This window comes from Salvia miltiorrhiza, chromosome 8 (genome assembly GCF_028751815.1).
Source record: "Salvia miltiorrhiza cultivar Shanhuang (shh) chromosome 8, IMPLAD_Smil_shh, whole genome shotgun sequence".
In the NCBI taxonomy this organism is placed as follows: domain Eukaryota; kingdom Viridiplantae; phylum Streptophyta; class Magnoliopsida; order Lamiales; family Lamiaceae; genus Salvia; species Salvia miltiorrhiza.
Genome location: NC_080394.1, coordinates 2776101 through 2903549, shown reverse-complemented (window position 1 = coordinate 2903549; position 127449 = coordinate 2776101). Strand labels below are relative to the sequence as shown.

The 127449-nt window shown below is 34.4% G+C and overlaps 13 protein-coding genes and 2 long non-coding RNA genes across 21 annotated transcripts; 13 read left to right on the top strand and 2 right to left on the bottom strand.

Annotated features, from left to right (window-relative positions):
- The first annotated feature begins 19250 nt into the window (after positions 1-19250).
- On the top strand, positions 19251-21963 carry LOC131000001 (probable serine/threonine-protein kinase PBL5). Of its 2 annotated transcripts, XM_057925718.1 has the most exons (5): positions 19251-19578; positions 20189-20415; positions 20516-20705; positions 20779-21170; positions 21395-21963. In XM_057925718.1, the coding sequence occupies exons 1-5, from the start codon at positions 19464-19466 to the stop codon at positions 21662-21664; spliced, it is 1194 nt and encodes a 397-aa protein (XP_057781701.1). In that variant the 5' UTR covers positions 19251-19463; the 3' UTR covers positions 21665-21963. The 2 variants fall into 2 exon arrangements, with proteins under 2 accessions (XP_057781701.1, XP_057781702.1); XM_057925719.1 differs by lacking the exon at positions 19251-19578 and having other exon boundaries at positions 20189-20410.
- Positions 21964-28303: 6340 nt separating this feature from the next.
- On the top strand, positions 28304-38835 carry LOC130999997 (phototropin-1). The gene is made up of 24 exons (XM_057925707.1): positions 28304-29196; positions 30053-30227; positions 30489-30671; positions 33493-33584; positions 33770-34043; positions 35060-35297; positions 35386-35456; positions 35527-35633; positions 35725-35774; positions 35881-35985; positions 36296-36355; positions 36436-36525; positions 36604-36680; positions 36752-36836; positions 36905-36985; positions 37091-37194; positions 37278-37327; positions 37417-37523; positions 37601-37723; positions 37796-37847; positions 37950-38062; positions 38161-38301; positions 38388-38477; positions 38594-38835. The coding sequence occupies exons 1-23, from the start codon at positions 28668-28670 to the stop codon at positions 38472-38474; spliced, it is 2994 nt and encodes a 997-aa protein (XP_057781690.1). The 5' UTR covers positions 28304-28667; the 3' UTR covers positions 38475-38477; positions 38594-38835.
- A 63-nt stretch (positions 38836-38898) lies between these two features.
- Positions 38899-42890, bottom strand: LOC130999998 (putative respiratory burst oxidase homolog protein H). 2 transcript variants are annotated; one of them, XM_057925709.1, is made up of 12 exons: positions 42282-42890; positions 42023-42188; positions 41890-41938; positions 41688-41801; positions 40810-41616; positions 40629-40721; positions 40441-40556; positions 39770-40115; positions 39572-39703; positions 39367-39495; positions 39203-39281; positions 38899-39110 (listed from the first exon to the last, which is right to left on the bottom strand). In XM_057925709.1, exons 1-12 carry the CDS (start codon positions 42616-42618, stop codon positions 39001-39003), a joined length of 2478 nt encoding a protein of 825 aa, XP_057781692.1. In that variant the 5' UTR covers positions 42619-42890; the 3' UTR covers positions 38899-39000. The 2 variants fall into 2 exon arrangements, 1 of the variants encoding a protein (XP_057781692.1); XR_009093628.1 differs by lacking the exon at positions 38899-39110 and having other exon boundaries at positions 39263-39281; positions 39572-39693.
- Positions 42891-43882: 992 nt separating this feature from the next.
- Positions 43883-50419, bottom strand: LOC130999994 (kinesin-like protein KIN-5D). 2 transcript variants are annotated; one of them, XM_057925704.1, is made up of 23 exons: positions 50186-50419; positions 49601-50076; positions 49361-49490; positions 48985-49140; positions 48408-48884; positions 48114-48211; positions 47874-48030; positions 47712-47781; positions 47502-47578; positions 47346-47399; positions 47197-47277; positions 46996-47107; positions 46588-46674; positions 46330-46505; positions 46086-46247; positions 45904-46011; positions 45639-45797; positions 45470-45553; positions 45080-45285; positions 44859-44960; positions 44677-44786; positions 44438-44589; positions 43883-44352 (listed from the first exon to the last, which is right to left on the bottom strand). In XM_057925704.1, exons 2-23 carry the CDS (start codon positions 49780-49782, stop codon positions 44137-44139), a joined length of 3156 nt encoding a protein of 1051 aa, XP_057781687.1. In that variant the 5' UTR covers positions 49783-50076; positions 50186-50419; the 3' UTR covers positions 43883-44136. The 2 variants fall into 2 exon arrangements, with proteins under 2 accessions (XP_057781687.1, XP_057781688.1); XM_057925705.1 differs by having other exon boundaries at positions 49601-49862.
- Positions 50420-56814: 6395 nt separating this feature from the next.
- LOC130999996 (chitinase 2-like) lies at positions 56815-57914 on the top strand. The gene has a single exon (XM_057925706.1). The coding sequence runs from the start codon at positions 56885-56887 to the stop codon at positions 57806-57808; it is 924 nt and encodes a 307-aa protein (XP_057781689.1). The 5' UTR covers positions 56815-56884; the 3' UTR covers positions 57809-57914.
- A 4888-nt stretch (positions 57915-62802) lies between these two features.
- LOC130999993 (putative zinc finger protein CONSTANS-LIKE 11) lies at positions 62803-64518 on the top strand. Its single transcript, XM_057925703.1, has 3 exons — positions 62803-63368; positions 63469-63624; positions 64165-64518. Exons 1-3 carry the CDS (start codon positions 63072-63074, stop codon positions 64354-64356), a joined length of 645 nt encoding a protein of 214 aa, XP_057781686.1. The 5' UTR covers positions 62803-63071; the 3' UTR covers positions 64357-64518.
- A 944-nt stretch (positions 64519-65462) lies between these two features.
- LOC130997130 (uncharacterized) lies at positions 65463-67566 on the top strand. Its single transcript, XM_057922391.1, has 6 exons — positions 65463-65555; positions 66499-66665; positions 66753-66933; positions 67025-67147; positions 67236-67379; positions 67471-67566. Exons 1-6 carry the CDS (start codon positions 65463-65465, stop codon positions 67564-67566), a joined length of 804 nt encoding a protein of 267 aa, XP_057778374.1.
- A 5641-nt stretch (positions 67567-73207) lies between these two features.
- Positions 73208-77730, top strand: LOC130999988 (disease resistance protein RGA2-like). 2 transcript variants are annotated; one of them, XR_009093623.1, is made up of 3 exons: positions 73208-76790; positions 77298-77398; positions 77491-77730. XR_009093623.1 is itself a non-coding variant. In XM_057925701.1 (2 exons), exons 1-2 carry the CDS (start codon positions 73415-73417, stop codon positions 77309-77311), a joined length of 3390 nt encoding a protein of 1129 aa, XP_057781684.1. In that variant the 5' UTR covers positions 73208-73414; the 3' UTR covers positions 77312-77730. The 2 variants fall into 2 exon arrangements, 1 of the variants encoding a protein (XP_057781684.1); XM_057925701.1 differs by having other exon boundaries at positions 77298-77730.
- A 2442-nt stretch (positions 77731-80172) lies between these two features.
- Positions 80173-82030, top strand: LOC130997128 (putative disease resistance protein RGA3). The gene is made up of 2 exons (XM_057922390.1): positions 80173-80335; positions 80454-82030. Exons 1-2 carry the CDS (start codon positions 80173-80175, stop codon positions 82028-82030), a joined length of 1740 nt encoding a protein of 579 aa, XP_057778373.1.
- A 2399-nt stretch (positions 82031-84429) lies between these two features.
- On the top strand, positions 84430-88772 carry LOC130999989 (disease resistance protein RGA2-like). Of its 3 annotated transcripts, XR_009093625.1 has the most exons (3): positions 84430-88114; positions 88399-88468; positions 88563-88772. XR_009093625.1 is itself a non-coding variant. In XM_057925702.1 (2 exons), the coding sequence occupies exon 1, from the start codon at positions 84714-84716 to the stop codon at positions 88092-88094; it is 3381 nt and encodes a 1126-aa protein (XP_057781685.1). In that variant the 5' UTR covers positions 84430-84713; the 3' UTR covers positions 88095-88114; positions 88399-88772. The 3 variants fall into 3 exon arrangements, 1 of the variants encoding a protein (XP_057781685.1); XR_009093624.1 differs by having other exon boundaries at positions 84430-88468; XM_057925702.1 differs by having other exon boundaries at positions 88399-88772.
- Positions 88773-92741: 3969 nt separating this feature from the next.
- LOC130997127 (uncharacterized) lies at positions 92742-99722 on the top strand. Its single transcript, XM_057922389.1, has 4 exons — positions 92742-93278; positions 95236-95300; positions 97497-99102; positions 99717-99722. The coding sequence occupies exons 3-4, from the start codon at positions 97498-97500 to the stop codon at positions 99720-99722; spliced, it is 1611 nt and encodes a 536-aa protein (XP_057778372.1). The 5' UTR covers positions 92742-93278; positions 95236-95300; position 97497.
- Positions 99723-102491: 2769 nt separating this feature from the next.
- LOC130999991 (uncharacterized) lies at positions 102492-104108 on the top strand. Its single transcript, XR_009093626.1, has 2 exons — positions 102492-102765; positions 102853-104108. It is a non-coding gene; the product is annotated as an uncharacterized LOC130999991 (long non-coding RNA).
- Positions 104109-104424: 316 nt separating this feature from the next.
- LOC130999992 (uncharacterized) lies at positions 104425-105796 on the top strand. The gene is made up of 2 exons (XR_009093627.1): positions 104425-104931; positions 105518-105796. It is a non-coding gene; the product is annotated as an uncharacterized LOC130999992 (long non-coding RNA).
- Positions 105797-110168: 4372 nt separating this feature from the next.
- Positions 110169-111788, top strand: LOC130997126 (disease resistance protein RGA2-like). The gene has a single exon (XM_057922388.1). The coding sequence runs from the start codon at positions 110169-110171 to the stop codon at positions 111786-111788; it is 1620 nt and encodes a 539-aa protein (XP_057778371.1).
- Positions 111789-114445: 2657 nt separating this feature from the next.
- LOC130999987 (disease resistance protein RGA2-like) lies at positions 114446-120189 on the top strand. Its single transcript, XM_057925700.1, has 3 exons — positions 114446-118072; positions 119818-119903; positions 119998-120189. Exons 1-2 carry the CDS (start codon positions 114670-114672, stop codon positions 119826-119828), a joined length of 3414 nt encoding a protein of 1137 aa, XP_057781683.1. The 5' UTR covers positions 114446-114669; the 3' UTR covers positions 119829-119903; positions 119998-120189.
- Positions 120190-127449: the final 7260 nt, after the last annotated feature.

The window sequence follows — 127449 nt, the reverse complement described above, 5'->3', positions numbered from 1 at the left end:
TGTAAACTACTCTGCTACAATTCATATGTTGGAATTTCATTTTCATTGTCGATGTAAATATGAATAAAATTTTTCAGTGTTTATAGAATCTCTGACTCTAGTCTCATTCTTGAATCGTTGTTATTTTTGGGTGTCTATTCATTTTAGTTTTTTTTTATATATATATAAATTATTTAAATAAATAAATTCAAAAATCGCGCGACGAAAACTCCTACGACTGCACCAACACACGCACACTTTATTAGTTCATTCTACCAGGGGTTCATTCATTAAAATAAAGGGTTATTTGTAGTAAAATAACATCAATTTTCAATATCTTTTTTCATAACTTTTTAATTTTTAAATAAAATACATTAATTTCATGATCTGCACGATTTTTCTATGAGTGTCAAATTCTTCCAAATAAATGCTACTATGGACGCCTGAAATGTTAGTCCTTCATAAAAAAAATCAGATAAATCATGAAATTAGTATATTTTATTTAAAATTTTAAAAATTGTAAAAAATCAGAATTAACTAAAAATTGGTGTATTTTCCAACAAATAATGTTTAAATAAAATGTGATAAGGATTAAAAGATATCGTCAATCACCGTTATTGCAACTTATAATAAGCTAATGTTGATACTTCTAATATTACAAAGGCCGTTTGTAAATAATTATGAAAACTAATAAAAAAACAGTGATATAACAATGGAACATATTCTCTATTACCAATTTACGTGACATATATTATCTATTGTATATATATAGATGAAAGAATATACAATATTTTATTCTTTGAAATTATTAATTTTGAATATTACCAAAATTTTAATTAGATGACATGTTGTGATAATTATTTGAGTTGTATGCGAAGTTGCACTAAAATATTTAATAGTACTACATTAATATGATATTATATTTTATACACTATGTTACACTACACATACATAATTACTAGTATATGGTTCACAACCAATTTTCACTGCCAAATTGCTTACAGTACAAGAAAACTGAAAATATATGTAAAGCTACTAAAACATTTCATTTAATTTAATTGCATGATTTATTTCTAAAAAAAATTAATTGCATGATTATGCGTATATAAAACGGACTTAATTTTTGTGATGTCGCAGTTCCTTTGATTCGATAGAATCAAATTGCAACATCGTACACGTGGATAAATGGCCCACTTTACTCGTTTTCCAGACCAGCAGTTAATTTTATTAAATTTATTTTATTAGGCCGGCCATAATATGTTGAATAAAATACTTGCTTAATTTGTTTCGGGCGTGTAATTGAACTAAGTAGTGTCGTGCTCAAATTTTATTTTTTTTAGTATCAAATTAAATTTTAAATTTTATTTATCGAATACTTTGAAGTTTACGAGTTTAATCGAGCTTGTAAGAATTTTTAAAATTTATATTTATATTCAAAATATTTTTTTTAAAAATAAATTATTTCATTTAAAATAATAAATATATTAATTATTTTCTTATAACAAACATAATTATTTAAAAATTTTAATACAATTATTACTAATTGTAGTAGATAAATATAAATTATACCTACTAATAATTTATACTATTCTTCAAGTTGAATCATTTAACGAATTTATTAACGAGCTAATAAACTGAATACTACCAAGTTCCTGTTTGATTTGTTTATTTATCAAACTTTACTAAACTAACTATAAAGAACCTTTTTTCGAATCAAACTTCAAATAATTTGCGAGGAACTTGGTTTGTTTACTATCCTAGTTTTTTAAAAAAGGATTTGTTACCAAAGGTAGTAAGATAATTATGCGAATAAATAAGGCATGTTGCTTGTGCTAAATTTGCTTGATTTATTAGAGAATAGTACTGTAACTTTTAAGAAATAAAATCATTAAAATTAAAAATCTTTTTACGATTAAAATTACACTATTTTAGTGTAGAAATTTGTCAAAAATAATACAAACAATTGGAGTTTGGCTGTATAAATTTAGAATGAATAGAATGAAATTGCCAAATTGACTAACAATACCTTGAGACTTTTTGGACTTGAATTCGCGTTCAAACAAGAACCACATAAAATTCTCTTATATAACATTAATCTTTCATGAATAAATGTTAGCAAAACATTAATTAAAGTTAATACTCCCTCCGTCCCTAAAATAACTTCCTCTTTTTCCATTTTGGGACGTCCCCCAAATAACTTCCTCTTTCTTTCTTTCCATTTTTGGAAACCTACCCCACCACTAATAATACTTTATTTATTCTTACTTTTCACTTTTCACCACTCCCAATACTAATTATAACACTTTTCACAACTTCCAATAATAATTATATCATTTTTTCTCCACTATCAATACACTTTATAACTTTTTATTAAAACTCGTGCCGTCCCCAAAGAGGAAGCCATTTCAGGGACGGAGGGAGTATGCTCTTTGTATAATTAATTAACAACCACTACCAAGCTTGCTTCATAGTATTTAACAAAACATTATCTATCGATGATTATTAATAAATGTTGAAATCCTTATAAGAGTATTAAAAGCCTTTTTCTAAGTCAATTCATGATATAGATATTTGAAATTATTTTTAAATTAGGGTAAATATCATGAAAACCCCTAAAGTATATCCGTTTTATCAAAAATACCCTGAAACTTTCAAAATGTTTTCTAAACCCTCAAACTATCAGGTTTTTATCAAATATATCCCGCATTAGCCACCAAAAACGTGATGTGGCTCGCTGGATGCCACAATGTAATTTATATTCTATTTTTTTAAAATGCAATGGCAAAAACAACATCGTTTCGTACCATATTATTTAAAAAAATCCACTATGAAATTTAAATTTCACTCCTATCGTGTTTGAAATTCACTCTAATAACCTAGAATTATGGATAAACATGATAGAATATGGTACGAAACGAAGTTGTTTTTTCCATGTCATTTAAAAAAAAATAGATTATAAATTACATTGTGACATTCGGCGAGCCACATCACGTTTCTGGTAACCGAAAAATAGATACGGGATATATTTGATAAAAACCTGATAGTTTGAGGGTTTAGAGAACATTTCAAAAGTTTCACGGTATTTTTGATAAAGTGGATATAGTTCAGAGGTTTTCATGATATTTACCCTTTAAATTATAAATGAACTCGTCATTTTTGACATTAAAAAAAAAAGTTATATTGGGAGATTCATTTTAGCAAATTTTCACAATCAAGCGCTACCGCAGGAAGTGACACAGCAAATGATTATCTTAATGAGTAAGATATTTATATATATTAAAATCAGCTAACCTTTTTCAACCCAATATTAATTTATATATATAAAAAAAACTATAGTGTGAACTGTAACCTCGATGACGTTATATCCTATGACGTTACGTGTGACGAGTTTCCCTTGCTTATTTTGTAATATTATTAATTAGTTTAATTCCCTATTTCGACATTCCAATAAATGAAACTTAATTTAATTAGCCAAACAATTGTGTCGGTATTCTTTTCTGTAATGGTTTGGTCAAAACATTCTTGAATAAATTGTTCTAATTTATCCACTTGAAAAATAAAAATCTTCACTTTTTTGGGCGTTTGCAAATTGCAATAGAAAGATTTGGAATCTTGGACCCACCTGCCCAAGCTCGACGTATAATAGTAACTCAAATTAACTCTATATATATTTATCAATAGAAATCTACTCCATAATCTATAATATATTAAAAAGATTATTTTTAATTTAAAATAATTTTAAAATTAAGTGACGATTTTATGATTATAAGAAAATTAAAAGTTTATTTGTAATTATATCATTTTTTTTTCTTAATCTTCTTTTTTTAAAAAAAATTGTGAAATTCGGCTAATTATAAAATATTTTATATGTATATCAAATTAAAAGTCAAGGCAATAGATTTAATTAATACTTATGTAAATATTAGATTTAAAATGCAAAGGCTATATTTATTTAAAGATTATAACATACATCTATTTGTCAATTCTTCTTATTTTTATTTGCTTTTTCATAATATCAATTTTGTATTATTGTGAATTCTTATTTATTTTTCCATCAGTTCAATATTAGGCTCAATATATTCAGTTAAAACCATATTTTTTATTATATTTATAAATATGATAATTATTTATACATAATTATATTCATTAGTTTTTTTTTACACAACTATTTAGGAGGGTAAGTTCATAATGTAAAGATGTAAGAGCTCATAGTTTGTGTAACATTGAAATCAATACATCGATTGTTCCGAGTACATTAAAAACGAAGAACGATTCTAACAAAAAAATAATAATTCTAAAAAAATATTTAGTTTAAGTAATTCGAACCAAATAACCCGACATAACTAGTTTGAAACGGAATGAATTCACAACATCGACGTTCCTCTCGTCCTATCGATAATTACTTTTTTTTTTAATAATTTTATATATGGCACAATTTTTTTTTTTAGTTGGTGCACGAGCTATTGCATAAGAGTTTATTTGGCCGATAATACATTCCAATCCCACATTCCTACTTATTAATATTAGTACTAGTATTTAATATTCTTGACACCGTGTATTATTTTGGGTTTGTATTAATTTAAGAATTAAATTGGGACCACCTCTCACCTCGTGTTTTGACTAATCTTTTGGCTTTATACTTTATAAGAGGGGTTATTTGTGTTCACATGTGATATGCATATATAACTCTCCTATTGGTTGCTCTTTTGTATAATTATTCAAGTCATTAATTATCTTATTAAGTTATAGATATATCTTACACATAAAATTAAAATATTCGTTAAAATTAAGGAATCCGACTACATATGGTAGTATGGTACTATATATATATATATATATAGGCACGATAGCAACTTTTGGAATTTGATATGTTATTTGTTATAAATATTTATATTTTAAAATAGTTAATAAAAGGAAAAGATCGGCGACACAATAACTCTGGCAATAGAATCGTTAAAAAGAAAAAGAAATTAGAGAAGACGATATATTATTTAAAATCGGAGTGTACAATATTTAAAAATTAATAAAAAAAATTAATTAGCTCATGCGCAACTTAATTTATTCGTATTTTTAGTACTTGACAAATTAAACTCAAACATAGTGTATTTTCTTGTATGATTAAATACCTTCATTATATGACCAAAAAGAGGTTATGATCCCTTATTAGCTAGGAGATAATCAGTGAAAATAACTATGTAATCGAAATTAATTTAACTGGTAAGTGATCAATTTGCAATGTAGAAATATTTGTTGATATTTCATAATTTTTTGAATAAATTATAGAAAAAAAAAAATATTCAGCCGCGTTTCAACAAGTCAAACTCAATTCATTCCAAAAGCTGAAATGTGTGGTTTCTCTCTCTCTCTCTCTCTCTCTCTCTCAAGTCTTAATCTCACAATTGTTCTAGATAAAACACATCTAACTTTGATCTTTATATATATCCAAAAAAGAGAAGATACATCTCGATACGAGTAACATTTAAAGAATCATATAAACTCCTCTCAAATTTTACAAAATCCGATTTTTGAGATACAAATACATATCATATTATGAATGCCAAACTAATATATATATATATATATATATATATATATATATATATATAGGGTAGGGCTACAATGAAAACACTATTAAGTGTATAAAATATGTATAAATCTTGATCGTCCATCTATGTAAAATTAACGGCCCAGATCTTATATTTGGTAGATAGATGATTCGTGTATTATGCACTTGTAATTCGTAATAGAAAACATAAAAAGGGTATAAATGTCATACAACAATATTGACTTTTTGCGTATCTATGTCTGCTCCGATTCTATCGCCCAAGGATATGGAACGATTCTCTTTCCATATCAGAATTTATTTCTGTTGGAATGAATTGAATGAACAAAATGAAGATATGCATTTTAGAGAAGAATAAAAAATTATAAAATATTTTCCCGTCTTGATACTGAATTTTGTAGTATCTATATACAAAAAAATTCTCAAAATTTTCTCTCTCTCTCTCTTAAATTATAAAACGAAAAAAAAATCTTCTACATTCTTCCATTCCAGGCGCGTCTTTTGGGTTACTAATCTAGGGCTTTGGAGAGACGATCCAATTCACGGCGCAGAGATTCGGCGGCAATAGTCGGAGACGAAATGGCAAAGACGAAGAATGGGAGACGAGGTTTGTGTGTGTGTGTGTGTGTGTGTGTGTTGTTTAGTTTTTCGAACAATTGCTCGAATATAGCGAATCGAATCGATCTACAACCTCTCTCGCAAGATTTCTTTAATTATTATCATTCTTGAGAAAAATTCGTGCCTTTGATTTTAGGATTCTTTGATTTTGAATGTTTGTGGTCCAAAATTGGGTATTTTACATATTTTGTGTATGAATTGCGTCTTTTTTTTTCCTTTTTCTTTTGGGGTGTATGTGCATGGGTTGTTGTAAACCCTTGGAACCTTGCGAATTCGGCGTTATTTTTTTTAGATGAATCGTGTTTTGTCGTTTATTTATGTTGTTTTTTTGTTTTTATAATGTGAAGCCGGCAAAAGAAATACTTTGTTTCTGTCCTTTTTTTTGTTTGGATTGGTTACGAATGGTATGTTTGTGTGAACTTTCATATATGAAGGATGTTACGAATCGCATAGGACGAGTGAAAGATTTTGTTGTCACACGAATTTCTTCATTTGATATGTAAATGTATTATTACCCTTATAATAATTATTAATATATATCTTTAAAATTTTATTGGCAGCCAATATCACATCAGAGGATAAATAAAAACAACGAGGTTTTCCGCTGGAACTCGATGAGCATAATGGTCGACCAAATGAATTGAATGTATAATACTTATTTGTATTACAAATTTAGAGTAGAACTGTTACGAATTTAGAGGTTTATCGCTGGAACTTTATATCGTATATTATTTTTAATTTGTTGTATATTATTTGATTTTGAAAACTTTATTCGCAGCCAACAACAAACCAAAGGGTAAAGAGAAACAAGTAGATGGGTTGCATGAACATGAGGAAAATACCTGCCAAGAAAGTGAAGGTATTTTGTGAGTTATTATTTTATATGTACTATTGTGAAAGTTTAATATGCCTGCAATGTTGATTTGGGGTACAATGACCATTGTGTTGATTCATGTGTTGGTTTATTTGTGTTTTTTTGGGATTTGTAACTTGTTTAATAAAATTTCACATTGAATAGTTAAATTTTGAATGTTGTATGTTCGCTATTTATTTTCACCACACCGCAAGTATACGGGTAGTTGCAATATATGGAAGCAAGGTCGTATCCCACAAGGATTAGTAGTTCAATCTAGTGATTATCTTAATTCATTATGCTAGAGCTATTTAGACTAAACAATGAGGTGAAAGGTTCAATTATCTAGCAATTTCAAAGACTAATAAGATCAAACAAACAAAGAGAATTAAACAAGTGATGAAGGTGATTTAGGGACTAGGCATCAATGGACAAGTAATGGATTTCAAATAGCTCAATATTAATCTTAACATTCCTAATTATCTAGAGTGATCTCCCAACTAGTTCTAGCCCCCTCCCGGACGACTAAAACGGTAGATTACGGGTCATAGTTGCCGTCCCCGGTCAACTTCTAACCTATAACTCCCAAAAGCACACAAAGATCGACAAACTCTCACCCAACTCTCAACCTCTCGGTTTATTGAGTTGATATGTTTCAAGCACCTAATCTATTATGATTATCCTCTCCCGATTCAAAACATAAATTGGAAATGCATAGAGAGTGGCCAACAATCCATACAAGATATAAATCTAGGGCTTGAAAAGATAATAGCAATAGAAATAACTAAGAAATATATTGAGCATAACATTCAATCCAATACAACATCCATCTAGCCTAATCCCCAAACCAATGGGAAATTAGCTTAACATGTTCAAACACAATAAATCAAAGTTAAAGGTGTACATAAATGAAAGAGAGAGTAAGAAATGACAAATCCTATTAATGAGCTTTCTTCAATCTTCTCTCCTCTTCAATGCCTTCAATCTTGGTGAAAAAATGTGGTAATGAAGGCTAGGGTTTGGTGTGGAGGAATTGGGGAAGATGGAAAAATGGGTGAGGTAGATGAAAGATATGAGAAAAGAGGGGAAAAATGGAGTTTTGGGGCAAAAATCGCATCTGGGCCCACCAAAAGACGGATCTCCGCCTCTTCCCCGCGGCCGCGGCATGAACCGCGGCTGAGAACGCGGCTGGAAGCAGGGGAGGCCGCGGTCATGGGCCGCAGCCACGGCTCGGACCGCGGGTGCCTGTCAAAAACGTTCTGGACTGCTCTGGAGCAGAGGCCCGCGGTCGGGCCCGCGGCCGCGGCCCGGACCGCAGGTTACTGGGCAATTTTGGACAGAGGCCCGCGGTCGGGCCCGTGGCCGCGGCCCGGACCGCGGGTGCCTGGGCTTTATGCGCAGTCAGCTTGTTCGGCTCCGTTCTCCCTCGTCCGGACTCGGATTTGGTCACCGTTTGCGCTCACGAATTCCTATCGAGACGTACTTCAATCTCATGTCTTCAAAATCATCCAATTAATCTTTGATTTTCCCTGAAATCACTCCAAAAGCTACACCAAGCATCAAAACTCAACAAAACTCAAAATTGGGATACAAACACATATTAGCAATCAATTCATGGGGGAAAATGACAACAATTCATGCGATATTGAGGTACGAAAATCATGTTTGTCAGGCCCCCAAACTTAAAGCGTTGTTTGTCCCCAAACAACAAAGAGAAGAGAAATAAAAGATAACAAACATGTGAGAATGAATTGGTGTCATTTCAAGGGCTTCAATTTTTTCAAAATATTTCACTAGTGTATCACAAGTAGATATGCATTTCAAGAAGTCACAAGTGATAGTAAGTTCAACATTATAGCCTCCAAGCTTGAATCCTCACAAGGTGAATGTTTCAATGATGCACTCGACTCTCAAGTGTTTAGAATGGACGTGTTTACACTCAATTCGAAACAATGCATGCAATCTACCATAGGCTTGCCATTTGTCCTAACTCTCTATGCTTCAATGTGTTATAAATAGAGATCAAAAAGGGCTTTCATTGGGTTGTAATGAGGGTTCTTTGGTAAGGTGAGTAGTTTTTTAGGCAAAGTGACTCATCCCACAATCCATCAATCACAATGAACAAATCAACTTCACCATTTCTCTTATCAATCAAAAACCAAAATCCCTACATTTCATCTTTTCATCCTTAGTGATATCTATCATGGCTATGATTCAAAAGGTAAATCACTCCCCTTTATGCTCTTTTATTCACATTCATTTTCATTTCTTTTTCTTTTTGAGCTCATAGGGGATTAGTGATTTTCACACAATCAAAGCTTGATAAGCAATTTCAATCATTTCCCAAACTTTTTCTTCATCAAAGCAACCACTAACACTCTAAGTTCTACCCCTTTATCATTGGTTCATTCAAAGAAAGGCTACAAGGCACAAAAGGGGTAAACTAGGATCATATGAGAATTTGGCACAATTGGGGTCAAGTGGCTAACAAAGATGGCCTTAAATCACTTCAATATTAACAACACATCTACTTTTATTTTCAAGAGAGGACTCATGGCAAGTTCTAGAGACCAACATACATGCTCAATCGATTTACACTCAAGAACAAAATGAGATTGTGATAATATGACAATCAATGGCTCAAATCTTACAAGCTCATTATCAAGTTCTTGGAGGCAAAACATTTAACTCACTTGTCACAAGTTCAAACTTTTCATGCATAATCCACAAGTGATACACACAATTTCTTTTCAAAAGCAACATTCATATCATAAGCCCAACACACATTTCATCCAACTCATGTTTTTCAACAATCAAGCTCAAAAACAAAAGACAAGGAAAAGCTCAAAAACAGAGACAAAATCTCATTATTCGAAAACTAAACTAACTAAATAAATAAACAACGGATAAACGAGATAAGTAACCCATCTTCACCCTCCCCCCAAACTTATTTCACACAAAGGAGAAATAAGTTTGGATGAAGGAGAAAATGGTTACTTGTCTCGTACTCACAAACGAGGTGGAGGCTTAGGCGGTGGCCATTTCTCATCAAATTTGCATGCTCCATCCACCGCGACCCAAAAATATGGTGGCTTTGCAATTCTTGAGACATCCCGGGCGTCATGGTAATCTCGTTCACCATCTAGAGTACCACCACACTCAAACAATTCCTTATTAGACAAATCAAAGTGAAAATCAAAAGATGAAGATAAATAAAAGTGAAAGAAGCAAGCCTTCATAGAATCGCCTGTGGCGAGGTAAGGATCGACAAAATTTTTGACTTTGCTTTCTTTAAAGCTTGTGAAATCTTCATCTTTTTGAAATTGTAGAGGTTGTGTCGGAAAAGGTGGGCTCTCGACTTCAAGGGGTTTGGAGAATTGATCCTCATCTTCTTCATACTCTTCTTGAGGCTCTTCACTTAGCATCGGCATTGGTTCCTCATACAAGGTTCCATTTTGTAGGCTAATGGCCATGCACACATCATCAATTCGCTTTTGATTTTCCATAGTGGTAGCCAAAGACTTTCTTTGCTCTTCTAGCATAACATCCGAGTTTGCTATACTTTTTTCTATCCAAGCTTGTGTAGCTATGAAGCATTGTAGAAGATCGTCTCTAACATTCGGTTTCTCCTCTTGATAGTACCGATTTCCCCCTTGAAAGCTTTCTTTAGTGAAATAAGAATTTTCATAATTCCAACTATTGAAATGGTCCTCATACTCCAATGGTGATTGCCACTCCATGGCATTGCACCCCATGTCATAATACTCGCCATAAGAAGGTGTGGGTTGGAAGGCTTCTTGAATAAATGGTTGCCTACAATTTCTTTTTGCTTCTAAAACTCGCAACTTAAGTTGCATCATCGCCAATTGTAGTTCGAGTTGCTCAACCAACTCATTCCTTCCATCATCCATTTAATATTTTTGGTGTTGTGTAACAATTTTCTTTTTCATCACCCTACCAACCAACAAAACAACGAGTCAAAACAAACATCTTAAGATAGAAAACAAAAATAAATCAAGTAAAATGTCTAAAGTAGTTAAGCACAATGATTCAAAATATCACAAACAATCAAACTAAACTAATCCCCGGCAACGGCGCCAAAAACTTGTTCGCTATTTATTTTCACCACACCGCAAGTATACGGGTAGTTGCAATATATGGAAGCAAGGTCGTATCCCACAAGGATTAGTAGTTCAATCTAGTGATTATCTTAATTCATTATGCTAGAGCTATTTAGACTAAACAATGAGGTGAAAGGTTCAATTATCTAGCAATTTCAAAGACTAATAAGATCAAACAAACAAAGAGAATTAAACAAGTGATGAAGGTGATTTAGGGACTAGGCATCAATGGACAAGTAATGGATTTCAAATAGCTCAATATTAATCTTAACATTCCTAATTATCTAGAGTGATCTCCCAACTAGTTCTAGCCCCCTCCCGGACGACTAAAACGGTAGATTACGGGTCATAGTTGCCGTCCCCGGTCAACTTCTAACCTATAACTCCCAAAAGCACACAAAGATCGACAAACTCTCACCCAACTCTCAACCTCTCGGTTTATTGAGTTGATATGTTTCAAGCACCTAATCTATTATGATTATCCTCTCCCGATTCAAAACATAAATTGGAAATGCATAGAGAGTGGCCAACAATCCATACAAGATATAAATCTAGGGCTTGAAAAGATAATAGCAATAGAAATAACTAAGAAATATATTGAGCATAACATTCAATCCAATACAACATCCATCTAGCCTAATCCCCAAACCAATGGGAAATTAGCTTAACATGTTCAAACACAATAAATCAAAGTTAAAGGTGTACATAAATGAAAGAGAGAGTAAGAAATGACAAATCCTATTAATGAGCTTTCTTCAATCTTCTCTCCTCTTCAATGCCTTCAATCTTGGTGAAAAAATGTGGTAATGAAGGCTAGGGTTTGGTGTGGAGGAATTGGGGAAGATGGAAAAATGGGTGAGGTAGATGAAAGATATGAGAAAAGAGGGGAAAAATGGAGTTTTGGGGCAAAAATCGCATCTGGGCCCACCAAAAGACGGATCTCCGCCTCTTCCCCGCGGCCGCGGCATGAACCGCGGCTGAGAACGCGGCTGGAAGCAGGGGAGGCCGCGGTCATGGGCCGCAGCCGCGGCTCGGACCGCGGGTGCCTGTCAAAAACGTTCTGGACTGCTCTGGAGCAGAGGCCCGCGGTCGGGCCCGCGGCCGCGGCCCGGACCGCGGGTTACTGGGCAATTTTGGACAGAGGCCCGCGGTCGGGCCCGTGGCCGCGGCCCGGACCGCGGGTGCCTGGGCTTTATGCGCAGTCAGCTTGTTCGGCTCCGTTCTCCCTCGTCCGGACTCGGATTTGGTCACCGTTTGCGCTCACGAATTCCTATCGAGACGTACTTCAATCTCATGTCTTCAAAATCATCCAATTAATCTTTGATTTTCCCTGAAATCACTCCAAAAGCTACACCAAGCATCAAAACTCAACAAAACTCAAAATTGGGATACAAACACATATTAGCAATCAATTCATGGGGGAAAATGACAACAATTCATGCGATATTGAGGTACGAAAATCATGTTTGTCATTGTACAGCGAACATTCGTAAAAGGAAAGCTCAGGAAATGGGTGGTTCATCGGCTAATTTGCCTACTGTTGGAGGAATTGAGAGTGAATTACTTGCCGTTACAGGATTCACTATTGTCGACGTGAAGAAGTTACCTCTCTGGCTTCACGAAAGTAGACGACAATCGCTATTCGATGAAGTTGTTTTTTGAGATTAGAAAGCAGAAGTACCTCGAAGCATTGGATAAGTGAGAATCTAACAATCATCATTTAGAATCTGAATTAGCTCTTCAGAGAGTAAAGTAGGTAGATTATGATTTGTAGTATTGTTATAATTTGTGTAATCTTTAATGTAAACACAAGTCAGAATATGAACTGTTACCAATTACATTGGAATATGAACTGTTACGAATCAATAGTATTTTTATGGTCGAATCAGTAGTACTGTTACGAATCAGTAATATTTTTATGGTCGAATCAGTAGTATTGTTACGAATTATCTTTCGTCTAACTTTGTATGCCCCGATTCTGGCGCCCGGGAATTTGGAAAGATTTATTTTTCATATCACATATCAATTCACTGAAATGAATTCAATGTAGAATTAATTAAACGAATAATTGCGTTTTCCTCAAGTAATTACGTTTTCCTTGAATTTAAAAGCATAAGTGTTTGTTTTCTCCCATTCTTTCTCTTGACCTGCTACAAACTTCCGGCGAAAAACACTGAAAACCCCAAACATATTTTGTAGTCACGAATTATAAGTAATGTTGTTTCGAATTTCAGAGGTAAGCAATTGCTAATTTTATAATAATTCATGAAAATTTTTATTGTATGCACGAATATGAAGTAATGTATAACCTTAGAAATTTTTAATGTAGTCACGAATTATTCATAATAATATTACGGATTTCTAAGTAAATCCATGGGAAATGTTGTACATTGAATAATAAAAAATAGTATATATACATATATATATTAGAAACAACAGACATACTGGGATAGATGTTAAAAATGATCAATTCAGAAAGCTTTCGTTAATATTTCAAGATTGATGATACAAAAACTGAATTAGTAATTGTTTTGGGTGAACATTAATTACAGTGCGTAACGTATCTAACAAAATTCGTAACATACAAATGTGTAATATAACTAAAAAAATTCGCAACACTTACATTTTTGGGATAAGAATTATACACATTTTTTTGGCTATGAACAACATGAATTTTGACCTACTAAGTGTTATGTTACGAATTCTAAATATCTAAAAAACAAATGCGTAATATTATTTGAAAAAATTCGTCTGGAATTTATGAAATATTAATTTGTAGCAAAAATAATAACATTCAATGAGGAGATTACCACAAACTTTCAAAATCATGTTACAATTATTAATGAACTAATACTAAATGAATTATTATAACATATTAACAAAAAAAAAAAAACCAAACCAAAAAATTGAAACAAATGTATTACAAAAAACAATAATTCGTAACAAATACATAAACATTCGTACTAAATACTACTCAACATAACCCAGAAACAATTCATAACAAATTCTGTTTCATACACACGACATAATCACAGAAAATTCGTAACAAAATGCTAAAAAGAATAAAGAACATACAAACATGGATTACCCACGATTTATACAATGATGAATCCCGAATTTTTTGCTTCTGTTGATGATAAAGTCTCTGTGTTTTACGTTTGAGAAAGCATTAGGATTTAGGTTAGAGTGATTTTAATAAATGTAAGACGTGTGTTAAATAAATAGTTGATATATGGAAATAAAGATTTGATGGGATAAACAAATCTACTCATTAGAAATTAAATTGAGCAATTACATACTTAACCTTTTAGTCATTAGGCGTGAATTTAAGAGATTAGATTAAGTTAATTGCAAGCCATTAGATCAATCAAGATTTAATGGATAAGATTCATCCATATTTTATACACTTAAAAGTGTTTTTATTATAGCCCTCCCCTATATATATATATATATATATATATATATATATATATAGGGGCGCACCCCAGTGAGACCCCTATTTTTCGTGTAACATGAGTACAATGAATAAGACATACTAATACTAATGAACAAAACATATATCTAATTAACAAGATGTATATACTGATGAAAAATAAAATTAAAAAAATTCCTAATGAATAAGACATATATACTGATGAACAGGGTCGTATATACTGATGAACAATGCAGTATATACTGATGAATAACAAAATTTAAAATATTCTGCTACCTCCAGGATTCGAACCCTGCGAAAAAAAATCACCCTTCAGATACAATATCAGCCATAGAATTGATAAAATAAATCCACCAGATCGTGCCCTAGATCTCACTAAAATTAGGGGGTCTCATTGGAACGGCCCCCTATATATATATTACAAAATGTTAATCAAACATTGAAATTAAGTACTTTTCCATTGAGAAGAATCTTTAGTATCTCAACTTTATTGCTTAGTAAGAACTCATACATCTCTTTTCAGTTAGAAATCTATTATATTATCATCTCCATATAAATATATACATGATCTTCTATATATAATTTATCGATAAGTTATTAAAATCGCATAATAACGACATGAAGCCACTTCTTTCAAATTTAATTTACCCAACTACATATATAGATTATAGAGTATTAGTCCAGCACGGCAACCGAAAATATATAGATTGCAAAATTGATTAATTTTTAATTAGCAATTAGTAATTTACAAATAAAATTTATTAATTCACAATTATGATATATGGATTCATTATTAATATTTATTCAATTCTAATTATTTAATACGCCCTCCATCCCCATGACACATGTTTTAATAAATTGGTTGAATGTTTATGATTGTAATAAAGGTATATATTGACAATATTGTAAATACCAGGTAATATTGGGAGTTATAATTAAGTGAGTTTGTGTAGGTGAAATAATAATTTCACTTTTATTTAAATTTTAAATTGTTTAATTGGGTTGAGTGGTGGGTCCACTAATAAATGTTAATGGATAAAGTCTAATATTTAAGCTTGTAATTAAAGAGATATAAGTATTTTTTATGAACAGATTAAAGTGGTAAAATGAATATTTCCCAAGGTTTGCCTAAAAAAATACTAAGAGGGCATGTTTGTTTTCCAGGAAAGTAATGTGAATTGGGATTGTTATTCTCAGGAAAATGATTCCGTGGAAAATGAATCCTAATAGATTCATTTTCCAGTGTTTGGAAATACCAAAAATATTTATTAGTATTCTGGATTTGTATCATTAAATAAATATAATTAATCAATATATATAAGAATTAAATTGTAATTTAATCTTTATAATAAATTTCTCTATAATAATAATAATAATAATAATAATAATAATAATAATAATAATAATAATAATAATGTACATAAAGTATGATTTTTGTAGTTTTAAAAAATTAAATTAAGATTTTCTTAATAAAGTATGATCATAGTTCTAAGAATTAAATTATAATTTGCTTAAAATATTATTATTATTATTATTATTATTATTATTATTATTATTATTATTATTATTATTATTATTAATTTGATTCATAGTTATGAGAATTAAATTATTATTTGCTTAAAATAAATTATGAACTAATTAATCAATTAAATGATGATGATGATAATAATAATAATAATAATAATAATAATAATAATAATAATAATAATATAAAGTTGATACATAGTTACGAGAATTACATTATAATTAGGGATGTCAAAAAAGCCCGAAACCGACGGGTCGACCCGAATAGACCGATAAAAAAGGAGGGTTAGGGCTGAAAATTTTTAGCCCGAATGGCCCGAACCGAAAATAGCCCGAGCCCGATAGGGTTGGCCCGAAAACCGAGTGGGTTGGCCCGATTAACCGAACACTTTCTTAATAATTGATTTTTAAACTTTAATACTTTACTTTTTAATTTGATAATAACATTTTGATACTTGTATAATATGTTTTCATTTTTTCTAACGATTAATAATAAATATTTATGATATAAAAGTCAAAGAAAGATAGTAATTTACGTTATATCTATATACAATTTTTATCGGAAACAAAGTTAAAATTAGATATTATGTAAATTTACATTAAAATAACACTACTTTTTGTATCTAAAATAAGGCGAAATATTTTGATTTAAAAAGCACGACAAATTTTTATTACAATAATATGATTATCCATATAAAAAAATTATACATATAAAAAATCATAAATTTGTGGGCCCGAACGGGCTAGCCCGAAACCGAGTGGGTTAGGGTTAGGGTCGAAAAATTTTAGCCCGAAAAATAAAAAACCGACTAGCCCGAACCGAAAATAACCCGAAACCGAATGGGTTGGCCCGAAACCGAGTGGGTTGGCCCGATTGACATCCCTAATTATAATTTGCTTAAAATAAATTATGAATTAATTAAATAATAATAATAATAATAATAATAATAATAATAATAATAATAATAATAATAATAATAATAATAATAATAATAATAATAATATAAAGTTGATACATAGTTACGATAATTACATTATATTTTGCTTAAAATAAATTATGAACTAATTAAATAATAATAATAATAATAATAATAATTATAATAATTATAATTATTATTATTATTATTATAATAATAGAAACATTAAATTCCAACTAAATAAAAATTATAATTTACATTTTATTATAAAATAATACAAATAAATAAGAATTCTGAGAATGAGGAAAAAGAATACCTAATAAAAGCTAGGGAATAAGAATCCTGGAAAGTTGCACTACTTTCCTTGTTTTCAGGATTCTTATTACTTTCCTTGACTCATAAAAATTTAACCAAACACAGGAATTTAATATTTTGGAATCAGATTACTTTTCCAGGCCAGAATCCGTGCCAAACAAACATGCCGGGTAATCTGCGTTTAGCATATACTCCAAATTTGTAGTTTGGGCCTTGTTGGGCTGCAGTATACTTACATTTGCAGTTTGGGCCTTGTTGGGTGTACGTTTAATTGAGGCCCGTATATCAAACACTCACTTCGAGTTCATAATGATAATCAAAAAGTGAGTTTTGACAGATAATTCAGAAAAAAAAAAAGATGAATGTGTCTGTTTTGTTACAATTAAAAGTTACTCCTTCGTCCAGCAAATCTTGAGACAATTCTTTTCTGCACAAAAATTAAAAAAAATACTCCCTCTGTCCCAGCTGAAATGTCCTGCTTTCCTTTTTGGGTTGTCCCACTTGAAATGTTATGTTTCCTTTTTTGGCAATACACTCTCTCTCTATACTTAATATTTAAATAATTTCCACCAACCCACTTTATCTACTTTATACACATTTCTTAATCTCCGTGCCGAAAAGAAACAGGACATTTCAGCTGGGACGGAGGGAGTAGTATTTAGTGTGATAGGTGAAAAAGTGAATAAAGAGAAATAATTTTGTCATATAAAGAAATGACTAAAGATTCGTGGGACGGCCGAAAAAGGAAAGTGACTCAAGATTCGTAGGGCGGAGAGAATATTACTATTATTATTATGGAATCAAAAGTCCTAATATTTTAGTAATTAACATTTTCTTTAACTATTTTAAGAGTGTCATTCTTTGCACCAATGAAGCTCAAGTTGTAAAGATGAAGTACTCAAAAACTCTCTTTTGTGAGAGGTTTTTGGTTCAATACTGTTTGAGTGCAGTGTAGTTTTCTCCATCTTTGTGTGGTAGTGGTTCCGTCTGCGCGCGGTTATTTTTATTACCTTGAGTAGTTGTCCCGCTTGCATGCGTGAGGTTTTTTTCCCATCTTTGTGTGATGTAAATGTTCGATTATTTTTTCATCTTTGTGTGATGTAAAGGCATATGCGTGCGTGTGATTATTTTCCCATCTTTATAAAATATAAATGTCGATTATTTTCTCATCTTTATGTGATGCAAAAATCCTGCATACGGGTGCTTATTTTCTTTGTTGCAGCTCTCCCATTGTAGAAGGATTGGCATGCCATAAAAAGAAAAAAATATATCACATGAGACTATGAGAGTGAAAGTATGTAACAACATAATAAAATAGTGAATTTAATTTAATACTACAAGTCTAAAACACGGCTAATGACGTTTTTGCAATTTTAGTAACGTAACGGTTACTACTATTTCAACGATCTTCGTGGCCTCGTTTTGTTCAGCCAAAATATTTATATCGCATAAATTTTGGGTTTCTAGTTACTACAAAAAAAATTAAATGGCTTACGTATTAAATTTATTGTTTTCCCGTAATTTTTTTAATAATATATACCATTATAAACATTAATCAGCAAAAAATCGAAATAAAATGAATACATTACTTATCAATTATCAGCTAAAATTTTAATATTAAAGCTAAAAAACAATTATATTATTAAATAAAATTATAGTTAAGAATAAAAATTAAATTTTTAATATTAATAAGAAGAAATTGTGGAAGAGAGAATGAAATAGCGTGAGCGTAGCAGAACCAGTTAAAGTAGAAATGTGATATAATATTATATTCTATGCCGCGCCGAGAAAAGAAGGAACCATTCAGATAATTACACGTGGCACAAGAATATAAAATATTTCCACGTGGCGATCCATCATTGGAGGGACTTATAGAAAGCCCTGTGCGAGAAGTAGAATGATCATCTTCAAGAGCAGAGGTTGGTTATATTTGAAGTAGAAATCTGCATAGAACAGAGCAAAATTTTCCTCTTTTCTCTCTCTCTTCTTTCTCTTTCTGCAAACCTTTCTTCTATTTTGTAATTATTTTTCTTTCCCTGTTCTCCGTTATTTGCAGCTGAGAAATAAAAGAAATATATATATTTAGAGAGAGGGGAGAAAGAGGGAGGAGAGAGAGAGAGGGAGGAGGAGGAAGCTAGGCATGGGGTGTTTCTCGTGCGCAGGTGATTCCTCTGCTCACAAGAAACAACATAAAAAGAAAAAGATGGCCCTCGACAATAAACGAAGAGATGATGGTCATGCACGAACCCCATCGGGTAAATGTGATTAAATTTTACACAATTTTAGATGAAACGCTTCTTTTATTTCTCGTGATCAAGGGTTTTTTAAATGGATTTGTTGAAATTTTCGACATGGGTTTTGGAAAAGATCTGATTTTTGTCTTGTTTGAAATAGTTTCCTTCATTGCATGTTCGGTTTTTCATATTGAGTTTCATGCGTCGTGTTTTCTCCTTAATTTTATGTAAATTTGACTAATTTGGAGAGGGCTGAATAAGAATTTCTGCATTTGTGATTGTTTGTTGTGTAAAATTCTCTTTGAACTGTGTAGAATGTTACTGTAGAAAATGTGATATTGATGGTGGGAAAAAAAAGGTGGTGATATATTGACATGATATTAAAGCAATATTTAATCTTGAAAAGGCCTAATGTATTAATTTAAAGCATGCTAATTGCTTGTTACAACTTACTGGCTTTGATGAAAATCATGCTTGGTTGCTGTTTGGCTTTGCAAAATCTGTCTTTGCATTATGAATTCTGAATGAAGATAGTTATTATTGATTAAATTGGGGCAATTGATCTTGTAACTTGGTGTTTGATCTTCTTTGATCTTCTGTGTTCATCTTTCTTCTATGTTATGTTGTTTAGACCACTCGCAGGCGAGCTCATATAGGTCTACGAAAGAGCCTAAACTAGTGTCTCAATCCACAAATTCTAGCTTGAGTTCTACCTGTGGTTCGGAAAGTGAAGCCTTCCAAGCGAGGAAATTCGCCCTAGCTGAGTTAGTTGCTGCAACGGAGAATTTCAAGGATGGAAATTTTATCGGTGAAGGAGGATTTGGACAAGTTTACAAAGGTCGTTTACCGGATGGTGAGGTACATCGAGTGATGCAACAATGCAGTATATGTGTTTACTTTGTTTGAATGGCTTCATATGTTTGCAAATTTGTTATGTTTGTTGTTATTGTGAATGCAGATTGTGGCCATCAAGCAACTAGATCGCAACGGCTCTCAAGGAATTAGGGAATTCGTGGCTGAAGTCTTAACATTAAGTAATGCAGAGCACCCTAATCTTGTCAAATTAATAGGCTATTGTGCTGAGGGAGATCAGAGGTTGTTAGTCTATGAATATATGCCACTAGGTTCTTTGGAGGACCTTTTACATGGTATGCAAGCTCACTTTCTTTCTCTTTTTTCGCCATCTTCAATTGTATTTGATGTGCGTTTCTTCGGCTCTAGACATTTACCCCGGCAGCAAGGTCCTCGACTGGAATGCTAGGATGAAGATGGCATCTGGGGCAGCAGAAGGGTTGGAGTATTTGCATACCAAGATGTCACCACCAATAATATACCGTGATTTGAAGTGTTCCAACATCTTGCTTGGGGAGGGATATCATCCCAAACTATCCGATTTTGGTTTAGCCAAAGAGGGGCCGTGTGGAGACGAAACTCATGTTTCCACCAGAGTGATGGGCACGTACGGATACTGTGCTCCTGATTATGCCATGACTGGCCAACTCAACTTCAAGTCGGATATCTATAGCTTCGGTGTAGTCCTTTTGGAGATCTTGACGGGTAGGAGAGCTATCGACTACACAAGATCCGGCCCCGAGCAAAATCTAGTTGATTGGGTTAGTATCTTCAACTTTCATCTCATTCCCACAATATTAGTCCACTTGAAATTTGGAATTGATTCTTTCTCATTAGGGCCATCTAAAATGGCTGCACTAGTGTTGCATAGTTGATATCTTTATGGCATATTCTTTCCATAGTGTTGAGCTCATCGATGAACAAAAGTCAAAAACACCCTCTTGTCCATTGCTTGTGATTCTTGAATAATGCATGTAACAAACAGGCACGGCCGCTGTTCAAAGACCGTAAGAAGTTCCACGAAATGGCTGATCCGGCTCTGGAGGGACGGTATCCGGTGAGGGGGCTGTACCAAGCCCTAGCCATTGCTGCAATGTGCATTCAAGAGCAGCCCAACATAAGGCCGCAGATTGGTGACATCGTCAAGGCTCTCAAGTACCTTGCTTCACAGCCTTACGATCAGTGCAACGCCAGCCCTTCTTCGAGAAGGAAGAAATCTGTCGCCGGATACGAGCATGAAGAGATCACCAAGTGAACTCTAGGTGTGAGTTAGAGCTTGCTCATCCTCCTATGCAGCATCCATTGTAGAGTCGGCTTGCAGCAATAGCAATGGTGAAGGACTCATTTGCTTTTCTATTTTGTTTTCTTCTTTTCTTTTTTTGGTTTTGGTTTTGGTTTTGGCTTTGTATGTGTAGGTCTCCTTGATCATCTCAGAAATGAGTGTGGAAGTAATGTTTTTCTTGAGATGAAGTAAGAAAGTAATGTTTCTCTTGAGATCTCAAGTAAGAGAGTAATGTGGTTGAATGTGCATCAAATCTCTAGTTTCTTTTCTTCTATTACTTAGCAATATAAATGTCATTTTTTTGTCATTCCGTCCACAAAAATTAGTCATTTTCTATTTATAGATACTACTACTCTGAATATATTAATTTATTTTCGTGTTCTATTGTATGATGAGCTCCTTTCTCCACCCATAATATAATTAGTTAATCATTTTTAACGTTGCCCTCAAGATGAAACTATTTATTCACTTAAAATACATTCAATAATTTGTAATAAATTTTGTATCGTCGCTTTCTAAGACTATTGTTTAGAAATAAAATAAGTAATTTAAATGTGCTATTTGTTAGTAGTATATAATTTTGGGTAAGTGGAAAAAACTGTTGGATTAATTTACCGTATTGCCCTTAAAAAATCTAAATAGAAAATATTTTTTTTTTTTAAAAATCTTATTTCAGTCGTAACAACAAAACATGAAATTAATGCACCCCTTGAGTCTAATGGGCCATATTCCTACCTAACATAAAATATTTTTCATATGGGCCGTGATTTTTTGCCTATGGTGGGCCGTTATATTCCTACTAATATGTATAGTATATAATTAAATATAGCTTATAATTTATTATAATATTATAGCATTTTAGCAACATTTGGTTATGGGAAAATAAAGCATCTCATAAAAAAATAATACAATTTAATTTGATTTGAGATGGAATAGATATTTTTCTCCTACTTTCTTGTGTAGGTGCATGGCATATCATATCAAACACTAACTAACTAAATATACATAGGAGTAATAAGTTTTTTAATATATAAATATGATGGATAGGGGGAGAAAACATTTAATTGAATTTAATTTTTAGTATTTTTTTAAGGAAGAACTTTAATTTTAGCATTACACAGCCTTGATTTCACTTTTTAAATTCGACTTTAGTATATGTAAAATATATTGTATTCACAAATAGTTGATAAAAAAATTCCAAAGCTTAGCTTGGACAAACTAGATAAATAATTAAGAGAAGAAGTTTTTAATTAGAATGGTCAATATTTTATACTAAAGCTCGATCAAGCTCAAATTTAATTACAATAGCAGTAATAATGAAATTTCTAAGCAATAAATTAATTAATGTTCGACTCATGAATAGAATTTTGGTTGCTCATATAGTCATATATATATAAATTAAATTAAATTAGGCAACATCTGGTGATGCGACATTCAGATAGATAAGATAGACAATTCAAAAGCTCGTTCACGTGGTTAGGACCTACCAATTGTTGGTCTTCGATCTTTTGATGTTGCTCTACATAATATTATCGTTATGTTATACTCCCTCCGTCCACGAAATGAGTACTCATTTGTGGACGACACGAGTTTTAAGAAATGTATGAAGTGTAGTGTGAATAGTTTAAGGATCCAATTTTTTGAGTGTATTAATTAAAGAGATGTGTGGGGTACACTTGCCAAAAAGGGAAATGGATACTCATTTCGTGGACGGACGAAAAAGGAAATATGAGTATTCATTTCGTGGACGGAGGGAGTACTTGTTTTATTAGTATATAATCCGAGATCGACGATGACTTACTTTCCTTTTTCGTCAGTTCAATTGATAATGATCTATTTCAAATAAGAAAATCGCATTTTCTCATAAAAAATTGTGGACCCCATCACTTTCTATCACTTTTATCATTTAATCATGCTTCTTCTTACTAATCGTGCCGAATAGTAATGACTCATTATTAATAAATGGATGAAGTATTATATTTCGAGCAAGTGATACAAAGCAAATAAAAAATGAAAGTTTTAGAGCAAGTGATACAAAGTAAACTAATTAAACCTTTATTGACAGAATCTTGACCAATATTCATTCATAAATGAGATGTTTAATTACAACAAATAATATGATAAGTATATTCATAAATAAATGTTTAAAAATAAATGAGTTTTTATTGTTGGTTGGGTTGGCGGATAGCAACTGACGATGATAAATGTAAAATTAATGATCTTAATAATAATTTATGATATATTATATTATAATCAAAATAAATGTAAAAAATAAAAAAAATATGATAACATGGGCTGAACGTGAACATTGCTCACATAAAATATGCAGAATAACATTTGTCTATCTAAAATTGAGCCAATCTTGTAATTTTACAAATGATAGTATTTTATTAAGTAAAGTCATATTATTTGTGTATATAATAGACAACCACAACCGGCACCCAAAAAAGGAGCTACATAACTTACACATAAATGGGAAAGATTTATTAGCTAGACGTTGCTACCTAATATTTGTATGACCTCAAAAGAGATTTTTTATTCTCAAAAGTATTTATATGACCTCAAGTGATTTTTTATAACACTCAAAAGTATTTTCATGATTATTTACTAGTAGGACACAATACAATTCAAATACCATAAAAGTCAATTAATTAACAATTAAATAGAAAAATTTAAAAATCGTTTCACAGATTTTTGGCTTGAGGCATTAATCACTCTACCGTTAGGCGGCTAACACACACGCCAGATATATAAAAACAATAACGAGAATAACCAAAAAAATGAAAACAAACCCAGATATAATTTCATCTATTTTTTGTGTCCACAAAAAATGAAGCACGTTTCTTTTTAGTACGTGGGCTATATATATCTTTTATCCTTATAAATATTCTCCATTTACAAAAAAACACACTTAATTCAATCACAGCCACTCATTTTATATACTGGTAGAACTCTTTTTATTATATAAAATCACTGACCATTTTATTAAATTTTGTGTCTAAAAATGTGCCCAATTTTATAGAGGAAGAGAGTAACTATCATGGCAGAAGAATCTTGAATCTATGAACATATTGGTGCTATACAGCTATAACACCATCATATCATTCTTGTATAATCCATATACAATGCTAAAAAAAGTTCACTTGAAAAAATATCCTTCATATATGCTTGCATATTTCTTTCCATTATTCCCAAAGATTTTTTTTTAATTAAAATCGAAATTAATTGGATACTAAAATCCCATCATGCCACATGACCTAATCCGAAAGTAGCAACAATTACAAATGCAGCGGCCTTTTCACCTTTGTCTGCTCGACTTTAGGTAACATGTACATTCCCAACGTTATCTCCCACCATTATTAAATGAGAATAATATTATAATATTATTATTCAAGTCCCTCATAAAACGACACAATCACAAATCATTCTAGGTATTAGTAGAGGATTTCATGCTCGATTCTATGATCCTTCAAATCTAATAATCTAATCCTTTCAAACTTTTAAAATAAAATGTACTGCGATGTTATATTTTTTTTTGATCAATAAAAATCAATAAATGGACGGTACCAGGGATACCAAAACGTTATACAAGAGGGGAGTGCTCGTTAGAGCACCAAACAGAAAAAGACACATTCGACTCTACAACATTAAAAATCTGATTCCAACTCCATAGCCTACCCTTGATATCTTTCTACAACAAGAGGGTACTGCGATGTTATATTGTTTGGGGTTAAGGTCCCACACGCAGGACTTTTCTCGCCTGCGTGCAGTGATGTTTTTCCACCGTTTAAATGGTGGTGAGGTTCCGCTTGCTTGCGGATTGCATAATTGATTATATTCAGATACCTCTTGTAATTAAAAAAAAGAAGAAGATTATATGCCACTACTTCGCGGCATATAAAAACTTATGGGTTCAATTTATTTGATATTTTATTTATATGTATTTAAGATTATTTAAATATGTGCTCGTTTTTTATAACATTATTTCAAAAGATCTTCACATAGATTGTTTGGTTTGATACATACTTTGATGTCTTATTTTATGCGCGAACTATTTATTTATCCAATTTATATAAATCTTACTTCGTCCATAAAATATTTTTCTAATTTTTTATTTACATCTGTCCGCAAAACATCTTTTTATTCATTTTTTAAGCATAATCTCATATCACACTTAAAATTCTCATATATTGTCATTAATGGACCCACTAACTATCACCATTTTTTTAATTTGTAGGAGGCTTTCTCCCCTCACCAAGTATACAACTAACTTTTTTAAAAGGGATTTTGACAAATAAAATCACGAACCATTTCAAAATTGCAATTTTAACGTGACTTTTGAGATGTGACGCATTAAATCACCATCTTCCCAACTTTTGCAATTTCCATCCCCCCAATTTTTTTCAAGTGAGGGTCGAACCATAACGAATAGACCTAAGAATGACGTGTTCACTTCACCGAGAAAGAAGTTTCGTGGGCGGAGGGAGCGTAAAATTTTAATGAAATTATTTCACTCCTATTAATCCAAAAATGAAGAAATGATAAGTAGGGCAAAATGAGTGTAGTCCATATCCCCTCCATTTTCTCTTGTACTTCTTCTCTCCCATATGCATGCATGCTGTGTTTTTTTGTCGCCACCCCATTTTTCCAGTCTGTAAAATTTTGTCTCAAATCTAAATTAATAAAACCAAAATATCATTCCATACTCCGATACCATATCTTTCATCTTTTAATAATCTCCTCATCAAATTTCATGGAAAACATAGATTTTTTTAATTTATAGAAATCAGTGATGGAGGCATGTGAATTATAGGTGTACAGGCATGGGATGCCAAACCTTTTCGACAATTATTCTCCCTTTTAAAAACTGCTAATTTTCAGTCTAAAAATCATATTCAATTCTCAGTTTCCTTGCATTATTAAAAAAAAAAAAGTTTGTTCAAGTTGAGTTCGATCCTCTAAGGTAATGCTTTATATCTCCATGTATATGTATATATCTCTATCTCTCTCGTGTGTGTGCATGGATTCACATGCTACGTAAATATATGTGATAATGAGTGTGTGTGTGTGTGTTTTTTTTAATTTTTTTTGGGGAGGAAATATGTGATTATAATGTGTTATGATCAACTACTAGTGAAAAATCAGTATGAAGTATATGGATTCCTGTGAGTACAGTTTCTGTATAGTCATTTTCATTGACAGCAAACTTATTTAATATCATGAGCTACCTACATTTTAGATTTTTTTTTAATATTATTATTATTATTAACAAACAATTTTTTGCTTCATCCCATTCTTACTCTCGACTTTGCTTATTTTGATGAATGATCAATTACCATTTAGTGACATTGTCGAAATTGCAAAATAAAAAATTGGTCAGACCAATTTGCCCTCCGAAATTGTGAGGTGCTCGTAGTTCCGTGTAGTAGTGGACACACATATTTGTCTGCCCCAAGAGGGCGAAATTCCACTTATACCCCCTAAATTTGTCCTATTCACTACCTCTATCATGATATGTTGTGGAATAAATTTATGCAGTCATATTGTGGCAACCCACAAACTAATTAAACAGGAAAAAAACTTGATTTATTTAATTTATTTTTTAAATAAAAATATGATTTAATAATTTTATTGTGTTGTTTATATTGTACTTTTTAAAAAAATAAATTAAATAAGTAAAAAAAAAATAATTTAACTAGTGTGTGGGTGGCCGCAGTATGACTGTTTAGCATCATTAGAAAAAGAGGTGAGTGATAGTTAATAAGTTTATGTGGGTCCATTAGTGACAATATGAAGTTAGAGGATTTTTAGGACAATAACTTAGACTAATTTAGAAATTAAGATAAAAATTTCGGGCTTGCAAAAATAAGACACTAATTAATAAGTAATGCATTTGCACATGGCAATCCCTTGCATATTTTAAGAGTTTTGGACTTACTCGTGCCTTATTTTTTAGAATGATATATAGTTAGTGAAATTATTTCCAAAAAAAAAGTATGAAGAGTTTCTATAGGCAGAAGAAAGAAGAAAATTATGAAGAATTTTCATGGACGAAAACACAAACCAATATTTCCTTCGTCCTTATAAATATTCAATTTACAATTGAAATTTGTCCTCAAATAAGTGTATCGTCTCAAAATTCTATAGTAAGAAGTTAGTCGAATTTTTCATTTTACCTTTGTCATCGGTGTAATTTATCTTTTAATTTTTTTTACCTTTTCAATTTTTAGTGATATAATTAAGGATAGATGTCACTTTAAACCTCAACTTATACCCGCATTATCAATTATATATCTTAAATTATCGAAAATATTTTTTTTAACTATTGGAGTGGGACGGAGGGAGTATTGAACTATCAATTTTGTATCAGTTGTACCACTCGTCTATTTTTTTAATTTGCTTCAAAAATTTGACGTGGCTCGATGGATGTCATGAATTATAATGTATTTAGAATCATTCCTTTTTTAACCTGTATTATATAAAACGACGTACTCCATGGTTTACTAATTGAAAATTTAAAGGGTGAAAAATGGATGAAGGGTACAATTGATAGTTTTAAAAATATAATTTTAATAATTTAGAATATAATTGATAGTGCGAGAATAGTTTAGAGTAATATGTAGGAGTATTCATTATTTATCCTATAATTAAGGATAATAAGAATAAAATTGTCTATTTTTTTGATACATGTATTTTAAGGGCATGAAACAAGAGAGCAGTATATAACTCTCTTGTATGTAACTGTCACATGCGAAGCAGTGACAAAACATCAATCTCTACTCTTCAGTCATGCCATTTTCATGAGAAGGAAAAATCCCAAATTAGAATCCCCAAATATCACTAAACAACATGCATGAAATTCAACTCTGATCAATCCAATTCATCTTCCCCACATCTCCCCAAATCCCATTCCCATTGATTTGGATAATTCGATGCTGAAAATCATCTCAAATCTGTGATTGAGCTCGCAGTTGCAATGGAAGGCAGCGCAGATCGCAATAAGCCCCTAATTCCGCCGCTCCCTAGGGATCCCCGCGGCTCCTTGGAAGTGTTCAATCCATCAGCCGCCGCCGCCGCCGCCGCCAGCAGCAGCCCCGTTTTCCGGCCGGCGTCGTCGTGGCAAAGCTGGTCCAGCAACCCGGAGGCGGAGGAGAAAAGCTTCGCATCGAAATCAGGAAGAGCGACGGCGGCAGCGGCAGCGCCAGCTAATCCCGAAGGCATCAGCTCATGGATGGCTCTCAAGGATACAGCTGCGCCGCCGCCGCAGCCGAAGGCGTTAGCTGAGATATTCAACGAGCATGAGGCGCAGGCGTCGCCGGCGAAGGGAGGAGTCGGCGCGGCGGCGCAAAGGGCTGCTGAGTGGGGATTGGTGCTGAAAACCGACGAGGAGACCGGGAAGCCGCAAGGAGTGAAAGTGAGGAATTCCGGCGACGAGAAAGGGAACACGCGGAGGGATTCCAACAACTCTGTCCGGAGCTCCGGCGACCAGTCCGACGACGGAGGAGGTCAGCCTTGAGCATATTTCATTTTCATACATACATATAATTATCCTAGACTTTCTTATATAGTAAAAAAAAATTACAAGCATGTAGAAAAAATATGAAAATAGTAATCATCTTTTACTTTTACTGTTATGTTCTTACACGTTTACACGATTTACATAAATTTTCTATATAATAGAAGTTCGTGTAAATCATGTAAATGCATAAAAACATAATAGTAAAAATAACCACTATTTTCTTATTTTATCATGCGACTATAATCTCATATTACTATATGCTTTTGGTTATCCTTGAGTGTTGCATATATATACATAACGATTATAGATGCAACGCTCTATTTTAGCTAAAATCATATAGTAATAAGAAATTGTAGCCATGTATAGATAAAACAAGAAAATGCTATCTCCGTTCCATCTTTTAGTATCCATATTTTCATTTTAGTTTGTCCAACATTTTGGTATTCATTTATATTTTTAGTAAAAGTAAATGAGATTCTGATCCCACTTTAATTATTTTAACACTCACATAGAAGGTGAGACCCTTATTCCTCTCATAACATGCCCAACCACTTTATTACAATCCATGTCAATCTCAAATGTATACTATTCTTCGACGATTACACGAAAAATTTCATATAAATTCGTGTAACAGTGTAATAATATAAATAACACTGTTACTCGAATTTTGATTACACAAAAAAAAATTGTATGAAACATGTAAGATCATAATAGTAAAAATGATTATTATTTTCATATTTTTATCTACATAAATAGATTATTTTTTTTGTTATAGGAGAAAAGCTAGTAGAATTTAATATTCTGGCATAATTAAATTTAATAGCGTTGGAATGAATTTGCAGGGAGAGAGAGGGGATTTCCAAGAGTATCGGAAGATTTGAAGGATGCATTATCGACATTTCAACAGACATTTGTGGTGTCGGATGCAACTAAACCCGATGCCCCTATCATGTATGCGAGTGCAGGATTTTTCAAGATGACCGGCTACACTTCCAAGGAAGTTATAGGCAGGAATTGGTAAATTCCATTCCATATATAGTAATCCCTCGTCCCTCCGTCTCATTCCAATAGGCTCATTTCTTTTGAGCACGGAGATTAAGAAAATTTACTTTTTAGTAGAAAAGTGGTAGTAAAGTGGTGTGGTCCACACTATTTAAGTACAACCTTTTTACCCAAAAAGGAAAATGAGTCTAATGAAGTGGGATGGAGAGAGTAATATTGGTATAATAATTGATTATTAATCTAAATAGAGTATGTTATGTTGTGGTGTTGTTGCAGTCGGTTTTTGCAGGGGAAGGACACGGACGCGGGGGACGTGGCGAAGATAAGGGAGGCGTTAGAAAAGGGCGGCAGCTACTGTGGGAGGCTGCTCAACTACAAGAAGGATGGCACTCCCTTCTGGAACCTTCTCACCATCACTCCCATCAAAGATGAAACCGGAAAAGTCCTTAAATATATCGGGTATTCTATTTTCATATCTTATCTTTACATATAGTGCTACTGTATTATTATTCCCTATGTCCGGACTAGCTTGATCACTTTCTTTTCGACACGAATTTTAAAGAATAATGTTTAGTGTGAAAAGGTGAATAAATAAATAAAAAATTGCCAAATAAAGAAAGTGATCAAGTTAATTGGGACAGCCCGAAAAAGAATACTGATTAAGTCAGTTGGGACAAACGGAGTATTATTATTATTATTATTATTATTATGGTGCATTTACTTTGAAATATAAGAAAATGATAAACTCAAAATAAAAGAATGTTGATATAAAATTTTGAGTAGCATATTTTCATTTGGATAAGATATACTTTTATATTTAAGGGAGGGTGTTATAATTTTGTAGCATTTTATAAAAGTGGGATTACATATATTGTCACTCAAAATAAATATAATAAAATATAAAAAATATGATCTCCACTTTAAGTGATAAATTCAAGAGGCAACACCCTATTCTAGCCAAAATCATATAGCAATAGGAAATTATAATTATATATATAAAAATATGAAAATCGTAGCCATTTTTACTATTTATGCTCTTACACACTTACACGATTTACATGAATTTTATGTGTAATCAAAATTCGTGTAAGTGTGTAAGGGCTATTATTTTTATATTTTTGTCAAGATGGCTACAATTTTCCTTTACTATATGAGATGCTAGAATTAGATATTTCTAAATCTAAACCACTATATATATTATCTCCCTATTAGAGAGATAAAAAAAAACACAGATTGCTCCGAGCTACAAGGAATAGATAAGCTCCATTTATTACTTTATACTTCATTTGCTTTAAGTGATACATTTATATCTGATAGTATTATATTTATTTATTTAGAAGAATGAGAAGCAAACACATCGTAACATATAAACCGATCATTTTTAGTTCAAAATTGATTGGATGCGAATATAGGGACCATTGATTCATCAATCGTGCATGTATTTTCTAAATGCTAGTATATATATATTTTTTTATTTTTTATTTTTTGGGTTTAAGTTGTCAAATTAATAATCGGACCATGGCTAGTCAAAATCATAGATTAAATGATAGTGGCATGGGCAGCCCTTTTTTTTGGCCCAATTTTGCCTGTCTTTTTCCTTTGGTTAGTTGCAAGATATTATCACAATTTACACATGATTAACAGGGTGGCAATTTGCAATATCGTGACTTATTTATTTTGTTTTATTTGATCATAAACATCTAAATAAAATGTAATTATAATTGAATTCTTTAAAATTTGTATTTTCGTGTTACATATGTATTTGATAACTATTTTTTTTTTAGCCCAACTGTAATGTTTTGTTATTTAACTTATCTTATATATTTTGTTGAATTTAAGGTCATAACGTGGTCCCCTAGAAAAAAATGTCATAATAATTAGGGTATAATTTGTGGACCACTTTTGTAGCCCAATATCTCAATATCACAATATGTACGTCTCTGATCTGTATATGATGTATGTATAATGTATCTATATATAATTATGGGAAAATTATGTTTCTCTTCTGGATTGTTCACTGGTGGGCTCATAGTGTTTTAATATCTTTTTCGTATTATTTTTCTTCTAAGAAAGTAGAAACATTAATGCTTGCCAAATTGGTAAGTAGGTTTCTTAAAAAAACTAAATGAATAAGCTATCTATATTACGTACATATGGCTCGTATAATTTACTATTTTGCTAATTTAGTATTTTTCACAATTTGTATGTTAGTATCTTAATTTGAAAAATGATCTATACATCTACTTAAAAAAGAAAAGAAAAGTCACTTAAAAAAAAAGAAAAAAAGAAAAGTGATATCTCCATTATTTGTCTTCCTTTTTTTTAAGGATGGTTAGGTGTTATACAAGTGTATATACGTTATTCTCGGCTCTTCGACCGTGAAGATCTACGGTAGATGATGAATGCAACACCTAGATTTGAATTTTAAAGAGAACGAAAATTTCATTTTTTTAATGTATTAAATTTAATACTGAATTGATTAGTTTTAGAGGAAAATTTATTGTTCTCACATTCTCATGAAAAATACAATCCTCATTATAATCACTTCCTATATGCGCGTGTGCGCGCGCACACACACACATATATATAGGGGCACGCTCTAGTGAGACCCCCTATTCTTCGTGAGACACTGAGTACAATGAATAAGACATATATACTAATGAACAAGGGCCACAAGGCAGTATATACTGATGAATAATGAAATTTAAAAAATTGTTAATGAATAAGACATATAAACTGATGAACAAGACTGATATACCAATGAACAATGCACTATATATTGATGAATAACGAAATTTAAAATATTTTGCTGAGAAAAAAAATTATCCCCCTAGATACAATATCAACCATAAGATTGATGAAATAAACGCACGAGATCGTGTCTTAGGTCTCACTAAAAATAGGGGGTCTCATTGGATCGCTCCCCTATATATATATATATATATATATATATATATATATAATGAACGTAAGAATCATTTTTTAAGCCTTTGGATCGCTATTGTTTACGGTGAATGTATCACCTTGATGAATGAATGAAACTACCCGAGTTCGAATTAATTTCACGACGAACGCATTAGCTTTATACATACAGTGCATTGTTCTCGATTCTCATAATAAAATATAATTCTTACATTAATCAACCCCAATATATAATATAGTAATATCACCTTATTAATTACAACACCATCAAAATTATTAAGATGTGGAATTTAGATGATTATATTGAATTCAAAAAGTGGATGGATTTAGATGTGGAATTTGGTTTTAAATGGTGCAGGATGCAAGTGGAGGTGAGCAAGCACACGGAAGGAATCAGGGAGAAAACGACCCGGCCCAATGGGCTTCCCGAATCATTGATCCGTTACGATGGTAATCCATCTTATACTTATTAACTCTGCATTTAATTAATTAATTTCTTATAATTTATAATTTAGTTAATGTTTATAAATTTATAAATTAATGATACAAATTTTTCGACTGAGAGAGTAATAAAGTTAGGATATGATTTTAAAAAAATTCTAAGACTTGAAATTGATTTTGATGTTTGTAAATAGCTCGGCAGAAAGAGATGGCGTCGAGTGCAGTTACAGAGCTAGTTGAAGCAGTGAAGAAGCCTCGAGCAAGAGCTCTCAGCGAGTCCACCAACCGCCCCTTCCTCCGCAAATCCGGCGACAACGAGATCTTCGACGCCCCAACCCGCCGCAGCTCCGACGACAAGCCCCCGCCTGCTCGCCGCCACTCGCATGCCGGCACGCGAACCACCATGCACAAGATCAGCGAGCTGCCGGAAAAGCCTCTCAAGAAAACCCCCCGCCGATCTTTCATGGGGTACGTACCTATTTCTTCTCTTCTCCATGCATGCATGCAGGGGCGGATCTGGGATTTGTCCATAGGGGGTTGAACTAGTTCAAGTATGGCCCCTCGAATAGTTTGTTTTTGTGTCTGAGTAGAACTTTAATGGACTTAGGATTAGATATTAGTCACTTTTTTTTTTGGATAAATTACGTAAGTACTAAGTAGATAAAGAAATTTTAAAGACCGCGCAACGGAGGACTCGAACTTAAAACCTTAGATTTTGAACATTAACCTCTTACCACTAGGCCAACACATGCACACATATTAGTCAAGAATAAATAGTTGTACTCTTTTTATTGATTCAATAATAGGTATTAAAAGCACATAAAGAGCTACCTCTATATGCTTTAAAAAAAATAAAAAAATATTCCATCTTGTACAAAAATAAACTAATTTCATTATTAAGAGTTCGTTATCTTATTTTAAATAGAGGATTGACTAAAACTCAACATTAAAAATCAACTAAGAAGGGTGTGTTCTCTTTGGTTAATAAATTTATCATGAAAAATAAAAGATAACAAAAATTTCTCACTTTAAATATCTCATTTCTTTTCCCTCATTTTTTGCAAAAGAAAATTTCATAGTTTCTTATTCTTTCTTTTCACTCCAAGATGGAACGATATTATCCATCTTGAAGTGAAAATGAAGAATGAAAAATGGTGATTTTTTTTTGTAGAAAATGAAAGTAAATAAAGATGAGAATTAAAGAGAGATTTTTTGTCATCTCTTATTTTTTCATGATAAAATTTTCAATCAAAGATAAACACATTTGAAAGTGAAAAAAAAGGATAAAATAACATAAATTTAACAAACTAATTAATATAACAAATCACCGTAAAATGTTGAGCAATTAGCGTGGTTATTAAAACAATGTATTATGTTCTCTCTCTTGTTTCTTTTATTTTATATATATTTTAAAAAAATCAAAATTTGGGAGGGAGCTTCAGCCCCGGCATGCATGCAAACACTCATTCAATTCTTTCATGCAGGATGCTAAAGAAGGGGCGGCGCTCGAGCACTCAAGAGCTCGAGCCGGTGTTCAATGAAGATGATGAGGAGAAGGAGAACGGGTACTCGTCGGAGAGCGACGACGACCGGAGGCCGGATAGCGTGGATGATAAAGTGAGGAAGAAGGAGATGAGAAAGGGTATTGATTTGGCCACCACTCTTGAACGTATAGAGAAGAATTTTGTTATCACTGATCCAAGGCTTCCTGATAATCCTATTGTAAGTAAATTCATTACCTTATTTTTTTTATTTTTTTTTGTTTTTATTTTTTGATGTAATGACAGTTTTTGTTGGTGTGTGTGTTCAGATTTTTGCTTCTGATAGTTTCTTGGAGTTGACAGAGTATAGTAGAGAAGAAATCTTGGGTAGAAATTGCAGGTAACTTTACCATTGAATCTTCCAAAATACATTTTCAAGCCCGAAAATATTGAATCTTGTTTGTTTGCAGATTTCTTCAAGGGCCCGAGACTGATCCGTCGACAGTTAGGAAGATAAGAGATGCCATTGATAACCAGAGGGAGGTCACTGTGCAGCTCATCAACTACACTAAAAGTGGTATGTAATTATATTTAAGAAAATTGAATTTACTCTTTGAAAATGGTTTATTGTAATATTCTGACTCCTTTTGTAATGAATTCAATCACAGGCAAAAAGTTCTGGAACTTGTTTCATCTGCAGCCCATGCGTGATCAAAAGGTAAGCTCGTTTTGGCTCTATGAGTATCTCATCCGTGTGAAGTATTAGTAGATTTGATGTAGAAGGCGACACATCCATTTTGAAATGTGTTGTTGTTCTTGAACAGGGAGAGGTGCAGTACTTTATCGGGGTTCAGCTAGACGGAAGCCAACACGTGGAACCGCTTCATAATTGTATCCCTGAGGCCACAGCAAAAGAGAGTGCAGTGCTGGTGATTAACTTTTGCTGCATCATCTTTTGTGGATTTTGCCACTTTTGATTCATTTGAGTTGACATTTGATGGTTGAAATGGAGCTCAAAATCCATTCTTGATTGATTTTGTTGCATTTTTTTTTGTGGATTTTGCCTCTTTCATTCATTTGAGTTGACATTTGATGGTTGAAATGGAGCTCAAAATCAATTCTTGATTGATTTTGCTGCATCATTTTTGTGGATTTTGCCTCTTTCATTCATTTGAGTTGACATTTGATGGTTGAAATGGAGCTCAAGATCCAATCTTGATTGGTTTTCACTTGTCTCAGGTGAAAGAAACTGCTGCAAATGTTGATGATGCCGTCAGAGAGCTTCCAGACGCCAACACGGTTACATTCCCAATAATTTCTTATTAGCTTTTAATTTTTTCCTCTGTTCTTTCTTGAGGTGTTCGACTCTCGGCCTGCAGAAACCCGAGGACTTATGGAAGAATCACTCGAAAGTTGTTCATCCGAAGCCTCATAGGAAGGATAGCCCCTCCTGGCTAGCTATTCAGCAGGTGCAGTGTTATGTCACATACAAATATATGTGTATACATTCATCAATATTCATGTTTCTGATATGTGGATGTCTGCAGATTCTAGACAGCGGGGAAGAGATAAGCTTGAAGCATTTTAAGCCGGTGAAACCACTAGGATCCGGTGACACTGGAAGGTAATGTGTGTTTGCCACGATCTCGTGTTAAAAACAATATCATCAGCTGATGTGGTTGCTTCGGCTTGCAGCGTGCATCTCGTGGAGCTATGTGGAACGGGGCAATACTTTGCAATGAAAGCAATGGACAAGGGCATGATGCTTAATAGAAACAAGGCATGAAGCTGAATTCTGTTTTTCGTTTGCACGTTTCTCGTCTCTTACGCATCCATTTTGCTCTGCAGGTGCACAGAGCTTGTGCAGAAAGAGAAATCCTAGACATGTTAGACCACCCTTTTCTTCCTGCTCTCTATGCTTCATTTCAGGTTACACAAATTTACTTTTTCTTCACATTTGAACACATGAGATTAGATATTTGTTTGTTACTACTTTAAAACTTTGGCTAATTGTTCCTTTAAACATTTTTACAGACTGCAACTCATATCTGTTTGATCACTGACTACTGCCCCGGTGGAGAGCTCTTTATTCTACTCGACAGGCAGCCCACGAAAGTTCTGAAAGAAGATGCCGTAAGGTAAAAACAAAATCTTGGCTATTATACGCGACATAGTTTACTTAGAATCTTGTAGAGCTGATGTAGATTGTGATTTCTTGTAGATTCTATGCTGCTGAAGTTGTAGTGGCACTTGAATATCTTCACTGTCAAGGTATATACAATACATTTTTTTTTTTTAATATTAGAAAATAAGATCAAGCAACACATAAGGATATCAGCATCTTTATTTTCTTGCCGCAGGCATAATCTACAGGGACTTAAAGCCGGAGAACGTCTTGCTTCAAAACAACGGGCATGTTGCTCTCACGGACTTTGATTTGTCGTGCTTGACATCTTGCAAGCCACAGGTGTGTTTTCATCTCTTACTAAAATCTACCTATCTTTGGTGACGACTGCTAGCTTTAAGAGATGTGCGTTTTCGCAGCTTCTGATCCCGGATATAAATGAGAAGAAAAGGAATCAGAAAGGCCAACAGAATCCCATCTTCATGGCTGAACCCATGAGAGCATCCAACTCTTTTGTTGGTACTGAAGAATACATTGCTCCGGTTAGTATCATCTCATCTGCGCTCTTACTAGAATCTTCGCCTACTGACTCGTTTGATGGTTCGTGCCAACAGGAAATCATCACTGGGGCAGGCCATACCAGCGCAGTCGACTGGTGGGCACTTGGTAATGACGCTACTTCCTTCTTTCTCTGAGATTAGACATCAAACTTGCTTCTTTACCTAGTTTTTCAGCTGAAAAATTAGTGACTGTCGCGTTGTTTCGTAGGAATTCTTCTATATGAAATGCTGTATGGATACACACCATTCAGGGGAAAGACGAGGCAGAAGACATTTGCCAACATTCTTCACAAGGACTTGAAGTTTCCAAGAAGCAAAGAGGTTGCCTTTTTGAAGCTATTTCATATTCTTTCATTTGCATAAAATCCTAAAATAAAAATAAAAATTAAAAATCAAACTCTACTCCAAAATATGTACAGGTGAGTCTCCAAGGAAAGCAGCTAATGTACCGACTGCTACACAGAGATCCGAAAAACAGACTAGGATCACGCGAAGGGGCTAATGAAGTTAAGCAGCATCCATTTTTCCGGGGCATAAATTGGGCTCTCGTTCGTTGCATGGTAATCGCAGAAATTCTGCCTAGCTAGTATTTCTGCAGACTTGTATCCATTATACAAATGGACTAATATGATTTTGATTCCTTCAGAGTCCTCCTACACTTGATGCCCCACTGTTTGAGGAGAAAGAAACGGTTGATCCCGGGCTCGATGATCTGCAGAAGAATGTGTTCTGAAAGGTAGTTATATAATACTATAATTCTTTCTAACTTATGTTTTGTTGCAGCACAACACTTTCTTGCTTGATTGGATAAAATTTGGTACTAACATATTCCCCATTCTTGTCATGTTGCAGAATTTTATGCAATTTGTGGTGGCTGAATATGATGATCCTGATAATGCTGAGGTCTTTCTTTTTTTCTTTTTTTTGGCATGTTTCTGTAAACTGGGATTCTGTTTGATCTTTGGAAGTTGTGTAATAGTTTTTTGTTGTTGTATCTCTCTATTCTTTGTCACATGTTGTAGTGTGAGTTTGTCTTAATTCTCTTTGTTTTGTACATTAGAAAGCTGTGCAATAATATGGTTGTTTTATTATAAGCATGGCTTCCTTATCCCAATTTAGAATTCTTGATCATCAAATTTAAGTTTTGAGCATGTTCAAGATTGGAAATGAGAATGCACATCTGATAATGCAAATAAAAAAGATTCAACGACGTATAAATGAAGAGTTACGCTGTCTAAATCTATAAATCGTGTAAAAATCTAGAAGTTCTCCTTGTGGAAATGGAAGCGAGTAGATGAATTCATGGTGAATTCTTGGCAGAGCTTCTTGAGTGGCTTCGTTAGAGTCGGGCTCCCACAGTAGAACACTCCTGCAAACACATGGCAATGGCAAGATTTGGATTTTCAGCTTTGGAGATTTTGCAATGTGTGTTTCAAATGTTGGAAAAATGCATTGCTTTACCTATCCTGCTAGAAGGATGCACAGTGGCTAAATGTGTGAAGACTTTTCTCCAGTTGGGCCGCGCGAAATGAGTCCTTATCTGTTCCAAAATGATTCAAGAAAACATGAATTTCCTTCTGATTGATGTGAGTAGTTTTTGGTTATGTAGTTGTGGATGTGCTTACCCTGCTCTCTGAGACGACGTCCACTCCATTCTTGGCGTGTTGCAGCGACTGCACCATCGCTATCAGTGCTGAACGAGCATCTCCTTCCTCGTACATGCTTGTCAGGTAGTTGTGCATCTCTATGATATGCTGCAAGAATTTGGTTAGAAAGGAAAGAGAAAGAGGAAAAGAGTTTGTTAGGTTGCTGTGTTGGGGTTAGGCCTACATGGTGGTCGTATTCTGCAATGTCGTCCATAACGCCTTTGAACCAGTCGAACGAGCCTTGCTCCCGTGTGACCCAATAGAAGTAAGCTCTCTCTGGACCATGCTTGTCCCCAGGCAGATCATCTGGCACCACCTGATTCAGAAAGTTATGAACATTTGCAGACTATTTTTTTCATGGTAGAAATTGTGTTGCATTTACCGAGCGTGACTCGTTGTTCACTATGTCCTTGATGATGCTGATGAATGGGGTGGCTCCGATGCCTAAACCAACGAGCAGAAGGATGTCGTATTTCTTGTAATCCTGTGCTGGCGCCCCATAAGGCCCTTTAACGACGATTCTTGGGAAAAAAGATCTGTCTTGTGTTGTTTCTTCTGTGTATGCCTTGGTCTCCATTCTCACTAGATCTCCCCTGCTTTGCTTCACAGATTGAGGCTCACATGCCTTCTCAAACCGATTCTTGAGCTCCGTTGTCCAGTCCCCCAACGTGCGTATGTGCACGCTTAGATAGTCGTCGTCTGGTGCAGAAGTGATGGAGAATGGATGCCTGTGCAGCAATGTTTCATATACCTCAAAATTTACAGTAAGATTTATTATTATAGAGTGTTACTTATCATTCAAAGTTTGATATACCTCAAAATATACAGTAGGATTTGATATTATAGAGTGTTACTCACCATTCAAAGTTTGATATACCTCAAAATATACAGTTAGATTTGATATTTTAAAGTGTTACATACCATTCAAAGTTTGATATACCTCAAAATATACAGTAAGATTTGATATTATACAGTGTTACTCACCATTCAAAGTTTGATATACCTCAAAATATACAGTAAGATTTGATGTTTATAGAGTGTTGTGTTGCTTACCATTCAAAGTTTGATATATCAGGACACTTGACAAATAGGTACATTCCACTCTTGTATTTGAAGCCTTGAGGCTTGCTCATGTAAAGGGCTAACACATTTCCAGTATATATCACAGCCTGTGCTTCCAAAACAAGAAACGACGACGTTGAGTTGCTGCTAGCTGCAGAGAAAGCAAGAGTTGATGTTACCTTATTGATCTCAACTTTGAAGTTTCTGTCATAGAGAGTGAGGATTCTCTCAGTGGTGTAGATGAGCATTGGCACAGAAACATACATCCATGTCTGTGGAAATGAGTGGAGATTTCAAATTTTTCAATGGAGATTGCAGAGAAACGAAGACGAAGAAGAAGGAAGGCGTTGTGTGGCATACCGTCTTCTTATACCACTCCGGGGTGAGGAAAAGGAACCATCCATGGACAAGCAAGAGCATGTAAACCAGAGCCAGCAGATGGTGAGCATACCAGAAGGAATTGAAGCCGGCCAAGACATGGAACGGGCCGGGCAGCTTAACCACGTTCCTCCTAAACGAGTGCGTGGCCAACACAAACGCGTAGAGCATCAAGACTATCATGATCATGCCGGTAACCCCTTCAATACTGAACAAGAGCTCCATGTAAGTGGGCTGCTTGTAATTGAACACGGGTCCGAAGATGGTGTCAAACTGGTCCTTAGGGCAGCTGGATATCTTGACGAAGTTGCAGCTCGTGTGCATTATGATGTGAACCACAGTGCCCAACATGACCTCCCCGGAGACCATCTTGTGGAAGTTGATGTTCTCATCAAAGGGGATGACCCGGCCTAGGAATGTCTCGCGCAGCCTTGTGAGAGTCCTCCTGCACACGGGCACGAGGATGAGGGCCATGTTGAACTTGACCGTCTCAGCTGCAGCCTTGGCGAAGCAGAGGCAGTATCCGAGGACTTGGAAGGCGGCTCTGTGCTGAAACTCATTGAGCTTCATAGTGAAGATGGAGATGTTTGTGCCCTGCCATAGCATGATCACCCAAATCTTTTTCCAGTTGTCCATGAATGTCTCCTTGCTCTTGCTCAGGAACCGGCTCACGGGTGTCCTGTATTCTTTCGGGATCATCGTCTTTGCCAGCGTGTCTGCTTTCCTGTCTGATCTTTGGGTTTCTTCTGAGCCAACCATGCCTCTCAGCAGAGCCTCAAGTTGCCACATCTGAGAAAAGAGGCCTTTTTTTTCATAGATATCATAACAGAATTGATGCATATAGTTAGTTGCATTCATACCTCTACATATCCTTGATTATCAGGATCTAGCTCCTCCATGATCAATGCAGCATACGTCGCGGCTTCTTGCTTGAATTTCGACAGCTTGTTTGCCGATGCACTCATCACTAGAACCTTAACTCAGACACCAAGAAAAGATGAAAACAAACACTAAATTTGGTGTTGTATAATGTATTAAACATGATGCTCATTGCTCTCTCACCTCTTTGACCTCATCCTCTGATAGCTTCCCATCACCATTCTTGTCACACCTGCAAACTCAAACATCATCACTTGAGCAGAGCAGAGCAATGCAGCATAAGTTGAGTTTCATTGAAACCACAAAATTCTCTTACATGTCAAAGAAAATGTGGAGTCTTGTGTCCAAGTCTTGATTAGTCATGTCTTCCCAAAACTTCCTCAGCTGCAGCAAGTCTATCCCTTTCTCAGTAGTGGCGACGTTTCTACGCCTTGCCAGCGCCTCAAACAGCTCCCCCGCGAACTCCTTGCTGTCTCCCATCCCTTCCTTCCACAAGAAACACTCTCAAATCCAAACACACACACACACACACACACAAGAATTGATGTAGCAAGAAAGAGTTGATGGAAAAATACCAATGCAGGCACCAAACTTGTCCTTAAACAGCATGCCATCGACAGAATTCTGGTGGAAACGCTTCTCAATAGCCCTCCACGCGTCCTCCTCCTTCCCGGTCTTGGCCCTGTCAAGAAACCGGAGGCTCATTAGGCCTCTCTTGGCACCGGATTCCATCCTCCCCATCTTAGGGCCGGAGCTCGCAGCCGCCTTCCTCTGCCTCAAACTGCTGGACCGAGACGTGGACGAGGAAATCGGCTTCTTGCCATCTTCCATCTGCACATCAGCCATGTCATCAATGTGTATCTTCTCAAGAACCCATTTTTCAGAATCATCTTCAGACTTTTCAGATGCCATGTTGTGTAGTGAGAGATCAAAGAATTGTAGGATGCATCATTTTGTGTAGTGAGAGATCAAGGAATTGTAGGATGCATCATTGTATGTATGAAATGTATGAGATTTGGTTGAATTTTGGGAGAAAGGGAGAAGAAAAGGGAAGAAGAGATATGTCTGAGGTGTAAGGGTAGATAAATTCAATCAAATGGAAAAGTTAGTTAAATTAGTTATTTCAATGGCTTTCCTGACTTCCAAAAGTGTCCCTTTCAAAGTGACTTTATTTTTTATCTGTGTAGAGATATAATTTGATTTTGTACACTAAATCAAATTGATGAAGTTATATTGTAAATTTGTAGTTAAAATATTTAAATTTTTTTAGGACATTGTAAATAATACTATCTTCATTTTAGTAGGGTGCACGTAGTTGCTGAACGTGCATAAGACAATTAAATAAATAATATAATAATTTCACACGTAAAAGAATGGGTTAGTACTTGATCTTGACTAATTAGTTTATTAAGTTTTGTTGCTCCAATAATTAATTCCAAGTCCTTGGACTTGATCCATTCACACTAAATATCTGTTGTTGACGAAAATTTAGTACAAATTTCACTTCAATGAAATTTATAAAATCTTTAACTTCAACTAAACAAAATCACAAACTCGAGGATCATGTTCTATTTTTAAAATGATCGAAACTAGCCTTATTTTACAAAATTTGATTTGCCTACTATATCCCTCACACATACTTAATTTAAGGTCAATTGTGTAAATTAATATATTATGGTTTATGTTTTATATTTTAATAATTATTTAAGTAGTCGTATCCATTATCATCCACATAAGTTACAATTTTTTATTCTATAAATATGATAATTTTAGAATTACAATACAAAGGATATATTTTTTCTGGTTTTATTGAATTTCAATTTTGCTAAAATCCTTGGAATTGAAATTAATTTTTAGATGTTTTTTTTTATATATAATATTAATTTGCTTGTTATAAAAATAAATTACAACATCCTGAATTTATAAAGTTTGCCTCATAATATTTTCTTTTGATAGTTTATACTTTATATAGGATGAGCATTTAGGATCAAGAATATTGTTGATTTGTGCTGCGTGAATTAAGAGTTATAAACCCACGTTCAAAATTAAAAAAAATGCATTAAAACATTTTTGGTACATTATTTAAAGATTGAGCATCAAAATGTGAAGATTTGAAAGTTATGAATATAACAAACCTTGACCAAAAACTCACATTTGTGTTTAACAAAGCAAAAACTGAGCTTCCAAATTTGAAATTACTCATTACAAGTAAACAAAGTGTTGTACAACAGTCACCAAAAACCAAATACTAGAGAATTTCAAGAAACTGAAATTCTATGCCTAATAATTTCTTCCTATAGAAGCGCTCACACCCAAAAAAAAAAAACAATCAAAAAATCATTAATCGACAAATATAAATCTATCCACGCCATACTTTTTATGTACAACTGTAGCTATAATCTTATTGTCACTATATATTCATATACTCACTTAGTTGAGGGCAGTGAGGGGAACTCGGGAGTCTCTCATGGCGACGGCAGCTTCTAAAATATGCTTTGCGTCGCCATTTGCTTGCTTCGATGATTTTGCATCCCAGAACGACCTGAGCAGTTCCTCGAACGATGGAGTTCTCAGTTCCTCGATGGAGGCGATGCTTGAAGGGTCGATCGGTCTTTTCTTCGGTGTGGAACATGATGGTTGATCAACCTGAGCAGAGATGAAGTAGAGTTGTTGAGCTCAAGAAAAATGAAGTATGATTGATGCATATCATAGAGTTCTGATAGAGGCATACCATGTACTCTTCTAGGAGGCATTTCCCTGCATTTTCGGTGATTTCGACAATCTTGTGATAATGTCCACTGTTCAAATCCCTCAGGTCTCCACAGCAAGGGACGATCATGGAATCAAGATTACCACACGCCTCGTGGTCAAGTTGTAACGAACCTGCAGGTTGTTTGTCGGTTCATTACACATGTTTCAACAATGTTTACTGAGACCAGTTCCAAATTGATCCAAAACTGGAAAGCTTACGGTCAATGGACGAGAGAAGGTTCTTGCTTCCTGTATCTGTGTCTTCCAATGCAGAACTCACAGCAGACGAGAAATGCCCGCGTAAGACATCAATGGTATCCATCCCTCCCCTACGGATAACAGTATATTCACGTAAAAGAGCAAAATGAGAGAACAAAAGAAGACTTGGATTTATTACTAACCTAACTATTTCATCTACTGAAGCAACATTGGTCTTCTCGAGATGAAGCAGGGACTCCTGAGCACTTTTCCATTGTTGTGCACCCAATTTTGCTTGTTCCATACTGCATAATTTGTGCGTTTAACGAGCTTAGCATCAGTCAAATCCAGCAATGCGGCAAAAAGCATGCGCAGTGGTGACTATTCAAAAGGCCACACACACATATATATAAAGCATGCTAACCATTTGTGAAGGACGTCTTCCATATCTTCTTTCCCAATTTGAACTGAAGCTGTATCCTCAAGATAATGAGATTCGGCACTTTGTGTGTAACTTGTCCATTCAGCTTTGATAGAACCAGTGGTTTCTTGCATAGTTGACATCTCTTGCTGTAATTTGCTGGTTCTGCTGGCAGCGCTCTCCCGAAGTTCAACAATCGCACATTTGACCTAATGCAGATCAAGAAAAATAAAATTTCTTTGTCATGCATTGTGTTTAATGAAAATAAAGGATGTTAGCCAAAACCATTTTTTATTCTTCTGGTTACTCTATAAGACTGACTAATCCATATATCCTAATTTTCTATCAAAGTCACTATATCAGGAGGGGAAGATTTATTTCGGAGGTGCAAACCAGTTTCTTTTTCCGAGCATTTGAACCAGCAAGCAGCTCGGCCACTTTTGCTAGTAGTTGTTTTTCTTCATGGGCAGCACACTCCTGCGATAGAATCAGGCATCTCTTCTCAGAAAAAGTTTACATGTAAATCCATCTGCCTGAGTTGTTTTATGAAGACTTTCGTTACCTCAAACTTCTTTTCAAGTTCAGATAATTTCTGGTCATTATTTGTCTGTGCCTCTTCGAATATTTGTCCCAACATTGAAGCATGCCCGTCTAATGTCCTAAAGAAGTTTACAGTAATTTGAGAAATTGATCTTGTAGTTTCGACAGCTCTGCTATGAGCCTGTATATCAAGTCAAACACAGTCAATTATTTTTCCTGTGTGAAAAGAGATCAGAGCTAATGACAGCGTTGAAACTATATACATTTATTAGTTACTAAAAACAAACCTCTCGCTGTTGTTCAGCATAAGCAGTTAGCTTTTTCTCCTGACTGTGCAGACTATCTTGAAGATCATGAAGTAAAGCGTCAGCCTCTGAAGTAATTCCCTTGAAAAGCTGCATCACATGATCAAACAATCAGATCATGCTAAAGAAACATTCACTATAGTAATTCTGAATGCAACACAAACCTCTTCAAAGGCAGATGAGTGTTTAGAAACTTCAGAGTTTAGTTGACCAAAAGTTGATTGAGAGTTCGAATTAAGTTCTCCAGCTAAATCATCTAAAGCCTTGATCCCAGATCCGTACATGGTTTTCAGTTTTTCTAGATGACATCGAAGCTCTTCAGTAGCCTACAAAGTGCATAACTGAGTTTTTTAAAAGGCACTTATAAGTGATAGGTACCACAGGCATCTAAATATACATAAATTATACCTCAGTCTTTGTAGATACAAATGAATGCATGTCTTCTTCCATCTCCTTTAGCTGTTGTTCCTGCTGTGTGGTCGATGATGCCACAGCTTTGTGCAAGACCCCTAGCTGCTGAGTCAATTGGGATTGGAACCTCTGTATAAGAGTTCTGTTGCCATCTTCTATTTTGTCCTTGCGTTCTGAAATATTAGTAATATTGAGATTACAATAGGATCTTTATCTTATAAGAACCAATACCATTATCAAAGTAAGGATGCAAACCAATCTTGGTGAACAGATTAGTGATATCTGATGCAGCATCCTCCAGTTCTGATCGAAGCTCAAGCGCCCGCTCTATGAGTGCTTTCTCTGTCGGAAAACATTCAGATTACAATGTGATAAACCAGTGGATAATTTACTTCTATCCTAATAACTCGAGTCTTTGTTCCCATTTTGTCTGACCAAACAAGACAATTGGTTAGAGACAAATGTGACAAAAGGGAGTGGGTTGATCACCTACATAAAATCAATCAGATAGAAGAGTAGTAACGGAATTGGCTTGTTGACAAATGGAAAGTTCTAAGACAGTCCAGACGAGGAAATCTAATTTTCATATTATAAAGAAAAGACCCAAAAAAACCCCAAAAAACAGAAACAAAATTAAGTAAAGAAGAAGATGATGCCACCTACCAGACTTCAGAAGATTGGAAATCAAAAACTCCTTTTCTTTTATTGTTGCGTTTGCCTGCCTATGCCTTTCTTCAAGATCAAGCAACACATGCTCAGTTTCCTGAAGCCTTTTCTGTATAATGATCCAAAGCCTAGTTATTAGTATGACAGTAACACGAGTAGGACATGTCTTTATTTGAACTGGCACTAAAAGAATATTACCTCAGTCTTTTCAAGCTTATCACTCAGTTCAGCAGTCGACTGTTGCTGAGAGTTGTACAAATCCTGGAGTTCCGCTACTTGCTGTTCATGATTTTCATGTTAATAATGGGAACAACCATAGCTCCAGTGAGATTTATTGTTAAATATACCTTGTCCCTGGAATCTAGATCAAGCTCCATACGCTCTATCCTTTCTGACATGGCCTGATAAGTGGGAAAATGTGACGTATTTAAATCAGTTGGAAATTTCTTGTACCTTTGTAAATACTTATTACATCAATAACACTTGATAGGGGAAAAAAGTACCTTTTTCTCTGCCTCCTCTTGGAGGTAACGATCTCTTGGTATGTATATTCCATTCTTCTCTCTTGCAGCATACACCTCTGAGAAACATATGGTTTTCATGAAAAATAGTAAGATAAGAGTATATACAAATGATTAAGAATCAAAGTTTGACATTTTATTACTCAATGCACAAAAGGAATTTCACTAAGAGAGAGAGAGAGGGTTAAAGACCTTGCTTGAGTCGATCAATTTCAAAATACAAATCCTTGATCACAGCAGATTTCATCATCTTCTGGTTGATCTGAATCATATTAACCAATAAATAAGTCATATCCTAGTTGGCATGAAGAGAAGCAAAGCTGCCAAGAGAGAAATTATTCCAGGAGTACTAACCTCGGGTTTGTTCTTTATGTTTTTGGCTCGGTGTGCATAGTCTAATGTGCTGAGTGTCTCTTCCAAACAAAGTATGGAAGGGGACACCGTGGCAATTATACATGTTTTTGTTTTTCCTCCCAGAGAATCTCTCAGCAACCTTGTTAACTTGCTATCCCTGAGATTGAAGGTTGCATTGTTTAATATTTCTGAAACATGCCTGACCAAGTCACAAAACCAGCATTGATGAGATCCTTATACCTGTACGGTACATGACCAGAATGCTCGACCAAAGCATTTATAACTCGACCAAGTGTCAACAAGCTCTTGTTAATCTCACCAGCTTCCCTTGCTCTGCCCTGTAAAAGCAAATAAAGCCTTAAAAAAATAACAGTGTATCTATGGACTATGATGGCAGCAGATTTTCATTTCAAGAGCCACTATTTTCTATTAGCTATATGGTGTCCACAAGTTTATGCATATTCTGTCTTCTTTCCTTAAGAATTACGTCAATGGAAGAGGTGGCCAGTCATAGAATACTGAATAATTTCTAACCTCTCTTGCGCCAGAGCGTGAAATATTCTCCGAACCAGCAAGGTCAACAAGATTCAGCTTCCCACATTTGATCATTTCCTCTCCTTCTGGTGTACACTCCTTGATGTGAATAGTGATGGAAAAAATAGAGTGAGAGCGACTGCTCTGTTTGTTGAGAAGGGTCTCTGCTGTCTTCCTTTTAGCAGAACCTTTCTCTAAGATCTTATATATTTCATTTGCAGTAGTCACAATCTCTTCTTCCAGTCCCCGAACAAAAACTCCACCTTTCCCATCCTCCATAAGTGCAATAGGTTTCTTTGACTTGTCCTCGGGAAATTTTGAAGTTTCTTCTGGTGCCAAAAGATCTGATATTTCCTCGTTATACAGTTCTAAGAATGTAACTTTCATGCTATACTCAGCATGCTGAGCCTCCAAAATGTCAAAAATTTGTCGAACAGCTCTTGGAATAACTCCCGCATCGCTTGGATATTCACCATTCTAAACGGAAAAAAGAGTAAAATCTCAAGAATGAAGTTACCAATATGAAACTGCAAAAACATGACAAACAACATCATCCATCCATAGCAGCGCACAATACCTTTTTTCTCGATCCACCCTCCATCGTATAAGTTTTCCCAGTTCCAGTTTGCCCATAGGCAAAGATGGTGCAGTTATACCCCTCTAGAACCTCAAACACAATAGGGCAGACTGCTTGTTCATATAAATCCTTTTGCTGGGAAGATGGACCAAAGACCTAAACACAAGTACAGAAATCTTATTTTCACAAAGCCATCTAAAGTAAGACAACACGAAAGCAGAACTTCGATGAGTGAAACATATTCTTTTTATTGTATTTCCAACAGAAGATTGCTCCTTTTAGATTAAAAAGTTATGAGTTCATGAAATGTGATTTAACAGGCTATTGAACAAAATACATTTTTTTTTTCTCTAGCAAACAAAAATAAATGGCAAACCTTGTCAAAAAGGAAAGTTCTATCTATCTGCTTATTAGCAATATTCTGAACAGCACAGACTTCTCTTTTGTTCTCATTGCAAGAAATCACCACAGGCGTATGTATTCTCGCCTCATCCTCACTCAACGGCCTAAACAACAATAAAAAAGAAAACAAATCAATCACTGCAATATACATTCATTTATTGAAAAAACAATTCAAAATGCTAAGAAAATCGAAGCGTTAAGCAAATTCACTAACCTGCATCGAACAATGACCTGCACATTAACACCTTTCTCCTTGTCTTGCCTCGCATTGAAACTCCCCTCACCGGATCGCAGATCTCTCCCCGCCTTATCACTCGAACGCGGCGTCTGCGACGGGGATATCGGCACCATTCCTCCTCCTCCCCCTCCGCCGCCGCCGCCGCCTCTTCTCTCCATTATCAGCAATCCAACACTCCAAATCTCACTGATTCAACTAATTAACGGATTAATAAAATGCTTCCTCTCTTCCTCCTGCACTGCGATGCGATGCAAGTGAGACGATCTCAGCTCAGTCAACTCAATCCCGCATTTTTTCAAATCTCCAAATCAAACAACAGATCACAGCAGAAACTCGCAAAATCCGCACACAATGCGGAAAATCTCCAACTTTTGATTAAGCAAAAATACTTTTATTAGAAAAAGCGGAAACAGCGGTGAGCTAATGAAGGACGGCTGATCGAATCTAGTACACTGACAGAGCACCATAAAAATCAATCAAAATTAATTACCAAAAAGAAAAAATACAGTGAAAAAGGACACCGACATATAGTCCACGAGATCAGTATACGTAGAGATATACCTCAATACCTGCAGATGAGGTGAAAGGCCGGCAATCTGGTAATGCAGAGCTAGAATGTGAGTACAAATGGCGATGCTATAGAGACAATAGTGAACAGAGGCCGTCTGAAACTTGTCGATTATTCTATCTTCGAATAAAAGCAGAGTAATTTAAAAAAAGAGAAAAGAAAAACAGAGTAGAGAGAGAATCTAGAGAGAGAGAGAGGAGAGGCTTGAAAAAAATGGCCGTTACGGTTATGACTGGAGGGGGTTTGAAATAAAAAAGAAAAGAAAAATCAAACTGATTTACTGCTAGTCAGTCCGAAATTTGTGAGTTGACCTAATTAGATCGATAATTCGAAAGGATTATGATTAAAAAAAATTAACTTGGTAAAATTACTGTGTGAATAGCCCGACAACTCAATAGAGTTTGCTCGAAAATAGAATGAATTCTATAAAGTTGATCCAAAAATAATGTGTTTGTCTATTTGATTTTTTTTTCTTTATTTAATTTGCTAATTTCATTACTTTGCTTTTGAAGATTAGTATAATAAGATTTTCTTTTTCCTTTTTTTTTCAAAAGTTTGTGACATATATTTTGGTGAGAATATTCACGCATATAGCCATATTGGATATTGAAACTCAATATTTGGTCATTCATCTTAAAAACATAAATTTTGACAATTTTTTTAATTTTGGACTGTATTGCCTTTAATTTGGACGGACGAGATCGGGTTAAGCACGAATTCGGATGGTACTTTTGACATTAATGTTATAATTTGTGTCAAAAATTTCATTGGTGTTATATAATAATATCATACTATATGAGATAACAGAAAAGTTAACGGATTAAAAGATTCGGAACGAATAAAATAAAAAATAAAAGTATAAAAACTTATTCAAATAGAAAAATATATACAAAAATACTTGAAACAAAATATAAAAGGTATAGAAATCCAAAAATGTGTTTCGCCTGCAGCCGATTGAACACACAGATATATAATAAGATTCCAAGAACTTTGATATATTTAATAGGGTTAATTATAGTTTATAACCTGAACTTTCAACAAATTTCAGTTTATAGCCTCAACTTTAATTTATTTTTTGTATAGCCTGAACTTTGAGAAATTATTTAATTATAGCCATAATCACATCAAAACTATGACATTAGCTCTTCTTTGTCGAAATTACATATGAAACAATGACCGATTTTCACGCAATTAGAGTTTAATATATTCTACACGAAAAGAGATTTTCAACAATAGGTAGCTCATCGTCATCGGACCACCGATAAAGTCAGAATCGCGTCTGAAAGTTGACATCATTTTACTAATTTTTTATTGTGCGATTTCGACTACACCGGCCATCCGATGACAATGTGCTACCTATTGTTGAAAACCTCTTTTAGTATAGAATACATTATATTCTAGTTTCGTGGCAACTGATCATCATTAGAGCTGTAATTATGATAAAGAATGGACTACTAACATAATTTTTGTGCAATTGTGGCTATAATTAAATAATTTCTCAAAGTTCAAGCTATATAAAAATTAAATTAAAATTGAGGCTATAAATTGAAATTTGTTGAAAGTTCAGGCTTATAAACTATAATTAACCTATTTAATATTGCCATAACTTATTACGAAATGATTAGTACATTACATGCACGCCCAAAAATAGTATAATCATTTATAGTTTTGTAGTAAAATCATAGTAATACAAAGAAAATGTTTGATAATTAAAAAAAATGAAATATAAATATGGATAATCCATATAATTAGAATTTGGGTAAATATCATATTAAATCTTAAATTATATCCGTTTTATCAAAACCATCCTAAATTATAAGAAATGTTTTTAAAATTTCAAACTAGTATTAAGTTTATATCAAAATTCAAAAATATCTCGTATCAATTTTTCAGTGTCCAAAATCATGATGTGGCTCGTAGGATACCACAATATAATTTATATTTTATTATTTTAAATGACATGATACAAACTAACTTCAATAAAATTACAATTCGAATAGCTATAATCGAATAGCATGATAATTTAATAGGATTGACTCGAAATGGCCTAATTCTGTACAAGTAACTCAAATCACGAATCATCATAAAATGCTAAATAACTGAGTTTTAAGCTCCTCATTTAATCCAACAACTGTCCTTAAAGTCATCATTCATCATTGCATATTGTGAAAATTGAATTAATCATATTGTGAAAATTGAATTAATTATGAAGATTCACAAAATATCAAAAATAATTTTTCATTTATCAAAATGCAAATTGTATAATACACAATGAGACCTCATTGTTCACACACAGAAAATCGCATCGCTTGGTGTTCACTCGGGGACATAACGCGCAAAAGGCATAAACATATAAAAAATCTAATAAATAAAACATTCCTATATTTATTATTATTCTCCATCGCTATTGCGCAACACGAAATAATAATTTGTGTTTTTGTCGACACATGAGCAGGGATACATTAATAACTTCTGTTTCAAATTTTGAATTAGAGATTTTTATTTATTATTATTATTTTTATTTATTTTTTGTTGAGAATTTTGAATTGGAGGAAATTAAGTAAACATCATCCTATGATTAAGGAAATCGTGACATCACCACGCTATGGTCCCGCAAGAATTTTGGTACATGCAAAAGTTACAATTTTCGTCTATATATAAATATTTTAATTAGTAGCATAAAAAATATTCATAACTCAAAAATCATAAGTTCAAGTTCAAATAATTTAAATATTTCGTATAAGTTCTAACTCGCGGAGTTGATCTTTCATGTGGGTTTATTATTTATTTTATATTTATATAAGATTGATATCTAAAAAAAATGCTTTTTTTTAGATTGAAGATAATGCTTTACCTTTTCTTTACGATTTGTTTATCAGACTGGCAAAACTCCAAGTAAATGGGGACAAAATAATCGAGTGCTCAGATACGTCCAACAATGTCTTCGAGTTCGAGCACGACATTTTGTGCGAATTTTGGAATTTTTTGTCTTTTAGAATATTTTTATCACATAAGATGATTTGATATTATTAATTTCTGTTTTGAATTTTAATCCCACCATAGGTTATACTTAATTGTCATGACTTGAAATTTAAAGCATGAATATTGTCTTGTATAGGTTAATTATTTTTAGTTTTTGTCTTGTTTATTCTATGAAAGAAAAGGAAAAAAGAAAAAGAAATTCAATTGTATGTTAAAGATGATCTATGCAACAATCGATTTTGAATCTTCACTTAATTTTATAACCGGTGTAGCCCATTGTCATCAATTAACCGGTGTGATCGGAATCACACTTAAAAGATAGTGTAACGATGTCAACTTTCCAGTATAATTTTGACCACATCGATGGTCCGATGATGAAGCTACCTACTGTTGAAAATCCTCTTTGATGTAGAATATATTAGGCTCTAATTTCGTGACAACTGATCATCGTTTCAAGTGTAATTTCAGTAAAGAACAATTACTACCATAAATTCAATGCAAGTGTGGCTATAATTAAACAAATTCTCAAAATTCAAGACACATAAAAAATAAATCAAGGACCTGGATTTCGAGTACTCAAATACCCGATCCGCCGAATCAGGTATTTTCGAATACCCGATCAGTACCGAATCTGGATAACCAATTATAAATTGAAATTATCGGGTACCTTAACATCCAAATCGAATATTCGGGTACCCGATTCTTAGTTCAGGTTCGGAGTTGGGTAGTTGTTTTCGTATAAATTCGAATTCAAATAGAGTAGGATATCTGAATCCGATCCGATTTCCACCTCCAATATTAGCCCATAACTATAATCAACCCTCTAAATTACGTCGGTTAGTCATATGAAGTAGCGTAATTAATAAGTAATTGAATCTTAACATAGTATGCAACACAAAAAGTAAGTATCGAAATGAAGGAAGTAACCGAAGAGTTGAGGCATCATAGTGGACTCCTTGGTTTGGTATAAATTGTGTGGTGAAATTGCACCAAATATTAATGTAGAACCTAACAAAGGCATGAATATTTGTTGTGGCAAAAAGTGGAAATGTGAGGTAAAACATCACAAGGAAAATCAGATAGGGATAGCAGACAAAACAAGGACTTGTGTATGTGGTGTGGAATGTGCCCCCATGTGTCACATGATCATACTGCCCCCTAAATATTTTATTTCATTTCTATTATAGTTTTATCAAGATCTTGCAACATGATATATAAATGCAAAATATAATGAGAGACATTTTTCTTAATTCTTAAAGGGGATAAAGTAGTGAAGCAGGTGTAGGGAGGAAGGTGGTTATCCTTCTCCAACCCTTGGTTAAAACAATAAACATTTTCATTAACATAACGACGCCCGTTGGGAATCCGTCGTTAAATTTTTATAACGACGAAAATATTGTATTCAACGATAGATATTTTCGTCGTTATTTGAACTAATTTTTAAAAAATCGTTCATTTTTTGCTTCTTATTTCTTTCTACAACCTATAGTCGTAGAAAAAAAATATCTACTACAAAACGAAACTATCTTTCTCCACATCTTCTCTTCAGCAACATTAACATATACGGTTCGAGAGAAATGATTTTCGACAATAATTAATTTTTTTAAAAAAAGAGGATAAACAAAATATGTGTTTAGATAATTGATCTTATAAGTTAGAGAAATAATTACGAGCAATAAAGATAAAAGTGAAGAGATAAGAACTTGGAAGGGTACATAAAAAATTATGATATTATCTATAAAATTAATAAAAGAGAAAAAATTGGGATTGAGAAACTTATTTTTATAACTTATAAACTATATAGGATCAAACACTTTTCAAAAGCTTATAAACTCGTAAACAGTTTATAAACAATTTTAAGGGACTTATAGTTAAGGTAAGCGACATACTGTCTTAGTCATATTTGATTATGATTTCTAAATCAAAGTCAAACCTAATCTCGACTGCAAACATTAATTGCTTTTTCATCATTTAATATAACAAATAGCAAATCCAATCATTATTACAATATGTGCATACAAATATATGCACATTATACAATTGTATATTTAGTGCATGTGAAGTCATGTGAAAGTGTTGCTTAGAAACTACTCTATGTATATATGCTCCTCAGGCTTTATCAGCCTTTACCTCTGCATTTGCAACTCATACAAATATTTCTATTATTCTCTGCAACATTACATATGCTTAATTCTCTGCATTCTACTCAGCTTTTCCTATCACCAATGGAATTAAAAAATAAATAAAGTTAAAGAAAAGTTATTTCTAATTAATTTTCAATTCATGATAATTCAAAGTATTTCTTACCTTCTCTTATTGCAAGCACGTGCCGCGTCTGCTGTAAAGACTCAGATAAAATTCTTTCTCCCATAATTTACTGTGTACCATCGTGTTTCACTCTTACGTACATCGCCCAAACTTATCTCTATTTTACAGCATAGTTTATACTCAACATAAATGGAATGTTCTCAAGCATTCTTATTTATTTGTTTAATTTTAATAAGATGTAAAACCTATTTTACAATAAGTTGCATATGGTCACTTTCTTTTTTCAATTATGGATGAGGGTTTGATTATTTATACTTGCACTAGAAAATGATCCTTAATTTTGCTTACCTAGACTCCACAAATCTCTCACATCATGACAATTTTGAGATCACAAACAAATAATTAAACCTTAAAATCTTGCTGATTACCTGCTACAAACCGGCATTTTGGATTTACAATCACGACATCATCCTCTATAATTAAGTATAAGTTTATTACACCTAATTTTATAAAATATGATATTGTGAACCCACGAATTGAAAAAAAATCCTCTACTACTCTCACTTTATCTACATCATCCAAATAATTTTAATGGTCATGGGCTGATTCTACAAGTAAGATAGAATTTTAATTTATAGTTCTTATATTATATATATTGGTCTAGTTCTTTTTGACACGATTATTAAGGAGAGTAAAATTATAGTGTAAAGCAAGTGAATCTGTATCTATTTTAGTGAAAATTTATTACTCAAAAAAGAAATAGGCCTAGTCGGGTAGGACGTTCTGAAAAAGAAATTAGATCAAGTCAACTGAATCTAGTTTATCAAAATGACTTTTTCTAAGTTGAATATGATTTACTGCTTTGAAGCTTAAAATTAGTAATGTTGTAATCACGTTTACTTTTAAAGATTAACATTGATAGATAAAAATAGTAAGACTAATGTTTAATTTACTTTGATAGATTGAACTTTGGCATATCCCAAGATCCTTGATTATTTATATCATTTAAGTAATTTTTGCTTGATTCTCATTCCGTTAAAATGGTGAGATTAGAGAAATTATACTCTTCAGATCAATAAAAATACTCAATTATGCATCCGATCAATTATACAAAGTAAACGTCCTCTAAAAATCTTAGCAATATTTTAAGCGTGGGACAAATCACAAATGGGTGAGCTGAAACAACTAAGCAGTCAAGTCTAGGCCAGTAGACTTCAAAATTAGCTTAATTACAATTAAAATCCAAATCTAAATTCATACATATTCATTCTATATAGTATTTTTAACGGCACGCAAAATAATTAATTAGTCACAATCACATTCTTCCTATACATTTGTTGGAGGATTAATCACTATATAAGAGAATCTTTCAAGTCCTAAATTCCCATAACTCAAATCATTTCAAAGAAATTAATACACTTCTCTCTACGATCTTTAACCAAATGGGCCCATCTCCACGTCATCCACTAGCTCTCTTGGTCTTCCAGGCCCTGATCATCGCCTCCTGCGCGAAATCAGGGCCCGCAAACTCGAACCTGTTCCGAGAATACCTCGGAGCAGAGTTCAAGAACGTGAAATTCTCCGACGTCCCGGTGAACTCGGGGGTCGAGTTCCACTACATCCTCTCGTTCGCCATCGACTACACGACGGACCCGTCGTCGCCGTCCCCGACCGACGGCGAGTTCAACGTGTTCTGGGACACGGGCAACCTCAGCCCGGGCGCGGTCGCCGCCATCAAGAGCAGGCACCCGAACGTCCGGGTCGCCCTCAGCCTCGGCGGCGACAGCGTGGGCGACGGCGAGAGCGCCTTCTTCGCCCCGTCGTCGCCAGACACCTGGGTCGCCAACGCGGTCTCGTCGCTGACGCGGATCATACGGGAGTACGACCTCGACGGCATCGACATCGACTACGAGCACTTCAAGGCGGACCCTGCCACCTTCGCGCGGTGCGTGGGGCGGCTGATCACGACGCTGAAGGCGAACGGCGTCGTGTCGTTCGCCTCGATCGCGCCGTTCGACGACGACGAGGTGCAGAGCCACTACATGGCGCTGTGGAAGGACTACGGGCACGTGATAGACTACGTGAACTTCCAGTTCTACGCGTACGACGCGGGGACGACGGTGGAGCAGTTCCTGCGCTACTTCGAGGAGCAGAGCGGGAACTACGGCGGCGGGAAGGTGCTGCCGAGCTTCATAAGCGACGGCAGCGGCGGGCTGGCGCCCGACGGCGGGTTTTTCACGGCGTGTAGCAGGTTGAAGAGTGAGGGGAAGCTGTATGGAATCTTTGTGTGGTGCGCGGATGATTCCAAGGGATTGGGATTCAAGTATGAGAAACAATCCCAATCGCTTATTGCAATTTCACATTAGTGATATATATGTGTATATATATGTATGTGTGTGTGTGTTTGATGCATGTATCCCACTTGAGTTGAGGATGGTTTGTTTTGTAAAAATAAAGAAATGTTGTCTTCTTTTGATTGTTATGTGTTAAATTTATGATCGGAATCGGTATTTATAACGATCAGATGTTATGGTGATTAGTTTTCGAAATGATCGTGTGCGAATAAACGATCGATCAAATCGGTTTTTAATTCGGTCGTTAATCGGTTTAATGACTATTTTATCATTTTTAACTACTGGATTTTCGATCGCCAAAATTGTATTTAGTAGTGATATCTCTAAAGTCTAAATAGTTATTTTTCTTATTAAAAGAGTAATGATGGTTATAAAATTGAAGATATATCAATTTCGATCACTTTTTGTGTACATAGATTATTTTATCTTAAGTCAAAATATAATAAAAGTAAATTACTAATAGATATCACAGTTAAAGTATCACAAATTATCCTATACCACGTAACAAATGAGCCTTAAATTAAAAAAGGAAGTGGATGAAAAAATAAAATAAAATTGGAAGTGATACATAATGTGACACTAAAAATGAGATATTGGATCTCATGTGCTTGTATTCATTATTGTTCAATATGATGATGATTGTAGTTTCTCTCAAAAAAAATATGTTGATTCATAAGTTTAATGGGCTGTCAAAGTTGGACTGATTTCAAGATCAAGCCCACGACTAGAATGTGTTGTGGGCTCACAAGTTTATTATCGGGCTTAATTCCAATCTGGGCCCACTAACAAAAACCTTCTCTCTCTCTCTAGACAAAGAATTTAGAGTGAAGCCCCAAAATTAACTAACCTTAAGACTGATAGCCAACAAAGAGTGTCACACTCTCATGTTCATGTAATTATAAATACAAGTCAACTCTGAAAATATACGAAACCTAAGATTTTACCCAAAATGAGATACAAAAAAAAAAAAAAAAAAAAATCCAATTATTTATAATTTTTCCAAAAGGAAAGTGATGTCGACTATAGTTTCTAACTTGCAAGAATGAAAATAATAATAATAAGGAACCTAACCAACTAGTTGACTAAATTAGCACCATATTTTTTGATAGATTGAGATATATAGATGCTATCTTTTAACCAAAAAGGCTATTGCTTGTAGCTGCTTATTTTCCTCTTTTGGAACAAAATGTCGAAGCGAAAGCGACTATAGTGCTCATTTAACCTTATCTTCGACTAATCGGATTCATTATTCATGCATATCACTTCTTTCTTCTTCCTTATAATTCAACTCTTGCCACACACCTCTCACCTGATGTAGAAGTCTCCACTCCTCCAGTCAATGCTTCAGTGTGTGTTGTGTGTGTGAAAACAAAGTATACCTTGATCATTGCATTCTCATTATTATAGTATATGAGCGTTATATATTAGTCGTATAATACAAGATGGCGTTCGGTTTAATGGATTAGATAAGAGAGGCGGTATTGGGTACAACCAAGTGTACCGTACAATCGGGTTGCACCCATACCTAGACCATGAACCGTCTCCTGACTCGGACCCTCATCTTGACCCGAACCGTATAAATAACACTATTCTGGGTGCGGGTCAACTCGGTTGTGGTACACCTGGTTGTACCCAAGTTTTTGTGTAGATTAAAATTTAGTGTCATGATATGTTGTTTTCTTAGATAGACTCAGCTGGTGGCCTAATCTCGGGATAATGTTAGTCATGGCTTGAGTCTTGACATCCCCTGTGATAAAATTTATCTTGGATAATCTTGGGCCCACTTAATCTTGAGTAATCTCGAACTAATATAGTCTCGAGTAACTGAATAAACCCTAAATGGATACGTATATTTGTGTACTATAAAAAGGGTTTCATGCATTTTCAAGACTAGAAATATATTATTTTACTTATTATGTCTTCTAATACAGTATTTTTAGTCATTAACCCTAAGTCCCTAACAAACAATTTCATTAATTTTATGTGTGTGTTGGTCTAATCATAGAGTAGTTAACACCTGAAACCAAAGATCTTAATTAAGTTCGAGTCCATAACCACACACAATTTTTAAATTTATTTGTTTATTGACAAAAAATAAAATAAAAATAAAAATGTGTCTCAGTGTCTAAATGTCACAAGCCTTACGGCCCACTAAAGGCGTGATTTGAACAACTTTTTATTTTCACTTTCGGCTTTGAAGCCAAGTAATTCAAACATGTCAATTTCAGACCCATTAAAGGCCTATCAATTTTCAACATTATTATTATTATTATTATTATTATTATTATTATTATTATTATTATTATTATTATTATTATTATTATTATTATTATTATTATTATTTCTCATGCCAATCTTAAGTAGACAAATTAGTCGAAAAAATATTTTACACGCTCTATTTGAAGTCGTAGAATGTTACATGCATAATATTATATAAATTAGAATAGTTTAAATATTAATAATATATGGATCAAAGTTATAAAAATATCGAGATTTACCATATAAATATTTTTATTTTTACATAAATAAATAATTGCAGCCAGCTATGTTGAAGAGTTAATGATTAAGGAGACGCTATGTCAAAATCATAAAAGCTTAGTGGGCTCTATGCGGAGAAAGGCAGCTGTTTTGCTTTGAGTTTACAACCATCTCATCATATATATATAGAACTTAAACTCTTTAATGAAAAATATAAATTATGTCAAGTTTGTCACTTAAGTAAATAAAATATATTTATACTATACTATTGTGAATGAGCATTAATCGGAAAATTAACAACGAGTTTCAACGTTTCGATAGAAAAATTAAATCAAATATACTCCCTCCGTCCCAGCTTTTAGTATTCAACTTTCATTTTTTGGTCGTCCCACATTTTAGTATCCATTTATATTTTTGGCAAAAGTAGGTGGGGCCCTTACTCCACTTTAATTATTTTAACTCTCACATAAAATGTGGGACCCTTATTCCACTCACAACACATCAATCATTTTATTAAAACCCGTGCCCTTTTGAACTGGATACAAAAAGCCGGGACGGAGGGAGTATTAATTTTTGCGATTTTTCAGAATTTTGTTACAATTTTCACCCAAGTTTGACTTTCGATGAAATTGGAGCTTAATTGACAGTCGAAATTAAGTCAGATATATTAATTTTTGCCTTCTTAGATCTCCGAGCTTCTAAATACTCCTTATCATCATATGTTAGACCAACATCGGGTGAACTTCCGACTGCCAACTAAGCTCTAATTTAACCGAATGTCAAACTCAGATGAAAAACACAACAAAAATATAAATTTCATGTATTTTTTTTGGCTTAATTGAAAGTTCAGATAAAAATTACAACTTTTTCAAAGTTCGTGTATTTTTTTTATCATAATCATCACTTTTTATAACTACAATTTAAAAGCTTCTAAAACATGAAGTCACCGTCCATTTCTTTTTGGAAGTGGTGCTGCTAAAGCACTAATCAACAAGCACATGCAGCTACAAGAGAAGAGAAAGATGTTTGTATATATATGATACATGCATGCTAGCTAGGGCTAATGATCAATCTTTGAATTATCTTGCATGCAAGTTGAAGTTGCAATTTTTTCCGTGAGGCCCAATAAATTTTTATTTTTATGTTTCTTTTTTATATATATAAAATTGGTCAACTGTTTTCTTAAAAATGGGGGAAGAAATTAAATGGTAGGAAGAAGAGTTGTAGATTCAAGATTAATCTAAATTGCAAATTTGTAGGGTTTGTTGTGGTCTCAATTTATCACTAAGTGATAGAGAATGATTTTTGATGGGTGTGTGCCACCCAACTAGTCTATATTTATTTAACTTTTTTTTTTGGGGGGGGGGGGGGGTCTAGGGTCTAGTCTATATAAAGAGCATATTTTGTAACTCAAAGTGGTGGGGGCGTTTTATATTTTTTCTAAAGTTGGGATTGGGAGTGGATGTCTCTCTCTCACTAGGCATATTAAAAATTTAAAATGTGACCGTATATCACTAGTCACTACTCAATCACAGTTCCATTGTAAAAATAAAATAAAAAATGTACTTCGCTATCTTAATTAATTTGATTAAAAAAAACAGCATGAACAAGTCTTCTACGTGAAGTGACACAATGTCAAACCATTGACCTTAAATTCAAGGAGTTGAGTATACGAATTCGATCCCTCTTGGGAGCGAATTGGAGATTGGAGATATAAGGTGGATTTGGTGAATGGAGAGATAAGGTGGTTCTTGGTGTGGATGGGGGAACTAATTACTAACATCTAACATGACTTTGCCCGATCAAAAAAAAAAAAAAAAAAAAAAAGAAAAAAAAAAGAAAGAGTTTAATTTGAGTCATAAAGTGTTTGCTTTATTTGGAGCATGATGGATAAATCGGCTCGCACTCTAATCAATCAATTAATTGATTTTTTAATTATTTATCACTTCGAAATTGAACAAATTATTTAATCACCTCCAATCCTATCAATTTTATCTATATTATTGACCAAATCAAATACCCTAGTAATTTAGTGTTGGATCTATAGAAAATACATATGTAAAATGAATATACACTCCAAACATATAATATAAAATATTATCTCTGCCTACAAAAAAGAGTCTCATATCATGCTGGACACGGATTTTACTGAAATTTTTAAAGTTATTGTAAGTTCAAAAATAAATGTACAATTTGTAGATATAGTATAAAAAAGTAGAATAAAAGTACAGTATTAATTAAAAAATGATATAAAATTACAATATATAGTTAAATATAAACAAGAAGGTAGGATATGATAGTTAAAAAAGTAAAATATAACTCTTTTTCGTGGGGAAAAAAAAGAATAAATAGAACTTCTTTCGTGAACAAGAAAATAGGTAAATAAAACTCTTTTCCGTGGACCGAGGGATTTCGTGCATATATATATATACACACACCCTTAATCAAGGAATTTAAAATTCTACAATAAGTTGTAAATATCTTCCCTACCTCCCCCCCCCACCACCCCCCACCCCTAAAGGTAGTGGTGGTCCAGGTAGGCCAACACAGCTCCCCCAACTGACAAGATTGCCAAGTCAACGCCCAATCGACCCATGACGTCATCCTCCACGTCATCTTTAACCCCCTTTTAATAAGCTGTCGTGTGCCCACAATGTGCCCATTCCACGCCTTTCATCAAATCCCCCTCCAAAAATAAATCCCTTTCATCAAAAAAATCAAACCTAATTTAATTTCCCTCGTTATATTATATAGTTTCATCCTCACTAAACACACCATAAAAAAAAAAAAAAAAACTATGTCCGGACCATACTGGTATCAACTTTACTCCGATCGTGTTTCGGAACACGACGATCAATTTTCATTGGTGCGCGCGCCCGTTGCTGAGCACGTGTACGAGTCCGTGTTGGGGGAGACGGGGCACAGCAGCAGCGGGTGCAGCAGCCACGTCGACTCCCCGAACTCGAATGGTACTACTTATGGAGCACAGAGTCCTACTCTAATGCAGAGGGAGGTTAGCTGCCACTCTCTCATCAATACAAAAGTGGAAGGTTATTACAATATTGAATCGGAAAGTAGCCATGGTAGCTCCCAGGTATATATATAGTTATATACCATTGAAAATATTAATTACTTTGTTAGTGAATTAATTGCGTTTTTATTAATTAAGTAATTAATGGGAAATGCAAGTGCAGTGGTATAATAAGTGGTCGAATTATCCATTTGCAAGTGAGAATAGCATATTTGAGAGCATGAACAGAGCCACACCCTACAGCCCAGAGGAGAAGAAGGAGAGAATTGAGAGATATAGAAGCAAGAGAAATCTCAGAAACTTCAACAAGAAAATCAAGGTTCGTATTTACGTATTACTCCCGTCGTCCATGAAACGTCTTCTTCAAAATAGTGGATACGAGCTTTAAGAAAATTTAGCTGTGTTTGATAAGTAGAGAAAAAGTGGTGATAGTTAGTGGGTTTACGTGGGTCCGTTAGCGAGCAAATATATATAAATATTTGAAAATTTAAAAGAGTAATAGTTAGTCGGATTATTTCCAAAAAGAAGAAGTATATAAATCATTTGAAAATTTTATAGAGTGAGAGTTAGTTAGTTAGTTAGTGGGTCTATTAGAGATAATAAATATCTGAATAGTTAAATGTTTAATGGATGGACGAAAAAAAAATTATTCATTAAATAGTAAATATTCAACAATATGTACTGGCTTATTCATTAATTTTATGATCTCACAAAAAATAACAATCTTATTGTCTCCTTCGGGATTCGAACCCAAATTTAAATGGTTATTCGTAGATTTTATTGACTTATTCATTATCAGTTCTCAATGTCACGAATAATAACATTCTCACTAGATCTTTTCTCTATGTCGTTGGATCAGTATGAATGTAGGAAGACTTTGGCAGACAGGCGGCCGCGAGTGAGGGGAAGATTTGCGAAAAACGACGAGATATATACAGAGGAAGCGACTCAACGTCCATTTCAAGAGGAAGAAGACGATGAATATTATAGCTGGATTACTATACTTGATGCACTCAACAAATCTGATGCCGCCTTAATATCTTCATTCTAATATATTTAGATGGTATTATTTTGTTTTAACTATCACTTTATTAGATTATTTTGATCAAGAATTGGTAAATTAAAGTCATAGATTGTACTAGTATTTATATTTTGTTGGAACTATACTAATATAAAACAGCTGGTTCATGATACACGAGAAACTTTTTATTAACTAGTCTCGTTTTTCACTTCATTATTGCATGCATTTTTGTGTGATAGATTATTATATAAAGCATCAACAAATTGAAATACCAGATATCACTATGTAGTTAATGATGTAATATTATTGATACTAGGCTAGGGAATTTTTATTTATTACCTATGTCTCTAGTATTCGGCATAACATTGGCACCATTTTTATCATTTAACTTCATTTCTAAATAGGTTGATAAAATTCAAAGTTCTTATATACTTCATTCGTCCTTGAAAAAGGACATTAGATTTTCCATTTCGTCTGTCCCTTGAAAATATATCACGTCTATTTTGGAACATGATTCCACATATATAACTCCTTATATTTTTATCCCTTAAAAACACAACACCTAAAAAAAAGTGGGTCTTTTTCTCCACTCAATATATTATCTACCAAATATTTCTTAAAATTCGTGTTGTCTACCAAGTACCAAGTGATACATTTTGATAGGGACGAAAGGAGTATAATATTTTTAAATATTTATTTTTTTAAAAATAAAAATTAAGTATAATTATATTATAATAATAATTTTATTTAAAAATTTTATTAAAATAATAAATATAATACTGGGACACGATAACACACACAAAATTATGAAACATTAAATTTAGATTCTTTTATACTAATGAAAAAGGTCTCAAAACAATTGGAAGAAAAAGACTTGGAAGTAGAAACAACTTCCCAAATGGAGGGGACTAAATATAGGAACAAGATATATATATATATATATATATATATATATATATATATATATATATATATAGGGTGAGACTACAATGAAAACAGCCCTTAGTGTATAAAATATGTATAAGATCCAGCCGTCCAAATTAAAAGCATCTACGGTCCAGATTTAAAATTCATCCTTTTATTGATTCGTCTAGTTTGTTGTCTGATTCGTAACTAAAATTGCGTGAAGGGCAAAAATGGCATTAAATCTCTGTTTGACTTTTCGTATGTCACAGAGTCTGTTCCGATCTTCACGCGGTGGATATGGAAAGATTTTCTATTCCATCTGGGTAATTATGATTCTTGAGAATTTCGAACGAATGTGTACGAATTTAATGGGAAAAAAAGCACCGATCATATTATTCCATAAAACAATACATTTAAGTTGTAAAATAAGTAAAATGTAATCAATTATATCTAGTGTGAATTACGAAGTTTTTGGTGAAGATTTGTATCTGATATTACTCTATCTTATTCATTATAACATATCATTTCAAATTTTAAGGAAACACTCTCTCATATTTTCCATCTGCAGACGCGATGAAATAGAGTTTGGAATCGGCAGCTGAATGGCGAGGACGAAGAATGCGACGGCGAAGACGAAGAATGCGACGGCAGAGCGAGGTTTGTAATTGTTTGGTTCTATTGTGGGATCGGTTATTTTTCCGTTCGAATGCGACGGCGGTGTGACGATCGACACTTTAAAAATTTATTTTTGAAATATAATCGTCAATTTTTTTGGGTTAATATTTGGGCGAGGTTATTACGAACTATAGCAACAGGTATTACGAATTATTTTAGACGCATGTGAAATTATTAAATTTTGAAATTATGTCTGAATATAATGTAGTATACTGTTACGAATTGTATGATTATATATCATGAATTATATGCCTGGAGATAAAATATAAAGATGTTACGAATTCTATACTTATATGGAAATAATTATATGGTTGGGTATAATATTTTGCGGAGGTACGAATTATATAATTAATGTAGCATACTGTTACGAATTATATGAATGTATGTCACGAATTATAGGCCTGAATATAATGTATTACACTTGTTATATGTCACGGATTATGTACCTGAATATAATGTTTTATTATGGTACGAATTCTATAATTATATGTCATGAATTATATACCTGAGCATAATATTTTACGATTTTACGAATTCCATTATTATATATCAAGAATTATATGTATGTATATTATATGCTTTATTTCTTAGGTTATTTCGGAGCCTGTGGGAACGCGATGCAGGGACAAGGGCCTTCTCAAGAAAACAAATTATAACTTGTCTCCGTTTATCGAGAGGAGTGTGAATACAACAAAACGGCTGAATAAGAAAGAGAAGGCTCTCGCCCTTTTCGGTTTCTATAACCCTGCAGTGGATAAGTAAAAAAATATATTCAGAAAATTTAGAATTCATTTATTTTGATGTAGTCTAAAGGTAATTGAATTGCATGTTGGTATTAATTTCAGCCTCGAGGTGATGTTCCGTTACGGTAACAAAATGCTTCAGAGAATGCATATTGCAACACTATGTAGAGACAATGTGGTAGGTCCTGAAGTCATTAATGCTTGGGGAATGTATTTGAATAGCAATGAGGAGTTCAAGGCAGATACATTGCCAACAAGATTCTTTGCTTCAGTCGAAATTTGCGTAAGATAGATTCATTGTTGAAATTTTTATCCAAATGCATGTGTCTCTTTTGTCTGTTGAAATTATTTCACATGTTATTTTTAATTTTAAGTCGGAATCGATTCTGCAACCGCCAAGTAGTTGGACCTTCAAAAGACGCCGAGATATATTTGTTAGACTTCTATCGGATGAACTAACCACGCCGCAGCTGTTATTTGTAACAACCATAGATTTGGTATGGTTTAAATGTTGTGCATTGTTATTATATTTTTTGATCATGCGAATCGTATTACTAAAGTGTTGTCATGCATTACTCCTTGCAGTTCTTTTTCCCTGTTTTTAGAGTGATGAATTTTTTCCTGGTGTGCGTCGACCTAAAAAAAGAGAAGGTGTACGTCTTAGACAACAGGAATGAGGCGCAAATGCATTGCCGAGCTGAAAAATATATGTCTGCAATTGATGACGTGGTAAATAACAATGACGTCCACATGTCTTCAAGCTTTTGCGTGTTTTATGATTTAATATTTTTTCATTTTTTTATGTTCATTTATCTAACAGAAGCAAATCCTTGGAGACTATTTTGGCTCTATGGGTCATGTGCACAAGAGCACCATTGTGAAACGCACAAGGATGATGATACCACCGTTGAAATAGGGGGACTCAAATAACATAAATGACTCGGGCGTATATATGATGCGACACATGGGGACATTTATGGGTGAGTCCCCAGCCTTATGGGGTTGCTCCCTGGCACCGAAACTGAAGAAACAACTTAACCTCTTGCGTGTGAGGTATTGTGCAACCATTCTTGGTTGGGAAAAAAATAGTGTTAAAGATGCGATTGCAGTGGGAGCGAATGCGTACTATGACGAGGTCTTTAAAAACCCCGCTATAAATATTGATGCTACTTTGTTAGGTTGAAGCTTATTTAATGGTTTAGGGTTGGTTGATATTTTCTGGAACATTTTCTTTGATCTATACGTTAGACATTATTTTTGTGGAAAATATTGTACCTTTATTATGACTTTCATTGGGTTAATTCCATGTTTTATCAGTTTTCGTACACTTTATATGAGTAAGAATTATACAAATGTTGGTTTTAAATAATAAAATATAATTCTTACGGCAAAATTGTTGTGTTACGAAATTTTTATAAGTTTATTCTGAAATTGGTATGATAATTTCCTACAAATTCAAATTATTGATTTGTTTATGGAGGATTTATTCGCAATTATTCTTTCAACCAAATACAATAATAAGTAAATTGTTTTGGTATTAGTTGGATTTTTTTTTTGGATTACGATATACTAAAGTCACTGATTAGAATCTCATTTTTTTATGAATCACCTCGAATTATGTTTTGTGGGGTTACGAATTATAGAGAATTGGTATGATAAATTTTGCGTTATTATTCTTTAACGAATTACACTTTATCTGATTAATAAGTATACATGTTGGTTTTTAATTAATAAAAATGATTCGTTCGAAAAAAATGGTGTGCTATGAATTTTTTATCATTTTATTCTGAAATTGGTATGATAGTTTCCTACAAATTCAAATTATTGCTTTGTTTATGGAGGATTTATTCGCAAATATTCTTTCAAGCAAATACAATAATAAGTAAATTGTTTTGGTATTAGTTGGATTTTTTTTTTGGATTACTATATACTAAATTCACTGATTTGAATCTCATTTTTTTTATGAATCACCGAATTTTCGAATTATGTTTCGTGGGGTTACGAATTATAGAGAATTGGTATGATAAATTTAGCGTTATTATTCTTTTAGGAATTACATTTTATCTGATTAATAATTATACACATGTTGGTTTTTAATTAATAAAAATGATTCGGTCGAAAAAAATGGTGTGCTACGATTTTTTTTATCATTTTATTCTGAAATTGGTATGATAGTTTCATGCCAATTCAAATTGTTGTTGTCGAGAACGGTGGATTTTCTCGCAATTATTCTTTCACCCAAATACAATATCATCTTTCACATGGAAAAAATGAGTTAATGAGATGAAATTGTTTTTAAAATAAATTGATTTGGTGTTTTTAAAAATTGAGTTAATGAGATGAAACTATGTTTTTTTGTGGATCACCGGGATTACGAATTATGTTTAATGAGGTTACGAATTAACGAGAATGGCTATGATATGAGTAATAGAATTAAGATTGTAGTTGTTAGTTGTGCGGGATTATGGCAAATGTTCATGCAAAAAAAAAAACATATACTATATTATAACAATACACTTACATTCACGCAATGCATATAAACAAACCAAACAAATTAATCATAGTAACATCTAATTATTAAGTAATATTATAAAATGAATAGTTCACAAAACCACAAAATTAATGGTGAAAGATTCAAAACGTGTTAGTCATATCCCATGACTTTGAAATACCAAATAAACAGTAACAAACTTCAAAGTCTATGACAAAGTTAGAAATTGAAATCGTTTGTTTGTCCTATAACAATCAGTCCTCTTCACTATCTTCTTCAACAACCTTGCTACAATTGCGCGAATCATGTCGAGCACGACGACCACACTTTTTGCACAACCTCTTGGGTTTCTTTGCTTTCTCGGCCTCTATCTCAAATCTAGACTTCAACCTCTTACCACTGCCCTTCTTGCTCTGAATCTGAAATAATAATTAATCAAACTGATATCAAAGTAATATAATGATGCAATCTGTTGTGTTACACTAATGTGTTACGTAACTAATAAGATTCGTAACAAATTCGTATGATTCATATGCAATCGAAACCAGTTTATTGAAATACATAAACAGTCTAAACAGACTATTAAATTCGCCGCAAAACAGACTATTGAAATACAATCGAAACATGGTCACACTTCATACGTAAAATACTTCCAGACGCAAATAATTCGTAACAAATTAAAATAAAAATCGTGCAAAATACTACTGAACATAACCCAGAAGCAATTCGTAACAAATTATGTTTCATACACGAAATAATAACAAAAAAATCGTAACAGAATGCTAAAAATAATAAAGAACACACATACCTGGATTATTCATGAATTAGTTTGAAGAAGTAGAGTGAAAAACCCAGAATTTTGGCGACTGTGTTCTTTCTTTTGAGAATGCGTTAAAATTTAGGTTAGAATCGTGTGTTGAATATATGGCATCAAATAAAGATTTGATAGCTGGAAATAAAGATTTGATGTGAAAAAAAAAAGATTTGATATGTGCTTAGCGTAAATAATTACTGACATGATGCTTATTAGCGTGAATAATTACAGAAGTTAAAAGTTGAATTACATCATTAACCTTTTAGAAAATATGCGTGTATATTAAAGATTAGATTAGGCTAATTTTAAGCCATTAGATCAATCAAGATCTAACGGACAAGATTCATCCATATTTTATACACTTAAAAATGTTTTTATTATAGCCCTCCCCTATATATATATATATATATATATATATATATATATATAGGGTAGGGTTAATATAAAAACACCTCTTAAGATGAAAACTAGGAACCAATTTAAAGCCATTGATTTTAATAAAATAGAGGGCTGAGATTAAACTACAGATGCACAATTTCGATTGCATAGATGCACAGTTTCAATTGCATAGATGCACAATTTCGATTTGCTTGAGTATTTTGCATTGTTGGTTTCAATTGCATAAATTGCATGTTTTTTAAGTGCACAGTAAAATATAATAGATGCACAGTTTCTTTTGTTGACTAAATCCTAACCATTAGATCTAATATTTAAAATGTAAAGATTAGGTTCATAGTTCTCATTTTAACATATGTTTTTATTAGAACATCTTCATATATATATATATATATATATATATATATATATATCCCAACAAAATCGATGAAATGGAAGAAATGCGAGTGAATAGAAAAGAAAATAGATTCCCATATATATGAATGATTATGTGAAGAAAATAAGAGGTGATGGCTACTAAAGATTTGTGGAGAAGCTGCATTAGATGGGTGCAAAAGAATTATTGGTATGATTGTATAGAAAGAAAAAACCTAAAAGCCTTTAAAACTGGGGGTCACAGCCTACCAAGCTAGTAGTAGGAATTGATGGATGAAATGAAAGAGAATAATATGAATATTGTGGGGTTAATCATATATGATTAGATTAGATTGTTCAAAATAATAGTAGTAATTTCTATAGGGAAAAAGGTAGAAATATAATTTATCTTAAATGTGAAAAATATTTTTAAGTGTAATAGGAGATGTCATCATACAATGATACAATTGAGAAGGGGTTTATCTTATCCGGGATGAGATTCAATGCCTCATAATTTGATGTGTCCTACTATATTCCATTCTTATAACTATTATTTTAATAATAATTTTTATAAAAAATAAAATTTATTATAATACTATGAATTATACTCAATTTTTATTTCAAAAATTAAACTTTTGAAAAATAAAAATACCATAACTTTTAATTAGTCAATCATTATTAGCTAATTGAAGTGCAGTTAAATGATAAAAAATAATTATATATCCTAATTAGATGGAATAAATCTTAGTTAATAATTATAAAATTAAACAAAATCATACAAAACTGAAATTGATGAAAAAATATATTAGAAAATAAATTAAATTGAAAATAGAATATAAAATCATACATCAAATATGATACACTAATCTCAATCCATCTTATCTAGCTAGATTTGTGGCAAGTAAAAAAAAAAAGGCCCACGTTTTGGATTTAGACATTTCTAGGCCCAAGCCCAACAAATTTTATGGGCTTTCTACAAAAGAATATTAGACAGTTTCCAGTCGAAATTTGATGTATTATTTTTGGTAGTTTTAATTAAACGGCCCAACTTGTAACTTCATTCTTTATTTTACTTTTTATAGCCTTTATTTAAAATAATAATTAAAATTTTATTTTTTACTCTATATTTCATACTATTTCCTAAATTAAATTAAATTTGTAATTAATTAATAGTTTTATTTAAGTAAATTTAAAAGAATAAACACGTATAACTCACAGTTGTAATCTGAAAATATTTATAGCCTCGCATCATAATATGATAAGGAAGCACGTTTATGCATACATAAAAATTAAAATCCTACAAAGAACTATATACCCTCTAATTTAAAATTCTGAAAATCACACAAAAAGAATTAATGATTAATTAATTTCAAAATTTCAATTATCATCTCTTGATTGGTCTGTTACCAGCAAGAAGTATAAGCAAAATTCGATTGAAGCATAAATGAAAATTAGCAAGAAAAGATGCAAATCAGAGGCTGTTCCAAAATAAGAAAAAAAATTATAAGAATTTAAATTCACTAATTTCTCATGTGAAATTAGCAATGAAGTGTAATCTAATCTACATAATATGTCACATTTTCTTATTTTGACGTTCAATTTAATAGGTCACTTTCTAAAATGAAAAATCAATACATAACAAATATTCTCACTCAATTAATTTTTCACACTAAATGTCATTAATGTGACTCATAAATAATTATGTCTTTTTTTTCATTAAAAATAATATCTTCATTCCTTCTCTTACTTTTTTGACAACTATATCCTAAAAAAATTATATTCTTTATTTTATTTTATTACTCCCTCCATCCCAACGAAATTGAGTCGTATTCCTTTTTGGATCGTCCTAACGAAGTTGAGTCGTTTCCTTTTTCGAATAAATTAAAGTTACTTTTTCATTCACTCTCTCTTTCATTTTACTTTTTCGTTCACTTTTTCACTAAACACTAATTATATATTCCACATAAGTATATACTCCCTCCGTCCCATTGATCTTGTCCCATATTCCTTTTTTGTTTGTCCCACCATCTTGTCACATTTCTATAAATAACACTCCTACTTTATCACTTTATCATTTTCTCTCTCCTACTTTATCACCTTATCTCTTTCTCTCTCCTACTTTATCTACACACTTAACACTACTAATACTCTCCTTAATAATCGTGCCGAAACCAAATGGGACAAGCCCAATGGGACGGAGGGAGTATAACATTCGTGTTCAAGGCCCTGTAGCCTATTGAATTGGGACAATACAATTAATAAATTTGTTTGTTTCATTTTATATGGCACGCAACCGGCTATATATATTCCACATGAGTGTCAATATATGTTAGCCAAGCATTAGAGTGATTAATATCTAAGATCAAATGAATTTTTAAATTTTTTTATTTAATATTATTATTCGATGATAATAAAAAAAGTATATATATGTTTGACCTCATTATTCTTTCCTTTGTGAATAAGAAAACATAAAAACAAGCCAAAAAAAGAGGGAAAGGGGTTAAGGAGAAGCGGTATTGAGAAAGAAAAGAATAAGAATGAAAACAAGGCAAAGAAAGAGAAAGAGGTATGAGGTGTTGAGAAAGGAAAGAATTAGAATGAAAGGCTGTATACTCTTCAGCTTGCACCACTCGTCCAATTCTATTCCTTTGCTCAATCTCTCTCTCACTCAATTTCTCTCTTTCTCTCTCTAAATTATCAGCACAAAGAATGGAAGGAGAAGCTGCTGCTGCCGCCCTTCAAGCTCTAATTCAAAACCTCATCGACCTCTCCAAGAAAGAGATCTCTCAAATCCGAGGTCTCGACAAAGAAGCAGCAAAGCTGGCTGCGAGTCTCGACACCATCCAGAAATTCTTGAACGATGCCGAGAAGCGTGACATCACCGGCGAAGCTGTCAAGAACTGGTTGAAGAAGCTTGAAAACGAGGCGTTCGATGCTGACAATGTTTTGAATGAGCTCAACTATCATATTCTCTCCAAACAAATCAAGCCCAAGAAGGCAAAGGTACCATCATGCTTCTCATGCTTCAAACATATTTCACGTTCTCGAAATATGGCTCTTAGAATCAAAGAAATCAATGAGAATTTGGAATCCATTAACAAAGAGGCTGCCGAGCTTGGCCTCGTAGAGAGGCTTGCCAATGAGCCCACTTTGGTTAATGCTGGATTCGAAACTGATTCATACACTCTTGATCCAATTTTTATTGGAAGAGATGATGTTATGTCGGAAATAGTTGATATGCTTACCAATAGCATCACAACTGATGAACGTAGAGTTTCCATCCTTGCCATTGTCGGGATGGGGGGAATGGGGAAGACCACGCTGACTAGGAAAGTCTTCAATCATATGAAGGATGAGACTCGATTTGGATCACATATTTGGGTGCATGTTTCACCAAATTTTGATCCAATCTTTCTTTTCAAAAAAATTCTCAAAGAGTTGACTTCTTATGAAGTTGAAGTTGAGAGTAAGCAAGATATTCTTTCAAAGCTTCAACAAGCATTGAAAGATAAAACTTATCTTCTTGTTCTTGATGATATATGGAATCTAGATGCTTTAAAATGGGAAGATTTTATCAATTCCTTGTTGGGAGTTAGTTGTATCAAGGGGAATGCCATTGTTGTTACGACAAGAGATATGAAGGTGGCTTCAATTGTGAAAACACTTCATGAACACGAGTTGAAAGGCTTATCGGAGGAAGAGTGTTGGTCGATAATTAGAGCAAAAACCTTTGGAGAAGGAAACGTTCCATCAGAATTTAAGACTATTGGGAAAAAGATTGCAACCAAATGTCAAGGTTTGCCACTAGCTGCCAATGTAGTTGGGGGAACACTGAGCAATCAATCCGAGGAAAAATGGCGTTCAATCAAGGAGAAATGGCTTTCGCCAGATGAAGGAGGAGATTATATCACAAAAATATTAAGATTGAGCTTTGATAATTTGTCTCTGCCATCACTTAAAAAGTGCTTTGCGTACTGTGCGATGTTTCCTAAAGGCTCCAAAATCATGAAACAGAAACTGATTGAGTTTTGGATGGCAGAAGGTTTTCTTCAAGCTGATGGAAGGGATGAGATGGAGTCCGTGGGTGAAAAATTTATCAACGTTCTTCTCCACAACTCTTTACTGCAAGTTTCAGAGAGAGATGATTACGGAAATGTAAAAAGTTGTGGTATGCACGATCTTGTGCACGATCTGGCTTGTTCTGTTTCAAGTTCCTCTAACAGTACATGTGGTAGCCGATTTCGATATATGACTCTCGGAAAGGAATCAAGTCCTATCCCAAAAGAAATGGCGAAATCTCTGCGTACATTATTAATATCATATGGATGTGATAGTTCTGGTATCAACTTCTCAGACTTCGAAAGTTTGCATGTTTTACGTCTTGAGTATGGAGTTAAAGAGTTGTCAAGTTCGATTCGAAAGTTGATACATTTGAGACATTTTGACATTTCAGAAACAATGATTGAATATTTGCCGGATTGGATTGGTGAATTCTTTCACTTGCAGACGTTGAGAGTAGACACAGGATATTTGAAGAAACTGCCAAGTACAATTAAGTACTTGATTAACTTGAGGCATCTTTATATTACTGGGAAGGTAGAGTTGCCTGCGGGAATCGGGCGATTAACTTGTCTCCAAACGCTGAAGTACTTTCCAGTGGGGGACGAGAATGGGTGCAAAATTGAAGAGCTGGGAAGTTTGAATAATCTTAAAGGAGAGCTAAGGATTAGGAATCTGGAAAGGGTTGATGACAAGGAAGAGGCTGAGAAGGCCAATTTATTCAAAAAGTCAAAAATATTGGATTTGCATTTGGAATGGAATGATCGCAGAGAAGGGGAAACAAATGATGAGAATGTATTGGAAGGCATGCGTCCACACTCAGATCTGAGGAGGTTGCATATTGGCGGATTCAAAGGCAAAAGATTTCCATTATGGACTCAGAAGATGTCAGATTTGAACAAGTTAATATCATTAACACTGCGGAACTGCAAAGAATGTGAAGAGATCCCAATGTTGTGGCACTTGCCCAATCTCAAGTCCCTTAAGTTGGAAGGATGGAGCAATTTGAAGTGTATAAATTCATCATTCTACGGAATGGTGAACAACGACACACGCATTGTTTTTCCAGCTCTCGAAAAGCTCGAATTGCATCGCATGCCTAAGCTGACAAAGTGGGCAGAAATAGAAGTTTTGGGTGCAAGTGAAGTGAAGCCATTTCCTCGCCTCCAACATTTGAAAATTAAGTGGTGCGAGCAATTGATGAGTGTTCCAAGTCATGTCTCGTCATGCCTTGAATATTTGTTCATTCGTGAGATCGGTGTGAAATGTCTCCCAGCTGATTGGTTATTCAGTAACAACCAGACTCTCTCTAAATTGTATATAAGGCGGTGCCCCAATTTGAGAGAATTAGGGGATAGAGATAGCGGCGGAGAACAATCCCAACGAAGCTTCACATCCCTTCGCCGTCTCAGGATTGAGGAATGCAGAGCATTGGAGTATTTGCCATGTGAAATGCTAGGATTCTCTCTTGAGGAGCTGTCGTTGAATTGGTTAAGTAGTCTAAAGAATCTAGGAAGGGTAATTGAGTACCTCCCAAGATTGCCTCGTCTAACAGAATTGGAAATTAGAGGCGTTCCTAAATTTATGGCCACTGGTTGTCTTATGATTTCGCGTTTTCCCAGCTTGAGACGAATAAGTATCGATGTTAGTATGGGGGTGGAGACTGTGGATGCCATATTGCAAGGATGTTGCCACTCACTTGATAAGTTACATTTGAAGGGGATGGAAAGTTGTGAATGCCTACCGGAATCAATTCAACTTCTCACTGCTCTTTCTCGGTTATGGTTATTTAATTTTGGAATGGAAGAGTTACCTGAATGGTTTGGGAACCTCTCATCCCTAAAGGATTTGAGGTTAGATAACTGCAAAAGGCTAAGGCGTCTACCCTCTATGGATGCAATGCGACGCCTCACCACATTAAAACAACTATCTATTTGGGATTGCCCGGAATTACCGATTAAAAGTGAGGCAGCTGATTCTGAATGGCCCAAGCTTTTTCATATCCCCCGCATCATCGTCGGTGCCGGTGAGTATCAATATCTGTATTTGTTTATTTTTATAAAAAGTTTTACATGTTTTATTTATTTGAAAGAATTCTAATCATCAAAAATTGAGGTACTCTAGTAAAATCTATCATCTTATCTGATGGAGTTTCTAATTCAGTTGTTATTAGTGTGGTGCTCCACTTCATCTTAATATGCTTAAACAATAGGAGATAAATTAATTTGAGTTTGTTTACTACTTCTTCCGTCCCACGAATCTTGACACGTTTGGTTTCGGCACAGAAATTAAGGAATTGTAGATTAGTGTTTTAAGTGTGTAGGTAATAAAATTTAAAAGTGATAAAGTAGAAGAGAGAATGTAATTAAGACCCCTTATTTTTGGACTAATTATTACCTTATTTGGAAATGTGTCAAGACTCGTGGGAAGGCCTGAAAAGAAATACGTGTCAAGATTCGTAGGACGGAGATAGTACATTTTTACATTGAGCCTTTTAGCTTTTTTCCATTAATTATTTTCTGTGTTGATACAGATGATTCTGAATAAAGTGAAACGAGGAAACAGTTGTATTTGGGGTGTTTCTAAAGATAAAGAATTAGAAGGTGAAGCAAGGGATCAGTGAAGAAGGAATGAGTGAGTATCTATTTTCTTCATTATGATGTGCTCAACCTCTTTTCATAATTTTTTAATTTCCTATATTTATTTATTTGAACTTTTGTTGATAGGATTATTAAGCATGTGGATACCAATTTGTTTCGGACAGACAGAGCAATCTCCACCTCTACTCATGTTTTTACATTTCTATTATATGTGGTTTTATCTTTTATGCTATATTTTTCTCTACCTTTGGATTGAGACTGTAAATTGTAATATAATTTCCCTATTATATGTTTTTACAAATGAATTATCATTTGTATGGACTATCATTCTGAACAAATAATACAACCCTAAAAATATTTTACGGGGATGTTTGATTTGTTGATGTAATAGATAAAATTGATAGAATTAAAGGATGATTAAATAATTCACTCAACTTTAAGTGATAAATAATTATTCAATTGGATGATTAGAATGCAGATGTAATAATTTATCACGAGTCAAATCATGCAAAATCAAACACTAAAAATTTGTGGATAAGCTGCATTAGATGGGTGCAAAAGAATTATTGACATGATTGTATAATACCTAAAAGACTTAAAAACTGGGGGTCACGGCCTAGCTTAGCTTCTAGTAGAAATCTATATATTATATAAAAGATCAGTACAACGATAATTTTTTTACCGTTGAATTTTCGCTCTCCCATTATTTTATCTATTTAGCCCATTATTCTCTCCCTATTTAACTACCTAGCCGCCATTCTCTCTCCCACTCTCTCTATTTTTTTTTCTTTGCGTGTTTTCAATTTTGGTTTCAATTTGTTTGATAGGAGTACTCAACTTATGAGTCTGGTTCGATGTGTTTAATTATCAACTGCTATGAATTTTTATTTCTATAACCAGAAATTGAATTTTACTATAGTATGATATTTGAAGTTTTTATTTATCATTACATCACTCCACTTTTGGAATTTAATTACTGATGACTTAGTCGTGCTTGATTAAGCTTATTTTAAAGAGCTTATAATATGAAATTTTTAAGAGCTTATGAGTTATAAAAGTATTTGGATAATTGAGCTTATAAATTAAAAAGAAAAATTTTAGTTAGTGAGAGAAAAAATTTTGTTAGATAGAGAAAATCGAAAAATATAAAATTAAAATGATATGTGATGAAAATAAAAAATCATAATTGAGTAATTTTTATAAAACAAGTGTTACTTATAAGATAATGAGAAAATAAGTTGGTTTTAGAGGAAAACTGATTCGTTATACAACGTAATTACGCGAACATATTATTTCCTTTCTATTTTCTCCAGTTCTAGAATCTGACAAGGTCAAGTCTCACTAAATTTGCAATATTCATTTTTTTCCACTGGAAAAAAGATTGAGGAAATAATATCTAGAGGCAGAGAGCCTGAACTAATTGACTCCAATAATAGCACGGCAATTGAAAACTATAATTAATCTTTAATAGACTAGCAAAAATAGCAAAAAGAGCGCGTACATTGTATTTTATTTGATAAAATAAAAAATATAAATATAATATTTATTATATTTAATTTTTCAATTAACAATTTGATTTATTTAATTCTATTAACCTTTTAGAAAATCTATTGGTTCATTATTCCGCCCGCGACCTCAGGCAAGGGGGACGTTGCCCCCCTCGACCCCCCGACTCGCTGACCGGACTGCTCTGCGAAGCGAGAGATTCAAGGCATAACAATAATAATACTAGTATTGATGAAAATAAAAATTGATCATGATAAGGATGATAACGGCGATGATAATAATAGTATTGATGAAAATAAAAATTGATCGTAATAAGGATGATAGGCTGATAGCGGCGATAATAATAATTAGAGTATTAATAAATGATAGATGAAAATAAAAATTGGAAAAGGTTATGCCGGTCGTAATACGCAAACTTATATCTAGAGCACGATCTGGTGCGTTTATTTTATCAATCCTATGGCTGATATTGTATTTAGAGGGTGATTTTTTTTCGCAGGGTTCGAATCCTGGAGGGAGCAGAATATTTTAAATTTTTTATTCATCAATATATACTGCATTGTTCATCAGTATATACGGCCCTGTTCATCAATATATATGTCTTATTCATTACGAATTTTTGAATTTTTATTTTTCATCACTATATACATCTTGTTCATTAGATATATGTTTTGTTCATTAGTATTATATGTTTTATTCATTGTACTCATGTTACACGAAAAATAGGGGGTCTCACTGGAGCGCGCCCCTATATATATATATATAATATATATATATAGGGAGAGGTTCAAATAAGAACCACTAATAAAATAAGAACGGAGAACCATTTTAAGCCATTCGATCATCAAGATCTACGGTGGATGGATGCAGGTGCTGGGTTCGAATCCTGAAGGGAGCAAAAAAATCATTTTTTTCGGATGCATTAAATTTAATAACGGATGCATTAATTTGTATAGCAGATGCAGTAATTTTATTGGTTCTTATGTTCTCACGATAATTGTGGTTCTTACTATAACTGCACCCTATATATATATATATATATATATATATAATGAAGAGTTAGGCTATAAACTCATGAATTTAATATAAAATATCTATAAAGATAGACTAGTCAAAAATCAAAGTATTAACAAAAGTGTCGGCAAAGATTGAAATACATAAAATGAAAAAGAAAACCATATGTAGAATGAAAGGCTGTAGACTCTTCAATCAGCTTGCATCACTCATTCAATTCTATTCCTTAGCTCTCTCTCTCTCTCACTCAATTTCTGTCTTTCTCCCTCTAAGTTATCAGCACAAAGAATGGAAGGAGCAGCTGCTGCCGCCGTCCTTGAAGCTCTAGTTCAAAACCTCATCGACCTCTCCAAGAAAGAGATCTCTCAAATTCGACGTTTCGACAAAGATGCAGCAAAGCTAGCTGAGAGTCTCAAAATCATCCAGAAATTCTTGAACGATGCCGAGAAGTGTGACATCACCAGATGAAGGAGGAGATAATATCACAAAAATATTAAGACTAAGCTTCGATAATTTGTCTCCGCCATTACTTAAGAAGTGCTTTGCATACTGTGCAATGTTTACTAAAGGCTTCGAAATCACGAAACAGGAACTGATTGAGCTGTGGATGGCAGAAGGTTTTCTTCAAGGTGATGGAAGGGATGACATGGAGTTCGTTGGCGAAAAATTTATCAACATTCTTCTGCACAACTCTTTACTGCAAGTTTCACAGAGAGATGTAGAAAGTTGTGGCATGCATGATCTTGTGCACGATCTCGCATGTTCTGTTTCAAGTTCCTCTAACAACACAGGTGGTAGCAGCCGAGAACGATACATGATTCTCGGAGCCCACAATCGTGGAGATGAATCAAGTCCTATCCCGAAAGAAATGGCAAAATATTTGCGTACATTAGTAATATCTTTCGAAGTTGATATTTCTGGTATCAACTTCTCAGACTTCGAAAGTCTGCATGTTTTACGTCTTGACGATGGAGTTGAGGAGTTGTCAAGTTCGATTAGAAAGTTCATACACTTGAGATATTTTGACATATCAAACACAGGAATTAAATATTTGCCGGATTGGATAGGTGAATTCTCTCACTTGCAGACTTTGAGAGTAGATGCACCATATTTGAGAAAACTGCCAAGTACGATTAAGTACTTGATTAACTTAAGGCATCTTTATATTAATGAGGATGTGGAGTTGCCTATGGGAATTGGGAGATTAACTTCTCTCCAAACACTAAAGTACTTTCCAGTGGGTGACGAGGATGGCTGCAAAATTGAAGAGCTGGGAAGTTTGAAAAATCTTGAAGGAGAGTTAGAGATTCGTAATCTGGAAAGGGTTCGTGACAAGGAAGAGGCTGGGAAAGCCAATTTATTCAAGAAGTCAAAAATATTGAAGTTGTGTTTGGAATGGGGTGAAGACAGAGAAGGTGAAAGAAACGATGAGAATGTATTGGAAGGCCTCCAGCCTCATTCAGATCTGAGGGTGTTAGAGATTTGGGGATTCAAAGGCAAAACATTTCCATTATGGACTCGGAAGATGGCAGTTGGAGATGTAGTGCTTAACAAGTTAATGTCCTTATCACTCATTGACTGCAGAGAATGTGATGAGATCCCAATGTTGGGGCACTTGCCCAATCTCAAGTCCCTTCTGTTGAAAGGATTGAGAGATTTGAAGTGTATAAATTCTTCATTCTACGGAATGGTGACCAACGAGACATGCATTGTTTTTCCAGCTCTCGAGAGCTTCCAATTGAATTCCATGCCTAAGCTGGCAGAGTGGACAGAAATAGAAATTTCGGGTGAAAGTGAAGTGAAGGTATTTCCCCAACTCAAACATTTGGAAATCTATGATTGCGAGCAATTGATGAGTGTTCCAAGTCATGTCTCGTCATGCCTTGAATATTTGAAAATTAATGGGACTGGTCTAGAATGTCTCCCAGCTGATTGGTTATTCTGCAACAACGAGACTCGCTCTACATTGGATGTAATCGACTGCTCCAATTTGAGAGAATTAGGAGATAGCGGCGGAGAACAATCACAAGGAAGCTTCACATCCCTTTGCCGTCTCCAGATTGATGAATGCGAAGCGTTGGAGTATTTGCCATGTGAAATGCTGGGATTCTCTCTCGAGAAGCTGTCGTTGAAGAGTTTGTTTTAATAGAAGCATTTGCATGTGTATTTTATTTGAAAAAAATTATAATCATCAGAAATTGAGGTACTGAAATTTGTGTTTTAATTTTATTAAATTTATTTTACAGATGAAAAAACTCATGAAGGCATATGAAGGTGTCCCTCGTAAGTGCTGCTTACATGGGTATGTGAGATCAAGTTAGCAAAAAAGATTTGGATTGGATTATAAACCAACCTCTCGATTAATGAATGACTTAGATGGAGATGAGGTATGTAGTTTATCTAACTCCTATATTTATGTGTTAATGGTGCGATGTATTAAATTAGTTGTTTTATAATTGAATTTTTTGTAGTTTAATATATTAATTTATGGCATGACGATGAAAGTATGATAGTTTAATCTATTATCAAATTAATATATAATATTACGTATCCCACCTAGAAGGTGGTATATAGAATCCCAAAGATCTAGATGATATATTTCGAGCTCTTGCTTTATAAATGAACTCTACTCTTTGATTGAAAATTTTGGCTAGATCAATCATTTTTTTTTTTTTTTTGTGATAAGTTAACAAGTAAATAATTAAATTTAAAGACCATGCCATGATAAATTTGGATCCAAGACCTTTAGTCTTAGGTATTAATCAATCTATCATTAGATCAACACACGCAAATGACTAGATCGATCATTTAGTTTTTCATTGACCTAACTCCACTTCCGACACACGTAGTATGAGAAGAAACCCTCGGCGGTGCATTGTTACATGAGACAATATGGTGTTTCGGAGTTGGAAGCTCGTGCCCAACTTGAACAACAAGTGAAGAATGCCTTGAGCTAACGCCGGCATTGATGCCGATCCTTAAGCGCCGTGACGATTTGAAGATATGAATCTTGGAGGAATTAAGTAATTTCATTTCAATAAAAGATTAATGGAGCTACTATGATAGATTAATACAGCATATGTTATTGTCTATGCCTCGAATTTATGCTATCTAATATGTAACAAAGGCATTCTCGAGGTCTTGTCCAACTCCATGTATGGCGATTGCCAAAAATGGGTGCAAAAGAATTATTGGTATAATTATCAAGAAAGAAAAAATCTAAAAGCTAGCCTTAAAAACTGGGTGTCACGGTCTAGTAGTAGAAATTATTGATGGGTGAAATGAAAGAGAATAATATGATTGTTGGGTTAATCATATATGTTTCGATTAGATTGTTCAAAATTATAATTTCTATAGGGAAAAATTGTAGAATTATAATTTTTCTTAAATGTGAAAAAAATAAAATTAAATGTAATATGAGATGTGATACAATGATATGATTGAGGAGGGGACCTATCGTATGCAGCTAACTTGGATTTTGTGGCAAGTGAAAAAAGGGCCTGTATTTCTAGGCCAAAGCCCGCCAAATTTTATGGGCTTTCTACAAAAGAATTTTAAACAGTTCCAGTCGAAACTTGCTGTATTGTTTTTGGCTGTTTTAATTTATCGGCCCAACTAGTTACTTATTTTATTCATAATAATTAGGTCAAGACACCAATTTTATGCTTCAACCGTTTCAAAAAAAAATATGCTTAACCAAAAAAAAAAAAAGTTGTATGCTTCAAGAACATATTTCATTTGGATTGTCCCATTATTGTTGTCTCATTTTCATATAAGTTAATTTTGATAAAAAAAAAAGTTAATAAAGCATAATATTTAAATATTGTAGAATGTCTAATTTATTTTAACAACCTAATAAAATAAATAATGACAGATATATTAAGAAACAAAACACAAAAAATTACGATAAATCATAAAATAGAGGGAAGAAATAAGAGGGAAAAAATGTCAAGTAATAGATGACCAGTACCCATTACATTTGCTGAATTTTGTTCACACTGCTCCAAATATTAGCTGTAGGAGAGGCACCGTTGGAGAAGGGTTTCACTGCATTCAAACATAAATTTATATTTTATTATTTTATTTAGAGGGATAAAAATTAAAGAGGTGGTCTTCTGTACACCCGGGTGTACCGTACACTCAGATGTAAATGATACTAACACTAAATGACACTAACATCAACACTATTTTAGAATGACACTAACACTATTTTGATTTACAAATGACACTAACATGTTACATAAATAACATTATTTTGAAATGACACTAACATCATATTAAAATAACACTAACATCATATTAAAATAACACTAACACTAAATGATATTATCATGTTATCGAAATGACAATGTACACCTGGGTGTATCGTACATCATATTATCATGTTATCGAAATGACAACGTACACCTGGGTGTATCGTACATCCGAATATAGAGGAAATTTTGTGAAAATTAAATACACCTCGAAGTATCATGTGAAACAGGAAAAAGAAGAATGTTCAATTTTCTTTTCTTTTAATTGGAAAAAATTGCATTATAAAGAGGTAATGCATAGAAGTTTCTATGTAACCGATTTATAAAGGTATCATATTTATATATTTTAATACATTTACCACATAGTCAAAGTCATAGTTTTAAAAAAGTGTCGGCAAAGATTAAATATATAAAATGAAAAAAGAAAACCTTATCTTCGAATGAAAGGCTGTAAACTCTTCTGCTTGAACACTCATCCAATTCTATTCCATAGCTTTCTCTCTCTCACTCAATTTCTCTCTCTCTCTCTCCTCAAAAAAATTCTCTCTTTCTCTCTCTAAGTTATCGGCACAAAGAATGGAAGAACCTCTTGCTGCCGCCGTCCTTCAAGCTCCAATTGAAAACCTCATCGACTTTCTGAAGAATGAGATCTCTCAAATCCAAGGTGTCGACGAAGAAGCAGCAAAGCTAGCTGGGACTCTCGAAATCATCCAGAAATTCTTGAACCACGCGGAGTCGGGCACCATCACCGGCGAAGATGTCAAGAGCTGGCTGAGGAAGCTTGAAGACGTGGCGTTCGATGCTGACAATGTTTTGGATAAGTTCAACTATCATCGCCTCTCCGAACAAATCAAGCCCAAGAAGGCAAAGGTACTATCATTCTTCAAGCATATTCCACGTTCTCGAAAGATGGCTCTTAAAATTAAAAAAATACGTGAGAATTTGGAGTGCATTAACAAAGATGCAGCTGTTCTTGGCCTCAAAGAGAGGCTTGCTGCCGCTGTGCCCACTTTACATGATGCTGATGCTTCGGAAACTGATTCATACGCTCTTGATCCTATTTTTATTGGAAGAGATGATGTTGTGTCGGAAATAGTTGAGATGCTTACCAATAGCATCACAACTGATGAACGCAGAGTTTCCATTTCCATTGTGGGGATGGGAGGATTGGGGAAGACGGCATTGACTAGGAAAGTCTTCAATCATGAAATGGTGAAGACTCGGTTTGCATCGCATATTTGGGTGCATGTTTCTCCAAATTTCGAACCGATCACTCTTTTAAAGAAAATTCTCAATAACTTGGCTTCTCATCATCAAGTTGAAAATGCGAGTAGACAAGTTGTTCTTACAAAGCTTCAAGAAGCTTTGAAAGATAAAACGTATCTTCTTGTTCTAGATGATGCATGGAATGAAGATCTTTTCAAATGGAACGATTTTATGAATTCCTTCTTGGGAGTTGGTTGTGTCAAGGGAAATGCCATTGTTGTTACCACCAGAAGTAAGAAGGTTGCTTCAATTGTGAATCCACTTCATACACATGAGTTGGAAGGCTTATCAGAGGAAGAATGTTGGTCGATAATCAAAGTTAAAACCTTTGGAGAAGGAAACGTTCCATCAGATTTTGAGACTATTGGGAAAAAGATTGCAACCAAATGTCAAGGTTTGCCACTAGCTGCCAATGTAGTTGGGGGAACACTGAGCAATCAATCCGAGGAAAAATGGCGTTCAATCGAGGAGAAATGGCTTTCTTCAGATGAAGGAGGAGATTATATCACAAACATATTAAGATTGAGCTTTGATAATTTGTCTCTGCCACCACTTAAGAAATGCTTTGCGTACTGTTCGATGTTTCCTAAGGGCTACGAAATCATGAAACAGGAACTGATTGAGTTTTGGATGGCAGAAGGTTTTCTTCAAGCTGATGGAAGGGATGACATGGAGTCTGTGGGCGAAAACTTTATCAACGTTCTTCTGCACAACTCTTTACTGCAAGTTTTATGGAGAGATGAGTACGGAGATGTAGAAAGTTGTAGCATGCACGATCTTGTGCACGATCTCGCTTCTTCTGTTTCAAGTTCCTCTAACAATACAGGTGGTAGCAGCCAAGTTCGATACATGATTCTCGAAGAAGAAGAATCAAGTCCAATCTCAAAAGAAATGGCAAAATATTTGCGTACATTATTAATATCATATGGATGTGATAGTTCTGGTATCAACTTCTCAGACTTGGAAAGTCTGCATGTTTTACGTCTTCAAGGTTATGGAGTTGACGAGTTGTCAAGTTCGATTCGAAAGTTGATACATTTGAGATATTTTGACATTTCATGTACAATGATTGAATATTTGCCGGATTGGATTGGTGAATTCTTTCACTTGCAGACGTTGAGAGTAGTCTCAGAATATTTGAAGAAACTGCCAAGTACGATTAAGTACTTGATTAACTTGAGGCATCTTTATATTACTGGGAAGGTAGAGTTGCCTGCGGGAATCGGGCGATTAACTTCTCTCCAAACGCTGAAGTACTTTCCAGTGGGCGATGAGAATGGGTGCAAAATTGAAGAGCTGGGAAGTTTGAATAATCTTAAAGGAGAGCTAAGGATTAGGAATCTGGAAAGGGTTGATGACAAGGAAGAGGCTGAGAAGGCCAATTTATTCAAAAAGTCAAAAATATTGGATTTGCATTTGGAATGGAATGATCGCAGAGAAGGTGAAACAAATGATGAGAATGTATTGGAAGGCATGCGTCCACACTCAGATCTGAGGGGGTTGCATATTGGCGGATTCAAAGGCAAAAGATTTCCATTATGGACTCAGAAGATGTCAGATTTGAACAAGTTAATATCATTAACACTCGTTAACTGCAAGGAATGTGAAGAGATCCCAATGTTGGGGCACTTGCCCAATCTCAAGTCCCTTGAGTTGGAAGGATGGGACAATTTGAAGTGTATAAATTCATCATTCTACGGAATGGTGAACAACGACACACACATTATTTTTCCAGCTCTCGAAAAGCTCAAATTGCATCGCATGCCTAAGCTGACAGAGTGGGCAGAAATAGAAGTTTTGGGTGCAAGTGGAGTGAAGCTATTTCCTTGCCTCCAACATTTGGAAATCTATGATTGCGAGCAATTGATGAGTGTTCCAAGTCATGTCTCGTCATGCCTTCAACATTTGAAAATTGAGGGAATTGGTGTGGAATGTCTCCCAGCTAATTGGTTATTCACTAACTACCAGACTCTCTCTGAATTGTATATAAGGCGGTGCCCCAATTTGAGAGAATTAGGGGATAGAGATAGCGGCGGAGAACAATCCCAACGAAACTTCACATCCCTTCGCCGTCTCAGGATTGAGGAATGCCAACAATTGGAGTATTTGCCATGTGAAATGCTAGGATTCTCTCTTGAGGGTCTCTACTTGGACAGTTTAAGTAGCCTAAAGAATCTAGGAAGGGTAATTGACTGCCTCTCAAGATTGCCTCGTCTAACAGATTTGGATATTAGAGGCGTTCCTAAATTTATGGCCACTGGTTGTCTTAAGATTTCGCCTATTCCCAGCTTGAGACAGGTGCGTATCGATGTTAGTATGGGGGTGGAGACTGTGGATGCCATATTGCAAGCATGTTGCCAGTCACTAAAAAGCTTAACTCTGGAGGGGATGGAAAGTTGGGAATGCCTACCGGAATCAATTCAACTTCTCACTGCTCTTTCTCAGTTATGGTTATTTAATTTTGGAATGGAAGAGTTACCTGAATGGTTTGGGAGCCTCTCTTCTCTAAGTTTGTTGGTTTTAGAAAACTGCAAAAGGCTAAGGCGTCTACCCTCTATGGATGCAATGCATCGCCTCACAACATTAAAACAACTAAAGATTTGGGATTGCCCGGAATTAGTGATTAAAAGGGAGGCAGCTGATTCTGAATGGCCCAAGCTTTCCCATATCCCCAAGGTTTCCTTGTATTGACGGTCACAGTGTCGGTGATGGTGAGTATCAATATATGTGTTTGTTTGTTCTAATAGAAACAATTAGATGTGTATTTTATTTCAAAAAAAATAAAAATCTAATCATAAGAAATTGAGGTAGTCTAGTAAAATCTATCATCTTATCTTATGGAGTTTCCAATTCAGTTGTTATTTGTTTGGCGCTCCACTTCATCTCAATATGCTTAAACCATAGGAGATTAATTAATTTGAGTTTGTATACTACACTTTTACATGGAGCCGTCATTTTATCTTTTTTCTATTAATTCTTTTTGGTGTTGATACAGATGATTCTGAATCTGAATGAAGTGAAACGAGGAAACAGTTGTGTTTGAGGTGTCTCTGCATAATTAAAAGGTGAGTATCTGTTAACTCCATCATGACTTGCTCAACCTCTTTTTATAATTTTTTAATTTCCTATATATTCTTTGTTTGAAACTTTTGTTGATAGGATTATTATATTGAAGTTGAAGAGGGATGCATGTGGATATCAATTTGTTTTGGACAAATAGATCAATCTCCACCTCTACTCATGTTTTTACATTTCTTTACATGTGGTTTTATGCTATGTCTTCCTCTACCTTTTGGCTGAGACTGTAAATTGCAAGATAATTTTCTCATTCTAGTTTAACTTGAAATAAATTTTCATTTGCATGGACTATCATTTTGAACAAATAATACAACTCTGAAAATATTTTAGGGGATATTTGATTTGATAGATGAGATATATAAGATTGATACGTAGTATTAGAGGATGATTAAATACTTCACTCAATTTTTGACGATAAAAAATCATTCAATTGAATTATTAGAGTGTGGGCTCAATTATCCATCACGGGCCGGATCATGCAAATTAAAAGTTGCATTAGATGGGTGCAGCTTGTAGTAGAAATTGATGGATGGATGAAATGAAAGAGAATTTTATGATTGTGGGGCTAGGAAGATGTTTTAAAACCTCTCTTAAAATGAGAACTAGGATCCTAATCTTGGCTTTTGAAATTTTAGATCCAGTGATTAGGAAGAAAGTTTCATTAGTTTTTTTAAAACGTGTGTTATAATTTTTATTGAGCGGAAGGTTTTTTTTTGTCTTTTACATTATTATTAATTAATTAATGACTATAAATTAGTAGTGTAATATGTGTTGTCGTGTGTTTTCATTTAAGTTTTCTAATTAACGAATCAAAGATTAAAAAGAAATATGAATTTTGATTTATTGTCGTTTTTTGTTGATGTATTATTTTTTTTTGTGAAATTTGTTTATCATATTTTTTTAAAACGATTATCAATTTTAATTGCATAGTTGGTATCTGAAGCTGCATAGTTGTTGTAGTGTACTGTGTTGCAAAAATGAAAAATTTTAATGCATAATGTGGTAATTTTAATTGCATAGTTGGTAACTGAAGTTGCATACTTGTTGTAGTGTATTGTGTCGCACAAATGAAAATTTTAAATGCATATTGTGTTAATTTTAATTGCATAGTTGGTATCTGAAGCTGCATAGTTGCTGTAGTGTACTTTGTTGCACAACTGAAAAATTTAAATGCATAATGTGTTAGTTTTAATTGCATAATTGGTATCTGAGGCTGCATAGTTGTTGTAATGTATTGTGTTGCACAAATGAAAAATTTAAATGCATAATGTGTTAATTTTAATTGCATAGTTGATATCTGAAGTTGCATAGTTGTTGTAGTGTACTATATTGCACAAATAAAAAATTTAAATGCATAATGTGTTACTTTTTAATTGCATATGCATAGTTGGTATCTGAAATTGCACAAACGAAAATAAATATAGATGAGAGAATGTGATAAAGAATCCCATAAAAATCGATTCTATAGTTAATTCAATAAAATACAAATGACTTAATTAACCTTTAAATTATATCTAACTAAAAAATGGCACTTATTAATTAGAATATCTAATTAGGCATGTTTTATTAAATGAAACAATCTTAACCACTAGATCTTCAATTTTAAAGGCGAAGATTAGGTTCTTAGTTTTCATCTTAAGGGGGGTTTCTATGTTAACCCCACCATGTGGGGCTAATCACATATGATTAGATTAGATTGTTCAAAAATATAACTTCTATAGGGAAACATTGTAGAACTATAATTTTTCTTAAATGTGAAAAATATTTTTAAATGTAATAGGAGATGTTATGCAATGCTATAGGATTGAGGAGTGCCCTATTTTATCAAGTTAAATTGGAATTTTGGGCAAGTACAAAAAGCCCGCGTTTTGACTTTAGATATTTCTAGGCCCAGCCCACCAAAATATATGGGCTTTCTACAAAAGAATTTTAAACTGTTACCAGTAGAAATGTAGAAATTTGCTGTATTGTTGATTTGTTGTTGGCAGTTTTAATTTATAGGCCCAACTTGTTACTTATTTTATTTATAATAATTAGATCAAGACACCAATTTCAAGCTTCAACTTTTTCTTAAAAAAAAAAAGTTGTATGCTTCAAGACCCTATTTTATCTGAAGTCCAATTTTCCCATTTCCTCAAAAGTTTGAAGTACTGTTTTATTTTGCAGAAATAAAGGTTTTGTGGTGGAGTGATGTTCAAAAGTGAAAATATATTTTTTGTGGAACATATCAAAATAATAAAAAGTGCATGTTTTCAAAAGGCGAAGGAAATAATAGATAAAATTACTTACAAATAGTGGGTGAAATATCCTAGTTATTTCAGGAAAATTTTCATATTTTATCACAAAGTTTAATAGTGTCATGCTTTTAAATTTTGACAAATTGATATAAATTCTTGAATATTTATATGAATATTTTTATGGCAAAGTTTGATTTTTGTGATATTATTGAAAAAATGTTGAAATATTATGTATAAATTTGTCAAAATTAAAAGGTGCAACAATATAAAAAAGTACGTAAAATATTGTGATAAAATTTATTTGTATTTTCCCTTGCAATCAACAATACATTATTAATGATAGATTTCCATAAAGAAAAAAGAAGAAAATTGCTTGAGTAATGATGAAAAATCTTTAATTAATTTACTTGTGGAAGTGGTTGGGTAGTTCATCATTGTCTTCACTGGACATGAATTCGCAGCCTTACACGAGCTAAATTTGTGGCAAGTGAAAAGAAAAGGCTCGCGTTGTGACTTTAGATATTTATAGGCCCAAGCCCACCAAATTTTATGGGCTTTCTACCAAAGAATTTTAAACAGTTTCCAATCGAAATTTGCTGTATTATTTTTGGTAGTTTTAATTTATCGGCCCAAGTTGTTACTTATTTTATTTATGATAATTAGGTCAAGACACCAATTTTATGCTTCAACGGTTTCAAAAAAAAAACAAAATATATGCTTCAACATTTCTACAAAAAAAAAAAAAAAAATTATATGCTTCAAGAACATATTTTATTGAGTTGGACTTGGGTGAGGGCACCCGCATGGGATGCGGCCGGGTCGACCCGCGCCCCAACCCTGACCCGGATCCGCGCCTCTGACCCGTGCCCATTTGATCCGTCACCCCAAATTATTACATTTGCTTATAGTAAATGCTACTTTTAATAAGTACAACATATACATTTATTCGCACAAATATATACTTTTGTAAATATAAGTATTTATCTTCATTTAATATAAAGTATTATATTTTTAAACCCTAAATCCTATAAACTAAACCCTAAACCCTGTAAACTAAACCCTAAAACCTGAATACTAAACCCTAATAGGAGTATTTACTTTTAATAAACATAAGATATACATTTTGTCGCACAAATGTATATTTATGGTAATATAAATATTTACCTTCATTCAATATAAAGCATTATACATATCAATAATTACTTTTTTCTTACGATACTAATTATTTGATCACATAATAATATTATTATTTATGTTTATTAAAAGTAATCATTGATATAATAAAAAGTAATAATTGATATGGAGAAATGTAATGTTTCAAAAATATTATATTTGTTGTAATTATTGTTGTCTAAAAAGTAATTATTGTTATAAAGATTACTTTTCTTCACATCAATAATTACTTTTATTTACAAAGATTATTACTTAAGTAACTAACTAAAAGTAAACATTCGTATGAATAAAAATAAACATTGTTGTGAAGAAATATTGTAATGTTTCAAACCTAAACACGGAATATATACTTTGATTTTATCTAAGTTACATGCTTAAATGTATACTTATGTGAACATAAGTATTAACCATCATTCAATATTTTTTAAACCTAAACACTGAATACTAAACCCTAAACCTTGAATACTAAACCCTAGTCATATTCAATAATTGTCATATCCCAATTTTTAATCACTGATTAAAGACTTAATAATTAGGGTTCGGCATCCATTAATAATAAAACTGATTTGATTTATCTGATATGATTTAATTGTTATATATGTGTTTTGATGTGCTAAATTCTTATTATTATTTGAATTCGTTTGAGATTTAAAGGATTATTGAGTAGTCAATAATTATTATTTCGGATTATAACTGACTTAGCAGAGTCATGTTATTTAATTTATATACGATAGAAATAGTATTTCTATTATTTACTTGAAGTCGTAATTAATTTTCGACTTATAAAACGAGTTATAAAATATGTAATTTATAGAGAGTTATAACGAAGCTTCGTTATATGGGAACCCGAAATTAGTATTACAAATACAGAATAAGGATTTTATTCATCACATTCATCTAGCACCTACACATTTCCACATCCATCTTACTCTTAAATAAATTGATGGTGTTGGAAACACTCATCATATGCCAACTATCCCACTAAACACTCATCATTCCACTAAACACTCATTATTCCACACACTCATCATTCCACTAAACACTCTTTACACCTTCTTTTGCCAGCCATCTTCTACACTTTAACATCTCAACATGCAATTAGCTTTTATTTAATCAAAATCAGCAACCAACATTCCTCCCATTCCTCCTAACATTCTGATCCAAGCTATTCTTATGCTTGAATTATAATTCACTGATTCCAGCTTTCCAAATCAGTTTCCAAGATTTCCCAAAACAAGAAAGAGGTAATAAACGTCCATTAATTCTTCCAATTCTTTCATAGTTTTCAGATCCAAAATTTCATTGTTAAGCTTGGCTGAATAAATTCGCAGATCCAATTTTGGTGAATTCAGAAAGAAGATTTTCCTCATTTCCTACTCATATCAAGGTTACCTCCTACTTTACTTTCTCCATACATTCATTTGTTAAATTACAAAACTATGATTCAAATGAAAACAGATAGAACACACGCATCCATTACCACTTCTTTTAGACTATTATTGTTTCAATTACATCAGCTTATTACCATCAGAGAACCACCAACAGAATAATACACACGCACACATTTTACTATATTTCTATCTATTACAAGTACAGATCAGTTTTTGTAAATAGAAATGAATGAAAATGAACAGAATTGAAACCCTAAGTGCTCTATGTGTGTTTTGTGCGTGTGACTGGAATTTGGGGGGGGTGAGAGCAGCCGGCGGCTGCTCGCGGCCGGAGGCGGCGCGGCGGCAGTCGCCGCCTTTTTCCTTTGTCTGTCTGAAACGAGAGAGAGATGGTTAGGGCTGCTGTAAAAAAAAAAAAAAAAAAAAAGAGAGAGAAGAGAAGGTAGAACAGGGGAGGGAGAGAGAGAGATAGGAGGGAGAACTTATCTTCTCCGGTGACGACGATGCGGCGGCATCGGCAGCGACGACACGGCAGCGGGAGCACCGAGCTGTTCCTGGTCGGCCGGAAAAGAGAAAAAGAGGGGGAGCTCAGATCTGGAGCCTACCTTCCCGGCGAGGCAAGGCTCGGCCTCCACCGCGATTCCAGCAAGACGAACGACGGGAGCGGCGACGCTCGGCTCTTCCCCGTGAGTCCGGCGGTGGTTGTGGACGGCGAAGATGGATGCGACGGTGGGGGTAGCCTCTGCTGCCCTATTCCGAGCAAGGAGCCGTGGCTCTGTTTTTCCGGCGAGATAGAGAGAGAAGAGGAGAGACCGAGAGTATGAGAGGGGGAGGGGAGATGCACGGCGAGGCGGCGCGCCGGAGGCGGCGCCGCACTCGACCGAGCAGAGAGAGAGAGGCGAGAGAGCCGAGAGAAAGAGAGAGCAAAGGGGCTGGTGTGTGTTGTGTGTGTTGTGCGTGTGTGTTATGTATGTATTAGGGTTAGGTTTAATTGGGGCTCAAGCCCATTCTCTTTCCATTGGGCCGAATTTGTTTTATAGTTGTTGGGCCGATTTTAATTACTTCTGCTGGGCCCAATTTGCTATAAATTCTGTTGGGCATTTATTTTAATTGTTTTGGGCTCAAATTTAACTAAGTTTTGACCTGTTAATTGAATAATAAAGCCTACGAAATTTTGGCCTTATTTCTTTTAAAAATGTTTGAATCTTCACTAAATTATTTAGTGAATTTAAATCTCTTGATTTAAATTTTAATATTGAAAGTTGGGACTATTTATTTTAAATGAAGTCCGTTCTTTTATTTAAATTTATTGATGGACTTTAAAAGAAATATTTTGGGATTAAGCCCCATTTATTATATGATAAAATTATTTTCAAAGCTTACGAGTATGGATTTTTTTTTTTAATGGTTAAAATGTTTTATTTCATCTCAATGGATTTTAAAATGTTTTATTATTTATAAATGAATAATGGAATTTCTTATTTATTTACATGATAAAAAAAAATGTGGAATTGTGTTATAGAATGATTAAGTATATGATTTACTTTATCAAATGAGCTTGAGATTTAATTGAGATATTAAATTACTAAGCATGTGTTTATAAATGATTTATTTATTTAAGTGATGAAAATGTGCGAAGTATGAGAAAGCATGATTTATAATGATTAAATTTTCAGGGTGATAAAATATGGCTTGTTCTTAATTGATGGAGTACTTGACTAAATGACGGGTGTAGAGGGAGGTTATGGATTATGTACATGTTGATGTTCGAATAAATGGGATCGAACCTATATGATAGTTACATGATAATTGGTTACATTTTATTGATTGAATGAAACGAGATTAATATGGATGCTAGAACCCTAAAACATTAAAAGATACCTTAGGCACGTAGAATTAGACTTTGTCTTATGACAATTTCTTCACGAACTTATCGACTCTTCATCAATGAAGGTCCGGGCGACAGAAAGTGAAGCAGAAGAAGAAACGACTCCACGCCAGCTTTAAGAACAATTGAGGTGGGCATTATTTTATTATTACGTATATAGAGATCCCCTGCGTGACGTAGGCCTCATATGCGAATATATATGCATGATATGTTTTGACTATTTATTCAGTTCTTATGAAATGCTTATATGTTTAATGCCCTTTATGAAAATGAAAATGTTATGAAAATGAAATGTTTATGAAATGATTGACTGCCAAAATGTTTATGTTTTTATATGTATCCTATCTGTGTTGGTTCGCCAACTTTAAAGGAAATCCAATTGGGATCCTATGCTAGACAAAGGTCGCTAGCTAGGGTTAACGTGTACACTCATGGAGACCGCGAGTCGCTTGCGACCGGTCTTGGCGTCCGTGGTAAGGAGGCCTCCTTCCCGGCGCGTGACAGAAAGGACAGATATGGATCATATAGACTGAAAATGGGATGCATCCACCTTTATGAAAATGAACGAAATGTTTTAGTAAGCGCAGGTCATTTATGAAAACCCCTGTGTGTTACTGTTATGGCAGTTCAATTTATATATGTATGCATGTTGTATTTTCGGCTTATGTCACTGAGTATTTTTATACTCAGCCCTGCATGTATTTCTAAATGTGCAGGTTGAGCAGGCGATGGAATGGATTGGTGTTGAGCGGATTTCCCTTTTGATGTTTATGTAATTAAACCTTGAGTATGCATCTCCATATGCATAACTCACACGTTTTTCCGCTGCAAACACTCTGAATTTGTTATCGTATTGTGGAACTTATTACTCCTTCATTTTGTTTAACTTTCATTTGGGGTTTAGTCGTTATGGCTGGCTCATTTGTTAATTACCTAAGTGGTTATATATATATATATACCACTAGTTTGTTGTTATTAATGTTGGTTATTTGGTAAATCCCTTTTTAATTTCCATTTCTTATTGTTCACCCAAGTCATAACCCCGGTTAACCCGTCATTGGGATAGTGGGCTGTGACAGAGTGGTATCAGAGCAGTTCGTTTGCTCTGGCCCTAGAAACCATTTTCTAAAAAGTCATGTCTAGATTGATTCACTTGACATATGTGGGATCATACGACACCGCTCAACACTCCATTGCATCGTGCTCAATCAAGGAAAAAGGTAACTGCAGTTACAATGTTTTAAAGATGTTATTATTCTAAACTGTTTCATGAAAATGTTTATGTAAAGAGCATGCTATGATGAAATGTTGAAAGTTTTGCCTTTCATTGAAATGTTGAATGTTTTGCCTTTCATGGCATATCATTGCAGTTATGATGTTATGATAAGAGAAGAATGATAGAGAATTGACACATGCTTTCCCCAGAAAACATAGATTGCTATAAGTTGCATGATCACTATTCTAAAAGAACATAGACTGCTGGATTAGTAGGATATCTCTACAATCTAGATTCTTAAAGTGATGATGTAGAAGAATGAAAGAGAACTTAGAGCATTTCAAACTCCCACAAGAAAACAATGGTTCTTTTGAACTACAAAGAGGAATGAAAAGACATGTACACGTTGAAGGAAAAACACGGGATGATGATACAAGACGAATTCAAGGCAAACGCTGCATCAAGGGTTTGAGCATAGTCTCTACGTTCAAATGTTCACACGCGATGGAACACCGAATTGACTTTTAGTACACGATAGATTTTAAGAACAGTATGCTTTGCCTATATATATATGTATATATTTGTGTACATGTTATAGCGGGGGTTTGGGTCCAATAGGACATAGAACTTTAAATTAAGCTTTTGGTTTGCCAGTACGAACTTGAGTTTTATTATTATGAATAGTTGTCCACGGCTTTCTAAGTTTGGGATGATGTTTTCCGTGTGATTGGGAGGTGATGATGATTGGACCTAGCCAGTCCACATGATCCAAATATCAGTCGACGTCTTTTGGGTTGAAGACCCATGTGTTTCAACTTTCGGTTGAAAAGCCAGATGAGTTTTTACTCTAGATCATTTTGTTCGACCTAGTAGTTACTCCTTTCTACCATCTGGTTATTCGTTTGAATTTCTCAACAAATTTTTCTGCACCACTTTGTTTTGATATCGTTCAAGAATTGAGCCTTACAATTGTTTAGTTGTCCTAGCACCCTCTTGTGATCAATAAGGATTTAGATGTTTTGTTATGATGCTTTCATGATTAAATCAAGAGGAATATGTTATGAATTGAGGTAAGGAATATACTGAGGATCTTTTATTTTTGAAGCACAGAATGCCTCCCAGAAGAGCCCCAAGAAACAATGTGGGAACCGCAAACGAACCCCCACGAAGGGTTGAGGAACTTTTTCTTAAACAGAGCCCGCCAACATTCAACGGGACCGGCAACCCGACTGATGCCGAAATCTGGATTAGAGCAATGGAAAGGATTTTCGACTTTCTTCACTGTACTGATCAAGAGAGACTCTCTTGTGTTGCATTCCAACTAACTGGGTCGGCAGATTTTTGGTGGGAAACCAAGAAGAGGGCAATGACCCTCGAACAATTGGAAAACCTGACTTGGGAAGACTTCAAGACGGAGATCTACGATAAATACATTCCCAAGAGCTACAGAAAGAAGAAAGAGACGGAGTTTTTCAATCTGAAACAAAACAAGATGTCCGTGACGGAATACGATCGCGCTTTCTGCGACATGTCTCGCTATGCCCCTCATCTGATCGACACTGATGAAAAGATGGCCGAGAAGTTTCGTTCAGGCCTTAGGCATGAGATCAAGATGGCGCTTGCTAGTCATGGTGATCTCACCCACTCTGAAGCACTTAGCAGAGCCCTGGATGTTGAAGCAGCAATGCCTGAAGACCGCCCAACCCAGACTCAAGCTCCGGGAAACAACGATCGTGGGAAGAGAAAATGGGAAGGCAACAACAACAATAATAGGGGTTACTACAACAACCAAGATAACAAGAGGCCATGGCAAGGAAACATGATGCCACAAAGGCAATGGCAAGGACGACCAGTCAATCCAGGATCAGCTGGAAACAATCAGGGCCAGCTCAGGGCACCTTTATGTCCCAAATGCTCCAAGTCACATCACGGCATATGCTTGGCTGGCAGCAATACCTGCTTTAAGTGTGGCCAGAAGGGCCATTTTGCCAGAGACTGCCAAGGAAAACCACAAGGAGGAATGAGAGGGCCGAATCAGCCGGGCCAAGTACAACCACTCAGGGCTATCCAAGGCCAACAGTTACTCTACCCACCACCACAGCAGCAGTATCGACCTGCGGCACGTCCACCGCAAATTCCACAGGCAAGAGCCTATGCCTTGCACAAGAATAAGCAAGGAAACAACCAAGGGAATTTGGCAGGTATGGGCACATTACTTGACACACCTGTTATACTTCTGTTCGACACGGGTGCCTCGCATTCTTTTATTGCAAGTGTATGTGTAAAAACTTTAAAGCTCCAACCTGAAAAGACTAATCAGGACTTGAGAATTTCTTCACCAATAGGAGGAATAGCAGTAGTAACACATGCTTGCTCGAACCTAGAACTGACCATAGGATCGTTTAAGGTTATAGCAAACAACTTGCATGTTATATCGATGGAGGACGTTGATATAATCCTGGGAATGGACTGGCTAGCGGAGAACTATGCCACGATATTGTGCCAAGAGCGGAAAATCGGTTTCAACTTTCCAGGAAGGGACGCTTTGAGTTTCCACGGAATATGCAGGAGGAACAGAGTGCCGACTATTTCAGCTTTACAGGCAAGGAAGATGATGAGCAAGAAAGACTGCCAAGCCTTCCTCGTATACCTGAACGGGGGAATTGAGACCGAAAAGACAATGGAAGATGTAGAGATCGTGCGGGATTTTCAAGATGTTTTCCCAGAAAATTTGCCAGGATTACCACCTGACAGACAAGTAGAATTCACCATCGATCTAGAGCCAGGAGCGGCGCCGGTATCAAAAGCACCGTACAGAATGGGCCCGAAGGAATTGGAAGAGTTGAAAATCCAGTTACAAGAGTTACTGGACCTAGGCTTCATCAGGCCTAGTGTGTCCCCATGGGGAGCGCCGGTGCTGTTTGTCAAGAAGAAAGATGGAACCTTGAGATTGTGCATCGATTATCGAGAGCTGAACAAGCTAACGCTTAAGAACAAGTATCCATTGCCCAGAATTGATGATTTATTCGACCAACTCAAGGGCGCGGGTGTTTTCTCCAAAATCGATTTGAAGTCTGGGTATCATCAGTTAAAGGTTAGACATGAAGATATACCCAAAACGGCTTTCCGAACAAGATATGGTCACTACGAGTTCGTAGTTGTACCGTTCGGACTAACAAATGCACCAGCTGTGTTCATGGACCTCATGAACAGAGTATTTCATCCTTATTTGGATAAATTCGTCTTGGTGTTTATTGATGATATCCTCATTTACTCCAAGAATGAAGAAGAACACAGGGAACATCTGAGAACTGTTTTGCAAACTCTTAGGGATGAACGCCTTTATGCCAAATTCAACAAATGTGAGTTTTGGCTCAAAGAAGTTACATTTCTGGGACATATTGTATCTTCAGAAGGTATTAAGGTGGACCCCGCCAAAGTGGAAGCAGTACAAGGATGGAAGTCGCCAACTACCCCAAACGAGATCAGAAGTTTCTTGGGATTGGCTGGCTACTATCGAAGATTCATTGAGGGATTTTCCAAGATAGCAAGGCCGATGACGCAATTGCTCCGAAAGGGAATTAAATACACATGGACTAACGAGTGTGAAGAAAGTTTTCAGCTGCTCAAGGAAAAGCTAACTACAGCGCCAGTGCTAACAATTCCGGAACCAGACAAGGAGTATGTGGTCTACACGGATGCATCAAAGAACGGACTAGGATGCGTTTTGATGCAGGAAGGCAAAGTGATTGCATATGCATCGCGGCAACTTAGGCCACACGAATTGAATTATCCGACCCATGATCTAGAGCTAGCGGCGGTAGTGCACGCACTAAAAATTTGGAGACATCATCTATATGGTGTCAGGTGTGAGATTTACACCGATCACAAAAGTCTGAAGTACTTCTTCGAGCAAAAAGATCTCAACATGAGACAGCGAAGGTGGCTCGAATTAGTAAAAGATTATGACTGTGGTATAAATTATCACCCGGGGAAGGCCAATGTAGTAGCCGACGCATTGAGCCGCAAGGTCCCATTGAAACTGGGATACATCCTTACAAAGGAAGAAGAGCTCATACGAGATTTTGATAGGATGAAATTAGAGGTGATAAACCCACCTGCTACAATAGCGGGGGTGGTCGCGATTATACCAAATTTGAGGAAATTGGTGGTAGAAGCTCAAAGGAAGGATGATAAATTGGAGAAATTACGAGCTAAGATAAGAGAAGGAAATCTCAAGAACTATCACGAAGAAGCCGACAATGCTATTTTCTTTGAGAAGAGAATATGCATCCCTCATGACGATGAACTCAAGAACAAGATCATGAGCGAAGCCCATGACACTCCTTATGTCGCCCACCCGGGAAGCACTAAGATGTATCAAGATCTAAAAGAGAATTTCTGGTGGGAAGGAATGAAACGAGACGTGGCTTTATTCGTCGAAAAGTGTCTAGTTTGCCAGCAAGTAAAGGCTTTACACCAACGACCTTATGGCGAGCTACAGCCTTTAGAGATTCCAGAATGGAAGTGGGACGATATTGCAATGGACTTTGTTACAGGATTGCCAAAAACAAGACGAGGTAACACGGTAATATGGGTCATTGTAGACAGACTCACAAAGAGTGCACACTTTCTGCCTATCCCTATCACGTATAGATCAGATAAGTTAGCCCAACTCTACATCAAGGAGATCGTGCGTTTACATGGGGTGCCGAAGACAATCACGTCTGACAGAGATTCTAAGTTTACCTCCAGATTCTGGATAAGCTTGCAGAAGGAATTGGGAACAAGGTTGAATTTCAGCACAGCTTTCCACCCGCAGACCGACGGTCAGTCCGAAAGGACAATTCAAACGCTAGAAGATATGTTAAGGACTGTTGTGCTAGATAGAGGAGAAGATTGGGAGCGTGTGTTGCCACTAATCGAATTTGCTTACAACAACAGCTATCAAGCAACTATCGCCATGGCACCTTATGAGGCGTTATACGGGAAGAAATGTAGATCGCCGCTTTACTGGGATGAAGTCGGCGAAAGAAGAATCTTGGGGCCAGATACAGTAGGCGAGATGATTGAGATCGTCCGTCAGATTCGACAGCGTATTAAAGAGGCCCAAGATAGACAGAAGTCTTATGCCGACAAACGTCGAACCGACTTGCAGTTTGAGTGTGGGGATAAAGTCTTTTTGAAGATTTCTCCTTCTAAAGGGATTACAAGATTTGGCGTAAAGGGTAAGCTTAGACCCCGTTTTATAGGACCCTATGAGATCCTAGAAAGGGTGGGCCCGGTAGCTTACAGGCTGGCGTTGCCGCCAAGCCTTGGGAATGTGCATAATGTGTTTCATGTGTCGCAGTTGAGAAAATATGTTTATGATCCAAAACACGTGATCCAAAGAGACGACGTTATCCTTAGCCCAGATATGAGCTATGAAGAGAGACCCGAATCTATTTTAGATCGGAAGATTCAAGTACTAAGGAATAAATCGATACCCTTAGTAAAAGTCCTTTGGAAGCACCATGATCAAGAAGAGGCGACATGGGAACTCGAGTCTAGCATGAAGGAGAAATACCCAGAATTATTTCCTGGGGTACAAATTTCGGGACGAAATTTATTTTAAGGGGGATAGTATGTCATATCCCAATTTTTAATCACTGATTAAAGACTTAATAATTAGGGTTCGGCATCCATTAATAATAAAACTGATTTGATTTATCTGATATGATTTAATTGTTATATATGTGTTTTGATGTGCTAAATTCTTATTATTATTTGAATTCGTTTGAGATTTAAAGGATTATTGAGTAGTCAATAATTATTATTTCGGATTATAACTGACTTAGCAGAGTCATGTTATTTAATTTATATACGATAGAAATAGTATTTCTATTATTTACTTGAAGTCGTAATTAATTTTCGACTTATAAAACGAGTTATAAAATATGTAATTTATAGAGAGTTATAACGAAGCTTCGTTATATGGGAACCCGAAATTAGTATTACAAATACAGAATAAGGATTTTATTCATCACATTCATCTAGCACCTACACATTTCCACATCCATCTTACTCTTAAATAAATTGATGGTGTTGGAAACACTCATCATATGCCAACTATCCCACTAAACACTCATCATTCCACTAAACACTCATTATTCCACACACTCATCATTCCACTAAACACTCTTTACACCTTCTTTTGCCAGCCATCTTCTACACTTTAACATCTCAACATGCAATTAGCTTTTATTTAATCAAAATCAGCAACCAACATTCCTCCCATTCCTCCTAACATTCTGATCCAAGCTATTCTTATGCTTGAATTATAATTCACTGATTCCAGCTTTCCAAATCAGTTTCCAAGATTTCCCAAAACAAGAAAGAGGTAATAAACGTCCATTAATTCTTCCAATTCTTTCATAGTTTTCAGATCCAAAATTTCATTGTTAAGCTTGGCTGAATAAATTCGCAGATCCAATTTTGGTGAATTCAGAAAGAAGATTTTCCTCATTTCCTACTCATATCAAGGTTACCTCCTACTTTACTTTCTCCATACATTCATTTGTTAAATTACAAAACTATGATTCAAATGAAAACAGATAGAACACACGCATCCATTACCACTTCTTTTAGACTATTATTGTTTCAATTACATCAGCTTATTACCATCAGAGAACCACCAACAGAATAATACACACGCACACATTTTACTATATTTCTATCTATTACAAGTACAGATCAGTTTTTGTAAATAGAAATGAATGAAAATGAACAGAATTGAAACCCTAAGTGCTCTATGTGTGTTTTGTGCGTGTGACTGGAATTTGGGGGGGGTGAGAGCAGCCGGCGGCTGCTCGCGGCCGGAGGCGGCGCGGCGGCAGTCGCCGCCTTTTTCCTTTGTCTGTCTGAAACGAGAGAGAGATGGTTAGGGCTGCTGTAAAAAAAAAAAAAAAAAAAAAGAGAGAGAAGAGAAGGTAGAACAGGGGAGGGAGAGAGAGAGATAGGAGGGAGAACTTATCTTCTCCGGTGACGACGATGCGGCGGCATCGGCAGCGACGACACGGCAGCGGGAGCACCGAGCTGTTCCTGGTCGGCCGGAAAAGAGAAAAAGAGGGGGAGCTCAGATCTGGAGCCTACCTTCCCGGCGAGGCAAGGCTCGGCCTCCACCGCGATTCCAGCAAGACGAACGACGGGAGCGGCGACGCTCGGCTCTTCCCCGTGAGTCCGGCGGTGGTTGTGGACGGCGAAGATGGATGCGACGGTGGGGGTAGCCTCTGCTGCCCTATTCCGAGCAAGGAGCCGTGGCTCTGTTTTTCCGGCGAGATAGAGAGAGAAGAGGAGAGACCGAGAGTATGAGAGGGGGAGGGGAGATGCACGGCGAGGCGGCGCGCCGGAGGCGGCGCCGCACTCGACCGAGCAGAGAGAGAGAGGCGAGAGAGCCGAGAGAAAGAGAGAGCAAAGGGGCTGGTGTGTGTTGTGTGTGTTGTGCGTGTGTGTTATGTATGTATTAGGGTTAGGTTTAATTGGGGCTCAAGCCCATTCTCTTTCCATTGGGCCGAATTTGTTTTATAGTTGTTGGGCCGATTTTAATTACTTCTGCTGGGCCCAATTTGCTATAAATTCTGTTGGGCATTTATTTTAATTGTTTTGGGCTCAAATTTAACTAAGTTTTGACCTGTTAATTGAATAATAAAGCCTACGAAATTTTGGCCTTATTTCTTTTAAAAATGTTTGAATCTTCACTAAATTATTTAGTGAATTTAAATCTCTTGATTTAAATTTTAATATTGAAAGTTGGGACTATTTATTTTAAATGAAGTCCGTTCTTTTATTTAAATTTATTGATGGACTTTAAAAGAAATATTTTGGGATTAAGCCCCATTTATTATATGATAAAATTATTTTCAAAGCTTACGAGTATGGATTTTTTTTTTTTAATGGTTAAAATGTTTTATTTCATCTCAATGGATTTTAAAATGTTTTATTATTTATAAATGAATAATGGAATTTCTTATTTATTTACATGATAAAAAAAAATGTGGAATTGTGTTATAGAATGATTAAGTATATGATTTACTTTATCAAATGAGCTTGAGATTTAATTGAGATATTAAATTACTAAGCATGTGTTTATAAATGATTTATTTATTTAAGTGATGAAAATGTGCGAAGTATGAGAAAGCATGATTTATAATGATTAAATTTTCAGGGTGATAAAATATGGCTTGTTCTTAATTGATGGAGTACTTGACTAAATGACGGGTGTAGAGGGAGGTTATGGATTATGTACATGTTGATGTTCGAATAAATGGGATCGAACCTATATGATAGTTACATGATAATTGGTTACATTTTATTGATTGAATGAAACGAGATTAATATGGATGCTAGAACCCTAAAACATTAAAAGATACCTTAGGCACGTAGAATTAGACTTTGTCTTATGACAATTTCTTCACGAACTTATCGACTCTTCATCAATGAAGGTCCGGGCGACAGAAAGTGAAGCAGAAGAAGAAACGACTCCACGCCAGCTTTAAGAACAATTGAGGTGGGCATTATTTTATTATTACGTATATAGAGATCCCCTGCGTGACGTAGGCCTCATATGCGAATATATATGCATGATATGTTTTGACTATTTATTCAGTTCTTATGAAATGCTTATATGTTTAATGCCCTTTATGAAAATGAAAATGTTATGAAAATGAAATGTTTATGAAATGATTGACTGCCAAAATGTTTATGTTTTTATATGTATCCTATCTGTGTTGGTTCGCCAACTTTAAAGGAAATCCAATTGGGATCCTATGCTAGACAAAGGTCGCTAGCTAGGGTTAACGTGTACACTCATGGAGACCGCGAGTCGCTTGCGACCGGTCTTGGCGTCCGTGGTAAGGAGGCCTCCTTCCCGGCGCGTGACAGAAAGGACAGATATGGATCATATAGACTGAAAATGGGATGCATCCACCTTTATGAAAATGAACGAAATGTTTTAGTAAGCGCAGGTCATTTATGAAAACCCCTGTGTGTTACTGTTATGGCAGTTCAATTTATATATGTATGCATGTTGTATTTTCGGCTTATGTCACTGAGTATTTTTATACTCAGCCCTGCATGTATTTCTAAATGTGCAGGTTGAGCAGGCGATGGAATGGATTGGTGTTGAGCGGATTTCCCTTTTGATGTTTATGTAATTAAACCTTGAGTATGCATCTCCATATGCATAACTCACACGTTTTTCCGCTGCAAACACTCTGAATTTGTTATCGTATTGTGGAACTTATTACTCCTTCATTTTGTTTAACTTTCATTTGGGGTTTAGTCGTTATGGCTGGCTCATTTGTTAATTACCTAAGTGGTTATATATATATATACCACTAGTTTGTTGTTATTAATGTTGGTTATTTGGTAAATCCCTTTTTAATTTCCATTTCTTATTGTTCACCCAAGTCATAACCCCGGTTAACCCGTCATTGGGATAGTGGGCTGTGACAATAATAAACCCTAGCCATTCAATAATAAATGCAAATGGCAATATCTACTTTAATTTTATCTAAGATATACATTTTCATGCTTAAATGTATACTTATGTGAATATAAGTATTAACCATCATTTAATATTTTATAAACACTGAATACTAAACTCTAAATAGGCAATACTAAACCCTAAACACTAAATACTAAACCCTAACCACACTAAATACTAAACCCTAACCATTTAATAATAAACTCAAATGACAATATTTACTTTTATTTTATCTAAGATATACATTTTCATGCATAAATGTATACTTATGTGAATATTAGTATTAACCATCATTCAATATTTTTTAAACCTAAACACTGAATACTAAACCCTAAATAGGGAATACTAAACCCTAAACCTTGAATACTAAACCCTAGTCATATTCAATAATAAACCATAGCCATTCAATAATAAATCCAAATGACAATATTTACTTTTATTTTATCTAAGATACACATTTTCATGCTTAAATGTATACTTATGCGAATATAAGTATTAATCATCATTCAATATTTTGTAAACTCTAAACATTGAATACTAAGCCCTAAATAGGGAATACTAAACCCTAAACACTGAATACTAAACCCTAACTATTCAATAATAAACTCAAATGGCAATATTTACTTTTATTTTATCTAAGATATACATTTCCATGCATAAATGTATACTTATGTGAATATTAGTAATAACCATCATTCAATATTTTTTAAACCTAAATACGAAATACTAATCCTAAATAGGGAATACAAAACCCTAAAAGTACTATTACTTTTGCTTACACAAATAATTATTTGATCAAATAACTAAAAGTACAAATTCTCATAAATAAAGTAACAATTATCGTGAACAAATGTAATTATTTAGAAATATTACATTTAGTTATTTTATCAAATAATTATTATTATAATAAAAAATAATTATTGACATGAAGAAATGTAATTTTTTAAAATATTTCATTTTTCACAAAAATATATAAAAAAATACAAAAGAAAAACAAAAAATAAAAAACAAACGAAAAATAAAGAAAATACCGAAAGGATAAAAAAACCAAAATATATTAAAAAATGCAAAAGAAAAACAGTATAATTAAAAAATAATGCAAAAGAAAAAAAATATTGTAAAGAAAAAGAATATATATAAAGATTAAAAAAAACAGAAAAAGGAAAAAAATTTAGTTATTTTATCAAATTATTATTATTATAATAAAAAATAATTATTGAAATGAAGAATTACAGAAAAAAAAAATGTAAAGAAAAAGAATATATATAAAGATTAAAAAAAAACAGAAAAAGGAAAAAATGTAACAAAAAAAAAAAGAAATAAAACTAGAAAAAAAAAACAAACAAAAAAGCAAAAAGAAGAAGAAAATGCAAAAAAAGAGAAAAAAAACGCAAAAAGGGCAGCAGGGATCGAAACCTTGACTTTGGGAATAAGGAACAAAGTATGGCCATTACCACTACACCACATCACAACTTTTAATTAATTTACTACAAGTTAAAATATATAGGCTTGTGTCCGGGTGGACCGCATCCCATGCGGCCACCCGCACACAAGTTTTGGCGTATTTTATTTGGGTTGTCCCATTATTGTTGTCCCATTTTCATATAAGTTAATAAAAAGTTGAATTTCCAGATCCCAACATCGTAAATGAAGGTCTTGGCCTTCGGCCGACCTTCATAAGATTGAGGGGGAGTTTCGAAGGTCAATGCTCGTTGTGTTTCACTGACTTTTGTTTTGCAGGTTTCAGTGTTTTTGAATTTAAGGGGAGTTCCATGCTCTCTCTTGTTTGTTCCAATAGAAATGTTAAGCCAACATTCTTTTTGGACTATCTTGAGGTTGAACCACTTGTTTGTTTCAGGGGGAGTGTTGTTCCAACATCTCTCCTGGACCGATTTTGACGTTTTACCTCTTGTTTGATTAAGGGGGTATTTCTAACTCTTTCATGATCTGAAACTTGTAACATAAAATTCTTTGTTTTTATTTTTGTTGCAGGAAGAAAAAGATTAAGGGGGAGATTGTTGACTCCGACAATGTTGGGTTGAATGTTGATAACATTCTTGTTGTCAATATTTTGGGAACCAGCCAACAATCCGGAGTTTGTTTTGAAGCTGTACTTTGACTCTATAGATAATTGTACATAATTAATCTTTACATTCCTTTCATGTTTTATTATTCATTGGTTGTGAAATAAATATTTTGTGGTAGTTGACCACGTTTTTAATAACTGGAACGGTGGTTTATCATAGCCCAAAGTAATGGACAGTTTGTTCCTACTTTTCAGGACCCATGATCTTTCAACCAACATTCCAGATTGATCGATTGACAGTTTTCGGAGGTGGATTGCAGCGGTTGTATAAAGCTTCTGGAAGTGGGAAATGGAGCTTACTGACCACGACATAAAGGTCTATAAAAGCAGCAAGAAGCCTCGTTCATTCTTACGTTTTGAAAGTGTGAAATCAGCGACCCAACATTCACTCACAACCAACTCGTCATTTTCCTATTGCAAACGTGACACCGTTTCTTCAAGGATTGCTTTGACGAAGGAGGCTTAGGCAGCCAATCTGTAAAGTCTCACTTTGTATTGACTGGATGTCAAGGGCTAGAATTAAGTTTAAGCATGTGGATACCAATTTGTTTCGGACAGACAGAGCAATCTCCACCTCTACTCATGTTTTTACATTTCTATTATACGTGGTTTTATCTTTAATGCTATATTTTCTTCTACCTTTGGATTGAGACTGTAAATTGTAAAATAATTTCCCTATTATATGTTTTTACAAATAAATTATCATTTGTATGGACTATCATTCTGAACAAATAATACAACCCTAAAAATATTTTACGGGGATGTTTGATTTGTTGATGTAATAGATAAGATTGATAGAATTAGAGGAGGATTAAATAATTCACTCAACTTTAAGTGATAAATAATCATTTAATTGGATGATTAGAATGCAGATCTAATTATTTATCACGAGTCAAATCATGCAAATCAAACACTAAAAAATTGTGGATAAGCTGCATTAGATGGGTGCAAAAGAATTATTGACATGATTGTATAATACCTAAAAGACTTAAAAACTGGGGGTCACGGCCTAGCTTAGCTTCTAGTAGAAATCTATATATTATATAAAAGATCAGTACAACGATAATTTTTTTACCGCTAAATTTTCTCTCTCCCATTATTTTATCTATTTAGCCCATTATTCTCTCCCTATTTAACTACCTAGCCGCCATTCTCTCTCCCTCTCCCTCTCTATTTTTTTTTTTCTTTGCGTGTTTTCAATTTTGGTTTCAATTTGTTTGGTAGTAGTACTCAACTTATGAGTCTGGTTCGATGTGTTTAATTATCAACTGCTATGAATTTTTATTTCTATAACCAGAAATTGAATTTTACTAGTATAATATTTGAAGTTTTTATTTATCATTACGTCACTCCACTTTTGGAATTTACTGATGACTTAGTCGTGCTTGATTAAGCTTATTTTAAAGAGCTTACAATATGAAATTTTTAAGAGCTTATGAGTTATAAAAGTATTTGGATAATTGAGCTTATAAATTAAAAAGAGAAATTTTAGTTAGTGAGAGAAAAAATTTTGTTAGATAGAGAAAATCGAAAAATATAAAATTAAAATGATATGTGATGAAAATAAAAACTCATAATTGAGTAATTTTTATAAAACAAGTGTTGCTTATAAGATAATGAGAAAATAAGTTGGTTTTAGAGGAATTATATTGATTCGTTATACAACGTAATTACGCGTACATAGTATTTCCTTTCTATTTTCTCCAGTTCTAGAATCTGACAAGGTCAAGTCTCACTAAATTTGCAATAATTAGTTCTAGAATCTGAACTAATTGACTCCAATAATAGCACGGCAATTGAAAACTATAATTAATCTTTAATAGACTAGCAAAAATAGCAAAAAGAGCGCGTACATTGTATTTTATTTGATAAAAAAAATATAAATATAATATTTATTATATTTAATTTTTCAATTAACAATTTGATTTGTTTAATTCAATTAACCTTTTAGAAAATCTATTGGTTCATTATTCTGCCCGCGACCCCAGGCAAGGGGGACGTTGCCCCCCTCGACCCCCGACTCGCTGACTGGACTGCTCTGCGAAGCGAGAGATTCAAGGCATAACAATAATAATACTAGTATTGATGAAAATAAAAATTGATCATGATAAGGATGATAACGGCGATGATAATAAGAGTATTAATAAATGAATCAAGTCCTATCCCAAAAGAAATGGCAAAATATTTGCGTACATTAGTAATATTGTTCGAAGTTGATATTTCTGGTATCAACTTCTCAGACTTCGAAAGTCTGCATGTTTTACGTCTTGACGATGGAGTTGAGGAGTTGTCAAGTTCGATTAGAAAGTTCATACACTTGAGATATTTTGACATATCAAACACAGGAATTAAATATTTGCCGGATTGGATAGGTGAATTCTCTCACTTGCAGACTTTGAGAGTAGATGCACCATATTTGAGAAAACTGCCAAGTACGATTAAGTACTTGATTAACTTTAGGCATCTTTATATTAATGAGGATGTGGAGTTGCCTATGGGAATTGGGAGATTAACTTCTCTCCAAACACTAAAGTACTTTCCAGTGGGTGACGAGGATGGCTGCAAAATTGAAGAGCTGGGAAGTTTGAAAAATCTTGAAGGAGAGTTAGAGATTCGTAATCTGGAAAGGGTTCGTGACAAGGAAGAGGCTGGGAAAGCCAATTTATTCAAGAAGTCGAAAATATTGAAGTTGTGTTTGGAATGGGGTGAAGACAGAGAAGGTGAAAGAAACGATGAGAATGTATTGGAAGGCCTCCAACCTCATTCAGATCTGAGGGTGTTAGAGATTTGGGGATTCAAAGGTAAAACATTTCCATTATGGACTCAGAAGATGGCAGTTGGAGATGTGGTGCTTAACAAGTTAATGTCGTTATCACTTATTGACTGCAGAGAATGTGATGAGATCCCAATGTTGGGGCACTTGCCCAATCTCAAGTCCCTTCTGTTGAAAGGATTGAGAGATTTGAAGTGTATAAACTCTTCATTCTACGGAATGGTGAACAACGACACACGCATTGTTTTTCCAGCTCTCGAGAGCTTCCAGTTGAATTCAATGCCTAAGCTGGCAGAGTGGGCAGAAATAGAAGTTTCGGGTGCAAGTGAAGTGAAGCTATTTCCTCGCCTCCAACATTTGGAAATCTATGATTGCGAGCAATTGATGAGTGTTCCAAGTCATGTCTCGTCATGCCTTGAATATTTGAAAATTAATGGGACTGGTCTAGAATGTCTCCCAGCTGATTGGTTATTCTGCAACAACGAGACTCTCTCTACATTGGATGTAATCGACTGCTCCAATTTGAGAGAATTAGGAGATAGCTGCGGAGAACAATCACAAGGAAGCTTCACATCCCTTTGCCGTCTCCAGATTGATGAATGCGAAGCGTTGGAGTATTTGCCATGTGAAATGCTGGGATTCTCTCTCGAGAATCTGTCGTTGAAGAGTTTAAGCAGCCTAAAGAATCTAGCAAGAGTTTATAGCTTGACTTTGAAAGGGATGGAAAGTTGGGAATGCCTGCCGGAATCAATTCAACTTCTCACTGCTCTTTTTAAACTAAGCTTACATGATTTTGGAATGGAAGAGTTGCCTGAATGGTTTGGGAACCTCTCATCTCTAAACTGGTTGGATTTATATAACTGCAAAAGGCTAAGGCGTCTACCCTCTGTGGATGCAATGCGGCGCCTCACAACATTAGAACAACTAGAAATTTGGGATTGCCCGGAATTAGTGATTCAAAGTGAGGCAGTTGATTCTGAATGGCCTAAGGTTTCCCCATATCCCCTACATCCTAATTGATGGCTTCAGCTACATTGCCCCTAACGGTGAGTCTCAATATCTGTGTTTGTTTGTTTTAATAGAAGCATTTGCATGTGTATTTTATTTAAAAAAAATTCTAATCATCAGAAATTGAGGTACTGAAATTTGTGTTTTAATTTTATTAAATTTATTTTACAGATGAAAAAACTCATGAAGGCATATGAAGGTGTCCCTCGTAAGTGCTGCTTACATGGGTATGTGAGATCAAGTTAGCAAAAAAGATTTGGATTGGATTATAAACCAACCTCTCGATTAATGAATGACTTAGATGGAGATGAGGTATGTGGTTTATCTAACTCCTATATTTATGTGTTAATGGTGCGAAATGTACGATTCAAATCTGAATAATGGAAATCAAGTGTTGGTCATCACCAATTTAATTTCAATACTTTTTAACCAATTTTGACATGAAGAGACTTAATATTTTGTAAAAATATTATTGTACTTAGCACTTGTTTGCTTGACAGTATGGTATATATAATGCTCGATTTATTTGATTGGATATAGTAATATCATCAATAGTATGTTTGGTTAGATATATTAAATTAGTTGTTTTATACTTGAAATTTCGGTAGTTTAATATATTAATTTATGGTATGGCGATGAAATTATGATAGTTTAATCTATTATCAAATTAATAAATAATATTACGTATCCCACCTAGAAGGTGGTATAGTATTATAGAATCCCAAATATCTGTATGATATATATCGGACTCTTGCTTAATTTATAAATGAACTCTACTCTTTGGTTGAAAAATTTAGCTAGATCGATCATTTTTTTATTTGTGATAAGTTAACATGTAAATAACTAAATATAAAGACCACACCACGATAATTGAACCCAAGACCTTTAGCTTTAGGTATTAACCACTCTACCGTTAAACCAACACACGCACATGACTAGATCGATCATTTAGTTTTTCATTGACCTAACTCCACTTCCGACACACGTAGTATGAGAAGAAACCCTCGCCGGTGCATTGTTACATGAGACAATATGGTGTTTCGGAGTTGGAAGCTCGTGCCCAACTTGAACAACAAGTGAAGAATGCCTTGAGCTAACGCCGGCATTGATGCCGATCCTTAAGCGCCGTGACGATTTGAAGATATGAATCTTGGAGGAATTAAGTAATTTCATTTCAATAAAAGATTAATGGAGCTACTATGATAGATTAATACAGCATATGTTATTGTCTATGCCTCGAATTTATGCTATCTAATATGTAACAAAGGCATTCTCGAGGTATTGTCCAGCTCCATGTATGGCGATTGCCAAAAATGGGTGCAAAAGAATTATTGGTATAATTATCAAGAAAGAAAAAATCTACAAGCTAGCCTTAAAAACTGGGTGTCACGGTCTAGTAGTAGAAATTATTGATGGGTGAAATGAAAGAGAATAATATGATTGTTGGGTTAATCATATATGTTTCGATTAGATTGTTCAAAATTATAATTTCTATAGGGAAAAATTGTAGAATTATAATTTTTCTTAAATGTGAAAAAAATAAAATTAAATGTAATATGAGATGTGATACAATGATATGATTGAGGAGGGGACCTATCGTATGCAGCTAACTTTGATTTTGTGGCAAGTAAAAAAAGGGCCTGTATTTCTAGGCCAAAGCCCGCCAAATTTTATGGGCTTTCTACAAAAGAATTTTAAACAGTTCCAGTCGAAACTTGTTGTATTGTTTTGGGCTGTTTTAATTTATTGGCCCAACTTGTTACTTATTTTATTCATAATAATTAGGTCAAGACACCAATTTTATGCTTCAACCGTTTCAAAAAAAAATATGCTTAACCAAAAAAAAAAGTTGTATGCTTCAAGAACATATTTCATTTGGATTGTCCCATTATTGTTGTCTCATTTTCATATAAGTTAATTTTGATAAAAAAAAGTTAATAAAGCATAATATTTAAATATTGTAGAATGTCTAATTTATTTTAACAACCTAATAAAATAAATAATGACAGATATATTAAGAAACAAAACATAAAAAATTACAATAAATCATAAAATAGAGGGAAGAAATAAGAGGGAAAAAATGTCAAGTAATAGATGAACAGTACCCATTACATTTGCTGAATTTTGTTCACACTGCTCCAAATATTAGCTGTAGGAGAGGCACCGTTGGAGAAGGGTTTCACTGCATTCAAACATAAATTTATATTTTATTATTTTATTTAGAGGAATAAAAATTAAAGAGGTGGTCTTCTGTACACCCGGGTGTACGTACCGTACACTCAGATGTAAATGATACTAACACTAAATGACACTAACATCAACACTATTTTAGAATGACACTAACACTATTTTGATTTACAAATGACACTAACATGTTACATAAATAACATTATTTTGAAATGACACTAACATCATATTAAAATAACACTAACACTAAATGATATTATCATGTTATCGAAATGACACTGTACACCTGGGTGTATCGTACATCCGAATATACAGGAAATTTTGTGAAAATTAAATACACCTCGAAGTATCATGTGAAACAGGAAAAAGAAGAATGTTCAATTTTCTTTTCTTTTAATTGGAAAAAATTGCATTATAAAGAGGTAATGCATAGAATTCTATGTAACCGATTTATAAAGGTATCATATTTATATATTTTAATACATTTACCACATAGTCAAAGTCATAGTTTTAAAAAAGTGTCGGCAAAGATTAAATATATAAAATGAAAAAAGAAAACCTTATCTTCGAATGAAAGGCTGTAAACTCTTCTGCTTGAACACTCATCCAATTCTATTCCATAGCTTTCTCTCTCTCACTCAATTTCTCTCTCTCTCTCTCCTCAAAAAAATTCTCTCTTTCTCTCTCTAAGTTATCGGCACAAAGAATGGAAGAAGCTGCTGCTGCCGCCGTCCTTCGAGTTTCAATTCAAAACCTCATCGACTTTCTCAAGAATGAGATCTCTCAAATCCAAGGTCTCGACAAAGAAGCAGAAAAGCTAGCTGGGACTCTCGAAATCATCCAGAAATTCTTGAACCACGCGGAGTCGGGCACCGTCACCGGCGAAGATGTCAAGAGCTGGCTGAGGAAGCTTGAAGACGTGGCGTTCGATGCTGACAATGTTTTGGATAAGCTCAACTATCATCGCCTCTCCGAACAAATCAAGCCCAAGAAGGCAAAGGTACTATCATTCTTCAAGCGTATTCCACGTTCTCGAAAGATGGCTCTTAAAATTAAAAAAATACGTGAGAATTTGGACTGCATTAACAAAGATGCAGCTGTTCTTGGCCTCAAAGAGAGGCTTGCTGCCGCTGTGCCCACTTTACTTCATGCTGTGGAAACTGATGCATACGCTCTTGATCCTATTTTTATTGGAAGAGATGATGTTGTGTCGGAAATAGTTGAGATGCTTACCAATAGCATCACAACTGATGAACGCAGAGTTTCCATCCTTCCCATTGTCGGGATGGGCGGATTGGGGAAGACGACATTGACAAGGAAAGTCTTCAATCATGAAATGGTGAAGACTCGGTTTGAATCGCATATTTGGGTGCATGTTTCTCCAAATTTCGAACCAATCACTCTTTTAAAGAAAATTCTCAATAACTTGACTTCTGATCAAGTTGAAAATGCGAGCAGACAAGTTGTTCTTACAAAGCTTCAAGAAGCTTTGAAAGATAAAACGTATCTTCTTGTTCTAGATGATGCATGGAATGAAGATCTTTTCAAATGGGAAGATTTTATGAATTCCTTCTTGGGAGTTGGTTGTGTTAAGGGAAATGCCATTGTTGTTACCACCAGAAGTATGAAGGTTGCTTCAATTGTGAATCCAATTCATACACATGAGTTGGAAGGCTTATCAGAGGAAGAGTGTTGGGCGATAATCAAAGTTAAAACCTTTGGAAAAGGAAACGTTCCATCAGAATTTGAGACTATTGGGAAAAAGATTGCAACCAAATGTCAAGGTTTGCCACTAGCTGCCAATGTAGTTGGGGGAACACTGAGCAATAATGTAGTTGGGGGAACACTGAGCAATCAATCCGAGGAAAAATGGCGTTCAATCGAGGAGAAGTGGCTTTCGCCAGATGAAGGAGGAGATTATATCACAAAAATATTAAGATTGAGCTTTGATAATTTGTCTCTGCCATCACTTAAAAAGTGCTTTGCGTACTGTGCGATGTTTCCTAAAGGCTCCAAAATCATGAAACAGGAACTGATTGAGTTTTGGATGGCAGAAGGTTTTCTTCAAGCTGATGGAAGGGATGACATGGAGTCCGTGGGCGAAATATTTATCAACGTTCTTCTGCACAACTCTTTACTGCAAGTTTCAGAGGGAGATGTACGAAGTTGTGGTATGCACGATCTTGTGCATGATCTGGCTTGTTCTGTTTCAAGTTCCTCTAACAGTACATGTGGTAGCCGATTTCGATATATGACTCTCGGAAAGGAATCAAGTCCTATCCCAAAAGAAATGGCAAAATCTCTGCGTACATTATTATTGAATGGTGATATTTCTGGTATCAACTTCTCAGACTTCGAAAGTCTGCATGTTTTACGTCTTCAAGGTTATGGAGTTTACGAGTTGTCAAGTTCGATTCGAAAGTTGATACATTTGAGAGATTTTGACATTTCAGAAACAATGATTCAATATTTGCCGGATTGGATTGGTGAATTCTTTCACTTGCAGACGTTGAGAGTAGACTCAGGATGGTTGAAGAAACTGCCAAGTACGATTAAGTACTTGATTAACTTGAGGCATCTTTATAATCACGAGGATGTAGAGTTGCCTGCGGGAATCGGGAGATTAACGTCTCTTCAAACGCTAACGCATTTTCCAGTGGGCAATGAGAATGGGTGCAAAATTGAAGAGCTGGGAAGTTTGAATAATCTTAAAGGAGGGCTACGGATTAGGAATCTGGAAAGGGTTCATGACAAGGAAGAGGCTGAGAAGACCAATTTATTCAAAAAGTCAAAAATATTGGATTTGCATTTGGAATGGAATGATGGTAGAGAAGGTGAAAGAAATGATGAGAATGTATTGGAAGGCATGCGGCCGCACTCAGATCTGAGGGGGTTGGATATTGGCGGATTCAAAGGCAAAAGATTTCCATTATGGACTCAGAAGATGTCAGATTTGAACAAGTTAATATCATTAACACTCCGGAACTGCAAAGAATGTGAAGAGATCCCAATGTTGGGGCACTTGCCCAATCTCAAGTCCCTTGTGTTGCATCGATGGGACAATTTGAAGTGTATAAATTCATCATTCTACGGAATGGTGAACAACGACACACGCATTGTTTTTCCAGCTCTCGAGAGGTTCACATTGTGGTTCATGCCTAAGCTGACAGAGTGGGCAGAAGTAGAAGTTTCGGGTGGAAGTGAAGTGAAGCTGTTTCCTCGCCTCCAATATTTGGATATTAAGGATTGCTTGCAATTGATGAGTGTTCCAAGTCATGTGTCGTCATGCCTTGAATATCTGTGGATTGATGGAATTGGTGTTGAATGTCTCCCAGCTGATTGGTTATTCAGTAACAATCAGACTCTCTCTCATTTGGATATAACGCGGTGCCGCAATTTGAGAGAATTTCGGGATAGAGATAGCGGCGGAGAACAATCCCAACGAAGCTTCACATCCCTTGGCAAAATCTGGATTAATGGATGCAAAGCATTGGAGTATTTGCCATGTGAAATGCTAGGATTCTATCTTGAGGAGCTGGGGTTGGTGAATTTAAGTAGCCTAAAGAATCTAGGAAGGGTAATTGAGTGCCTCCCAAGATTGCCTCGTCTAACACAATTGCAAATTAGAGGCGTTACTAAATTAATGGCCACTTGTGGTCTTGAGATTTCGCCTTTTCCCAGCTTGAGACGAATAAGTATCGATGTTAGTATGGGGGTGGAGACTGTGGATGCCATATTGCAAGGATGTTGCCACTCACTTGATAAGTTAGATTTGATTGGGATGGAAAGTTGTGAATGCCTGCCAGAATCAATTCAATATCTCACTGCTCTTTCTGTGCTAGTGCTAAAGAATTTTGGAATGGAAGAGTTACCTGAATGGTTTGGGAACCTCTCATCTCTGGAGACGTTGTCTTTATGGAACTGCAAAAGGCTAAGGCGTCTACCCTCTATGGATGCAATGCAGCGCCTCACAACATTAAAAAAACTAAATATTATGGATTGCCCGGAATTAGTGATTAAAAGGGAGGCAGCTGATTCTGAATGGCCCAAGCTTTCCCATATCCCCCGCATCCTAATTGACGGCAGATACAAATACATTGACGGTGTCGGTAAGTATCTAATATACGTGTTTGTTTGTTTTAATAGAAACAATTAGTATATGTGTTTTATTTGAAAAAAATTCTAATTATCATAAATTGAGATCACAGAGTTTCTAACTCGATTGCTGTTAATTTGGTGCTCCACTTCATCTCAATATGCTTAAACAAATAGGAGATTAATTATTTTGAGTTTGTTTACTAACATTTTTACAGTCAGTTTCCCATATCCCCCGCATCAGAATTGACGGTCACAGTGTCGGTGATGGTGAGTATCAATTAGGGATGGCAGTGGATCCTGGACCCGGTCCAGATCCATGGATCCAGATCCGATTTGACGGATCTGGATCTCAATTTTTTGGATCCGCGGATCTGGATCCGGATCTGGATCTCATTTTCTAAAACGGATCTGGATCTGGATCTTGACATTTGAGATCCGGATCCGACCCAGATCCGACCCGTGGATCCGATTTAATTAAAAATATATTATTTATTTTTTATATTTATTTTATTAATAATATTAGATATATTAAAAAATAAAAAAAAATAGAATTAAATTTGAAAACCTAATTTCTAATTCATCTTCTTCTCAGTTCTCACTCCTCGCGCCGCACGCTTCTATCGCTGCCACCCTCCCTGCCTCGGTCCGCCGCTGGAGTCACGCCGCGCTCGCCTGACAGCAGCAGCGGCAGTGCAGCACACTCCAATTCGCCGTCGTTCCAGTTCGGCTCGCCGCACTCCACCGCCGTCGCCGCCTCTGTCACTCCAGTCCAGCTCGCCGCACTCCACCGCCGCCGTCGTTCAACCATGAGCTTGTCTACCACAGGATGCTCTGAATCAAAGGTTAGATTTCGATTTTGAGCATGTTTATATTCGATAAAGAAATGAGTTGGAGTTGATTCTTGTGGCTACGTTCTGCCCCTGATTTTGATGCACTTGGAGTTGATTCTTGTGGGATAGGCTTAACTGGATATCTCTTGTATTGAAATGAGTTGTTGCAATTGTACTAAAGCTTTACTGATTTTGCTTTAGAGATGAAAATGAGATTTAAATCTCTTTTATTGGTTTATATCTGGTAAATATAGGTTTGGAAGATAACAAACCACATGTTTAATAGTTGAGGAAAAGTTGTAAGAAATTGAAGTGGTCATTCCAGATTCGTGTATCCCAAGATCCTTCATGTTTGTTTACAGAATCTTGATGGTGCCTTAAGGTCATGCGTAGTGGGAATAAAATTGTAAAAACCACTTAACATATCCATTCATCATTATACACTTCACTTGAATTCAATTTGAAAACACTAGATCCATGGATCTGGACCCGCGGATCCGTGGATCTGACGGATCTGGATCTGGATCCAAAATTTTCAGATCCGCGGATCTGGATCCGGATCTGGATCTGGTATATGAAAACGGATCTGGATCTGGTATTGGCCAGACCCGGTCCAGATCCGGCCCGTTGCCATCCCTAGTATCAATATATGTGTTTGTTTGTTCTAATAGAAACAATTAGATGTGTATTTTATTTCCAAAAAAAAAAAAAAAAAAAAACTAATCATCAGAAATTGAGGTAGTCTAGTAAAATCTATCATCTTATCTTATGGAGTTTCCAATTCAGTTGTTATTCGTTTGGCGCTCCACTTCATCTCAATATGCTTAAACAATAGGAGATTAATTAATTTGAGTTTGTTTACTACACTTTTACATGGAGCCGTCATTTTATTTTTTTTCTATTAATTCTTTTTTGTGTTGATACAGATTATTGGTGAGATATTTAACAGTTGTGTTTGAGGTGTCTTTAAAGAAATAGAAGGCGAAGCAAGGGATCAGTGAAGAAGGAATGAGTGAGTATCTATTTTCTCCATCATGATTTTGCTCAACCTCTTTTCATAATTTTTTAATTTCCTATATATTCTTTGTTTAAATTTTTGTTGATAGGATTATTATATTGAAGGTTGAAGAGGATGCATGTGGATACCAAATTGTTTCCAGCTCTACTCATGTTTTTTACATTTCTATTATATGTGGTTTTATGCTATGACTTCCTCTACCTTTTATTGAGATTGTAAATTGCAACATAGTTTTCTCATTCTGGTTTAACTTGAAATAAATTTTCATTTGCATGGACTATTATTTTGAACAGATAATACTACTCTGAAAATATTTTAGGGGGATATTTGATTTGGTAGATGGGATATATAAGATTGATATATAGTATTAGAATATGATTAAATACTTCACTCAATTTTTGACGATAAAAAATCATTCAATTGGATTATTAGAGTATGGGCTCAATTATCCATCACGGGCCAAATCATGCAAACTAAAAGTTGCATTGCAAAAGAATTATGGGTGCAACATGTAGTAGAAATTGATGGATGAATGAAATGAAAGAGAATATTATGATTGTGGGGCTAATCACATATGATTAGATTAGATTGTTCAAAAATATAACTTCTATAGGGAAACATTGTAGAACTATAATTTTTCTTAAATGTGAAAAATATTTTTAGATGTAATAGGAGATGTTATGCAGGAGTGGCTTATTTTATCCAGTTAAATTGGAATTTTGGGCAAGTAAAAAAATCCCGCGTTTTGACTTTAGATATTTGTAGGCCCAAGCCCACCAAAATTTATGGGCTTTCTACAAAAGAATTTTAAACAGTTACCAGTAGGAATTTGCTGTATTGTTGTTGGCAGTTTTAATTTATCGGCCCAACTTGTTACTTATTTTATTTATAATAATTAGATCAAGACACCAATTTTATGCTTCAATATTTTCTTCAAAAAAAAGAAGAAGAAGAAGTTGCATGCTTCAAGACCCTATTTTATCTGAAGTCCAATTTTCCCATTTCCTCAAAAGTTTGAAGTATTGTTTTATTTTGCAGAAATAAAGGTTTTGTGGTGGGGTAATGTTCAAAAGTGAAAAATATATTTTTTGTGGAATATATCAAAATAACAAAAAGTGCATGTTTTCAAAAGGTGAAGGGAGTAATAGATAAAATTACTTACAAATGGTGGGTGAAATATCCTAGTTATTTTAGGAAAATTTTCATATTTTATCACAAAGTTTAATAGTGTCACGCTTTTAAATTTTGACAAATTGATATAAATTCTTGAATATTTTTATGTCAAAGTTTGATTTTCGTGATATTATTGAAAAAATGTTGAAATATTATGTATAAATTTTTTAAAATTAAAAAGCGCAACAATATAAAAAATAGGTAAAATATTGAGATAAAATAAGAAGAAGAAAAAAAGAAGAAAATTGCTTGAGTAATGATGAAAAATCTTTAATTAATTTACTTGTGGAATTGGGTTGGGTAGTTCATCATTGTCTTCACTGGACAATTCGCAGCCTTACACATGAGCTCAAAGGTTTAAGGAAGAATGTACTAGGAGGAAGATTGGATATATTAATTAAATATATAATAAAACAAAAGTATGAAGAGAAGATAATTAAATTCACTACTATGTTGATCTTCTATTTAAATTATTGTTTAATACTATATTTATCGCGACATCAACGCTGCGCATTTACTATGTGATATGGAATAATACGCGTGACATTTTAAATTGAGATGTTTATTAATTTATTAAATATCAATATCGAGTTTGGTAAGATATCATCACATTCTCAGTTGAGATACATAATCAAAAAAATATGAATAGCATATAAATAACTTTAATTTTGAAGCAAACAACACATTATAGTGCTACCTGATTGAAATATATTAAGATTAGAACATTGATGTTGAGTGGTACATATGGTCTTTACAGATGCTAAATCTCTCTATTTTGTTGTATAACTTAATAATGTTGGAAAAGTAATTAGCTTCACAATTAAGTAACTAATCATGGATAAGCTAATTGAGTTGTGTGTGGAATATATGATCCAACATGATAACTAATACTATTTTGTAACCTTAGAGCTATTACTTCATTTACAACTACTTATGCTCTCATCTTATAAATTTGAGAAAAATGATTGCTCAACTCAAATTATTAGTAATATATCTAATGCACTTTCTTAAAAATCAAGTTACACGTAATATAGGGTGTCAAAATATTATTAAAGTAGGAGTTGATTACATTAATTTTGTGGAGCTTATAAATTTTTGGAAGGTTATGGTTCCGAACCATTTATGACATGTCGTAATTTTTAAAATAGATTAATCCATCGTTGATGAGGTAAATTAAAAATTTCAGCATTATTGCCTATGGTGGGTTTGATGATGACGTTTTTTTATCATTTAAGTTGTTGTTATTGATAATCAAATTGTGTCGCTCAATTTTTTTTTTTTTAGACGGAAGCCACACAATTTTATTATTCAATATCCTTCCGTACAACGTTTCCTTTCTTAGTAGATGACTTGATACTTTTGGAAATGAAGAATTATGATTTTTTGGATGAATCTTTATTAGATGAAAATTGGGATGACGAATAAAGGCAATAAGTGAGTAAAAACCACACATAAGTGAGATTTGAGCTTAATAGAGTAGAGCACTCTCTACTATATTCCCTTTTTAGTGCTTTGATGTTCATGAGGTCGTGATATTAAGTGTGTCATATGTGACAAATGATAGAAGGCACTAGGGAAGCCCTTTTGGCCTGCGTTTCATTGCCTACCCATACATTAACCCCTAGTGAGCCATTTTTGAAGCCTTAACCATTTTTGTTCTTATTAGTCACTAAATAATTAGCCAAGGCCTGTTTTGGACTCTCTCTTTGGCCCAGTGATGCATGTCTAATTTTGAACTTTATTCCATTAATTACTAGAGAAAGTTAAGCTGTGGTTGCATGTGCCGTTTGCCCAAACTGCTGTCTTGTGCTAAATGATAAGGGTCTGTGATCCGTTTGGCCAAACAGTGGCAGTGAATTCAGATTGGGTTTGGGAGACGATTTGTGGGGATATTTTGTAGATGATGATTGCATGTTGATTGGAGATATATATATAAAAAAGAAGGTTGCTGCTGAAAAGAAAAAAAGAAAAAAAAAAAAAGAAAAAAAAAGAAAAAAAAGAAAAAAAAAAGAAAAAAAAAAGAAAAAAAAGAAAAGAAAAGAGAAAAAAAGATGTTGCACCAGTTTGAGTTGAGCATGTAGTATCATTGTTATTGTTGGAGTTTTTCCCCTAAGTTTAATTGCTTTCTTTCTTTCTCTATGAACTTGAAATTGTGGATGATGGTTTGGATTAGATGTGCACACTTTGATCTTCATTGCTTGAGCCTAGGAACCCCTTTATATCCTTCCAATCTTATGAATGGTCCTTAGCCCCATTACGCCAAATGAACAAAGTCCTTTTTGAGTCACTATTTGACCGCGACATATCATGACCAAGTGGATCTTTTCTTGTGTGTGTGTGAATTACCTCATATCTTATGGAGAAAATTGAGCGAATGAGTGAAACCGTGAGTTGTACTTGCTATAGCCTGATTTTGACTAATTTGATGATAGAGATGCATTCTTGAGATTCTAAATTTTTTGTTATGAAGGTTGAGAGTTATTTATAAATTACTTGGTTCATCTTGGCAGTATAAGTTACAAGCTAGCAGTTGGCATTTACTTGGCTGTTGTGTTTTTGTGTTTCACTTCTTATCTTCCATCTTTCTTTTCCTTTTCGTGTGTTAGTGGGTTGAGTCGGGAGAAGGTTGTGTCTGGATAATTATTTTGTACTATTGAGTCTTTTCTTCACTTCATACTTGAGGGCAAGTATGATTCAAGTGTGAGGAGATTTGATGTGTGTGATTTAGTTGTCTAGATTATGTTTTTTATCGTGTGTTTTTTTCTTTGATATTACCCAAGTTCGTTGGCATTTTGCGCAGAAATTGCGTGGATGGAGAATGAAGATGGCAAATGTCGAGAGATGATGAAAGTCGAGAATTTTGGATCAAGTTGAATGCTTTTGGAAGAGAATTAGAGATTGGGCTTGAAATTAATTGTCTAGATTTAATTTAGCCCAAAACTCTTATTATTAATTATATTTTGGGCCTTATTTTGATTAAGGGTTGCAGCCCATTTGTGGGGGTAATTAGCGGCATATTAGGGATTTTTAATCCCATTAGTTTTTGTTCTTCTTTATAGCCGCAAAGGAGAATTATAGATAGAGGAGGAGTTTAGTTTGAGTGGGACACGTTTTTCTATTCCTTAGGTTTTAATTAAGTGACAGCCGCATACTCCCTTCTCTTGTTCTTTTTTTACTGTTTTCGATTTTTTAGGTGAACTAATAGTTTAGTTGGTTGACTTTTAATTGCTTTTGTTTTTAGTTTGGTTGGATTACAAGTTTCGATTTTTGTGCAAAGTATAAGGTGATATTGAAGCATATTTTTGGAGCATTATTTGAAGAAGTCGAATTCCATTAATTCCGACAATTGGTTTGCGTGTTTTATTTATTTCTTTCGATTATTTGTTATTTGGTTTATGTTTACTTTTGATTATTTATTTATTATTAGTTTTAATTATGAGTAGCTAAGTTTTTAATTCGGCGAGAATAATGAAACTCTAATTTAATAATCTGTGAGACCTAATTGGTTTAAAATTGATTCCTATTGATTCCGATTAATTCCTAGGTTCAATGATAATTCTGATTTTATTTAAGTCTGATCAACTTAGGTTTAATTGGATTATAGTCAATTAGCACCTCCAATCCGTAATTGTTGGAATAGGGCTGATTAGTGGCAAAACTACCATGTTCGTAGTAGGAATTAATTGGTATATTAATTATTACTAGCGTATCTAGGATAATTGGTATAAATTGGGTTCCTTCACCTTAATGCTATTAGAATATTAAATCTAAGACTGGCGTATCCAGCTAGGTTATATTTTAATAAGAGAAATAGACAAGACTAGCGTATCTAGCTGTCTATCGACATAGTAAGTAGGAATTGGGGTATGTCAGTGCGTATCACGGTATCCTATAACTGGTTGGTTGATAGGGATTAATTAATCTTTGCGTCGATGAACAGAGTATTAAATTGATATGGATTTATTTGAGCCGAGTTACCTTTTTATTGATTTATTTCTAGTGTGATTTTCGTTGATTTATTTATTTTCTTAGTTAATTAATTTTTTCTATCACTTTAAGGCGTGGTGGCTACACCAAAAATTAGATCTATAGGAATTTGATTGCAATTACCCGTTCTCTGTGGTTCGACTCTGCTTGTTGCTATACTAATTTAATTCTTGGTAAGATTGCAGGAATTATTTGGTGGAATACGACGTCCACCAAATTGGCGCCGTTGCCGGGGAACGGTGTTAATTAATTTCTTTTTCCTATTGATTCTATTTTATTTTATTTTTTTTCTGTTGTTTTTTTAAAAAAAAAAAAAAAAAACTCCAGGTTAAGGAAAGGAAGCTGCAAGGTCTGTTGGATTCGGAGATTGCTCTGTCTGCCCGGACGGAACCTTTTTTTCATGGCTAATCTCAGTGCCTCTACTGCGGAAGAGGATCTGTTTGCCCAAACGGATCCTGATTCAAAGGCAGAAACAGAAATCGAAGAGGATCCTGAATCTATTTTCATGACTGTGATTGATCCTTTGGTTGATGATGTTGTTGAGAATTTCAGGGAAGAGGAGCTCGATCAAGTTATTTTCAGTGTGCTGAATGATGAGGATGCCAAAACAGAGGAGAATGATGCTATTCGAGAGATTATCATGCAGCTATACTCCACGGACGAAATTCCAATTCGGCACCTATCGAGCAGGATGCCCAAATCGACCAGCACAGAACCGATTATGCCAGCTGTTGTGAAGCCATCGAAGGTAGACTTGAAAGAGGTAGGGTTTGAGTGTCATTTTGAAGATTCTGGAGAATTTGGGGTCAAATTGGACACTATGCTAAGTGTGGTGGAGTCAACTGCAATTCTGGGATTTGATGGAGGATTTGACCTAGTCAAAATTTCCCCCAACGTTTCCCTCTCAATTCCACCTCCTTCAGAACCCACTCCAGCCATCTCCACTCGCATATCTCCGCCTGAAACACCACCACTGCCGCGACCTACTCCAGAACCGCCACCGCAGCCACATACTTATTGCCTCCATCTCCAACCTGCACGCGCCGCTGCTATCCAATTCCACAATCCAACACCTACCTGTTCCAGCCATCATATCATTTCGTCTGCATCTGGAAATCACCACCGCCAGCCTCCACTACCGCCCTCGATCTCCACTCGCATCTCTCCGCCTGAAACACCGCCGTCGCCGCGACCCCCTCCAGAACCGCCGCCCTCCGTCCTCTACCGGCATCTCCACAAGGAAGCGTGCACGGTGATATCCTTCTCTTATGTTTGATTTTTTTCTTTTTGTTTCTCTTTGTCTTGTTTATTGTCTTGTGCTTTTGTTAGTTTTTTGTGTGCTTTCCTTTTTATGCTTTTTCTTGTTTGCTTGAGGGCAAGCAACGTCTAAGTGTGAGGAGGGGGATGTGTCTTTATTTTTGTGTGTCTATGTTGAGTCGTTGTTTTGTCTTGTTGTTAGTCAAGTGAGTGTTGGTTTGTTAGTTTTGTGTATGCATGCTGCCAAGTTGCACTTTGTGATAAAGTAGATGACTTGATACTTTTGGAAATGAAGAATTATGATTTTTTGGATGAATCTTTATTAGATGAAAATTGGGATGACGAATAAAGGCAATAAGTGAGTAAAAACCACACATAAGTGAGATTTGAGCTTAATAGAGTAGAGCACTCTCTACTATATTCCCTTTTTAGTGCTTTGATGTTCATGAGGTCGTGATATTAAGTGTGTCATATGTGACAAATGATAGAAGGCACTAGGGAAGCCCTTTTGGCCTGCGTTTCATTGCCTACCCATACATTAACCCCTAGTGAGCCATTTTTGAAGCCTTAACCATTTTTGTTCTTATTAGTCACTAAATAATTAGCCAAGGCCTGTTTTGGACTCTCTCTTTGGCCCAGTGATGCATGTCTAATTTTGAACTTTATTCCATTAATTACTAGAGAAAGTTAAGCTGTGGTTGCATGTGCCGTTTGCCCAAACTGCTGTCTTGTGCTAAATGATAAGGGTCTGTGATCCGTTTGGCCAAACAGTGGCAGTGAATTCAGATTGGGTTTGGGAGACGATTTGTGGGGATATTTTGTAGATGATGATTGCATGTTGATTGGAGATATATATATAAAAAAGAAGGTTGCTGCTGAAAAGAAAAAAAGAAAAAAAAAAAAGAAAAAAAAAGAAAAAAAAGAAAAAAAAAAGAAAAAAAAAAGAAAAAAAAGAAAAGAAAAGAGAAAAAAAGATGTTGCACCAGTTTGAGTTGAGCATGTAGTATCATTGTTATTGTTGGAGTTTTTCCCCTAAGTTTAATTGCTTTCTTTCTTTCTCTATGAACTTGAAATTGTGGATGATGGTTTGGATTAGATGTGCACACTTTGATCTTCATTGCTT

What these genes read in the sequence shown, in the direction of transcription:
- LOC130999998 (XM_057925709.1), bottom strand. Translation starts at nt 42,618, where the DNA reads ATGGCATCTGAAAAGTCTGAAGATGATTCTGAAAAATGGGTTCTTGAG. An exon ending in TCAAAGTTGAGATCAATAAG is followed by an intron (nt 40,557 to 40,628) that starts GTAACATCAACT and finishes TTGGAAGCACAG; the next exon opens with GCTGTGATATATACTGGAAA. An exon ending in ACGTCGTCTCAGAGAGCAGG is followed by an intron (nt 39,282 to 39,366) that starts GTAAGCACATCC and finishes ATTTTGGAACAG; the next exon opens with ATAAGGACTCATTTCGCGCG.
- LOC130999988 (XM_057925701.1), top strand. Translation starts at nt 73,415, where the DNA reads ATGGAAGGAGAAGCTGCTGCTGCCGCCCTTCAAGCTCTAATTCAAAAC.
- LOC130999993 (XM_057925703.1), top strand. Translation starts at nt 63,072, where the DNA reads ATGTCCGGACCATACTGGTATCAACTTTACTCCGATCGTGTTTCGGAA. An exon ending in GTAGCCATGGTAGCTCCCAG is followed by an intron (nt 63,369 to 63,468) that starts GTATATATATAG and finishes ATGCAAGTGCAG; the next exon opens with TGGTATAATAAGTGGTCGAA. An exon ending in ACTTCAACAAGAAAATCAAG is followed by an intron (nt 63,625 to 64,164) that starts GTTCGTATTTAC and finishes TCGTTGGATCAG; the next exon opens with TATGAATGTAGGAAGACTTT.
- LOC130999997 (XM_057925707.1), top strand. Translation starts at nt 28,668, where the DNA reads ATGGAAGGCAGCGCAGATCGCAATAAGCCCCTAATTCCGCCGCTCCCT. An exon ending in CAAAAGAGAGTGCAGTGCTG is followed by an intron (nt 35,986 to 36,295) that starts GTGATTAACTTT and finishes CACTTGTCTCAG; the next exon opens with GTGAAAGAAACTGCTGCAAA. An exon ending in GGATCCGGTGACACTGGAAG is followed by an intron (nt 36,681 to 36,751) that starts GTAATGTGTGTT and finishes TTCGGCTTGCAG; the next exon opens with CGTGCATCTCGTGGAGCTAT.
- LOC130999994 (XM_057925704.1), bottom strand. Translation starts at nt 49,782, where the DNA reads ATGGAGAGAAGAGGCGGCGGCGGCGGCGGAGGGGGAGGAGGAGGAATG. An exon ending in TTGTATCTACAAAGACTGAG is followed by an intron (nt 46,248 to 46,329) that starts GTATAATTTATG and finishes TGCACTTTGTAG; the next exon opens with GCTACTGAAGAGCTTCGATG. An exon ending in CCTTCTCTCGTCCATTGACC is followed by an intron (nt 44,590 to 44,676) that starts GTAAGCTTTCCA and finishes AACAACCTGCAG; the next exon opens with GTTCGTTACAACTTGACCAC.
- LOC130999987 (XM_057925700.1), top strand. Translation starts at nt 114,670, where the DNA reads ATGGAAGAAGCTGCTGCTGCCGCCGTCCTTCGAGTTTCAATTCAAAAC.
- LOC130997127 (XM_057922389.1), top strand. Translation starts at nt 97,498, where the DNA reads ATGCCTCCCAGAAGAGCCCCAAGAAACAATGTGGGAACCGCAAACGAA.
- LOC130997128 (XM_057922390.1), top strand. Translation starts at nt 80,173, where the DNA reads ATGGAAGGAGCAGCTGCTGCCGCCGTCCTTGAAGCTCTAGTTCAAAAC. An exon ending in CTTGAACGATGCCGAGAAGT is followed by an intron (nt 80,336 to 80,453) that starts GTGACATCACCA and finishes TGTTTACTAAAG; the next exon opens with GCTTCGAAATCACGAAACAG.
- LOC131000001 (XM_057925718.1), top strand. Translation starts at nt 19,464, where the DNA reads ATGGGGTGTTTCTCGTGCGCAGGTGATTCCTCTGCTCACAAGAAACAA. An exon ending in TCATGCACGAACCCCATCGG is followed by an intron (nt 19,579 to 20,188) that starts GTAAATGTGATT and finishes TATGTTGTTTAG; the next exon opens with ACCACTCGCAGGCGAGCTCA. An exon ending in TTTGGAGGACCTTTTACATG is followed by an intron (nt 20,706 to 20,778) that starts GTATGCAAGCTC and finishes CTTCGGCTCTAG; the next exon opens with ACATTTACCCCGGCAGCAAG.
- LOC130999996 (XM_057925706.1), top strand. Translation starts at nt 56,885, where the DNA reads ATGGGCCCATCTCCACGTCATCCACTAGCTCTCTTGGTCTTCCAGGCC.
- LOC130999989 (XM_057925702.1), top strand. Translation starts at nt 84,714, where the DNA reads ATGGAAGAACCTCTTGCTGCCGCCGTCCTTCAAGCTCCAATTGAAAAC.
- LOC130997126 (XM_057922388.1), top strand. Translation starts at nt 110,169, where the DNA reads ATGGCAAAATATTTGCGTACATTAGTAATATTGTTCGAAGTTGATATT.
- LOC130997130 (XM_057922391.1), top strand. Translation starts at nt 65,463, where the DNA reads ATGGCATTAAATCTCTGTTTGACTTTTCGTATGTCACAGAGTCTGTTC. An exon ending in AGATTTTCTATTCCATCTGG is followed by an intron (nt 65,556 to 66,498) that starts GTAATTATGATT and finishes TTTATTTCTTAG; the next exon opens with GTTATTTCGGAGCCTGTGGG. An exon ending in TATAACCCTGCAGTGGATAA is followed by an intron (nt 66,666 to 66,752) that starts GTAAAAAAATAT and finishes TATTAATTTCAG; the next exon opens with CCTCGAGGTGATGTTCCGTT.